The 144,179-nt window shown below is 36.2% G+C and overlaps 2 protein-coding genes across 3 annotated transcripts; both read right to left on the bottom strand.

Annotated features, from left to right (window-relative positions):
- Positions 1-437: 437 nt before the first annotated feature.
- Positions 438-71,244, bottom strand: LOC145660715 (rac GTPase-activating protein 1-like). Of its 2 annotated transcripts, none has more exons than XM_081726082.1 (13): positions 71,009-71,244; positions 62,551-62,638; positions 57,818-58,020; positions 53,365-53,524; positions 51,218-51,375; positions 46,296-46,527; positions 37,918-38,095; positions 31,904-32,030; positions 23,667-23,813; positions 20,422-20,666; positions 14,133-14,265; positions 6,285-6,427; positions 438-1,765 (listed from the first exon to the last, which is right to left on the bottom strand). In XM_081726082.1, exons 2-13 carry the CDS (start codon positions 62,627-62,629, stop codon positions 1,702-1,704), a joined length of 1,869 nt encoding a protein of 622 aa, XP_081582208.1. In that variant the 5' UTR covers positions 62,630-62,638; positions 71,009-71,244; the 3' UTR covers positions 438-1,701. The 2 variants fall into 2 exon arrangements, with proteins under 2 accessions (XP_081582208.1, XP_081582207.1); XM_081726081.1 differs by lacking the exon at positions 71,009-71,244 and adding an exon at positions 64,499-64,549.
- Positions 71,245-96,494: 25,250 nt separating this feature from the next.
- LOC145661224 (uncharacterized) lies at positions 96,495-110,508 on the bottom strand. The gene is made up of 5 exons (XM_081726682.1): positions 110,436-110,508; positions 103,214-103,440; positions 101,831-102,007; positions 100,522-100,618; positions 96,495-96,617 (listed from the first exon to the last, which is right to left on the bottom strand). Exons 1-3 carry the CDS (start codon positions 110,506-110,508, stop codon positions 101,978-101,980), a joined length of 330 nt encoding a protein of 109 aa, XP_081582808.1. The 3' UTR covers positions 96,495-96,617; positions 100,522-100,618; positions 101,831-101,977.
- Between the last annotated feature and the right edge of the window lie 33,671 nt (positions 110,509-144,179).

The raw sequence follows: 144,179 nt of genomic DNA on the forward strand, positions 1-144,179 counted from the left end.
TTTATCCCTTCTCTTCTTCAGTCAGAGTTACAACTCCGTACAACTAACACATTATTTTTTGACAGCGCCATCAGTGAAGTTGTGTTTTTGTTGTGTGTTACAGACACGGAGCATCGGAATTTAGAGCAACGTTGTGTAATAAAATTTTGTGTTAAACTTGGTGAATCCGCGAATGTGACTTTTGAAAAGTTGAAACATGCCTATGGGGAAGATTGCTTATCAAGAGCACAAGTTTTCCGCTGGCACAAATAATTTTTGAAATCAATTTAAAACAGAAGATTGCTTGATTAGCAAGGAATTATTCTGGTTTTGCGAGTAACGGAAGACAGTTCTATTTTCCACCAGTCTAGTATTTTTTCTCTCTAATACGCGACTTTATTACCATTCAACAACGAACATATCGAATGTACAGGCATCACAGACAATGAAAAACAGTGTTCACTTTTTCAAAATATATAATTTATCTTACACAAACGTACACAAAATCTCAAGTCATCTTTAAAATATAATTTTCACCAAAATTTAGTCTTATTTCAAAATTCTTTTAGTTACATCAACACGTATAAAAGGACAATACTATATAACACATGAAAAAATTATAAAATCAGTTTCATGTTAAGCTAGTATAAACAACATTATGCATTAATTTTAAAAATAAGGCATATCCTTCATATGAGTTTCATATCGATTACCATTTATACAGTGTGGTCATACGGACATGAACAGAATTTGAAACCTGAATGTTTTTCCTTTTCTAAGGTAGAATTATTTAACCAAGTTCCCAGTTTTTATTTTTATTCTTTCATTGTCGAAAGTTAAAATCACTATTAAAATCAAATGAGTTGGGTAAGTTCTGTAAATATTTAGAAAAACGAAGTATTAGGATTATACTTATCAGAACCGTTTCACTGTCTTACTAGAATAAGAAAAAAAGCCAGCTATTTCTACGTTTATTACCGATGACATATTGTAATCAATATTTAAAATTTGTTCTGTAAGTTACGTGACAATATATTTTTCTCTAAATACTGATATTTCCCTCCCCCCTCCATTTTAGAAGCTCAAAATTTCGAGGCAGCTTAATATTCTTAAAAAGAGAGGACTTTGTGAAATATATATGTTTAAATAATCAACTTCTATAAACACTTTCTTAATGCACGTTAGAAATTACGCATATCTTTCTTTCCCCTCCCCCTTTTTTTTCTTTAAAAAAAAAATACTGTTCCATAATATTTCCATAATACTGCACGCATCTCCAAAGCATTTAATAAATTTGATAGTAAGTTTCAATCTTTAAAACAAAGATGAAAAATAAATAAAATAAAGTATTTCTAAAAAAATTCTTTTCAACATTCATGATAGATTAAAATATTAAAAAAAAATACTAAAAATACACTTTTCTATATGATGTTTCGCAATATATGTGAAAAATTTTTCATTTTCTATTCTCACAGTTATAATTGAAATAAAGTACACAAGAATTACAGTGTCAATAAAGATACTAAATGTATTATGTCTGTTGTACTAAGAGAAAACAAAGTACTTCTTTTGTTATATAAAATCCGTAAAGGAATATAATTACAAGAAATTAAAAACACATTTTCTTCGTTTTACTTGACGGTTGTTAGCTGACAGAGAAAGTGAAGAGCCTGCAACACTCCGTCTGCAGATGATTTAACTGCCAATCGAGTTCAAGATTGATTATTGTGATCGCTTCATTGAAGGTGGAGTTGCGAAGAATTTCTGACCTTTTGCTCGAAAACTTCTGCAATAAATTGAAAACAGCATTAGGGAGTAAAATAGCAATATGTAAATACATACACAGAATTAAATGAGAACACCTGAAAAAGAGTGCAACGTACCAGTTTAAGAGAATAACTTACTAGAAATTGTAATACAATCATAAATAATGTTATTCTAAAACAGAAAATATGAAACTGAAGAATTTTCAATGTTGCCAGAATAAAATTTCCCCCAAAATCTAAGTTAAACCTGCGAGTAGAGAAATGAACTCCACTGCATTTGATTACCTATCATGTTGTTTTAGTATCCTGTGAACTATATTTTTAAGTATTGTTTTGGTATCCTGTGAACTATTTTTAAGTAACATTATTAATTTTAATAACTTTGTTAAAACTATTTTATTTATTACAAACTAAATACAACTATTTAAAAAGTATTTGCCCCTTAGGAAATGACTGCATGATTGCGAAGAGGTGGAATGAAGATGGTGTGTGGTCAAGAGAAAACGCGAACTATGACAGATTTCATACCCAGGATCTTGCATCTGCCTGACCAACATTCGAACAATGAACGGGTGCGTTGTTTTCCAGGAGGCGGACACCTTTTGTCAGCATGCCATGCTGTTTCTTTTATTCACAACTTTTGTTAGTGCTACAGTGCTAAATGTGTTATTTTGTTATGACTTTCCAAGGTTTACATTTTTACCTTTGTAGAAAGCTTATAACATTAGATTGTCATTGTAGAAACTGGTGTGGCAATGGTCGTAATTTCGTTCTGAGTTATTAAAGCGCTGTATTCGATTGCTCTTTATTTACTTATGCAAGGGAATGACTCTAGGGAAGGTTCGAACCTCCAACTCAAAGTCACACCGGTCTTTTAAGTGGTCTAGGATTTGGGAAGGAACTGGCCTTCTAGAAGGTGCCATCCCTGCCTTCGCCTAGTGGGAATGAAGAAAACCAGGGAAAACCTTGTCAAACGAAAGATAGCGTGCCGACGTACCACCATCAAAGGAAGTCCGTATTCAATTAGGAGCGAGCAAAGTGATGATCATTTTAGTTGGAATCTGCATGAGGTATTACTACTTGTTTTCAAGACAAAGGGTACCACAGTTATCAGGATATGCATCACTGTTGCGTGTGTTGCGGGATTCTGTGAAATCTCAGAGCGTGTCATGCTGACAAAAGGTATCCGCCTCCTGGAAAACAACGCACCCGTTCACTGCTCGAATGTTGGCCACAGATGCACAGCGCTGAGTATGAAATCAGTCATAGTTCGCGTTTTCTCTTGACCGCACACCATCTTCATTCCACCTCTTCGCAATCATGCAGTTATTTCCTAGTGGTAAGTACTTCTGCGATGTTGCCACGCTGCTTTCTGAGGTGCAGCAATGGATTTTGGACTACTACACTTTACTTCGCGTTTGGACGTATAACACAGCAACAGTGCAGTTACGAGCTGTACATTACTACACGACCTACATAGGCATGCAGGATTACAGATGTAACATTTCATGGTTCTACGACAAGTGGAAGTGGGTCAGGGTAAAACTTCCTCACGCACCTATCGTTAACCGGCAAATTTCAAAGAAATCACACATGTGCAAATTACTCAGAAATTATTGACTTGCGTCCCCCGGTTGATATAGATGAAAAATGTTCCAAAGTACTTGTAGAATATCTCCTTGCAATGAATGCATCAAATTACCAGTCAGCCCGTATATACACATTCGACAATGAAAACTGCGGTGCAGGACTATTATCAAGACACACCGGGCTCGAACAGATGACTAGTTTTCTTAAGGTAATTTCTATTTCAGAAGTGGTAGTCAGCATTCACGCCAATCTGCATTCTAATAATACATTATTTACAACCTTTTTAAATCCCTAAAAGATCAGGGCAAAATTTACAAAAAAACAAATACTGTATTCTAGATGCGCACATTTTCCAGCATTCGGTTTCCGCTTAATATAGGTTCACTGGGCTATACAACTTCCGCCTAGCACCTGTTTTTGATGAGGACAGGTTGTGCTACATATAGGGCAAATTTCCACATTGTTTGTGAATTTTGATTCTTAATTACTCTTATTTAGGTATTTTGACCTTTTATGTCTACGATCAATGGCGCTGATGAGGAGGGGAGGGGGAAGGACGAATAAAAGGTACATTTTACCTCACTAAACTTATCGCTTCAACTTGTTAAACTAAATCAGGTCATGTTACAGTTATTACTGGAACATTTGTTTTCCAGATCCGAACAAGATAATAATAAATTTTAGGAAAATTTTAAAAACTTACTCGCAAAAGTAAATTGTCATTTATATATTCATGATGAAACTGCCATATATATTAGGATTATTAAAAAAAATATTTGTTTATGAAACGTCAACAAAATCGTCTGAATCGTTTGAGAAAATAACAGAGAAAGAATCATTCACAGTATAAGGTGGTTAATAAAATATGAACAAAACACAGCAGTTTGAGAAAATAGCAGTTTTAAATTTTTTACTTTTAACCTCCTGTGAACTACGTTTAATTTAGGGGGTAGGAAGAAGACTCGAAAACCCCTAAATGACCTTATAAAAACCTTAACTTTAAAATTTTGTGCGAATACAATGACTGGTACGATTTAGAGTACATAATTCAGGACGAACGAACGGACAGACAGATGTTCAAAACTTCCTTTTGCGACATATAGGAGCCATGAAATGCGTAAATGTGCTCAAATCCCATTTTATTTAAGCATCGATGCACTTCTCTCCTATCGTCGCTCGCAAGCAGTTACATTAATTTAAATTGCACTTACAAATGCAAGTTTCTAGACCAAATTTGATCCACTTAAACTAATCTCTCAGACGTATCTAATAAATAAAGGTAAATGAATGTGTTTGACTGTTGTACAAATGTAGACCGTTGAACCGTTTCAGATAGATCTTTGAACATAGTGTGTATTTCGAACTAAGTTTATCGATTACTATTGGTCACTTTGATTAAAATGCATCTTTTAAGGGGCGTAAGAGTTTTACCAAAAGTATGAGTATCACAGGAGACCCTCAAATCAGGAAGATGAAACTCTGTACATACACTCATAAAAATAACTGGAAACTAGTCTGAGTTTCTGAAAATTTCATTTCTAAGAGGGAATGTAGGGTTAAAGGAACTTCTGTATTTCTATTTCCCATTTTGTATTCATAAAATGGTGTAAGAAAAAAGTTGAACCGTTGAAATTTCTTTTTGAAGTTCGTGAGGTTGAGTGAAGTTTGATTTTTATAATTTAATTTCATTTGATTTAAATACATATTCTAAGGGATTCAAATATTTTTCTGAAATATTTTCCAGGAAATATGAAGGGGAGGAAGGTAAAGAGGTAATATGGAAAGGTATTATTGAGTTTGGGGAGGAGACAGAAATTCTTAAAAAGATGTCAAGAAAGCACGTGTGAGAATGTACAGAAAAGGCAGCAGGAAACTGTTAGTTAATATGAAGTAGAGGAGGAGATAGAAAGAAAAAGGAGAAAAAAGGTGTTATTTATTGTATAAACTGTCTAGATTGTGATATGAAATATTGGAGAAACGGGTAAATTGTTGAGTGAAAGAATTAAACAACATAAGAGTGATGTAAAATATAGTAGAGAAAGTAATGCTATATTCAAACATGTTAAGGAAAAAGGGCATAAGGTGGACTGGGGGAAAGTTATTGTGTTAGAATATGAAGAAAGTATGTTGTTTAGGAAATGCAAGGAGGCATGGTGGATAAGAACTTAATGAATTGGGGTAAAGGCTTGAGTATTAATAAAGAATGGAAAAAACTTATTAACAAACACAGAGAATTGTATGTTAATGCTGCTTCATGATGTTTGTCTTGTTATTTTGAGGTATTCTATCATTGGTCGAGTCGTCATAGGCTGTGTTCAACGGGCGTCGTTGATTAGCTAGTTGTTCCGACCAATGAGGGAGCAGATAGGTTTTTGGTGCAAGTATATTAGTATGGTTGCGTTGTATACAGATTTAGTGTATGTCTGATGAGGATCTTGGTTAGAAGATCGACACGTAACATGTAAAGTATTTAATTTTATGAATAGTACAGTCTTGTTCAGGAGTTCAGCGTGTTACTTCTGTTCTTATTTGTAAGACGTGGAGCAATATTGTGTTGTCAGTTTGAAATATTGGAATATTTTTCATTAATATATTCTTCCGGAGCGAACAACGGGCATTTCAGTTAGATGACTTACGAAATACAATACTCGATATTTTATATCAAGAATACTGACACTAGAAGAATTCATTTAACAATATCACACTAGACGGCGAACGTCGAAGGCTACGGTACATAAATTTTAACGTGTACTACATTGAAAGTTTTCAATAAAAAATTATTATAATAAAGATGGATACTTAAATATGTTTGCACATTTTTAAGTATCCATCTTTATTATAATAATTTTTTATTGAAAACTTTTAATGTGGTACACGTTAAAATTTATGTACCGTAGCCTTCGACGTTCGCCGTCTAGTGTTTAGTTTCGCGATTTCTAGCGCACTCACCTTGTACCCCCAGAAAAGAAGCCTCTGGGCGTCTCTGTAGCAGAAGCCACGATTAATTCAGATGGAGATGGCATTATCTTCGCTTCAACATTGAGAAACGTTGCCCAGAATTCAGTTGGAACCATTAGTAAATGATCCATCACCTAGAATATATAAAAACACATTGAAATGAGGTAAGGATTGTGTCTGGTACATATTCTAGTAAATAGTGTACTCACTAGTGTTATCAAGAAGTTTCAAGTAGTATGTGTGTAAAGAAGTGCTTCTTAGTTAGGAAAAGCTAACAATACATGCAATCTATCAATTAACAGTGTACTTTCCTTCACATATAGTGCATTAATCATTTCTTCACGCAAAATAAAAATTACAATTTTAGGGCCATAAAAGATACTTTTATTAGATTTTCTCGAAATCTACGCATCAGGTTCTCTCTTCAAGCATGTTATTTTGTTCAGCTTGATCTGATTTATCGACTGGCAATAACTGGCACTTTAGAACAACTTAAAGAGTTATTTATACTTTTTAGGTTTATGTCATTAGCCGTACTATACAGCTAATGCCAGTGAAGAGATGATTTCTGACACCGAGATAAGCCAAAAAAAAAAAATCCTATGAACATATAACATATTGGCAGAACTAGCGCGGGAATAGGTATTTCTAAGCGGTAGATATCGACGTGCAGAGAGAGACATACTTTGTCAGTCACAGGAAATGTTCATGGACAGCAATGCCTACATGACAACGCCGAATCATGGATTGGAGAACCCGTTCGAAGATACCTGGGTCACGAACAGTTGCGCGGACGTTATGGACACGCTGTTCCAAGTCGACATTTAGCATACACCGTATTTTTCATATGTCTCCACATATAAAAATCCAGGTTCAGGTTCTGAGACCGTGCAGTCCAATGCACAGGACCGCCACGCCCGATCCAACGTCTTGAGAAATTGTTGTTCAACCACAGGCTTACACAAGTGCACGGGAGCCCCATCATGCAAGTACTACGTATTGCGGCGAATCAGTAGGGCAACATTTTCCAGTAATTCGGGCTATATATCCTACAGGAAGGACAAATACCTTCCTTCATTCAGTTTTCGGAGAATTATGTATGAGCGGATCAGTTGATCATGGACAATACTAAACCATACTTGGACTCCAAATGTGTGTTGATGGAGAATGACAACCGACCATAGTAATGTATGTATGTGTTATGCAAGTTGAGGATACTATCCTTTCCAAACGTGGCCTTGTCAGTAAAAAGTAGTGATGCATGAAAAAGCACGATGGTACTGGTCTGTTGAATGAACTACCGATACGACGTAAATAAACAGCATGTCGGCCTGCTCGTAGTTTGAATAACGTGCTATGTTTTAGTCGAGCACTGCCACTTGTCCTATTCAATATTCGCAACACAACCACCGCACTACTATACTGTAGTGTCTTAAACTCAAGCGCCGCTTGTGTATGTGAACCGAGCAACTACGTATTGAACACCACCGCCACCTCAACTTTCCAGAGCTCTATCTCTAAGGGTAAAGACATACCGAAGATACCTTGCGATCGAGTTCAGGTTTAAGTCGCGGTCGCTACCTCGATGTCTAAGTCTAAATAGATGAAGGGCGCACATAGCTAGGAGGTCGCAGCCTTGCTGTAAGTTCTTAGTTTGGGGAGAAACATTACTGTGACGCGTGGAAAATTATTGCATAAAAACCATTGCGAATTCACATTTTGAAATTGAAAGGACCAAACAGTTTATAAATAGGGATGAACGCGAAACGAGACATGAGAAATGCCAAAGTCTCGTCCCTTGTTTCGCAAAAATATTTTGAGTCATCTCTTGTCCATCCCTATCAAAGACACATTTTTTTTTCTTTTTTTTTTCAATTTTCTGTGAAGCCTCTTCCAGCATTCAGGCGAGAAATCATTTCCCAGTAGTAAAAATAAATAAATAAAAAGGAGTATGTCTTCAGGTTTCGAGGTGAAGGCAGTATTAACTTCAGAAAATGAAGTATCGTAACCACAATCCCATTATTCGAAGTTTCCTCCTATGGATACGTGCCTGTCTTTACAGGTATTTCTTTACCTTATATCAGTAACGACTTCAGAAGAAACTTTTTTTTTTTTTTTAATTAAACTCGGAATGGGAGAGGGGCGGGGGTCGTGGAGTTTTTAAGCATAGATACACGGGTGTAGCCAACAGGTTTGTGTAGGAGGGGCCCGTCGTTTTTGAGGGGGGGCAGCTACAATGTACGAAGCAAAAAAAAAAAAAAAAAGTGTGTTGCTGCTAGTGTTTTTGAGGCCTGAAAGATAGGAAAATTTTGGTTTCCTTCTGGAAAACTGAAAATATTTGGTCTATGAATTAATTCGTGCGGTTGGTACGCACACATTGAAGCTGTAGTACAAACACAAAATACATAAATACCTTAAGGAAAATATTGTCCATCGCTAGCCACCACTTTCGCCCATCTGTCAGGCAATGTACGGATTCCGTGGCGAAAGAAGTCCTCATCCTTGGAAGCGATCCAGTCAGAGACCCATGTTTCGATATCTTCTGAAGAAGTAAACCGCTCTCCAATCAAATCGTTGTTCATGCAATCGAACAAGTAGTAATCCGAAGGAGCAACGTCTGGTGAATAAGGCGGGTGGGGTAAAACTTCCCATCCGACATTTTCTAAATAGGTTTTAACCGGTTTTGCGACATGTGGGCGAGCGTTATCATGTTGAACAATAAGTTTATAATGTCTGTTCTCCCATTCTGGTCCTGTTCTGGCCAGAGCTTGCTTCAAACGCATTAATTGTCGTCGATAACGTTCTCCATTCATAGTTTCACCCGGTTGCAGCAGCTCATAGTACACCACACCTTTCATATCCCACCATATGCACAGCATAACCTTTGCACAGTGAATATCTCGTTTTGGTTGTGATGGACCTGGTTCACCTGGTTTCACCCAGGCCTTTTTTCGTTTAGGGTTCTCGTAATGGATCCACTTCTCATCACCCGTAATAATTCGATGCAGAAACCCCTTTCTGCTCTGTCGTTGAAGCAGCAATTCGCAAATGGTTTTTCGTCTTTCAACGTCTCTGTCTTTCAATTCATGTGGAACCCAATGTGACATCTTTTGAATCATTCCCATGACTTTCAAGCGTTTGGAGACTGTTGTTTGATGAACGCCTAATGCTGCTGCAAGTTGTTCCTGCGTTTGACACGAATCCTGCTCGAGCAATGCTGTCAATTCTTCGTCTTGAAATTTTTTTTGGCTGTCCAGCTCGCTCTTGGTCTACCAAGCCGAAATCACCACTTCTAAACCGTGCAAACCACTTCTGACATGTTTGCTCAGCTAGAGCATGGTCACCATACACTTCCACCAAAATACGATGACTTTCAGTCGCACTTTTCTGCATGTTAAAGTAATGCAGCAGGACACCCCGCAAAAACACTTGATCAGGCACAAATTGCGCCATGTTCACTTAACTACAAACTGGTGTTGTTGACGCTTTAATCCACTGCCCTATACTACGAACAATACGCGATGACAGGGGTTTGCAACACATGTGTGGATACACGGAACTGTGGGACGCTCCGTTCGTTGCGCCATCTCTTGTCCACCCGCACGAATTAATTCCTAGACCAAATACTATTTTAGCTTCTTCTTCTTCTTATTATTATTATCCACCATAAATTATCTTCAAGATAGTTTTTATTATGCTCAATCAAGAACTACTGCCTGGGACCAAACGCTATACTTTTGTGCATAACTATAAAGGTAACCAAGAAAGTTCTGTCCCTTTTCGTGGAGGTCTGTGTTCAATTGGACCTCACACCGTGAGTTGAATGCGAGTGGAGATAAGGCGAATGTCAGTTGTTGGTATGGGTATACCCAACATACTACCTGGTTGTGGCAATTCAGATAAACAGTGAACTTACATAAAGACAGAGGGAACATGGGACATCCACAGAGCGTCATAAGAGCATGTATGCTGAACGAGTTCAAATGGAGGTCAAACGCCGCTGTAGCGGGACAGAAGATATGCCAGGCCTTTGGTGAGGGTGTCGTGACTACGCGGACAGTGCAGCGATGGTTTAACAAGTTTAAGGACGCTGACGAAACACCCGAAAACACCACGTACCAGAAGACCAACACATGTACAAAGAGGAACTGGGACTACAATTCAGTGTGTGGAGAAAGCATTCGGCAGCACATCCATCAACTTAGGAAGCACTATAAGTTGGGTCGATGGGTCTCTCATATTTTGACTCCGGGCCAGAAGGCAACGCGGCAGTCGCCTGTGTTTATTTACTGTTTCGGAGCCATTTCTGGACAGGGCGTTGACATGTGATAAAAAGTGTGTTCTATACGAAGCTTCACGGCGCCGTCATCATTGGTTAGCATCTCATGAACAGATTTCAAAACAGCCGACACCAGCACTGTACCAGAAGAAGGTCCGTGTTTAGTGCATTGTGCATCGGGAACTGCTACCAGCTAGTCAGAGTATTAATGCAACTGTGTAGTGTTAGCAGTTGAGCTGTGCTCAAAAAAAAACTGAAAACTCTGGAGCCATCACTTCTGAATCGCAAATGGGTCCTCGTTTACGGGACAACGCTAAATCCCACGTGGCTAGGATGACTCAGGACACCATTCTCCGCCTTGGATGGGAAACAATATTGCAACCATTATATTCCCCGGGTATTGCACCGTCCCATTATCACCTGTTCCATTCTTTGGACAATCACCTTCGAGGACGCCAGTTCAAATCCCTAGTAAAAGTCCAAAATGCACTTGATACCTTCTTCGTTTCACCGTCCACCAGGTTCTACAGCGATGGATTCCATGACCTTCCAGAACGTTTTCAGAAGATCGTCGATGCTGATGGGGACTATTTTTGATCTTCCAGGTTAGGTGACATATCGATGTTCGAAGGTGGTGGGTGAAAAAGCGACAGAACTTTTCCTGCTTACCTTTATATTTAAATTTAAGAACTTGTATACAGAACCTATCTACACAAGATTGATTTTCTTTGAAATTTCACTTAATTTCTTTACGGTTTCCTGACAAAAATACTTATTTATTATTCGTGGAAAAAAAAAAAAAGAAAAGAAAAAAGGAAAAAAAAATACACTGAATAGAAATAAAAGAGCGAATGAAATCCAAATTGAATAAAAACATTGTTTCTCACCAAATTTTCCATCCTCTATGTCTTTTAAAACACTTGTTAAAGCATATGAAAATATACTGTACTTACAAATCAGTTTAGTACCTTTGTTTTATGGCTGCGTTTGTAGTACCTTGTTAAAACGTTTGCCTTCAAACTGTCAAATATAAATCGCAATAAATTGTGTAATCTGCTGTCACAAAAAAGTATCCTATTTTTCGATCGGTATAAGGAAGAGATACTATACTATTTTTCGATCGGTATGGAAAAACAATATTTCTCCATACTATTTTATCGTAAATTATTAATTGTCAATAAAATTTGTTACTTTTAAATGAATGAAGCGAGATAATTTTACTATGATGTTTTAAAAGCTGGTCATTTGGAAGGGCAGGCCCCCCTTGGCTACACCCCTGCATAGATATGATTAACAGTAGCTTCTTTTTTCTTTAAAAACTCTACAATTTACGGACTTTAGCTCGAAAGCTCCCCCCCCCCCCTGTACCGCCACTGCTTTATAAGCTACAGTATAATTCTCAAATAAATATGAATAACTTATCTGACATTCCCATTTCAGTTGCTATTTTCTTCCATTCTTTATATAAAACGAGCCTATTATGATCTTTGTGTTTCTTATCCCATATTGTTGGAACATTCCTCGCTAGTTCTATTAACATGTCTTTCACAAACAAATTTAATAATGTACCAAAACCTCTCGAGCATAGATATACACAATCCTCTGCAGACGAAATTCTAAACAAATGAAGACTTTATTCCGTGCAGCGCTTCAGGGAGAACCAATGAGAACACGAGCCACAGCGATGCTTCCGCAGAACATCGATGTAAAAACAAACTCGGTTGTTTATCATCGCAACCACTAATTCACCCTCGCGGTCGACCTGTAGGTCGCGATGTAGCGTACATCTTCGGCATGCGCTTATCCATTTGAATTCATGTCTTTGTGCCAGTATCGAGGTAGCGACCGCGACTTAAACCTAGAACTCGATCGCGAGGTATCTTCCGTATGTTCCTATCCTAAGCTTATTGGTTTCCGATATCTACCGCTTCAAACTTACTGTTCCCACGCTTTCGGCCCTCATTAACTCTGCCAATATGCCCGATATACTATATGATTATAGAACTTCTTTTGCTCTTCTCGATGTCAGGAATCACCTCCTGACGTTCGTTACATTAAAGTTACCTCTCTCTTTCCCTGGATTTTTTTTTCCACTTTGAATCGTTATACTTTTGAAATAATGAAATATCTGTGTTTTTGTTTTTGCACCTACCCCAGCGTTTCAGATTCATGAGTGGCCATAGACTTTGCAATAAAGATTGTGTTGATATTTGGCCCACTGCTATTTTGCACAGGCTTATCAGAGAGTCGAGACTTGATTTATCTTCTTTCATTTAACATCAACTTTCACACGATATGCAAGCTGACTCCCCTTTCAATGTAAAAATTTTGAGTTGCACCCCGTCTGGGACCCTGGGACAATTTATTTTACTTTGATATGTTGTACTTTTGAATGATGAAAGACAAGTTTCTCTGTTTTTATATCTGTCTCACCGTTTCAGATTTTTCGGGGTTGCAACGGACTTTATAGACACGCTTAAAGATTTTGATAAAAATGAGTAAAGTGCTGCTCCCAAGCGAAATACATGAGATCTCCTCAATTTTGGTAACCGGTTTTGATCTTACGCTAACCCAAGCTTTCAGGAAATATATACACATCACTCCCACTTTGTGGGTTCAGGTTCAAGTACATCCCGGTTGAGATGGTTTGGGCATGTAAGATCTTTGAAATACGTAGCTCACCGAGCAGATGTTATACAAGTGAGTGGAAAACGAAACCGAGGTCGGCCAAAGAAGTGGGAAGAGAGTGTGAACGATATGATGTAGTTTGGTGTTACAGCGGATATGACAAGATAGAAACAGGTGTAGGACAGCGATCTGAAAAGCCGACCCCAGCTAACTGGGATAAAAGGCTTAAAAGAAGAAGCTGCATTGCAGTCATTTGTTCACAAAAGTTTCTCTGCCTAGTATGTTTCCTGTGATACACATTCTTCAAGTTCTTTCCTCCCAAGGTAGAAAGCCCAGAGCACTTTAAAATAGACTTCTGCTCCTTAAATGTCCTAACGAGCACCGAGCGTTTTGCTTCACTATCATACATCACACGTTATTGTCATAAGAGTACTGCCAGTTGAGGAAATATACTACATATCTTCAAATACGAAGGGGAGTCCGAAAAATAAGTTTCCCCAGGTGACTGTGGATAGAGGTTGGGATGCAAGAGCAAAAATAGCATGTGCCAGTTAAGATCAGACGTACCTTCATTTTCCCACATACGTGTAAGTACCATGTACATTGAGATATTTGTCATACCGGTCTATAAGCTTCAAAAGCCCTTCCAGAAAAAATTCAGGGCTCTGCATACGGAAGAAGCGTCGAACAGCTTCTGTGACTTTAGCATTGCTTCCGAAGCGCATGCCGTCGAAGGTCTTCTTCAAAGCCGGCAACAGATAAAAGTCACTGGGTGCGATATCAGGACTGTATGTCGGATGGACAAGGCGCTCCCACCCAAGAGGAGAAATTTTCCGACTCCCCCTCGTGCAATACCCAGATACAATATATTAAATTGTGTGTACACTTTGATTTCACTATTCAAGATATGAATATTCAAGATAGATACTTACTTGTTGTTGTTTCTGTGTGTCTTGTAAGAGAACCTCTCTTGTTGGCTCGTTACAGGAATAGCCTACTATCGTAGGTCCAAAAACTTTCGCCAGATTTGATGCAGACATTTTACAATCACTACACAACGATACTCTGGAAGAGAAAAATTACATTTGAGATAAGATATGAGAAACGTGCATTACTTTACCAATCGTTCAATTTAATGCATAGTTCAGAATCTACCACGACAGAGAAAAATATACAATTTGATTTAAACACAAGTTATTCTTAAAAACATGGAATTAGTTTTACCTTATCTACATTAAAAATTAAAAAAAAAAAAAAAAAAGTCTTTAGGAAGTGTTTTGAATAAGTGGAAAAAAAATCTCGAAGCATTACGCCTCCGATCTTTGGTTTTATTAATTTCGTTTTCTCGCCTTACCGTTGAATTAAATTCTTTTTCTACTCAACGTTGACTAATTTGCTGGTTTATATGAGAAGACAGTTGCAAAAGTTTGCTATTCATGAATTTCGATAAAAATTTGCATGGATTGCTTCATAAATATCTGAATCAATGTTTCGATACAAATACTTATACAGAAAATATTACAGTAAGAACAATGGAATAGAATTTAGGACACATACAAAAGTATTATTACGTTAATGCATATATTTGGATCGTATACTATGATCTTTGTTACTTTAATCATTTTTGCTTTTAGGGTCTGACTAATGCCGACATTGTCAAGGACTAGACTTATTTCCCTTCGAGTTCCTAAATTCGCCAAGGTCATAGTCTGACATTTGGTGTATAACCTTCCAGTTTTGCTTTCTACTTGATATGTTTAGCCACTTTATATTTATTCAAACTGAATTCAAAACATTCTTCATGGACATCGTCAAAGTGGTTGTCAGCCTCCTAGGATGTCTGTACTTCCATCTTATTGTGGGTTATAGAAGAAAAATCTCGTCCAGTTCTTTACCAGGAGATAATGTGCCTAAGATCGATGAGACATTCCCGCGCTGGATGGCGATGCTGATACGTTGGAAAAGGAATGATGTACCTCAGGGATCACCAGTTTTGATCGCTATTCGATGACCAACTTCATTAATGAAATTAGATCCTTCGTGACACCAAGACCCACTGGTTTCTATTGCTACTGTTACAAACCAATATTTGTCCAATAGGTTTGTGTATTTTAGTCGTTTGTCTGATTCTTTGTGAACGGCGACGAGACCTGTCTGAATTGAAGAATGGGGTAAGTTGGAAGGAGCAAACGTATCGGAACATGTGAAATCCCAGACTAGTGCTTTCCCGTTTTTCCACGGTACCGAGGTCATGCCGTCAGACCTGATCAAGATTTGATAAAAGGTTTCGTACGTACGTCTGAATGTTCGATGGTCTTACTCTTCGGAATAGAATTCCAAGGTTCAGTTCTTAATAGTACCTATTTTCCCTCTATGATATTCGTTTCTAACAGTATTGTGAGTGGAAGAAAGTTGGCCCATATTTGAATCTAATGCTTTTAATTATTATTTTTTTATTACGCTATTATTGAACAAAAATATTGAAATAAATGAGTCAGTACAGTTTCGTGTTACTGAAACACAAACATTTGGAATATATACAGAAAATCGATGTATTTTTGGTAAAACATTAAAAACATATTCTACTCTTTTTTCCACCTAGTGCGATATTTGCCAAATTGTAATATGGGATGGATTTTACCCTCGTTAACCCTCCTATACTTGGATTGCAACAGTGACTTAACTAAGGGGAGCAAATAGGGCTTGTGCCAGATTGAGGGGCGCAAAATTGGGCAAATATTTATTTTCACTATAAGGCAAGGAAAGGAGTTCTGGCAAACTAAAGATCATTAAAAACAAAAAAATCAGAAACTTCAAAAAATTCAGAAGGCAACAGACCAACCTCAAGATCATATCCATAGAGCATAAGTTAGCTTCAAAGCTATCTTTTGAGGACATTGTAAAAACCTTTGCAGCCAAAAGAGGCCAGTTGAAATGAAGCTTTACCACTTGAAGAAAAAATTGAATAAGAGAATTACTGTGTGATGCCAATATCAGTTGTAGTCGGGCAGCGTTTTGGTTTGGATGATCAGGAGGGGGAGGGGGCTAATGCGAGTTCTTGCCCCGGGCGACAATTAGCATAGTTGCGTCACTGGATTGCAACACCCCAAAATACAGTTATTTCTGCATGTTCAAGGAAGGCACCTACCAAGTATCGTTAAAATTAGGTAAAGTTTTACTGGAGTTACCATGGAACAAACGCACACAGACAAATGTCAAAATCGAGTCGAATGGTACAAGCTTCGCTAATGTTCCTTTAAATCCGTAAGAATTTATTTTGTACGGTCCGTAGAGAATACATACTACTACATACTATACTATATAAGGAAAACTACTATACAAAACAGAAACTGAAACAATATGTAATAGTCAGACCCGTGAATCTGAGTTTTATATATTTGGTCTAGGAATTAATTCGTGCGGGTGGACAAGAGATGGCGCAACGAACGGAGCGTCCCACAGTTCCGTGTATCCACACATGTGTTGCAAACCCCTGCCATCGCGTATCGTTCGTAGTATAGGGCAGTGGATTAAAGCGTCAACAACACCAGTTTGTAGTTAAGTGAACATGGCGCAATTTGTGCCTGATAAAGTGTTTTTGCGGGGTGTCCTGCTGCATTACTTTAACATGCAGAAAAGTGCGACTGAAAGTCATCGTATTTTGGTGGAAGTGTATGGTGACCATGCTCTAGCTGAGCGAACGTGTCAAAAGTGGTTTGCACGGTTTAGAAGTGGTGATTTCGGCTTGGCAGACCAAGAGCGAGCTGGACAGCCAAAAAAAATTCAAGACGAAGAATTGACAGCATTGCTCGAGCAGGATTCGTGTCAAACGCAGGAACAACTTGCAGCAGCATTAGGCGTTGATCAAACAACAGTCTCTAAACGCTTGAAAGCCATGGGAATGATTCAAAAGATGTCACATTGGGTTCCACATGAATTGAAAGACAGAGACGTTGAAAGACGAAAAACCATTTGCGAATTGCTCCTTCAACGACAGAGCAGAAAGGGGTTTCTGCATCGAATTATTACGGGTGATGAGAAGTGGATCCATTACGAGAACCCTAAACGAAAAAAGGCCTGGGTGAAACCAGGTGAACCAGGTCCATCACAGCCAAAAGGAGATATTCACTGTGCAAAGGTTATGCTGTGCATATGGTGGGATATGAAAGGTGTGGTGTACTATGAGCTGCTGCAACCGGGTGAAACTATGAATGGAGAACGTTATTGACGACAATTAATGCGTTTGAAGCAAGCTCTGGCCAGAACACGACCAGAATGGGAGAACAGACATGATAAACTTATTGTTCAACATGATAACGCTCGCCCACATGTCGCAAAACCGGTTAAAACCTATTTAGAAAATGTCGGATGGGAAGTTTTACCCCACCCGCCGTATTCACCAGACGTTCCTCCTTCGGACTACTACTTGTTCGATTGGATGAACAACGATTTGATTGGACAGCGGTTTACTTCTTCAGAAGATATCGAAACATGGGTCTCTGACTGGATCGCTTCCAAGGATGAGGACTTCTTTCGCCACGGAATCCGTACATTGCCTGACAGATGGGCGAAAGTGGTGGCTAGCGATGGACAATATTTTTCTTAAGGTATTTATGTATTTTGTGTTTGTACTACAGCTTCAATGTGTGCGTACCAACCGCACGAATTAATTCCTAGACCAAATATATATAAAACTTCTTTTCAAAGTAACGATCCTTAGCTCTTACAACAGCCATGCAGATTCTGGGCTACTGATTTTTCAAGTGTTGCAGATGTAACGTTATTTATATACTTTTTGTTATCTTTATGTTACATATATTGCCCACAATTCGAATCACTAGATACGTCAACATGATTCAGCACTTTAATTTTTATATGTAATTGCAAATTCTAATAACTGCATACCTTGAAAATTAGGCACATCAAATGCATAGCACAACTAACTTTTTATTTTCAAAATTTCATGAACAATCTTTCTGTTGTCATAGCAACACGAAACAAATAACTATCTCTAGTTACAGCAACTACCATTACATGAACATCAATCAATCTCAACATATATTCTACATTATTTTTCTTCTTCATAACATTGTGCACTTTTAAGCACCGTTGTCCAAAATAGCTACAATTAGAAATAGAAGTAATTCACAGAAGTCAGATATACAATATCGTTGTACAGGTAAAATATATTTCTGTGCTTCGTGTAATACCTTCCACATCTCTGATCAGTTGTTTATTTGCTAAGGTATTTGCATACTGCTTTATCGAACTGGTCCCATAGAAGCTTAAATAAAAGTGGGGCGAATCTGGAGGACAAAACAATTTTTAAGGTACCATACTTTTTCTTTTCCCGCAAATAGTTCTTACACAGCAAAGAAGTGTCTTGGATCGTTATTGTGTTGACATTTGAATCCACGACGCAAAATTTGTGCTCCACATAATATTGCAAGCCTACCTAGGATACTATGGTACAACTTTTTATCCATTATTCCATCAATATTAATAAGATGCATACTCTGTTCTCCTCAAAACAGGTCCAATCACGTGACCGAACCTTTGTTTAACAATGGGAATGACAGTCGGGATGGCACCTTTCACCTGGCCGATGATACACTGACGGTGTTTCGAACCAAACATTTCAAACTGACTAATCTATTTATAGAACCTTCCACCACTGGTCCTGTTCTAATTTTTATGTTCTTTGGCACATTTGAATCCTTTCGCAATATTTGCCTGTCTTAAAGTAAGTTTTCTGAGGGCCAGCCGACCACAGAGACCGGCTTCAAACGTCGTGCCAGTTCATGAAGACACTGGTTTTTCTGCTACGATCTCAGAGGTTGTCAGCTTGCGATCGCGCTTTTAACGTGTCACAAGCAGCTCGTCTTCTGCTTCAACGTCCTATTTACGTGCGCCGTGTCTTGAATTTTTATTATTATTATTTTCAGTTTTTGATTTCCTCGGCTACACTTCATAATGACAACTAACTTAAAGTATATACACACACATGTGCTCTTGTTTCACTACTAAGTTCACGATTTTTGCAATGTTGAAGCAAAAACAATTAAAGTTATCACTTTTCTAAAAATGATGTACTCGATACTTCTTGGCTTCACAAAGTTGCTATTGGTAATCGACTCCAGAGTGGAGGGGCAAAAGTGCGCGCAGCAGCAGCACACTAAAAGGCTTTATTCGATCCACGTTCAAGAGTGCGGTTGCATTCGATTCTTGATATAGGGCATTTTTCAGGGATTGGTGCGTTATGAAGATATTAGAGAATGTACTTCTGTTTTAAATCTCCGTACTTTTTCCATATACTCGAAGCAGCTACTTGACAAACGCCGGGATTACTCTTTCTTCCACATTAGTAGACTTCTGACAGATTCTGTTTGAAAACATTTTGTCTCAAATCATATTCTCATGCTGTCGGATAAAAAAGGTTATTCTTAAGAAATACTAGGTAATGGCAAAAATATTACTGATGTGACCCTCGTTCGTCGGGCGTTATTAAATGGCGGTCAATGATTAATACATTACTTCATTGCGATTTATCATGTGCAATTTCCTGCGCCAAAGGCGAGTACTTAACTATATAGGCCCGAGGAAGTTCTCGCATATTTTATGTTTAGGGAATTTGGCGTTCCACCATATAATCCATCTTAGGTGTTATTCGTGACACTGAAAACTCTTAAAATTGGCATGTCTTGCCTAATTTGGGATATATGGCAACCTTACTTCCGGAACGCTGCTTTTGACATCTCCAAACTTCTATACAACCTTCCCCAGGACCATCTTCGTCAATATGTCATGAAGATATTTGCAAAGAATCTCTCCCGTGCACTGCTGAGAGGAGTTGAAATACATCAAAAGTGTCGCTGCTAAATAGTCTCATTTTAGTTGCCAAAACAGACTAACAGACACGAAAATGCACTAACAGTTGCAATATCTGCTGCTCACTGATCTTGACAGAATCAATTTTGTATCCTTCCTTCCAGTTCCAAAACTTTTTCGAAGCAAGCGATATCCTTTCTCAGAGAAAAAGTGAAAAATAACTTTCTCGAGTAAGTTCCTAATTCATACAAATCTTTTAAACCTATTTTAAGCTTAACTCCTACCGAAGAATTTGACTGTAAAAATATCTTATCTTTTCCGTACATAAAAAAACAATTTTATGTAGAGAAAGAGTTGCAAGAACTTTATATGAAATTTAAAATTGGTACTTACTTCTGTAGATGAATCATAATGAAGGCTAAAGTATCTCTATTTGGCTGAGGGAGTTCCGTAACCGCCTGATATAAAGCTGCATTCCCATCAGCACCCATCTGTGCAGCTCTTACGAATTCTGACAGAAGATTTCTAGGAACCAAAGGCTCAGCGAGAGAACGAAGGAAATCTTTAAGCACTCCACACACTACATGGATATCGTACGATTTCAAATTTGGCGTGCCTTTCCCTCGAAGAAATTTCTCCTGAAAAATTAAACAAAATACATTCTTAAAGAAGCTCCTAGTAGCAATTCTTATTGGTACAGCAGACAGGGTTATAACAGTTCGTTTTTGAAACGAGCTTATCAAACTTAGTCAATAAAAACTGAGCTAATCTCACGCTCAAAATTAATCTATATAAAAAAAGGTTCTGGCCGACTGATCAACGCCTAAGTCAAACACTTGAAATTTGGACAGTATATAGGATCTGTGACGTAAGATACCCTAAAGATTTTTGGAAATTCGATGTGAAAGGGAGTGAAATGAAGCTTGCAATTATAATACAATGTCCATATCTCAGAATCTCTTAAGATTATCTTTGGTATTTAGACTTTTCATTTAAAACAACTAAAAATTTTTCAACGGTTTTTGATATATCCTAGGAACAAAGTTGGCTGGTTTAAACCAGGTAGCGTTAAAAAATAAAATTCCATAAATCTTATGAACGTCATTGTGACATTTTCTTATGTCTCAAACTATTTAGATCTTTTCTCATACATTATAAACCCTGGAAACATGAATTTGATTTATTGAAATCTAAACTATTTTCTGCATGTGTGTATGCATGAATAGTACACAAAGCCAAAGTGAACTTAATTTGTATTTTTACTCGCTTCTTCCATTGATATGCAAATTGAATTAAATCGCTGTATCTCCGATTCAGTAAACTAGCTTGGACTAAATTAGATCCTCTGTGCTCTATAGTTATATGAAAGTTTTCATTTATTTTAATGTGTTTAACTGGCAAGTGGTTTCAGTTGTGCCATTATATATATTTTTGTCCTTCTGAAATGCCTCTTAAAATCGTCACAAATATGCAGAATCAGTATAACGTATTTATCAGGTGTCCTCCGCGGATGTCTGTAAATTTGTCGCTTTTGTAATCAAGGAATCCTATTTCGAGTTTCGGGTCCCACTGGAAACTTACGATAGCTAGATTTTTCAGAGAAGAAAATATCTTACGATTTTTAGGAGCGGGGACGGTAGATATGTAGTATTCAGAAAACATATGGCTTCAGATACCAACAATTTTGATTGGAAACTGGGTCAATTTCATTAAAACTAATTGCAACACACAAAATACAATATTTTATAATCTTACAATTCCCGGTAGCAAATCATGTAGTTCGAATTCAACGTTATGCCGTAGGTCTTCGTCTCATGACATCAGCCCTGAAAGATGTTACATTTAAATTCAACCAAGCAACCTAAGGACTGTATTGTACAAGATTCTTTGTGATTGCATCAGAAACGCCGAACTACAAGGCTTCGGGAACATCTAGTTGTCTTGCTTTCGCGACATATCATATGGAGTTTTTCTTTACTGAACAAAATCAATTTTCATAAAGCCTAACCGCTTTAGCCTTGAACGTTCGCAGATTCAGTAGACTCTCCCAGTGAGGAACACTAAAGAGAGGTCTGAATCTGATTTTAAGTCAACTCCTCAAAACATATCCAATATGTGCTGTAAATGCATTTTTTCAACTCTGCTAAATAAATAGGGATAGTCTTGGATTTAGAAATACACGGTACATGGTTTTCTGGTTCAACAGATTTCCTTTACTTAGATTAGATATGGATTCTTTATTTAGATTAATAATTTTATTTGACCTTAAAGTTTTAATGCAACAAAAGGATGGGACCTACAGCTTAAACTGGGATCCAAACCACTAATTGGTTTTCATCCAAGAGAAACTGTCCTTCACCTGGATTCGGAGTCGTGGCTCTTTGATTACAAAGGCGACGAGTCTACCGATTCATCCGCGTAGGACACCTTATAGAAATACGTTGTACTGATCTTGAATAGTTTTAAATATTTTAAGAATCACTTCTGAGGGACAAAATTATACCCAATACCCCAAGTAAAATCACTGTATATACACATCTTATTAAAAGAAATTGACAATTTCAAAAGACTACTGATCTAATATAGTCCAAATTACTTCTGATTTATTTTAATTTGCATATCAATAAAATAAGTGAAAAAATACAGAATCATTTAAATTCAGTTTGGCTCTGAACCATTCATACATATACAAGCAGAAAATATTTTTAATCTGAATACATCACTTATATTCAAAATTGTTGGATTTGTAATGCATGAAAGATCTAGATAATTGGATATGTGAAAGTGGTCAGCATGAGGATAACTTTTCTTTTTAATTTTTAATTGAAGAAAGAACAGTGTTTAATCCTTTTTAAGGTAAATTATAGACTCAGTCAAGCAGCTACAGCATCATTCCTATTTATCGTAGGATCATGGTTCGTACCTCACTCTCTTCAGAACAGAACAGCCTTTCAAAAGGTACCACTCGCATGTCTCCATGTATCTGAGGTGGGAAAATTGCTTAAAAAGGGACTTTTGTTATATATATATATATATCTGAAAAATATTAAGAGATGCATTGAATGTGCGTGCAAAATTTCAATCTTTTAAGTGCAAAAGTAAGCCCGCCAAACATAATAAAAATAGACCTAACAAAAAATTATTTTTTTAAAGTTATGACGTAATCATCCCTATGTCCCTACGCAGAAAGGCGTGAAACCATACTATCATGTTCTGCAATGCCTCCAGGCTTAAAAAAAAAAAAAAAAAAAAAAAAAAAAAAAAAAAAAAAAAAAAAAAAAAAAAAAAACGAAGTAAAAAGCTTTATTAGTACTTTTTTTTAACAGAATAATGAAAATACGCACACTATAGTCTAAAAATATGCGATAAAATTTAAAAGGGTTCAACCAGTCAACTTTGCTGGTATCAAAGGAAAGGTCTAGGAACAGTTACTGGTTTATTTCGTAGCATTTTACAGATATTATCTAGCTTTATTTCTAAATTTATGTTCTTCATTATCTAAATGATTAATTGAATATCAAAAAAATGAGGTTGAGAGTAAGGAAGACCTGTAAGCTTGATGATTTCATACAAACATTTTTGATAATCATGCTGATACAAAAATTACCTAATGTCTTGCATATTCACAAAGCACTTACCTTTAACTCTTTGACTTCTTTCTCAGCTCCCGGCACACGATATATACCAACTTCTGAAAGTCCTCTTGTCTCGACTTCTTGAATACAATGTAGAACAAGTGCTGGAACCATTGGTGGTACAGACGGAACATAATCAGATATGGAACCCTGAAAAACAAACTTTACATCAGCGACGAACTTTCATATCAAAATCAGAACATTTAGCAAGAAATCGTCCTGTTTATCTTTACCTGGCAGCTCAGTTCTGTTATGGCAATGATGTTGGTCGTTCAAGATGCCAGAAGTAATTCAGATCAGACTTTCGGATACCGCACTGTTATTTTTCTTTCAAGAATGTCAAGCCTGATAGAATTTTGAGACTATCAACAGCATGGTTTCGAGAACAAACTCTTCAGCAACAAGACAGTGACTACTGATCGAGGAGTGGAGAACAAATCCACCAAGTAGTTAACTGATTTAGTTTAACATCTCTTTTTAGTACTGCACTGAATCATATTTAAAGTGAGATTAGAACCACCATCGATTCCTATCGAAGACTTAGTACCCACCCATTATGAGAGACTCGGGATCCCGTGCCGTCACGACCACTTTGTCTCGAAGAGGCATTCCTCAAATATTGAAAGTGTGTGTGTGTGGGGGGGGGGGGAGTAATTACTTGCACTTTCGTACGTTCATGTGGAGTCTTTAGCTAGGTTTCTAGACAACTGATCTTCAAAAGCAAGGAAGTTTAAAATGTTGAACATTTGCTAGCGAATTCAACATTCTCCTATCCCCCAACCTCCACTCAGAATCCTTGGCAGTGGATGCCTGCTGGTATCTATGGAATAGTAGACAAACACAAGGCTAATCCCGAGTGATGGCAAGAGATCAAATATCTCACTTGCCCTATGCTGGCCCACAATAGTTATCTTATTCTCGTTTGTACTATACTCTATATCAGGGGTGTGCAACTTGGAACAGTGGGTGGGATAATCACAGAGCACTAATTGGTGTCGCGGGCCACACAGTTGGTATGTCATTATTACGACAATAGTATTGCATTCAATGATGGAACATGTTTATCGTAATTTATATCACAATAACATAAAACAACTGTTATAATGGTAACCAAAATATTTACTCATTATACAGAAGCAGAATATTGTGTTTACAGGGCTCATTGTGGTCTGGTCTCTTGTAAATAGTTGAAACGTGACCAAAAGCACAAGAAAAAGAAACCAAAAAGTGACTAAAGGCACACGAAAAATGACTAAAATCTCATCATGTCCCTTTTTTCCTTTGTCAATTTCTCCATCACCTCTTTCTTTGTTGTTTTGTTTCATCTTTTCTTCTTTACTTCTTTTTGAGGTTCCTCCTTTCTTAGGTTTTCTAAGTATGCTTTCTAGTTACGGTAAGCAGACTTAGCAGATGTTAGAAGCTTCTGAGTAAGTGGAACCAGTTCTGGCCTATTTCCGAATTTCTTCATTCCAGACATTATATTTAACTTAGCATTGAGAGTTCTCAAAGGCGTGAAATATTCAAATTCATCACTTACTCTTAAGAACATATAAGAAGCATAACACAAGACGAACATGATGAACCACACAAACACACACACAACGTTGAGCGGAGCGTTAACTATTACAACAGAAAACTAAAAGACTATTATGATAGAAGAAAGAATAGGGACAAAAGTTTGTCAACCCCCCCCCCCCCCCAACCATCCACTGTGCTTTAGAAAGAATAAAAGCTAAAGTGGGAATAAAGCTGACTGTTTCACATGTGGCAGCAAGTACTGAAGCTTTCAGAAGAGTAATGAGTAACAAGTTTCTGCCTTTTTTTTTTTTTTTTTTTTTTTTTTTTTTTTTTTTTTTTTTAGAAAACTGTCAATGCAAAACATAAATCACGCGAAAAATCACTTTACCTCCCCAAAAAAGTAACTTTTAGTGACAAATTTGAAAAAAGAAAGTAACTTTTAGAAGAAGAAAAAAAAACAAAAAAACGATATGAGCCAGCCAGTTTAGTGGGAAACTTGACCCTACATGTCCTGAACCAATCTCTCAGTGTTGAGGGATAACTAGATGTTCCAACATGAAGGCAATTTAAGATGGACATCTGTTATCGTTGATCTCTCCTTGAACTTGAGCCGCTTCATGCGCGAAAAGAGTTGCTCAAATAGGTATGCGATGCCAAAAAATGTCATGGTCGTCATTTTGAAAAGAGTACTTGTTGGATAGAAAGTATTTGTAACAAAAAGCTTGGTAGCAGCTGTCCTGAAATACCGCATTCACAGCAACATCCTTCTGAAATTCAATGATCTCCATCTGCAAATTGTCAGAAGTACTACTAACGTCAACTTTAATGTTGATGAGAAAATACTGAATTTAATTTCCTCCTTACTCAAGTCTCTAAATCGGATATTTAATTCTTCAAACAAATCTGCCAATGAGTTTGTGTAGAAAGGGAAGTTACAGAATGATTTATTCCGCTGCATCAGAGTTGGAAAGTGGGAAGCACTTTCATTCTACATTTTATTTTCAAACAGTTTCCGCTTCCTTTGAAAGGGTCCGTCCGTAAAGTTAATATCCAGAGGAATGCAAGGTCACACAACCACATTTCATTGTTTCCTTTTCATGTCCAAGAAAAGTGCCACCTCTTATCAGATTATAGAAACGCTCAGCATCTTTCGATTGTTCAACCAAAACAAAAAGTTATAATTATTATCGTTTTCAATAATTAAAAAGCGGGTCGCAAGACAGGGTTAGGCGGGCCGGCTGTTGCACATGGCTGCTCTATATGAAACAAACCAATAGGGTGGTTAATGTATTATGGTCTCAAACCATTACATATTACTCCACCTCACATACCACATTTTCGCAACTTCTACCTGGGCAATTTACGATGGCGATAATTTTGTATCAATTCTTTTCTCTACATGAATATGTTCGATGTATATCACAAAAGTATCGAGCTAATACTAATATAACAAACTGAACGGCCGCGATGTAACCTGACAATCAATGACTAGTCTGTCATGCGCATAAGTGAATGAAGACCATTGCCTGCATCAGTTGGAGTTAGTTGCATTGACTGAGCACATTTAGTGTACGATCGTCACATTTACAGCAACTTGGCCAGTAGAGCAAAGAATCTGCACATTTTTACGATAACCAGGAACCTTTGTTTGCAGAAATTTCCGGATAATTCAGAAGGCTTTCGTGAACGATGCTGTAAGTAGGCATGGCACGAGGATAAGTCGAAAAATAAGTTACTCTTAGCGGTCATGGACAGAGATTTATACAAGACAAATAATATATTGCGAAATTAAAGAACAGAGTTACTTCTGTTTATCTACACAAAAGTAAGGATGTTGGTGAATTTGCCATCTCACTTGGAAAAAATGCGTGTCCTGCAAACGAAAACAATCACGACTATATTTTATCAATGGCTCTTAAGTTGTTTCGCCGAGAGCCTTCTTTAATGACGGAAGAGATGAAGTCGCTGCGCGCGAGGTCGAGACTATATGGTGCAGGGGTAAGGCGCTCCCAACCAAGAGTGCCAAAATTTTGCGCTGCCACTGTTAAGTATGGTCTGGCACTGTCGCTCAAAAAGAAGGCCAAGCCATTTGGAGGATCTTGGTCGCGCGTCACCAAGAAACCAACGCCCCTCCCCCCCCTCATTTATTTGATTTCTCGGAGAAACTACTTTTCAACTTCCCTCGCACAAACAATTCTTAGATGCTTCAAGAAGCTGCTGAAAGTGATCGATGTTCACGAAGATCAATAAAGAGCAGAAAATCGGAAAGTATTCAAAGTGTACGAGCTCGATCAACAAGAATCGGCAACAGAGTCGCAAGATCTAGAAAATAAGCTGAGGATTCCAAAACTAAAGTCTATTATTGATGCCAAAATCTTTGAATGAAAAGAGTGGTAACTTACCAGAATAGAAAGAACACCGTCCTAACGATCTCCTTCAGACTAACCAATGAACCAAACTTCCTATATTAAGGTGATTATCCGAGACTAAACTTGAGTCCACAACTACGATCCAGAAACGAAGGTTCAGTAATCCCAGTGGAAGTTTTCTGGTTTGATACGTCCGAAGAAGATGCAAACTAAAGATTAAGACCTTGTTAAATGTTTTGGATGAAAAAGCGTTGTCCATTCTAAGTATGCTCTACAGGCCTGTACTACGAAATACTAGCTCGATCTTCTTCACCGGCCATAGCTTTTAATAACTAATGATTAGCAGATTCTATTGCAACAATTTTCTCCATCCACTTATTACATATAATGCAGAATTGTTTGGCGGAATCACGAAAGAAACTCGATCATCCCAGATTTGTCATCCTACGATTTATGTTTGTTACCGAAACTTAAATCACTGTTGAAGTATTAGAAATTTCAAACCATTGATGAATTTAGATCACGGCAATGTAGTTATTCGCGACTCTAACAGGACTTTGCAGAATGTTTCGAGCGGTGGAAGTGAGATTCTAAGGTTCTTACTAAAGAAACTGAGGCGTCTTTTTCCTACGTGTAATTTTTCTTGCACTTTATTTACTAAATACATAAATATATTTCTTGTACTCTTGTATAATTTGATATTTTGGGGAAAGATCTGGTATTAACATTATATATAACCTATTGAAGGTAAATAATCTGACAATAATACAACAGTCTTTAACAATGCACAACAAAACAGAATTAACTTTCAAATAGATATAATATATAGTACTAGATGCCCCACTTCAAGAAGAACTGAATGTTTTATTTATTTTAGCAGCAATTAAGATATCTTAACAAAATTTTACTAGGGATATTTTCGGTCTATGGAAAATTTAAAACTGTTGTGAAAGATGAACAAAAATCTCTCATTTTGTTAGAAATATAATATTGTGGTGTGATGTGCCCGACAGCAATCAAAGTCAGTTGAAATTTCATTGCAATATCTTCCTTTATACTATTATATAATTATCCATGCCATAATACTATAGGAAACTTGAAATTTGGATACAATACTCCTTTTGTCTCAGAACCAAGGGATAAGGAAGAATGTCTGGAAATACCTTATATATATATATATATATATATATATATATATATATATATGTAACGAAGTACTTCACAAATCCTTGAAATTAGGGAGATGAAACTTCGCATATAAACCTACCATTAAAAATAGCTGAACATGTATTTCAGTGTTTCCGAGAATTCTGCTCGTGCGATGAATGTCAGGGTACACTAAACTTGGAAGTGTAAAATTAACTATATCAACTCTCCTATTTTAGAGTTTTCGACAATTTCGCTCCTAAAGGGGTAATTTCTATAATAGCCAAATTTTTCTTTATTCAGAAAGTAATGAATGTCTGGATTCCCTTACATTGGAGGTGTGAAAATTGGTATATAAACTCTTGAATAATATAAGGCAACACATTTCAGCATTTTTGCAAATTTCTTTCCTGAGAAGGAAAAGAAATTTCTATAAATTCCAAATTTCCTTTTATTCATAAAGTACCCAATGGAAGAATTCGCTTAAGTTGAAAATCGATATATGTTACTCGAATAAAATGAAAACACATTTATGAGTTTTTCGACAATTCCTCTCAACTGGAAAAGGGCACAATTTCTGTAATATTCAAAGTTCTTTTATACAGAAAGTGACGAATGTGGGAATTCGCTTAAATCAGAGGTGTGAAATTTAGTATATAAACAATTATAAATAAGAGAAATTCAATAGTTTTCAAGGAAGGATATTTCAGTTTTTCAAAACTTCGTTTCTGAAAGGAAAGAGATAAATCTGCTATTATATGGAAAAGTGAAAGTGATTCACTCAGACGCCCAGGCCATACTAATAGATCTAGAAATGAGAGATGTGGACAGAAAATTTCTTTTGTTGCACGAGAGAAAATAATAGGATTTAAAAAAAAAAAATATATCCCACGCTAAGAAAGATTAGCACGCTTCAAATTTTTTGCCCATAACAGAATACCACATGATGGAACTAAGGATTAAACTCAATAGGCACGTATCGAGGCGTTAAGAGAGGAGAGGGGGAGATTTTTTCCTATTAATTCTTCACTACACTGAAAGTGCCATTGTCTGCTGTTTTGCACCACGGGAAAACGGCTAAAAACTTTGAACTGAATTTTGGAAAATAATTAGGATCTACCTCAAACCAGATTTCTAGGACGTATCTCAAGGGGGTAGAGGGTTCAAAATTTATTTGAATAGAATGGAATATAGTACATTAAATCATATACAGGGTGACCCTAAAGTTTGACCCAGCCAATTTTCTTAGAAACGGTTGGGAGTTTGAGATCTCCGCTATCACGCAGCGCCTTACTTTAGGGATCTACTATTAGAAAGACTTGTCATGAGTGGGTGACTCCTGAGGCCCAGGAACTCAAATTTCAATCTATCTATGAGTTTTACGTCCCACGGTTATGCCGGTTAGGCTAAAGGAGACTGTGATGATGAGTGATGAATGAAATGGTGGAATGAAGAAAGTGGGAGGAAACGGGAGAACCCCGAGAAAACCCACGCACACGGTGTTTGTCCACCACAAAGTTCACTTGGCGGAGGCTGGGATCGAACCCGGGACCCCAAGCACCAGAGGTGAACGCTCTACCACTGAGCCACCGCGGCCCCCAACTCAAATTTCAAATGGAAAAGTATGTTAAACTGGGTGGCATTTAAAAGCTCGTGAGAAGAAAAAAAGACTGGTAACATTCTTCCTATATCGATAAACAAAAGGGATCACGCATGGTGACTGGTTAAACTATAAGTTCAATCTCCATCGTTACGACGATGTGGGCCAGGTTCTCGAACTGTTCGGAGTTGGAGATTTCCGCTAACACGCAGTGTGTTTACTGCAGGGACCTCCTGTTTATTCATTTATATATGTATATATAACATCACTTGCTAAACGCTAAAATAGCATATTTAGTTTTATACAATAGTTATCATTATCAGTACAGCGTTTGGACTTTGGACGTTCTATAGTTTCGGAAATACAATACGTTGAGGACAATTTCGGTTTCATAAAAGCGGAATGCAAAGGATTAAAATCCAAACGGGAAATCTTGGCCTAAGGTTGAGTTGTAACTGTCTGTATATTCGGATACTGGTAGATGTGAAATCTGAGTTCTTTTCTTTCAATAAGACTACTAATAATGGTGGTACGGAAGATCCATATTGGAATTAAGATGGCGTCCAACTCGAAGCTTTATAGTTACACATGAACAAAAAACACATTGTAATCATCTCTTGAATCCTAAAAGTAATGATGATTCCTTGCTCAAAGGTTTTCAAGCATAACATTATCGGTTTTGAAAGCTATTTAAATAAGTTCCGCATTGTTTTACCAGGCAACTTTTCCTCCTTTCTAATTTCTGCAAACAGCTTACAAGTAAAGGATTTACTTTACTCCCGAAAAATATAACCTACTTTCTATTGATGGTCTCCTGAAACGATATAATAAAGAAAGTGGAGAAGATGAACAACTGTTCTAAGTTATTGCATTCACATACAATGTTTCTTTCAACAAAGAACCCTCCCCGCCGGGCTAGTAGTGTGTGTCTTTGGTGCAAGTGAATCCAAGTTTGATTCTCGGTAAGAGCATTGAATGCATTGCGGTGTTCGGATTCCACTAAACTGTTGGTCTACATCCGTCAGTATTGAAAACAGGTGCTAAACTTTATCTAGCAGCAAAGAGAACAACCTTCATATGAAAAATCATTTTACGTAGACACTACCAATAAAAATCCTTGCTCCAAAATACTTGGAGGGTAGTATGCGAAGAACACTAAAGAACTTTATAAAATTGGATTTCAAAATTTATTTCTTTCGTTTACTTTCAAATAATATATTCACTTAAAATCCAGAAGAAATCTAAGATGTATGTAGAAGTTCAATCAATTTCGAAACTTAACATTTCATAAAACAACTTTGGACGGGTAAGTACCCAAATCAATATGTATTATTTATTTATTCGCCCCTTAGCACTTTCGAACCAACAAAAAATCTTAATAGTCTAATACCAATATCATATTATATTCAAGTCTTAACCATTTATGAACGAAAACATTATTGAAAATGTACTTAAAAGCAAAACTGCAAGACCAAATCAAATAAAAAGAATCAATGAAATTTCCAATACTTCTAAGCTTTCATAAATCAGAAATATTTGTAGCAAGAACTTTTTCTATATATTGTGTTATATACCGATATTTTAAATCTAGAAATCCATGTACATACCATCGCTCCTTTCCTGGTAGGTGTATTCCCATATCCGGCACATGGCAAAGGAATTTGTTCTTTGCAGTGAACATGGCACGTTGCTCTGCAATCTCGACACTTCAGGGCTACTTTGCCAAATGAAATCCTAAAACAAAGGCGAACATTAGAAAACAGACGCAAAATATTATATTCACAGTGAGACAAAGATCTATCAAAATCTAGCTTATTTAAAAATCTTATCAAGTCAAATGTCCTCTGTTGTCCTTAAAGGGTCAGTCCATGTCAATTCATCCAGGTCATGAAACCCATAGTCTCAGAATGGCATGAAGATTTTTCTGTTCACTCTACTTGCCATCCTTATTGATCACACCAAATTTTAATGATATCTTATATACTTTTTTAGTTTGGTAAAATATACGTTTTTGTTGTTGCCGAGGGTTAAAGAGATTACGACATTGATATACTAAAAAGATCATAACTTTGTTAATTCTCATCATATCACAATGATTTTTTCACTAAAATGATCATAATAAGATACAGAATAAGGTAAAAATACATTCAGCTACTTCTACTTGAATTGTTGTAGTACATATTAGCTCAAACCTGCATATTACGATTTTTTTTAAAGAAAAAACATAAAATTTTAAAATACAGTACAAACTTAAAGGCACTACATAAACCAAAGTATTTTATATGTATTTATAAGCCTAAAGGCATGAGCTAATGTGTTCTGAAAAAAAAAACTGAGTTTTTAACTGCAAATATTTTTAAACCATTTATCTTTAGAGTACGGCTAGGTATTTCAAGAAAATCTTAGACCTTCACACGTTGGCAGCCCTGGCGTTGTCCCTAATTGTCACAGGGACATGAACCATATCTCGTTACAAAGCTTATGGAACACAGATTCCAACAAGGTAACTTCTGTGCCCCCTTGTTTCCAACCCACAGAAGAAGAAGAAGAAAAATTGCTTTTCTCAAAAAAAAAAAAATTGTCGGACTCTGGCAACACTGTTCATTGTCATACACAGGAAAAAAAATCTCGCACACACACCAGACATTGGGTGGAATCATATAAAAAATAAAGGGCCTGGGTGCAATAGCTTGCAAGATAAAAATTCGAAACCTCGTATATACTATGGTCAACCTGTATATATTTTACAAAGGAACTGTGGTCTACCCTCAGGTTGGCAACCCTGGCGACTTCCCTAATTGTCACAGAGACGCGAATGATACCTCGTTGCAAAGCTTACGGAACACTGGTTCCAATGAGGTAACTTTTGTGCCCCCCTGGTTCCCAACCCACAAAAGAAGAAAATAGATATTCACTATGAGTTTAATGAATTATACATATTCATCACATACAACAGATTGAATATAATCAGTGAACGAAAAAAGAATTTACCAAATCATCTTAAAGTCCTGAAGTGGTTCATTTACTATTTATACCATAGAGGTCCTGAAGTGGAATTACAGAAAATGTTTAAATAAAACACTAACAACATTTTATTTCTTGGCTTGCATTTGTTTCAACATCTTGTTGCACTGAAGATTGATTGAACCTATTTCCTTTTCGGAAAAATAATACATTCTTCCGGATGCTTTTGTGACTGGGAGGGGGTTACACATGAAATTATGTTACTCATAGGAATCCAGCAAACATCTTCTTTTGGGGGCCAGTGAAAAGATGGAGCAGGCCCATGGGGATGCATAAATTAAATTTTAACGTCTCCTTCATCTTCATGTTTTGACAAAACTAATCCAAAATACCACCGGTCATCATAAAGGCATGCAATGTAATTGTGCACACCCACAACAGGCATTTTCACCGGATGATTTTTTCCAGAAAAGTTGAATATTCTGCAAAAGTTGTCATCTAAACTTACTCGTTTTGTTCCAGTGGAGTCTTCAGATTTGGGCTCAAAGTGGACTACGTGTTCAGGTACTGTCCTGGCTTGAGTGAAACGCCCTTCTAAGTTTTTTCGTGCCTCTATCAAGGTTTCTTTTCTAATCATTGTGAACTTTATATTTTCTTTATTTTCCTTGCAAAAAAAAAAAAAAAAAAAAAAAAAAAAATCGGAATTATCAATAGCATTACCAGGACTACGTTGGAGACGTGCTTTTGTCACGATGCGCTTGACAGTGCCACCTATACCGTTACAAGGAGACTTCCCATGGCTGGTGGCAAAAAACACCATGTAGCTTTTAATCCAAAGTCTTTTTCATGAACTCATGTGGTTCGGATTCCACGTTAATCAGTAGGTCCACGTCTCATATAGCCTCGCTGCTGAAAGGGACGCTAAACTGAAATCAACTCAACTGTTTTTCATGAACCTGAGGGCTGTAGGATTCGCACTCCTCAAGATACCGAACGAAATTGCTACCTAAACTGATATAAGATTCCAACGAACTGTTTTGATTTGTGAAATACTTTGTGAAACAATCTTACTTTCTAAATACATTAAATATATTTTTAATTTATTAAATACTAAGACAGTTATCGAAAGCGCTTATGAGTAAAAATAATAAAATTATATTTTGGTTATTTGATTTTAAAGTTTACTGTAAAAGCTTATGCGCAGTTGTATTAGTTCTAGAACATTGACAAATTTACTGCAGCTTAAATAATTTAACATCTTCAGCTTGATTAAAATGTCATAATTTCATTACGCCTTACATGTAAATCATTCAATGAGTTTTTCAGAAAGTAAAATGTGCACTAGTTTAACCCTTAGAAGATGCCTGGCTCATCCCTTTCTCTTAGCGCCAGTACTTCAAACCTCTGTTGCTCGGCTCCTAATGAACCTAGACTGTGCGTCCCCATGCCGAATCCGTAGGAGAAAGTGATTTTTCTTTTATGACAACAGTCCCACAACAGTCAAAGATGATTTTCATCTTTTGTGGGTTGGGAACCAGGGGGGGGGGAACAAAAATTACCTCATTGGAACCAGTGTTCCGTAAGCTTTGCAACGAGGTATCATTCGCGTCTCTGTGACAATTAGGGAAGTCGCCAGGGTTGCCAACCTGAGGGTAGACCACAGTTCCTTCGTAATATATATACAGGTTGACCATAGTATATACGAGGTTTCGAATTTTTATCTCGCAAGCTATTGCACCTAGGCCTTTTATTTTCTTATATGATTCCACCCAATGTCTGGTGTGTATGCGAGAATTTTTTTCCTGCGTATGACAATGAACAATGTTGCCCAAGTCCGACAAAATGTTTTTTTTTGAAAAAAGCAACTTTTCTTCTTCTTCTTCTGTGGGTTGGAAACAAGGGGCACAGAAGTTACCTTGTTGGAATCTGTGTTCCATAAGCTTTGTAACGAGATATGGTTCATGTCCCTGTGACAATTAGGGACAACGCCAGGGCTGCCAACGTGTGAAGGTCTAAGATTTTCTTGAAATACCTAGCCGTACTCTAAAGATAAATGGTTTAAAAATATTTGCAGTTAAAAACCCACAGTTTTTCTTTCAGAACACATTAGCTCATGCCTTTAGGCTTATAAATACATATAAAATACTTTGGTTTATGTAGTGCCTTTAAGTTTGTACTGTATTTTAAAATTTTATGTTTTTTCTTTAAAAAAATCGTAATATCCAGGTTTGAGCTAATATGTACTACAACAATTCAAGTACAAGTAGCTGAATGTATTTTTACCTTATTCTGTATCTTATTGTGATCATTTTAGTGAAAAAATCAATGTGATATGATGAGAATTAACAAAGTTATGATCTTTTTAGTATATCAATGTAATCTCTTTAACCCTCGGCAACAACAAAAACGTATATTTTACCAAACTAAAAAAAAAAAAAAATTAACTAAAAAAGTATATAAGATATCAAATTAAAATTTGGTGTGATCAATAAGGATGGCAAGTAGAGTAAACAGAAAACACTGCATTGTTCAAAGAAAAAAAACTTTCAGTTTAACGTCCCACGATTATGTTCTTTAGGCTAAGGGAGGCTATGATTAAAACAAATGAATTATGGAAAAATTGGTGGAATGAGGAAGTAGGAGGAAATAGGAGTACCCCGAGTAAGCCCACGGGCACGATGTTGTCCACCATAAATTTACTTGGCCGGGGATCGTAGCAGAGATAAGTGCTTTACTACTGAGCCACCGTGCCTCCAGCCTGTACATAGAGCTCTCTCTCAAAGGTGAATTCTTAACTGCACCCAGGAAATTATATTTATACAAGGATAGCAAAACGTAAGGGCATTTGTACAGGGAAACAAATTAAATTCTTATGAATTAAACTTAAAATACTTTTATTTCACTGATGAAAACTAAATATACATACACCTAAATAAAGAATTTTTAATTAAGCCATTATTAACTTTGTCCAGCAATTAGATCTCAATGTTATCAACTACCAGACAAGTAGAAAAAAATGGCCAAAAGTGACATAGCATGTTTTGCTATCCTGATATTCATTTGATTTAGAAGGTCGAAATTTGATTTCCCGTACAAATGTTTTGTCATCCCCCGTATAGATATTGTCCACTATTTCTCACTCCAAGACCAAAATTTCTTGTCCGTGCTTGTTTCTACAGACTTGTTTTTACCGAAATTTCGTGCCCAAAAATGTGAGGTTGTCTTGCTTTTGCAACATATGATGTGCAGTTTTTCTTTACTGAACAGAATCACGAGCTTCTATTAAGCTTTAACCTCTTCCTCATTTCCTGCTTTAGCCTTAAATGCTTGCGGATTCAGTGAACCCATGCAATGAGAAATACTATAGAAGTCTGATTTGATTATTAGTGTAGTTTTATAATAAGTTATGAAAGTATATCAAGTATGTGGTAGATCTATTTTGTTTGTAACTCTTTGTTTTGTTTCTGAAAAATAAGAATCATCTTGGATTCAGAAATCTAATTTTTATATGTATCAAATAACAATCAATTTCAACAATCAATTTCACAAAGATCGAAGTTTTTCCAGAGGTGGGTGACCAAGTACTTGAATAAGTATCTTTCCGTTTAAAAATTATTAAAATATATAGGGAAAACATTAGAGTGCTAATTTACATACAGGCTGTTCGGAAACACAAATAACTGGGAAATAAATCCTCGCATGTAAACAAGAATTAGATTATAGACCGATATGGGTGCACAAACGCGTCATTTCGGACCTACAGCCCGTTGAATCAAGGTCGGGTTAAACAATATAGTATTTATTTCGAGGCTAAACTGAAGGGTAAGGGGAAAAAAAACAAGGAATGTCTATGTGTGTGCTTTGTCCTATCTGTTGGTGACTCTTGGTACTATTTGACTGTATATACACCATACATGCGTGCATGTAGAAATGTCCATGTAAAAAGTAGCAAAAGATTTGACTAAAACTATTCATTTTGTACGCAGTTTCAATATTAAACAGCAGTTTTCTCGAAAATGCAGTTTTGTGACATTCCTTCTTTTTTTTTTCCCTTACCCTTCAATTAAATTAAATGTAGTAGTTGATGTGGAACATGGCATACAACAAGGTTAGCTTCAAAACACAGAAGATTCATGGGGTCTTCTACAAAAATGATAGATCAGCAACTGAGAACTGGCATACATTACAAACCCAGTGATGTTTCAATGGAATCTGGATACAAAATATGTTGTCTCACCTGATCCTTATCCGACATTTCGATCGTTTTAAAAATATATCGTTCCGATCAATTTTCGGAGGACTAACTCCGAAATTACGCATTTTTGCATGCATGTTAGTCTTATGCACAAATGCGTCATTTCGGAGTAATAGTTTTCACGTGCAGATTCATTTCCCAGAGATTTTTGGTACTTCTGAACTGAACACACTGTATTTTACGAAACATAATTGGCCAGAATGTTACCTACCTCGCGTAGGTAAGCTTTTTTTTTTTGGGGGGGGGTGTCCCAAATGAAAATGATTCTAAGTTGTTTATCCAATCTTCAAGAGACAATACAACAAAGAAAATACTGAAAACTATGACTAACAATTAAATCAGCTATATGAGGAAGAGGTGGTACAATTGTGCATTATAAAAATACGAAATATATATACTAACCTCTTTCCACAAGCACCACATGTTTCTGGTCGAATGACAGTTTTATTAACAAACGGATGCGGCCGGTTATTCATGAAATTGTTTATTCCTTCTGAGAACACGATACTAGGACTCGGGTTAGTTTTTCCATTGTTTCTTCCTTGATCGTTATTCCAGAAGGATTCATCTGTATCAGATTCTGAAAAGAAAAAAAAATATTGGTTTATATTTCAAGTATTCCATAACTTCTATTCACCATCTGGATAGTCATAGAGGTCTCTGGGAACTACTGCTACTACGGTGACAAAGATAGTTAGCACTCGAGTTAAGTGGGAGAGCCTGAATAAGTACATGTTTTCGAAAATGCAAGTATAATGTACGAACACCTTATACGGAGAATGCATTTACCAAGTGGATTCCCATAGATCTGGTTGGAAAGACTATGGAAAATGAATGATAATGAAATAAATGGTAAAAGGAATCCATTGAACTAAGCGGGATTCCAAGTCTTACTATGTTAATGCCTTACATCGCACCATTATTGACTTATTCTTCAGAGTAAGTCTTACAATTACTTAAAGAACATGAACACTAAATTTTTTCTCAGTCCTCCGTTTTTTGAAGACATATCTATATATCTAATAGAATAAAATAAAAAGTGTGTGTGTCTATGCGGCCTGCGGACCAGACGAGTGGACCGAGTTACCAAATTTTGGTCACGGGTATCTTGATCCAGGCCCCAGACCAAGATGAAGCGTTTTCTTTGAAATTCTAACCAGGGGGTCTCAGTGGGCGTTTACCGGGATATGTAAAAGCAGGGTTGGCAAAAGCATGGTTTTTATTTAAAAAAAAAAGTTTTTTGTTTAAACCTTTTTTTTTTGTTGTTGTTGTTGTTGTTGTTTAAATAATTTGCTCTATGTATTTATATTACATATGGACAGAAATAAGTTTGTTTCGCCTTGCTGTTATTATGCAACGACAGGGTTATATTGGAAGGAGTTTTATAAGTTTAAAGCGGGATCCAAACAGCTTTTCGGCTTACATCCAAGAGAAATTGTCTTCCATTTGGACTCGAAATCGGGACTAATTAGCCACAAATGCAATGAGTCTGCCGACTCACTCACGAAGGATTCCTGATAAAAATACGTTGTACTGATCTTTACATACTTGTTAATATAATTGTCAAGAGTCATTTCAGGACAAAAAGATAAATAGTTGCGCAAGTGAAACCATTATACAGAATTACATACAAATCGGGAAACTCCCGCGTTAGCCATTGGGAAAATCCTGTTATTACTTTAAATGCAAAGCAAATCCTCTTATTGTTTTGCATGTAAAATCTAAGGTCAACGTATCATAATTAGTACGCTAAAACTGAGGTATTAAATTCCAAATTTAGTATGTAGATATCATTCAATAAAATTAAAACGAAGTCCAATCCAAGCTAATGTTGGAAGCTACACGTAGGCAGTTGATAAATTTTGCCAAAGTCTTTCAATACATTAAGGCAACCTTTGCTTCTTTATAAAGCAACAAGCATTCAGGCAAGCAAAAACATACAGTTTGGCTTCGTTACGTATGTTTAGGTTTAACATCTTTATGTACTACCGAGGTTATCACGAAGACTTTCGCTTTAAAGTGACATCCAAACCACTACTTGCTTTACACACGAAAGAAGAGTTATGGTTCGACCGAGAATTGAACATGGGACACTTTGATTAAAAGGTGAAAAGGAGATAAAACTAATGCAAATGGTTTGATATGTGGAAACGTCAACATGAAGTTCACACGATTTAAAGCATTTTTAGTTTTTTTCTTTTTCTTTTTGGTTTAAACCTTTTTTTTTTTTTTTTTTTAAGAAAAAACAGCTGGTTTAAACCAAGGTTTAAACCACCTTGGTTTAAACCAGCCAACCTTGTGTAAAAGTAGTAAAAATGACAGATTTTTTTTCCTTTCGTTGTTCAGTTTGTTTACATAGATATTTTACGTGACAAATGCGAAGAATGGGTATTTCAGGTAATTATATATATATATATATATATATATATATATATATATATATAAATAAATGAAAGTGACTACGTTTGTGATTTCATAACACTTGAGCCACCCGACCAATCTCGATCAAATTTTCAATATAGACGAGGTTCGGGCCTGGAATGTTTTTTATCATTTCACTTTGACGATATAACTTAGGGGAGAGGAGGGAGAGATTTAAAAAGGATCGAAGGTGACCGATATTAGTGTCGAATCCATAGTTTTCGGGGTTGCTGAGACGAACAGTGACACTTCCGATGCCGTTTAAATTCAAATTCAGCCCTTTATCCCCAAAATAAAACTTTCTCCCCCCTGCAAAGAACGGGTATTCTGCTAGTAGTAAATAAACAACATTATTTCAAACACCATTGTCTTTTTCTTCTTCTGACAATAAAGATTGCGACTTTTCTTACACGTTTCCATTTTTGGATCAAAAGATCCAATATATTTCAATAAAATATTTCCTTGTAGGCCTTATATCTAGAGAACTACATATAACGTAGCCAAACCCAAACTATCACTTAACTCGGTATGATATGCTTATTCCGTAGAAAATATGAAAATTCGATTTAGGGGCCTTCAAAAATTTTGTGGCCGCTGATCTAAAAACTAATTATTGGCCAAGACCGCAATTTTTTTATGCATTTCTTCTGGATCATTCCTAAAATTCTTGTTATATATTTTATTATTGAGATCTCTTAGATATATGTATCTTCTGATGAACTTAATAATGTATAACTTGGAAGACAATTGACGTAACAGTCTATATACTTCCACTTTCAATGGTTGAGTTGATCAGTTCCAACAAAAGAAACATTCACCAAAGCTTCAAACCCACTGTATTTTAACCTATTTATTTATTTAACAATCACCAGATACAGCACAGAGGCCATTTTACACTAGATATTCAACAACAACAACAATGGAAAGGATTTGGGAAGGTATCGCCAGGGCCTGTTTAGTAGGTATCATCCCGGCATTTACCTGGTAGGACTGAGGGAAACCCTGGAAAACCTGTCAGGATGGTCGGCAGCGGGATTCGAACCCACGACCTCCCGAATGCGAAGCCAACGCTCTACCACTTAAGCTACTTCGCTACTCGAACTATAATACGTAACTGTTTCGGATATCTAACATATCCTTCCTCAGACACTATAGAACATATATAAATGAAAATAGATATATATATATATATATATATATATATATATATATATATATATATATATATATATATATATATATATATATATATATATATATATATATATATATATATAGTCATTGTTATGAACTTTTTAGAATTTAAACTTTTTCGTAACAATGACTATATATATATATGTCTGTATTTTCATTTATGTTCTATAGTGTCTGAGGAAGAATATGTTTGATATCCGAAACAGTTACATATTATAGTTTAAAATACAGTGGGTTTAAAGCTGTGGTCAGTGTTTCTTTTGTTAAAATAATCAATCCAAAGCCATGGATAGTCTTGCTATGATCAGTTCCAAACATTTTTTCTTGTTCTTAGGTGTGCTTAAAAACTCGCCGCTTTTTACACACAAAAACAGACTAAGTGATGAATAAATTTTAAAAAGTCAATGAGGAACGATATTACAAAATTGTTACTTGTAAAACCCTTTGATTAAAGCATGTTTTTAAAATTGTAAAAAGGTTTCTAAGGTGTACTAAGAAAAATTGTATCTAAAAGCGCGGAAGTCAATGTCATTACAAACTAAGCATATTTTGCAGACTCACGTCAATTATTTTTCAATTCATAAAATTTTACGTAAGTTTCACAGAAGATAACCACATCTAAGTAATCTCAATAATAGAAAATGTAAGAAAAAGAAAAATAACAAATAACTCTCAATCTTTACTGCTAGAAGTAGCAGAGTACTTGTTTGAAATATTCATGTCAAGGAACATCGAGGAAAAAGCCTACGTCTTGCTTACAAACAAAAATTGAAAATCACTGCGACAAAAACTAATTTCTTGAAGAAAGAAAACAAAATCATTAAAGGTCACATTCCAGCAATCGTACGTAGAAAAACTAAATAATTCAGCTTCAAATAAAGAATTAAATCCTGCAAAGAGGTCAAATTACTGTATTTACGAGATTTTAAGACGAACTTTTTTTGTCGATCGTTTTTGCCTCCAAAATCAAGGTGAGTCTTAGATTTGAGTTATGTAAATTTAGGCCAGATTAGATGGACTTTTGTCAAATATTGCTAATCCCGTTAGTCACGATTCTGTAAAGAATGTGTATTGTGTGTGTACGAACAGAATGCAGAACTAAAATCGTGCATTTTACGCGAAATAAAAATCTTTTAAAATTAGCCCGCAAACCAGTGGCAAATGAAAAAGATGATCTCGTGTGGAATGCGGACAGTGAAAAGGAAGATAGTGATGCCGATGAGGAAACAGATGATTAGCAATAACGTGTCAGTGTTGTTTTTGCGAGTGTGAGTGCAAAACAGAAGAAAAGGAACAAGTTTAGATAATGCTGAATATATATATATATATATATATATATATATATATATATATGACTGAGTGAGTGAGTGTGTGTGAGAGAGAGAGAGAGAGTGAGAGAGAGTGAGAGAGAGCGTGAGAGAGAGAGAGAGAGAGAATATACATATACACACACAGATTCTGGTATAATATGATAATGTTATACCGATAATGGATTGCTATAAAACTGACAAGCGAGTGTTGTACCGTAATTACCTTAGGAAAAAAAAAGTAACCAGGAGATGCACATGAATATACCATAAATTCCAGCACAATTAAGTTCAATGTTTATTTTTCCTATATTATTTGTTTTTTCATTCTTTAAAATCAATGCAGTGTAGCTTTTTTCTTTCCATTTTCGCCAAGGACGCGTCTTACATTCGAAGATTTAAAAAGTTTTCCTTCAAAAATTAGGGGTGGGTCTTCGATTCGCGTAAATACAGTAGTCTCATTTACTTTCATATAGAAAGAACACAAGCTTTAAAGAAGTCCTAACAATGTAAACACTATTAATGAAATATATATATATGTATGGCAATTAGGAAACGACATTAGGTCTGTAAAAATTAATACGTGAAATCAATTTACCTCCGTTTATTCAAAGTAGGAGTCTAGTTTGTCCATACAGAGCTTTGAACGATCCAGTAAAACATGGAATAACTTCTGGAAGTATTAAACTGTAATAAGTACAAGATCCTTGTCATTGTTTTTTGGATTGTGAAAAGAAATAAAGCATTTTTTTTTTTTTTTTTTTTAATTTGCGGAAAAGAAATAATGACAGAAGGACGTCTGGCGAGTATGCTGCGTGTGGTAACATACGAAGAGAAGTCAAAAAGTAAAGAGAGTTGAGAAAAAGTTATATTTATCCTAATGATAAACTGAAACATACGTTATTTTTCTACATAAACCTCCCTGCACTTCAACGCACTTTTCCCAACGTTTCACAAGTTTTTTCGATTCCGACGGAAAAAAAGTTTTGTCAGTTGCACCCGTAACCAATTTTGCACCGCATCAATGACTAGCTGATTGTTGACGTTTAAATTTCTTACCTTCTGGTGATGGATGTTTCCAAACCATGCTCGCAACCTTACTTTCCGGTTCGTCATAATGTACCCGAGTTTCAACTACAGTAATTATTTGCTGTAAAAATTTCCGTCGTGACGATAACGGGCCAAATGTTTACGAGAGATGTCCAAACTTTGTGCCTTATGCTTAGCGATGAACAGCTGTCACCACACTGCACTTGCATTCGACGAATAATTTCCGCAGGTTTAACATCTTCCGCAAACGAAAAGCGAATCACTACCCTCATTTCCTCTTTGGTGCAGATCGACAATGGAGCTGCCATGTTTAATGGTCTGCTACACTCCAACGACTAACGCGGGAATAAGAGTGACACGTTGCATAGAACTGTTGCCTACGACACTAATTCAGCGCTGGATACTAGCAGTGTTACCGAACCCTAGTGCGAGAAATTGCAAAAGTCCCCTAGTCATGGGATAAAAGACTTTTGGACTTCTCTCTTACAAACACATTTGTGGCCCAAGAACCCATGAACAATCATTGCGTTGAGTGGTGCACTATTTCTAGTTTCTGCTCTTACGTTAAGAAATGGAGCACGAAGTTTCTTTAAATAAGTGATTTCCAACTTTTTTTACCTAGCTCTGTAAATCCTGCATATTTCACGCCCCCCCCCCCCCTTCAACCCATTCGCTCGTACCATCTATCTGACCCCTTTCTGCTATATCATATGCAGCATTGAATTCTCGAATCTACATACACACAAGTGAATGTATGTTATTTCATCACGCAAAAGTACTAAATCACTTAAAATGATATTTTCAACCCTAGACCTCCCTAGAATCTTATGGTATTACATTCATTATTTTCGGCACGGAGTGGAGGAAGAAGGGGTGAGGGTTGTATTATGGATTTTTATTATTACGCTTTCATTGAAGTGCATATCCTACCCCGGGAGGAGTACAAATCTTTCCACAAAACCTATTCTGAAGGGCGGGGAAGGGACTTTTCAGTTAATCTTCAATAATAAAAATAATAACCATATTCTCACCGATTTACATTTATTTGCAGCAAAAATTCTGCACACTGTTGTAGAGTAATATTTTTCTGCCAGTTTTGTTCTTCTCGCAGAATGAAACCACAATTCTTAATAGTTATTCCATGTTTGTATAATATTTAACATCTCTGTTACTACATGCGTAATATTCGTAGTTCTAGGGTGCGACTCCCTTGGTCGCTCTTCACGCCCCTCAGATTGGGAACCACTGCTCTTACTCCTTCGTTATTACTTGCTGAACAGCATCCTTATTCATCCTCACGTGGTCTGACATTATCCTTATACTTGTCTTCCGGTGATTCAAAAATATCCAAAATTGTTAATCATTTCAGTTCTTCTTAGACTTTTGTCATCTCCCACAAACTTCCTGTCAACACCAAACCTCTTATTCCATTCAAAAATTAAAATGAAATGAAATCTTTCAGTTTAACGTCCCAAGATTATGCTCTTTAGGAAAAGGGAGACGGACGATTAAGGCAAATGAATGATGGAAGAATTTGTGGAATGAGAAAGTGGGAGGAAACGGGAGTACCCGAGAAAACCCACTTACACTATGTTCTCTACTAGAAACTAACTTATCTGAGGATCGAACCAGGGACCTCATGCACCAGAGGTATGCTCTCCACCACTGAGCCACCGTGGCTGCCCCCCACTCCCCAATTAAAAAACGTGGCAACGAGAAACGTCTCCATAAATCTTTCTCAACACCTCAAATGCTTCCATTGGAGTTTACCTTTAGCGCACACAGAACTTGCTATTCATTCTTTATTCCACTGTTGAAGCGAGACGAGGTATCACAACACTATTCTATACTTAGCCGCGTAATACGCCACACTAGTTAATCGGCTGTGTGTAGGAGGGGAGAAAATAGAACAAGTGAATAGTTTTCGATATCTGGGTAGTATTCTTAGTAATGACATGAAATGCGAACGTGAAATAAAAGCAAGGATAGGAATGGCGAAAGAAGCATTTAGGAGGAAGAAAAGTCTGTTTTGTAGGACCTTGAATAAAGAGTTGAGAAAAAGACTCATAAAATGCTTCGCGTGGAGTATTGTACTGTATGGGGCGGAAACGTGGACATTACGTAAAGGTGACGAAAATCGACTGGAAGCCTTCGAAATGTGGGTGTGGAGAAGAATGGAAAGAATTAGTTGGGTAGAGCGGGAAACGAATGAGAGAGTGTTAGAAATGGTGGGTGAGAAAAGAACACTTTTAGATATTATTAGGAAGAGGAAGAGAAACTGGTTGGGACATTGCCTAAGAAGAGATTGTATCATGAGGGACGTCCTAGAGGGTATGGTGGCGGGAAAGAGAGGCAGAGGGTGAAGGAGACTACAATTAATGGATGATATTAAAACAGAAAGATCACATGCGAAGACGAAGAAGTTAGCGGAGAACCGGAGAGCATGGAAGCTTCTCAGCTGCGGCAAGTGACCTGCCAATAAAGGCAGAATACCTATGATGATGATTATGAGTTAATCGGCCGAGCTAGTAATTCCCAACGTCACACACAAGATTACCACTACGGAAAACTTGCGTACCGAAACTACCTTCGCAGAATATATATATATATATATATATATATATATATATATATATATATATTATATCGTTTCCTGATTACAGCATTGTATATTTTGTAATTTCACAGCAATTAGTTACCGTAATTTGCGTGTTCAATGAAAAGCGCATCTCTAACGAATGTAAAAGGAAAATGTGGTCTTTTAGATTTCTAATAAAATGCAGCAACTGCTTATTAAGTTATACTTACCGGATCTAACAGGAGCTGAAGGTATATTATTTACACAACTTGGAGTCAAAGGTGCTTTCGATGGACGAAGCGGTGTTTTCGATGGGCTGCATGGTACTTTCACTGCTGTCTCCCGGTTCTCATCCCTTGCACTTTCTATCTTAGAGGTAGCAGTGATGGGTCCATTGCGCTGAACAGTAACAACAGACTGTACAACAACACTCTCCCCTCGACCAACTTCAACAGATTTCTCCTGAAAAAATACAAAATCTGTTAACATGAAGGATGCACAGTAATTTTACTAATCGTAACATAGTTATTTTGATTTTTCTACATTATTTACATTACTTTTTCGTTCTCCCCAATATTTCTCTCATAGTTAAGTCCCGGACCTAATGGTAAAATGCTCTAATTAACATTTTCATATTTTCAGGGAGAGTACAATTTCAAATCTTAGAAGCAATTTTGTTGCCATTTCCCGTTTTCTCTTTAGCTACGATGAATGACAATATATCACTGGACGTCAGCTCGTTCTGGACGCCGCACAGTGTTCGAAACAGCAAAAGAGCCGAACAAAACCCCAAAAATGAACTATCACTGGAACGAAAGTCTAAAGCCTTTTAGTAGGGGAATGTTCACTCTATATAGAACAGATCTTTTTTTTTTTTTTTTTTTTTTTTTTTTTTTTTTTTTTTTTTTTAAATCCTGGCATTACTCGTTGATGAAAAACCACCTATCGCAAGTGGATAATTGGTCGTCCTTGTAAAAAAGCTTTTCGTGTGTGGTTGTATAATGGAACTGTTACTATTTAAGTACGTTGATAGTTATGAGATGTTAAATATTGGTATTGTTGACTAGAAAAATAGCAATCCTTTAAGGCCAATGGCAGGCTTTTGAGGAACTTCGTATGCGCACTGGGAGCATTTTTACAACACTATATTCAAAATCAGTGCTTTGTTACATATTTGTAGACTCAAAATTTTCCTAGCATGTTTAAGGTTTCATTTTCATTTTAATATTTTCTGTGGTCTCTCAATTATGGATTTTTGTTACAATTAGCTGCTATGTGCCACCTGGCAAACTAAGCGGGCTTCAATGAGTGGGCGCGCGCGCTCCATGCTCACAGCGACTGACTGCTAGTCCCGTTGTGTCGTGTCTTGCTATCTAGACAGGCCTTCGCGCACATGGTAAATCGCTGGAGGATTTACTACACCCGTAGATCCTCTCCCAATAGAGATGCTAAGTGAGGAAGCTCAGTAGTCTAGAAATACTTCCGCAGGTATCGCGAGAAATGGTGCCGGAAAAACTAACACTTGCTACACATTTTTTGTCATTGACCCGATAATTTCAGGTTCAGACCCAGTATGCCCAAAATCATAATATGCCGAACGAAATGCTGCAACTTTTAAATGATTAATTTCACAATCTGAGTTTTTATTGTATTTGATTGGACAACTTCCACTGTTTTGTTTTCAAATAAGTGTTCTGACAATTTCGTTTCTCTAACTATTTCTTACATGGACTGACTTTTGGTTAACTTCATTGTTCTTGTTTATATGTACTTTTTCGGTACAGTCCAAACACAGTTTATCTTGTTTCTGAGATCTTCTCTGCATTTTTAATAAGAATAACGTTACAACAAGTTCTATATTTTTTTTCATAACGACCCAATATACAGGCCTCCCAGCAGGACATTGAAAAAATATAGGACAGTTTGGTTTATAAAATAGGACAGTTTGCTTTATACAATGGAATATTATGCTGAAGAACAGAAAAAAATATAAACGTATTGTACGAAAAGGCCACCCTTCACCCCAACGGACAACTATTTGTTATTCAAAATAGTCAAATAATAATAATAATAATAATAATAATAATAATAAATAAAAATAAAAATAATAAATTCAGAACATATTCGCACTACCTTAGAAGAAAAAGTAATAGTTAACTCTTATTTATAGGATTACCAGGCATTTAACACTTAACATGTCGTTATTCATATATAATTTTGAATACGTAAATTTAATGCATGCAAAAATATTAACTATTTGTCTACCTTCCTACTATCCTAGTTCTTTTATTTACAGATGAACTTTATTTTGGCATTATTTTTCATTACTTCATATCTTTCCAATGGAAAAAGGAGATATATAACTTATTTCTCTGTAATAAAATACTTGAATCTAAACACTGAATTATTTGATCAAAGTATTTCCCTCTGAAATAATTAACGTAACAGCATTTCATTCATCATAACTCTGCAAATTATATATACACACGTCTAACAACTGTTATATAACAAATTTCAGGACATTTCCAGTTTATAAATAATTTCCAGGACATTCCCAGGATTTTCACCACTTGTCTGCTTTCCATAACTTTTCCATAGCATTTCCACGACACACTTTTATTTCCAGGTTTTTCAGGACGCGTATTATGTACAGCAATATTAGAAGGCGTTGGGATATGTTGGTGAATACCAACACACCTCAATGCCTAGCCAATACAGCTGCACACACTGCTGAAAGAAAATGCGAACACACCTTGCATTATAAGAAACTGGAGCATGGCAAGGTTCCTTATCTAAGCTTCACTGGGGAAGAATAAGCACATAGAAAACAAAGATGGGAACGTGGGCATGGGAGGATAGGAAAAACCATTTTAAAAAACGGTGAGGATTAGTGACTGTCCCTCAGAAAAATAACGCTAACACACATTTAAGCATATTGCTAATATGTAGCAATTTAAATCACTAGAACTGCTCTTGGCATGCACTTTTAATAATTCAATCACTGAAAAATATAGGAAATATAAGACAAGATTAAAATAGAGGACATATATAGGACAAACACAAATTTCCAAAATATAGAAAAAATAGGAAAATAGGACAGCTGGGAGCCCTGAATATGGTATTTGTAAACCTGATTTTGAAAATTTCGACTTTTTTTCGTAACCTACATAGGCAACCCGCATCACTGAACATAAACGTAAATTATTGTCCATATTACAGCAGAACAATCAAAAATAGCCTAATGTGCCTTCGAAAAATACCATATCCACAAAAAGACGCTTTCAATAAGCCCGCAAATAGTTTCGCCACGTTTTCTCGTCATTCCGACCACTGTACGTCGCAATCACCACGCCAAAACCAATGAAGCTATTGACACACTACTTCGATTCATTGTGATATCTCCATAGACTGGCAACAGGTTACTATGAATCGAAGTTTGAGATATTCCAAATTTGTAGAGGTGAAGCAACATGAAATAAAAATTAGGTGATAAAGGACTAACAAAATATCACTTCTCTAGGGATTACCATTATCGAGCTACTGGATTGTAACCACCTTTGTATATTCCAAACATTTTGGTAGCTACAGGCTCACCACAAGTCTCGTAACAAAGGCAGTGTTGCGGATTCGGGAGATATTTTTCTTCAAATGACACTACGTCAAGTTATTAAGTATTCAGCATGGTTGGATAATAAATTATGTATGTCTATGAAACAGCTTTGTAGTGGCGGTAATGTAGATTCATATTAACAGTCCAAATGCGCAATAATTCATTAGGCTGGCGTCAGGGCTTTTTATAAGAATGTAACAGTTTCTTATTGTATGTTACGATAAAACCAGAGATACAGTCTGGCTTGACGCTTTGTCCATGTGGATCCACAGAAACAAGGGGTAGATTGGGAAAATGGATTCCTGGAAGTAGTCAGTATTCACTTCTAGTTCTTGTCCATGTTATGTAAACTCATATTCAAAATTATTGTCGCATGTCTATACATATGTTGTTGTAGGAATATAATTTGATAACGAATTCGACCGAGATTTCTTATAATGTTAGTACAGTATGTGTATAATCGGCAAAGACATGTGTGTTGTAGACTTCATGTCAAAACAGCAATAAATAAGAATAAAACGAAAATAAAACTTTGTTGTCCATTTAGCAACATTTTGTTTTACTCACTCTACTTTTCGTATTTATAATTCTTTTCCTACGAAATTTAACACAAATATACGTTTCCCAATTATACACATAGTATCAGTATTAAAAGTACCCTGCAAAATTATCAAATTATATTCTTACTAGAATACGTTTATAGATCTGCGACAATCATTTTGGACATGAGTGTACCTCTAATTTTCCCCGTGGTGAAACTATATGTCGCTTAGAAGAGGTACTATGATTACACGTGAGAAATGTAGGCTTCATCCAATGTGCCAATCAGCATTCACTTTGACTCTTTTGCACACACTTTTACATTCAACAATATGAAGCGGGAGATTGTTAAGCCGGTTCTTACGTAAACCTTCCCGCTGGTCTAGTGGCTAGCACTAGATCATTTGGTACTCATCCAGTGGAAAAGCATTGAACCTCTACGATGGTTCGGATTCTACCATTGTCTCTCAACGCCTCGTTGCTGAAGCGAGATTGTAAACTTCAAGAAACACCTGGTATTTACGTAAGCACCGTCTGCCAACATTGCTATCAATGACATGGCTGATAGTGGACTGCTACAATTTCTAGGCTTCACGTTGGGGTAATGACTTCTTTTGGTTTACGAGTTGAATTTCACGAAGTACGTGAGGCGACACTTTCGCTGGTAGCCTAGAACGGGCCTCTTTTTGTGCATGCCAAATATGATTTTGCCTGGCCTGGTATCTTTAGTTGCAGTCACTCCAATGGTTAAACATTTTTCCGACACCTATTCGCTTATACGAAAACTCTGCATGAAAAAGAGCCACAATGTACCTTTCTAATAACAGTTCACTTTCGACAGTCCTGCACCTGCAAACTGAACACTACACTGATAACTAAGCTAGTTTCATGTCTGGTACAACCACATAGATGACAGCAGCGGGTATAAACAGATCAGCCTTCTGTGGTCATTACAGTCTGCAACAATATGAAATTACAATGAAATCATACTTAGTTACGTACCTCTCCATTAGATGTAATTACTTTTCTTTGTTTTGATGTTTCAAATTCTGTGTCGTAGAGGGAAGGTCTCTTCGGACGTTTAGACCTGCTTGCATTGGGAGGTAAAGGATCCAAATCATCTTCAGACCGGGAGTAGCTCAGTTCTGATAACAAAGAACCTACACAAACAAAATAAATAAAATACACATGTAAACATCTATAATAATACTGCGTTTACTCCAACATGTCATAAAATCTACTACAAATACACAATATGTCAGAAAAATAACGGAACGTTTTAAATCAAAACAAATTAGGTATTTTACCAATTGTAGTTCTTTTTATTCAAAATACATCCCTTCCGCATCAATACACCGCTGGGTATGTTCAAAAAATGCTAGCATAGAGTTTTGAATGTCCTTTTTTAGAATCGCCTCAATGATCCTCGTCATAGCAGACTGAACGTGTGTAACGTAGTTGTAAAATGTTCCTTCCATGACCAATTTTAATTTTGGGAATAGAAAATAATCACACTGCAATAAGTCAGGTGAATACGTAGGATGTGGAAGCACAAATTTGTTTGTTTAGCCAAAAAGTCACGAACTGCGACGGTGCATTGTGGAGCAATGAAGACCATGCTGAAAATTTTAAAATGATTGTTGTTTTCTTTCTCTTTTATAGCAATACAGCAATAGCTTTTAGTAGCTGTAATTACAAGTTTTAGCAATTCTATGATTTAAGCAGGGTTGCAAACTTTAGCAATGTTCATCTTACATTTCCGGAACGGTTTGAGACATCGAAGTGCTGTAAACGGTAAAATTATTTGTTTGCCACTTTCAAACCATACAAATAACTAGATATTGTACTTGTCTGAGCAATTTTTCGAAATAAACCCTATCAAAAAAATCCATATTTTAAAGTCCTTATAACTTTGTTCCCATTCATTCGAAACAAGTCAAACCATGACCAAGGTATCCAATGCCAAGGTACTTTCAATGTGCATTATCCTGTCAATCCCCGTTCTGCTGTATGATAGAAATTTCCAAATTTTGGATGTGTGTGATAACATCTTTAGTTTGCAACACTCAACAATAAATCTGGTATTTTTTTATTTTTTACATGTTCATTTGAAATATGTAACAGTCAATATCATTTGCAAAAACAACTATTGGGTTGGCAACACTGTTCATCCGGAGATGTTACAAAAATGCCTAGGATGTTGTTCCCCTCCCTATAGTTTCTTGGTGCAAAATTTTGCTCCTCTGCCTTTTACGATTTCTGAGATATTTATTACTATCATTATAAACGGACCACCCTGTACGTAGTTGGTGAATACTTCAAATTATATGCCCATAGCCAAACTCCCTCTACAAAAAATGTTCCGTGAGTACCTTAGATTCTAAAACATGTATTTTTGGATAAAAACAAACAAACAAAAACACACACACACACACATATATATATATATATATATATATATATATATATATATATATATATATTAGTTCCTAAGTGAACTCAACCACGGTAGGTCCCATAGTATTGCAGCTTATGGACCTTTAAAGTTCAGTTTTTTCATGATTTCGGCAGCCTATAAATCCGAAAGTAAGCATTTGTGCAGCCAGATTGGTCTATACTTTGTGTCTTATCTTGGTGTCAGGAATCGCCTCCCAAACTTTGCAGTAGTTACAATGTACAATTTAATAAGATACAAATTCTAATAGGATATAGAAACTAACTACCTATATGACCTATGGAACCCGGAGGTTCAATGCCACGTTACAAAAGCTCTCCATTGATTCCTATCCTTAGCCAACGGATCCAGTTTCTACTTTGTATTCCTTTCTGCGAGTTCTGCCTTAATATTGTCCTCCCATCTGCGCCTAGGTCTTCCTAATGGTCATTAATAGCATATAGATATATTATAAAGTATTTTTAAAAAGAAAAAGTTATTTTCTTCTATTAATACCAAAGTTTAATTAATACTATTATGAGCATATAAAATATAGCAGTAGATTTCATTCGAAGGCAACCATTCTGACTAATAGAAGTAGCCCGTATTTGAAAAAGGTTAAGAAACTCTGTTTTATTTAATCTTATTTATTTATTTATTTAATTGGTGTCCTGTAAGAGATTAGATTGTGTAAAAAATATATATTTCTACTTACCAGTTGAATCCAATTCAGTGATCGTGCCCAATCGTCCATCTTTTCTGCTGTCATTGTATTGCCTGCAGGATGTGTAGCTCAAAAACGCAAGCTTTTCCCGTGTTTCATCATTAACATTTTGTTCATTAAGAACATTTCTTACGACTGCAATTTGCTTCTCCTGTAACGTACAAGAAATTACGTAACTGAAATACGCAGAACTACTTTGAACAAATACTACTACAACTTCTACATGTTCACGAATCCACTTCATTCAAATAATACCAGAGAGACAGATTGCGTTTTCCTGAAAATAGCATACGAATACGCTGTAACTTAATGTCACCGACAAATATTATAACTGTCGGAGTTGATGGTTCCTGCAATGGATACAGGCAGAGAGAGAGAGAGAGAGAGAGAGAGAGAGAGAGAGAGAGAGAGAGAGAGAGAGACAGACAGACAGACACACACACCAAAAAAAAAAAAAGCGCCCATCCCCATTTGTTATGTTCAGTCATGTTTATAACAATATAAAAATTAAATAAATCTGTTAAAATCACATATCAATGGTCTGAACTGTCACAGAAGACCGAAAATAGTAAATATGCCTAAACTATATGACCGTATTTGATAACACTAAACCATATGCAACAGGACGGGGCACATAGAACGAAATCCATGAAATACAGTGATACAGTTCGCGGAACAAGATGGCTTTCAGTGGGTGGTATTCGGAACTGTCCGGACAGTTGTATCTTCTTACTAGTGACATTGTAACTTAACGTGTGTCCAAAGACGTTCTCATATTTTTGATCCCCTTTTAACTGTGATTAATTTCTTACACATGTGGGTTTGGGAGGCCACTTCGCCTTTTTCTCTCTTTTTTTCTCGACTCGCCAACAAAAGATAGATGTTCCGAAAATGGACAGACTAACTGCCTGCATATGGTTTATTCCTTCAACGGAAGAAGAAAGAATTTCTGTTGAAAGTGTCAAATAACAAAAAAAAAAAAAAAAAAAAAAAAAAATCGAGTTTCCAAGTTACTTTTTTCCTCGCCAAAACACTTAAGACATTGCATTCCTTTCTTAAGTAAGAAGAAAGATCAGCTTTTACTCACCCCTTTCTGGCCGAGAACTATCAAACAGTTCGAATTTCTTGGCAACACATTATTAAAGAAATCACTACACTGTAGTTGGAAAAGGCGGCTAATAGGTCAATTTTCTATACCACAGCCTAGGGCTCTTAAGCTTTTGGGAGTAGTTTAGCTAATAAGCAATAGCCTCAGTTTCTTTCAGCGTTAACAGCATCGTAACGAGAAAAACTGTCATATGGTGAATGGTGGGTAACAAAGGTTACAAGAAAGAATTCCCTCACTTTTTTCCAGTTCTCCGCCGAAAATGAGCGCTGGTATGTACATAAAACTGCCTGTTCTATATTAATATATCCTTAAAAAATCAATAGTATTACATAACTCATTTCAGTACTTGTAGCCCTTTATTTCCCTATCAATATCGCGTACACCTAGCCCTTTATTTTAGTGTTATTAGCTTAAACATCGTTCAAAATGATCTTTATTTTCCTGTCTTCTGATCCTTTTTTTTTTCTTCTTTCTCTCATCTTTGGTTTGCTGCTTCTACAAAACATGCTAGCATTTAGTGCATAAAGAACCATGGATTTTTTTATGGATAGTTTCTCACGGCCACCAGAAGAAACTAATGAATCATACTGAAGACTGCGTGCTACAAAAGTTTCTTCTTTTAAATTATCTGCTATACATGTATTGATTGAAAAATATTTCCGAATTAGAATTTTCTTGAGAGAAAATAAAGACCATTTTAACATCTTATAAATTATTGCTCTCTGAAATACTCAAATCCTTCAGGTAAAAGTTACCCAAACGCAAACTAGTTGTAGAATATTGGTTCATAATGGTTTTACAATTAGAATCCAAAAAAACTCGAACTGCCTCAACTCTTATTTACCTGTTGCCACCTAACCAATTATTTGCTAAAAGAGGTTACATGCGATTCATTCCATCAGAAACATCCTACAGAAATATTACGATCCAAACAGAAAACAAAACGAAATGAAATGAAAGGAAATCTGACTTTAACGTCCCATGATTAAACCTGTTGGGCTAAGGGAGACGGATGATGGAAGAATTGCTGGAATGAAAATGTGGGAGGAAACTGGAGTATCTTGAGAAAACCTACGGACACAATGATGTCCTCCACTAACTTACTTGGCCGGAGATCGAACCAGGATCTCAAGTACCAGAGGTAAGTGCTCTACCACTGATCCACCGTGTCCTCAAGACCCAAATAGGAAAGATCTCTAGTCAATCAACAACTTAAAGAGGATTTCCCCAGAACTTTAAAAACAAATTTGTTGGCGATTTCTGTAATTTCGGCGAAAATCCAAAGTATTCACATCCGTTATTGCTTGACATTTTCTAAAAGTAGTATGTGCAGCAAAATCCATTTAAATTTTTTCAGCAGGAAGATTTTTTCATTTGACGCATCAATTAGTCTACACGAACTCAGAGGTGCAAATTAGTTTTGAGATTAAAATTACTGACTAACTATCAAAATATTGACTGAATACTAACTTTGACACGGACAAAAAGCAAGAATTTTGAGAGAAAAAACTCTTGATATTTATGTAACAGCAATTTAGTAGTTTATACAGCTTATGCATATCTTAAGATGGTAATTATTTTTCGACTTTTTGTCTCATCCTATAAAATGGTCCCATATCAGACCAAAGTAGGTCAATAGAACGAATTGTTCAATTGAATATTAGGTAGTACCGCAAGCGACCTCAAGTTTTGGATGCATTTACAGTATACAATCCGAAGCAAATGTGCGTCTTATATTTCAAAGGACAATTATAAGTAAATAAACATATAAAGGTAATACGAGGCGCATCCAGAAAGTAAGTTTCCCACGCGTCCCATAGCTAGGAAACCGTATGTTGCGCGAAGCGACTGCGTGTACGTGAGAGTAAGGTCTTAACATGGCACATGCACTAGCAGAGCTTCCCTAGTGCTCTCAGTAGGGTCGTGGTAGTGGTTGAAGATGAACGTTCCTATTCCAGCTCCCGCCGCGTGTGAAGTGCGAGCAATGAACGTTTTTGAATGCACAAGACATAGGAAGACAATAATAATGCCAAGAGACGAGACAATGATTTTGCAGAGTAGGTAATGTGAAAATTGTTTATACATTCCCCTCAATTATTGCTTTTAAGAAATATAATTTACTGGAAAGCATTCTTTATGCACCAATGAGCATACAGAAAATAATTACGAAACCTTTGCAAACAAAAATGAATAGTAATACAGGTGAAGAATGGCATTTTTCTTACTTTGATATCGTGATGATTTTTAAACATATGTAGTTTATTTTTTTTTCACATACAAAAAAAATAGTAAAAAAAACGTTCTGTGGACGGGGATCGAACCGCCTTCACTCACATTTGTTAATTGATTTCACGTTCACGCGCTAACCAACTGTGCTACCGACTTACACATTATAGGTCAGTTCTACTTTAAGACATGATTTTCATTATGATCGTGTTCCACTTCATTCCTTTTGATAGTTAATTGCCACTATTTTCTTTATATAGAGTTTGCATATTTGAATTTCTTATGTCTGCATGGATACAAGAAATGTTACAAATATTTAATTAAATGATATGAATCCACATTGTTATGGCGGTCAGTGACGTAGAGATCTCAGTTCTCCGTTGAATTACAGAATTCCCTCCCGGTTTAGAAAAATATCCTTTTCAACAGAGTTGGTAATTTTCGTGTTCTCGACCAAATTAAGGCTTTTTGCTTCTAATTTCTTCATTTTAAAATAATATTGAATACAAACATTGAAAACGTGTTTGTCATTAACCTTTTCTACTCTGGAAACCTTCAAAAATTTCGCACACAAAGAAAACAGATATTTTCAAAAAACGTCAGATTAAAGAGACACGTCATTTATTTAGCTCACACTTGTACATTAAAGGTAATTGCATTCAACTAGTGGACTTCCTGAGTTTGGGCAACATCATAAACTACGTGGTATGAATCGTATGTTCCAGTTAACCTTTCCTCTTTTGGACTGAGAAATGTCATTCACTTTAGAATAACATATCTACTATACGAACATACACATATACACAATATGAATCAAAATACATGTTAAATATTACCACTTTTCTTTTTCAAACACAGTTATAGTTTGCAGTCTCAAAATAGTGGTGGAGATTCCCATTAGTACTCATAGCACAATATAGGTACGTACTTTCACTAGCAACAGAGGTAATTAGGATGTATCTTGAGCTAATGTTGCCAATCTGGGGACTACTCCAACTACTCTACATTACAGAAAGCTATATTCCAACTTCAATTTTAGAGGAGTAACAACCCATGTCAACACTCCTAAAACCAAACATTACATAAATAAAGAAAAGTGTTTCTACTCACCAATAATATCTTCTCACGCTCAGCTTTAATCCTGAGGGTTTTCTCTCTATCCAACAGACTTTGAGCGTGCTTCACTTTTTCCTCGAGGGCTGCAATCTCCTTTTTGCTCTTCAGTAACAAAGAGTGAAGTCTATTCACCTCTTCAACAGACTGCTTCCACTTCAGCCGACACTCTTCTTGGTTTAAAGCAAACTGGCAGAATTCTAAAAAGACACAAGTGCATGAAATAGAAGAACGTACATGAAGGGTCAGTGAGGGTAATTATGAGACACTGCCTATGAAGGGTAATTATTTCGACTTAGAATTCTCTCTTTCTCTTCAATACCTTCTGTGCTTTGTCAGAGGTCATGGTTAACAGAACGCTTACAACCGCTGCCAGATTTGAAATCAAATGATTTCTAGTTTTACTCTTATAGCCTATAGGCTAAAGAGGAGAAGGATTAATGGAAGTGGGCGATTATGAAAGAATCCACTTACACGATAGTGTCTTAACCTAAATTCATCTGGCCTAGGATCGAACAAGGGACACCTCGTACTAGAGCTGAACGCTCTATCATTAGGTCACTGTGTCCTTGAACTTGTGCCAGAGATGCGACGATTAGACTAACCGTATTTACATTATTTATCATCCAATACAGTAGAGCGTCGATTATCCGAACGTCGGTCAAACGAACGACCGCTTAGAGTTGAGGCGTGCCGTTCCGCGCATGGCAAATAAACATGTACAGTTCGATTATCCGAACAAACCAGTTTTCCGAACACCCATGTCCCCCAATTACTTCGGATAATCGACGCTCTACTGTATTTCACTTTCGTTGCTTCTGAAATCTTTCACCAGGGATGAACTTTCCTATAAAAATAATCTTAAATGTCTATAGTTATATTGTACAGTTTTTTTATTCATGTCGGGAATTAAGAATTCAACTCGTGAACTTATAAATATTAAGACAATCCATGTGATTGTTGGTAATGGTTTCAGAGTTACGTTATAAGATTTTGTAATCAATTATTTTAATAGTTACAAGTTTAGCATTACGAGCAGAATTCTCCCCAGCATGAAGAAGAATTAAACTCCAATGTAACACAAGAGGACAATTTAGGTCTTTTGTCTTACAAAATTCATTCCTGGCAATAATAATAATAAATTTATTTAACAACCACCAGATGCAGCTCAGAGGCCATTTTACACTTTTTAAATACAGGGTCTGTTCTGAAAGTATTCGAACTGTCTGCAGCGCCGCAAAAGAATCGGTCGAGGGTGCAGGTAAGTGGCACCAGATGGCAATGGGGACATTAACTTTCAAAATAAGAAATAGATCAGCTTCATGTGATTAGTGGTTGAGGTGCTATCACTCGTGTGTGTACACCGAAACAACGTCGCGTCGAGAATTTGTATTTCGTAGATTCCTTAAAAATGGAGCTCACTTTGGAACAGCGCTACGCTGTAAAATTTTGTGTTAAATTGAAAAAGACCTTGACGGAAACTTTAACCTTGCTACAGGAGGCTTAAGGCGAGGAAGTGAGGTCCAACATGTAAGTTTACATTTGGCATGTAGCGTTCAAGGACGGGAGGTGGTTGAGGACGAAAAACGCTCAGGAAGACTGTCCACATCAAAAACTGAGAAAAATGTGGTCCGCGTAAAAGCTCTTTTAAACAAAGACAGGCGTTTGTCTCCAGGTGATTGCAGAGGAGATGGGACTGGCGAAAACAAGTTTTTTAAATTGTTACAAAAACTTGAACATGCGAAAAATCTGCAAAAATAGTTCCGAAGATTCTGACGAAAGATCAGATGCAGTGTCGTGTGTGAATTTCTCTCGAAATTGTGGAAAATGTGACAGTGACGTAACTTTTCTCAGCCGAGTGATAACCGGGGATGAAATTGACTATTCTAGTATGACCCCGAAAGCAAGAGACAAAGTTCAGAGTGGCACACCCTGTTTTTCCTCGTCAAAAGACGGCGCGGATATAGAAATCACACGTAAAAACAATGCTCATTATCTTTTCTCGAGGAGAACGGGGTCGTACACAAAGAGTTCGTACCTCCTGAGACCACTATGAATGCAGCTTACTACAAAACAGTGCTTGAGCTTCTCCGTCCAGCGCGTCCGTTCTGACATTGTCGACAGGTGGGTGTGGGTGCTTCACCATAAGAAAGCTCCAGCTCACATAGTACTGTTAGGGCGAAAGTGAGTTTCTGTCCAAGGTACGCGTGGCAACGCTACTTCATCCCCCCTTACAGCCAGCCCGGACTTGGCACTGGTCGACTTCTCGTTTCCCACAGTAAAAGGGATGCTCAAGGAGAAATATTTTGCTTGAATTTAAGAGGTTCAAGTCCTTCTTACGACTGTAGCATTAAAGAGGGTGTCACTCAAGGAATTCCAGTACTGCTACGAACAGTGGAAACGTCGCTATACTCGCTGTGTTGAAACACAAGGTGCCTATATAGAAAAATATTGACAGCAGTTGTAATTGTCATCAATAAATTGTTTGCAAATAAATAAGTTCGGATACTTTCAGAACGTTTCTTTAACACACTTCGCGAAATCTATTTTCTCCTTCAATTGTTAACGTCTCATCGCCTTCAATCCATTGTTTCAAAAGATAACTTCTAGAAGATTTTTCTTTCGGTATTCTTATACTGCAATAGGACTACATAATTTCAAATCTTATATATATATATATATATATATATATATATATATATATATATATATATATATATATATACACGACAAAACTTCCGAGATGGGTGACGTAGAAATTTTGTTGTAAGTGACTTGACACTTATTTATATCTTCTTCCAAATAAGCGATAGTCATGCATCATTGCCGGGAGGATGACTTACTCACCCTTTTCTTATTCTTCATTCATATGACCTTAGAAGATATTCTAAACCGACAACAATGGACCATTTCTAGGTTTTGAGTCTATTTGTCTTAGGAACTTGAAAGTCCATTTACGAGGAAAACTGTGGACGTTAAAAAATGATCAATTTGATCATTCGTCTAAATATGCATTTATATGCAGTAACGACATAAACATGCACTAACCTCCAAAATATTTACAAATATGCACTATAAAACTCTGCTATTTTGCCCCAAAACAGTCGAAACGAATTGCTATTTAACGAGCATATCAATATACATCAGGGAAAAAAAAAATGCAAATATGCTAAAATCCGAAGTCTAATTATGATTCCTAAAAAATCCTTGCGTTTCCAAGGTTTCGACTGTCCCGGAGTAGTCTTCATAGAGGACAAAAGTAGAAGAAATTAAATATAGGTTTTACGTCCCACGATTATGCCGGCTAGGCTAAAGGAGACCGTAATGATGAGAAATGAATGAAATAGTGGAAGAAGAAAGTGCGAGGAAACGGGAGAACCCATGTCCACCACAAAGTTTACTTGGCGCGAGCTGGAATCGAACCAAGGACCTCATAGAAGTAAAAGAAATAAATGCGTTTCATTTCACATGTGCCAAACTGTCGAGGTCAATACTCTATCACTTCTGGTTACAATAAATTTTGTGGTAAATTCGAAGGCAGAACCAGTTCCTAAAATATTTAAACAGATTACCGAGATCAGGAATCAATAGAGACCACAAGTTATACTGGTTCCCATTATTTCTGGCTTTGGAAAATATTCTTGGTGTCCTGAATCTATATTTAAATATTTAAAGACAGTTTGTCGTTTCCTATTACCATTTCTACTCAATGAGAATACTGAAACTGCACATACTAGATCCTTACCACTTCGGGTCCTATACTTGGAGTGCTGAATACATTGAAGAAAGAAAGAAAACAAAAAAGCAAAATTACCATATTTGTTCTGATGATCAACGTTGAAACTGGAGGTGGTTCATTGCTACCTTTTTTTTTCCCCTTCATAGATTGGCTTAAGAATTATATTGCTGGGAGTGACTACCATTATGGCCTATCTGAGCCCGTTACGTATGAGGAAAAGAAGCGACGTGGGACCACTGTTAGGTGCCATCACGGCATTTGGCTGGTGTGAATGAAGAAAACGTACGAGAAACTTCACTCAGGATGACTGGCCTGAAAAAGTTGTTACACCTTTTCGACCCAGTGTCACCACCAGGAACCGAACCTAGGATTGCTCGCACCAAAAGGGAGAGCGTCATCTACTACGCAAAGAGGGGCCAAAACTTTCTTTTTGAACAAAGGGTTAAGGAAGGAGATTAAAAACCTGTTCTTATGAAACTGAAGCCATATTTTTAAAAACTCACCTCTTGCTGTCTCTTAACTTTGCTCTGATACCTGTTAACGGATGGACATATCCGTTCTGTAAGACTTCGCATAGATATACATAGCATAATATACAATAGTAAAACATTAAAGAAATATAAAGGAATGGACACATCGAGAAAGACTATGGGCCACATCACCACTTGAATGACAAGCACAATCAAAAAGGTCTTCACTACTCTTACTCTGTCAGTCCATTTCTTTGAAGTTTTTATTTCTTTTACTACAACCTTTATCCTACATGAACAAGGCTCCAAGCGAGAGTCAAAAGCCGGAAAGCGCGAGAATTTTTCAGCAATCATAGTCTAAATAATTGAGAGGATTTAAAATTTTAAACTACATGCTGACACGCTTTAATTTATTTTAGTTAAAAGAAGTAACACAGCATTAAATGCTTTCTAATATGATTAGATAAATCAGTTAACCATAGAATATTGAACAAAATGTTCATTTCATTTTGAGATATTACCTTCAAAAACATCCTGTTGCTTCATAATATCGAGACCAGACCGACAGAAATCGTCGAATGCTGCTACAAGGGAGGTCATCTTGTATATCTATAGAAAGGAAAAAATAATACAAAGTTAAGTAAGTTGATGAGACATTGTAAATAAAATACATCATCAATATTATACATTTTGCTCCTGGAGTCTGTTCAATTTAATCCAAATACGATCCATTTCATATCAAAACAACACAATTTTCAAACAAATTTTACCTTACATTGCCAGCATAACTAACGAAAAGCATCCAGAATGACAGTTTCATGACGGACAAGATGATCAATAGTTGTGAAAGGTTGGAGAGTAAGGAATTCCGTTCGAAGAATTGGACCAACCGAGCATTAACCAGCTTTTCAAAAACTCGGTTGACAGTACGAGCAGTAGACCTATAGCTTTAACTACAAGTTGCAACTACCAAGTTTTAAAAAAGGAAGGATATGACTCTCGCCAGACAATCAGAAAATGGCCATCAAGACAGATATAATTAAATAAGATGAATAGAGAGGCTAGATGACCTAACATAGCATAATGGATACAATCAGGACCAGGAGCACTCCTTGTAGTTGAAAGGACATAGTCGAGTTTTCTAGAAATAAAGGGCGATTACAGGGTTCCATAGCACTAGAGTTGAAGGATAAACGTGTGGATTCAGCTTGTTTATACCGAAGAAAGTCCGCGAAATAATGTTTAGAGAGCAAGAGAGAGGGAAAATAACTACCCAATTCATTTACTATTTGCTTCCGATCAGTGACCAAAACGTCATCAACGAGGAGGGCTGGGACACATGGCGGTCCGCCCCAATGATATATTTTGGACCAAATATCAGTCCTCGAACTAGAAGTAGTTAACATGGAGAAAGATTCATGCCAACGCAGACATTTAGCCTGCTTAATCAGATATCGGGAACGATCACAAAGCCGATGACACTGCCAATTATCATAAGTTGGAAAATGCAACGTTGCCATTAGAGGGGCTGGGTGAGGTGCATCAATTTTGTAAAAGTATGGTGAATAGGGGTCATGTTTTAAATGGGGGCTGGCCATCGACATGTTAGCGTAAAAGACAGTAACTTCATTCACTTATGTTGTGGGTCCAGGTAAATGGCAATGTTGCGTATTCATTTAACATCGGGTACATAAGGAGTGTACAGCCCAAACGGCTAGTTCGATTTTAAAAATTCCTTCACTTTAGATTGAAAACGTCATATTTGGAGACGATTTTCCCAGTTACATTTTGTTGTAACTCTGATAATAACCTAGTTACCCTATGTCAGGGGACTTTTGAGACACCCTGTACACAAGGACAAATGTTCGTTTCATGAGCACTCGAATAAAATACCTTCTCCATCTGAAGTTCTAAACTCACTGTTATTTTTAGAGTTATTGTGTACCTTTCAGTATCTGAGACGAAGTGAGATTGACCGAATTTGAAACTGTGGGAGAGTGGTAAATTTCATTTCTTCACCTCAGAACTTTTATCTGTGAATGTACAAGATGCATAATAAACTATCAAATCTAATGAAGAACTAGTTACGGATTGAAAATTGTTTAGTTAACGCGAACATGCAAGTTGTGTCTTGAACTACCAATACCAAGCTGACGTGAAAGATCTTATCTAAGCAATGCGAGTAGGAACATGTCTAATCTTGCCTGATTCTGCATTGTGGCCGTACAGTAACTTGTTCATTTCAGTTTCAGGCTTTGCGAAAAGTGTTGATTTTGCTAATGAGATTAATAAAAACATTGATTCTGCAAAGGCTATTCTTGGACAAAAGATATGGGGCAATTGCAGAAACAAACTTGGGATTTCCTTTGAATGCAAGGACATGGGCGGATTTAGTGAACACGATGTATCTGTTTTAGAAGAATCTGTCGCAAAAAATGAAACTGTAGAGCATCTTAATGTTTCACTTACAGCATTAGGAGAGTCACCTCTAAAATTCCATGCCATTCCGTCACACAGCAAGCCTGCATATGCTGAAAGAAAGCTTGACTCAGCTGCTCTGAAAAGTAAAATAAGCGAAGTTGTGCGAAAAGAGTGTCTCTAAACAATATTCTTGTAAAATTTCAAAAGATGTGAAACAAAAGGCTCATGATATGGATAAACTTCTTGATTTAATAAAGGCCAAACTCCAAGGTAAAACCACTAGAAGAGGAAAAAGTACAACTGTTGACTTTAGTGCCCTCATCTTGGAGCAGGAAACAAATTGTCGATGAATTTAATGTGAGTGAATATGCCGTCCGGCAAGCAAGGGAAGTTCTGAAGAATAAAGGAATTTTAGCTATTCTTGAATTGAGAAAGGGAAAACAGCTGAGTGAAGATACAATTCAAAAAGTAAAGAATTTCTACGTTGATTATGAATATTCCAGAATTCTAACTGGAAAAACAGTGAGTATTTCAAAAAATGTACACATGGAAAAATTAAATGAAATCTTTGTTTTATGTCCCACGGTTATGCCGGTTACGCTAAAGGAGACTGTGATGAGTAATGAATGAAATGGTGGAATGAAGAAAGTGGGAGGAAACAGGAGAACCCCGAGAAAACCCACGCACACGGTGTTTGTCCACCACAAAGTTCACTTGGCGGGGGCTGGGATCGAACCCAGGACCAAGCACCAGAGGTGAACGCTCTACCACTGAGCCACCGCGGCCCCATGTACACATGGAGAAGCGATTATTACTTGGGGATTTAAAAGAATTATACTCCTCATTTAAACACCAACATTCTAACATTAAAATTGGATTTTCTAAATTTTGCACGCTACGTCCTAAGTGGTGTTTATTAGCAGGTTTTGCTGGGACAAGTGGTGTTTATTAGCAGGTTTTGCTGGGACACATTCCGTGTGCGTGTGTACAATACATCAAAACTTTATTCTCCTACTGCATGCATGTCATATAGAAGAAACATATCAAGACTCGATCCGTCATCTGGTTTGTTCTGTGTACAGTCGGGATTGCATTTTGCATTGTTTCGAGTGTCCCTCCAGTGAAAATTTGAGGCAGCTTCTGATTGCAAAATTAGGATTTTGATCCTGGGGAGGAAGTAACATATTACCAGTGGGTATCAACGGACAGAACAGAATTGGTGAAAAGTACTGTCACACTGGACGAGTATGTGACAATTTTGATACGAAAGCTTGAAAAGCTTGTGCCACATTCATTTATTTCCAAAGCACAGTCACATTTCTTAAAGGACAGAAAGAAAAATCTTGAGCCAGAGACAGCCGTCGTTCTGATGGACTTTAGTGAAAATTATTCCTACATAATTCAAGACGAAGTTCAAGGGTATCACTGGTCTACTGATTCCTGTACCCTACACTCAGCAGTACTATATACACGTCTTCCTGGAACTGCAGACTTCACTGTTTCTAGTTTGTGTGTGGTATCAGATGACTTGGAACACGATGTCGCATTTGTTTATGAGACTTAGAACTGAAAGAGCAATTTCCATATGTCAAAAATTTAAATTACCTTAGTGAGGGATGCGCTGCGCGTTACAAGAATTGTAAAATCTTCATGAATTTGTTACCATTATGAGGATTTCTCCTTTAGTGCATCATGGTCATTTTTTGCTATAAGCCATGGTAAATCCCCATGTGATGGTATTGGTGGGACAATTAAACGTCTGCTTACTAAAGAAAGCCTTCAAAGATGTTCTGATTTTTCAAATACGCCAGAAAAATTTTCTACCCTCTGTAGATCTCGCGTTGAACATATAAATATCAGCTTTCTGAAAAAAGAAACTTTCATAGATTCATGCAAAAAAATTACAAAAGTTTTTCTGGTGCAAAAACAATTCCTGGAACACGATCATATCATCAATTCCCTCCTCTAAGCCAAATCTCGATTGGGACAAAGCGAATCAGTGTTGATCCAGATTTCAGTTCCATTTTTCATTATACTGAAGAGAAGACATCTTCTCGAATATACATCGCGCACATCATCACTAATTCGTATCTTGCATGTGTTTACGATAACCAATATTATTTGTTCTGTGTGAGCCCCCTTTACTAATGGTACTTTGGTTTAAACCAACCAACCCTGCCTTAAGGTAAGATATTTTTAACATGCATACGAATTGTCCAATTCAAAATTGATTATCCTGAATCTAATTGTCTGATTTTATGCCCTGATGCAAACTCTTACTTTGTCAAACTAAAGGCCGTGGCAGGAGGACCTCTCATAATTTGTACGCGAGAGATACTGGCGACCTCATTTTTGGATTGGCGAGCGCATCTGACTGAAATTTTGCGCCCTGGTTTAGATCGTGCGTATTAACCATAGCATCGAATTTGTATGCACAGAAGCTAGTGAAGAAAAATGAAATTTTAGATGGAGAACAGCTGTCCGTCCACACAAACGGAAAGCAGGTGGTGACAGATCGAGTATCGTATTCCAGCGCTGGGAAAAAAATGTTCAAGGAAATGAAACCCCCGAAACTATTATATAAGATCTTCTACTCGAAGTTGGAAAGTTTTACACGCCTGTTTTGAAGGTAAGTGACTTCTAACGCAACCTAACAATCTCAATCAGGCATTACTGCTGTATCGCCGGACCACACGAAAATCAAAGAAAAAGGATTATTATTATTCAGTTTCTCCACCAAAATGCTCGTGACCCTGGCTCACTGGGCAGTGAGTATAGTTCAGAATACAGTTCGAACGTATTGCATAAAAACTAGTGAATAAAACAGGAAACAACTTGTGCTAAGTGGCCACTAAAAACACGAATGCTATGTAACGGAGCCTGAATAGAAGTGCAGCAGGCGGGCCCGAACGAAACGAGGGGGTGCGTTCGTACAGCTGGCGCGTGAGCGGCGGTGGGTATACACATAAATGAGGATAATGGAGAAACACTATGTCACAAAATGCATGCCTTATGAGTTCCACATCTTTGGGGGAGATACTAAATGTCATCCAAATGAATAGCAAAATGTACTAAATTAGGTTTACTTAGATATTCATCTTCTATTCTGTAGTTTTGTTTCTTTTGTGTAATTAGTTTCCACACTTACGACATGCTGTTCGCCTGTTTAGTAGACCTTTCACACAATTTCAACAACTGACACTCATTTTTATATAATTCGATGAAACTCAAACAAGATGTGTCCCAATATTGTCATTTACGCATCTTTTCCACACTGCCATCCCCATAAATCATAATCAGTGTACCTCTCCGCAAATAGTTCCTTCCGCCTGCACATATGGTGCCGCTTTCAACATCAAAAACAACTAACAATTATTTTCTTAACTCAACTATTCCCTTTACCTGCCTTTCACTTACTCTTCCCCACAAACCAGGGTTCGCAAAAACCATGGTTTCTATTGAAAAAAACAAACAGGTTTTTTAGTTCAAACCCGGTTTTTGTGGTGTAAATAATTTGCTCTATGTATTTATATCACATACGGACAGAAATAAGTTTGTTTTGCCTTGGTGTTATTATGCAACAACCGGGTTATCTTGGAAGGGGTCACATAACGCTTCAAGCGGAATCCAACCGCTTCTCGGCTTACATCCGAGGGAAATTTTCCTTCATTTGAAATCGAAACCGGTCTAATTGGTCTGCTGACTCACTCACGAAGGACTCCTGATAAAAAATACGTTGTACTGATCTTCACATACTTGTTAATATAATTGTCAAGAGTCATTTCAGAAGGACAAAAAGATAAACAGTTGCACAAGTGAAACCATTATACAGAATTACATATGGGCAATTTCAAAGTACTGCAGAGTACAGAAGAACTAATTTAGTTCAAGAGACACAACGACTTAATTGGAGGATCAGTACGGAAAGTTAATAAAGATATGAGTTATTTGAGTCCATTTTGACCCTTTATACATAAATAGATGACAAAGAAACTTCTGATTTTTGTATGACCCCCCCCTTCCCCCCAAGTACGGCATTTCGATTTATTTTATCAATAGCAAACATTATTAGAACGAAACAATATTTGGCTGATATTTAGTATCTCCCCCAATTTTGCACATATAAGATTTACAACGTGTGTTATTTACTTTACAAAATATAGCTGAGCTAGGGACAGCTAGCGAAGGGAGTTAGAAACCTCCAGGGCCCTTGCACATCTACCTTTATCACAATTTAGACAAAAACAAGGTACTCAGTTCTGGAACCATGAAACGAGTTGGGGGAGAGACTAAATGTCATTCCAATATTTACAATTTTTCCTTGATTGCAACTGCATAATAATAATAATAATAATAATAATAATAATAATAATAAACTATAAAAAAATCACATACGAAACATTCATAAACTTATACAAAAAACAAAAATTGCTTTTGTAGTATAATCCTTTAGAGTAATGAATGGGGAATTTAGGTCTGAATATAATACGAGAGTGAACGTGATAATCCACAAATGTGTGTCCATCAAGATTTTAGGAACACACTTTTAAGAACATTTTTCCCTTTTTGGTTTAAACCAGCTAACCCTGCCACAAACCAAAATAAATTCTCCAATTCATCTGGTATTTTTTTTTTTAATTGATCCGGCGATACAGAAGTTAACCCCTAATTTAATTTAACCTGATGTAGTATATCTTGGCACTTTTCAATTTTTGTGCTCCGGCGATACAACATAAATGCTCGAATAGGACCAGTGTGGTTGACTGCATAAAAGACGTTTATATTTCGGTGAAATGACGTTAGCCACTTTTAGCTGAAGGTAGAAAAATATCATTTGATTTACACTGACATACCTATTCACTTATGGACTTCGTCATTTAAGGTTAAGTCCAGTGTTCGTTTTTAGAGTTTAATGCTTATCACTGGATTACAATTTGCAAGCTGAACACCCCATGGAGAAGGTTCTAGAACACAGGTCCCTCCATAAAGGGTAGTAGCTAGGTTGGTTCCTTTCCGTACCAAAGTTTAATATTTAATTTACACAGTATTGCCGAACGAGCGTTAGCGAAAATAAAATGAAATCTTTGAGTTTTACGTCCCACGGTTATGCCAATTAGGCTAAAGGAGACGGTGATGATGAGAAATGAATGAAATAATAGAATGAACAAAGTGGGAGGAAACGGGAGAATCCCGAGAAAACCAAAGGTCACGGTGTTTGTCCACCACAAAGTCCACACGGCGCGACCTGGGATCGAATCAGGGACCCCAAGCACCGAAGGTCAACGCTCCACCACTGAGCCACCGCGCCCCCACGAGCGTTAGCGAGTGAATTCCGATTAGAGCCCCGCATGGACGTCATTTTGTCTTTATTACAGCTTAATGGGAAAGTGGACCTGTGTTTTGGAACCCCGCCCCAAAATATTGTGAAAAATAGTAATACACCTTTACAAACTGGAGATATGAGGGTTTTACTGAGAAAACGCCTAAGTGCCTCAGAATAGTTCCGGTGTGTTAAGGCTTAGATTAACTTCGGTTCGGTTAGATGCCTTATACCTTGACCTACTCTGCGGTGCTTAAAAAAAGCAACGCTTACTACAATTGTTTTCGTCACGGAAGCTAAACTACAATTCGTACGGTACCACAAATTTTCTGATTAATAATATATTCATGGGTAAACTATAAAATACACACAGCTGCCCATCGATAAGTAAAGTAGAAAATGAAATGAAAACGTTGAGTCTTACGTCCCACGATTATGCCGGCTAGGCTAGAGAGTGATAAATGAATGAAATGAAGAAAGTGGGAAGAAACGTGAGAACTCCGAGGAAACCCACTCACACGGTGTTTGTCCACCACAAGGTTCACTTGGCGGGGACTGGGATCGAACCCGGGACCCCAAACACTAGAGGTGAACAATCTACCACCGCGGCCCCTAAGAGTACAGTAGAGTATGATAGGGATAAGCAGGGTAGGAGTAGGAACGAGTCATTTTAGGGTTAGGGAAGTTTTGAATCATTTTCATAAAATTAATAGAGTAATTTCTCGCCTCTGAGTCAGTATACCAGCTGGAGCGGCCATTGTAAAGTCAACCCATATACAGTGTAAATTTCTCACAAATTACAGCAATAAAAACTACACTTAGGTTACAAACTACCGACTTTCAAACTATTGACGCGAAGCATACAGAAGATAACCATCCTCATTATATACATACAGAACATGCATCACAAAAATAAAATGTGACTAAAAAGTTTCTTTTAACTTATCTAAACTAGTTAATTTTGGGTATTAAGACACTGTGGCTTTCACAGTTGTCAAAGAAATGGTACTTCCATCCTGTTGCAAGCAATGCATATATGAAAACTGTTGGGTCTTCTATTGTACCGGCGTTTATAGATCTAATAAGCCCATTTACAACAGAGAAATAATAATACTGTTCCCGAAATGAGCATAGTATTAAAATTATATAATGAATATGAGGTTTATCGGAGATAACTAGATATACAATCACTACACTACATTAATTATTTAAATACAAATTGATGAAACAATACTTACTTCAATCTAAAGACTTCGTTGTATGATCAATTCAAAACATTAATATAGATGTTGCCTTTTAAAAAATTATGCAAAAGTTACACTAAACTCTAACAACTACTTTACATTATTATGCTCATCTTAAAACTTCGCGCTGTTACTAAAGTCTCACTTCTGCGCTGAATACTGAAATCATTTACACATAAAGAAACTTCTTTTTTCCTTGCTTATTCCTAGCGCCACTCCTAGGGCTTTAAAACTAGCCAATCGCGACTCACGAGTCAAAGAGGGATTCTGTAAACAAATGAGTAACAACACCAACCATGTGCAAGATTAGAAATACGCGTAAAAGCATACTTAAATTATCAAATTAGCAAGAAAGATTAAATTATATATTCTACATCAATTGCATTAAAAAAAGATAAGCATATCTAAATAAATATACAAAGTTGCTTCATGTATTGGAAATGTAACCATATCCTAAAACATTTAGATGTAAAATATACCTTGAAAATATACCTTGAAAGTGAGAATTGAACTTCAAATAAAGTAAATAATACGCTATTGGGATAAAATTCCAGACTCAGGCGTAGTTTAGTACATTAACATTTTATTCTCATAATCGAGATCGATTCGAATTAAGTAGCTAACCATTCTGAAGGTTTATATTTTATAATTTTTAGTAAATTTTTCCCTCGATTCTGCCAAGTGAATGATGGGATCGTATTTTTTAACATAGGCCCTCGTCTACCAGTGGCGGATCCATGGAAAGGGCAGTAGGTTCAGCAACTCTTAGGTAACCTTCTAAGCTCAATTGGGAAATACATGTTTACCTTCTAAGTAATACTAAAGTAATAATAAAGTCAGTGGTGGCCGGTGGATTGTGGTTTCGGGTGTTGCAGTACGAACGATAAGGGACAGAAGATATAAAATTGACTCATTGACTAATCAGCATAACTTTAGATGCAAATGCTATGTGACATGTTAAATTAAATAAAATTCTCTTTTCAAAAAATAAAAAAAAATGCAGAACATTTTAACCGATTAATCACCTTAATTAATTAGTAAGTTCATTCTCCTTTTTTTATTGGAGCAAATCTGTCTAATACATGCTGGCTCATCGCCGGCTACGATCCCTTAGAGATCGTAGCCAGCGATGGCTGGTTGAACTCTGGTATTCTTATTGTCAGGTCTTTTTCGATGGAAAGCATAACCAATGGTGATAACCTTTCTTGGCAAATTAAATTCCTTGAAAGTGTCAATTCTTTCTCATGTGGAAAAAACTTTTCGTCTTTTGCTGACACTATAGGTACTGTTAATATTAATTTCAGAAGCTTTACAGATTCACTAAATATTTTTTTTTTCTAGATTATTGCGAACGGTTCATTCTAGCAAACTCAGTCCCTGACAGCGATCCGAATTTCTCTTCAGCGTTGACTGAAGTGAGTTCGTAGCAGAGATTAGTGTTTTTTTTTTTTTAAGTGTACATTGAACACACTTTATTCAGTTTATCCAGGAAAATTTAAAATAAGTTGAGGAAATGTATCTGGTGCAAACAACACTACTGCCATAAGATCCTGTAAATTTAAACTGGATTTTTTTTTTTTCGAACACTCTCCTGAATTGCCCTTTGCTTGTTTTGCCTAAGCCTTAATTGCAAATTTTTTCCTCAGTTGAAAGCTGGTCAATGTTTTCTAAGTTATTTACAGAAGTCATGGTATACAATTCATTCAGAATTTGTAGGTTATTTACAGAATTCATTCATTCATTTCGTCTTTTCAGTCATACATATTGCACGATTACGTGCGTATGAATAAGACTCGTCAAGGGTACAAATATATAAAACACGTAGTAATGACAAATACATATCTATTAAATTAAACTACTATGCTACATCTACGATATAAAAGCATTACATAACAATATATATTTCCAAAACTATCAATAGACAATTGAATTAAACTACTATGCTACCCAAAACTATCAATAAACAAATTCACTTACATATTTAAAAATTCGTTTACAGAATAAAAACAGTGCTGCAACAGATAAGTTTTCATTAACCTCTTGAACTCTCCTTTTTGTTCTGTCCTACGAATATTCTGAGGTAGTTTATTGTACAGCGGGGGACACTTCTAAATGGTACAGCCACATGGAGATTTACGGCTAAGGTGTACCATTTAGAAGTGTCTCCCGCTGTACAATATAGTACCCATAAACATTGGATTCCTTTCATATAACTTAGTGAAGTGCTGTTTGCTGTGGATTTTATCCTTGCGCCTGGTATCATATTTATGTGTTGATGGTGTGTTAAATAAGTCAATGTTGTTTTTGACGAAGAGCAGCAGTCGAAATATGTAAAGAGAGGGTAACGGCAAAATTTTAAATTCCTTAAATATAGGCCTACATGGGTCGTTTATTTTGGCCCCTGCTATAGTTCTTAAAAGCCTTTTTTGAATTACAAACAACATATTACTTTTTCGAGAATTTTCCCAGAAGATTATGCCATACGTAAGTAAAGACTGAAAGAGCCCGAAATATAAGTTACGAATCGTGTCAAGTTGTAAAACATGTTTAATTGATTTTAATGCATAGAGCATTTTATTGAATTTTTGGGCCAGTGAAAATATGTGAGTTTCCCAGGAGAGGTTGTGATTTAGCCAGAGTCCCAAAAATTTGGTTGAGTTTGAGTACATGATTTTATGATTATTTAGCATTATATCAATTTCTACGCACTGATTAAAACACACACAATAAAATTAAACCTAATAATTAAAAACCAAACCAGCTGATACAAAAGAGGTAGGCCTACTGGTATATGAATTCCGAATGTTACATATTCATACATCAACACACACACACACATGTGCGTAAAAGAAAAACTACATTCCAAATCATCCGTCTTGGTTGTTACGCAATGCACGATGAACACAATATACTTCCACATGAGGCGAAACAACGCTTACCAATGTGATATGTTCTGGAAAGGAAACCTCGAAACCCGCCAAATGAAGGATCAGCATGTAACAGAAGCCAAAAATCAAAGAACATCAAAACAAACAGCCTGTCAGTTCTACACCCAGAAATGTTAACTGGGAGGGATCCAAAGAATTTGAGGGAGATCCAATACGTCTACATAATATGGAATCTGTCTTATACTGCACCCGAAAATACGATAAGTAATTCTTACTTACTATCACCTATAATTTTAGAAAAAATGATAGGAAAATTATTTTTATAAGAAAAGAAGAGTTCATGATGAGGCGTAAAATAAAATATTTAGCCTTCATCAATCGTTTCTCTGTTAAACAAGTATAGTTCTACAAATGTTAGTCAAGTTTCGAAAGTTTTGGGAGGTCCGGACCCGGTGGACCCCCCCTCGTAGATACGCGCCTAAGCATTGCTAACTAGTCTCAAATTCAATGTGGCGTTCCCCATCATACAGTTTTATGTGGAAATTATCAAGAGTATAAAATATACTTATTTTATAAAAGAAATATGTTTATACTAAAATACTATCCGCAGAGTGGGAGGGGGAGCGATTCTACATACTGACTTATTAATATTTGATTCACAAATTACTGTAGAAGAAGCCTTCATTATCAATATAAGCTAAGAATTAACTAGTAAATGCGGGTCTACTTTCATTTGTTTTCTCCTCTACTAGATATTTTCTTTCTTATTTTGTAATTCTGCAATCACTTTTTTTTAAATTGTCATTATATTGATTTGCTTCAGTATGATCCCGTAATTTAAAAATATGAATGCATAAAAACAAATTACATTTGTTAATTGCTAGTGAAAGAAAATTCAGAAATCTTATTTAGCGTGAAAAACCTTCTCGTTCACTGGAAACCGTGCTGTGTTGCAGAAGCGCTGCAACGACCAGTCCCTTTAACTTCTGAGATAGGAGAAAGGAGACTTAACATTTGCTCCAATTGCCGCGCTGAAGGAATCTGGTCGTTGTATGCTCGCTGCAACACAATATAAATTAGAGACTCTGAGACGGATTATTTTTCGCTTTTTAAAACGGATTAACGGAACGGACAGTTACAGAATTAAAAAATATGTTATTTGAAGTGTATATATGAGAGTATTAAAAAGTATTTTTTCTGTTCTTTGCTACTATTGATAATAATATTTTTTTCTTGAAATACTTTGGTCGTTGCGCAACGCTGCAACACTAACATTAGCCGCCACTGAATAAAGTTCCATACAAATAGTACGGTACAGACGCCGTTTGTATGATGTTTACATGCTCTCAGAGTGAAAGAGTAGTGTCCCTCGACATTTTAAAAATATATTTTTTTTTGTTTGTTTTCCACTGAACAGAATTATACTGTGATATAAACAGATGAAAGAGAACATTTTCATATCTTTCTTCGTCCTGTTCAAACACTGCATATTATACAGGGTGGTCCAAAAGTAGGTATAAACTTCTGCATTGATCAAGTATAACGTTCTAGTTTATGAGATATTTGCTTCGGGTCTTCCGACCTTAAGATGTAAGTAAAAAACCATATTAAGAACAAATAATAAAGAAACTAAGTTTACCTGATGGATAACAATAAGAAATGATATAAAATGCAATGAGCTAATCAGTAGAGTACTTTATACCTACTTTTGGGCCACCCTGTATTATTTACCAAGGTTCGAATCAATAGGGGAATAAGGGGATTTCTCCTTTTGTCAAGTAAACTCCCTGGCTCGTGAAAGAAAAATTGCGTTTCCGTAGAAATATTTCCCCATTTCATGTTCATATACTTGGGAAAGTTGAAATATTTATTCTAATTAACGGCAATAGATAGCAACAGAAAGCAGCAATAGTTAGCTTGATTCGATTCCAAGCCATACAAATTTGAAGTGGATAATATCGTGTCCTGGAATTTTCTGGAAGTTCTTCCCTTTCCTCCCACATTTTCTTTCATTAATCATCCGTCCTCTTCTCTTTCATTAATCACAGGTGTAGCCTTGGGATTTAATATTGAATTATTTTTACGATTTTTAATAAATGAAATACTTATTTTATTGTCTCTCGTTTATACTCTTTAGCCTAAACGAGACAGATAATTAACGAGAGTGTGAGAAGAAACGGAAGAACTCCGATAAGTTGTCTATACCTGAAATTGAACGAGGGATGAATCACCCACACGAGAGTTCAGCCCTTTATCACTTTTTCTTTCTTTTAAGTTAAGTAATTTACTCAACGTGCTTCAGGAACTTATTTTTACTTTTTCCTTGATTGCTTGAAAGTTTGAGTCCCTTCTAGCGCTGACGTTATATATATAAGACAAAACCTATAGGTTAATGTTTCACCACACGAGCTTCCTCCAGGAATGGAATTCCAGTCTCTCGCGTCAAAGGCACGTGCAACAAGAAAGCTCTTTAGTTTTTCTTCCTTGGTTTAATTAGGATCTACTGTATTTTTACACTGGTGAAATTCGACGGGAACACAATCAGAGGAACTTCGAGGACATTTAAAAATAACCTATCTTTTTCAGGAGGACTGGAACCAGTGATGGGTTTCGCCTCATGAGTACCAGCCGCTCGATTACACGCTCAAACTTGAAACTTCAGTTGGTTGGGTGATCGGTTCCTGTTGCTGTTATTTCTGGCTGTCTAGGATGAAGTTTGCTATATCTCTTAAGTCAGGCAGCGCCCCTATTGCATTAGTGTTGGGCTCTCAATAAAATTCTGCATCTTCAGCAAAAGTCAAGCCAAGGACTCACATGCGCTAAGCACTTGAATCTACTTTATCACCTACGGAAAAACTAATGCAATTATCTGCAGTTTGATGACTTTCTCTTTAGTTTGCGTCCTTTTGAAACACGGAAGTAATGAAAGACGAAACCTATTATTTAGGCGGGCTCCAGGTTTGAATCCGTGCAGTTGGCGGGTTCAGAGACAATCATGCAATAACTTCAAGGCCCTTCCCTACCACACTATCTCGCTTCCAAAGCAGCTGAATTACAGGACAATACTACGAGTTCTGAGTTGCAATTTGGTTGGTTGGTAGGTTGGTTGGTTGGTAGCGTAGGATTCCGTTGCGTACCAAGGATACATTAGACGTGGATCTATAGTTTAATGTGGGATCTGACATCTGAAGCACATGAGCTTCCACCAGGAATCGAAAGCAGATGCTTTTGCTAACCAAGGTTTTCAATTTGTAGAGTAAATAAGAATGCTTATATATTCCGTAAATGCCCTTATGCATTAGATTTACTCGAGCCACGTACTTGAATGGAGCTCGCGCTTACTTGGGCCAGGGATCGCTGCCCACAGCGGAACTCCAATCACTAACCTCGTATTTGCTGGCGTTCAGTAATTTTAATGGAGCTCGCATTCACTATAATTTAATTTGGACTAGCGTTCACTTGGACTTGTGCTCAGTTATTTCATTGAGCTACCGTTCTCCCGAGCTCTCTCGTGGCTAAGTAGTTAGTATACGCAACTTTGCCGTTGGAGACCCGGACTCGATTCCCAGTAGGAGCTCATGTCTTTTATATTATACGTTAAGCTGCAGGCCCACGTGTCATATAGCCTCGCTGCCAAATGGGGAGCTAAATTCAAAATCAAATGAAATCAAATCATAGGGCCTTATGCAGAGTCGTTCTGATGTGTGATTAGTGCCATATTAAAGAGTTCGACTAACATATGTTTTTTGCAGTAGTCAGGCCTTTAGTATGACGTTAATCATTCGTCAAAACGACTCTGTATAAGGCACATTTTCTTCTCTCGCAATAATTCGGTCCGGGCGTGATTGAGTGCGAGTCCCGAAGTATCGAATGTGGACGACTCTGATATATATATATGTATGTTGTACGAAGAGAACAGCAACCAAAGGACTTGATGGAGCTTTAGTCCAGAAGGTATGAATCACATATATTTGTCTCACACAAGAAAACTCTTTCGCAATTAAATGTTCAGATGCACCACATATTTTTGTTATGGAGCTCTTAGTTTATCAGTTTGAAAATAATTTAAACATTGACATGACCCTTAATCCCAAATTTGGCCCCTGGTTAGGTATTTAGATCAAAGCAAGAGGGAAGGGAGAAACACTTGCTTTCTGCTTCAATGATTCACTGTTCTTTATACGACGTGTGTCACCAATTCGCATATTTTGTTTACAAATGGTAATCACTGCCCTTCGTGCTCTGATAACATGGGTCAACAAGCATTATATACTTTCATTAAAATTTATTTATCGCAAACTGAATAGCAGAAATTATTACTCCTTATCTAAACTTAAGGTAATGCTCAGTAATTGTAATACTAGCTTTCTAATCCCAAATAACATTATAGTTCCATGCACATTTTTTTTTTTTTTTTAACCAATAAATTGTATAACTGGTATAAATAAAGAATTTCAAAATGTACACTTTTAGGAAGTTCGCTATTCAGATCAAGCTCATGAGGTATTGCATAATATAAAATATGGTGAATTCTGACTGGAACACTAAATTTCTAATTTTTGTTTATAACGATGACCTTAAGTCTCTCACTGAACGTTGATTGTTTCTGAAACACCTTAGCATAGGCGGACCTACGGGGGGGAATGGCCCGCAACTCTGGCAAAAAATAAAAATGCCACCTATAAGATCCTTCAATTGTCATTTGAATTTACCGCCCCCCCCCCCCGCCAGCAGACAAAAGGTCTGCCTGTCAGGAGACAATTCCTAACTCCGCCCATGCACCTTAGCATGATTCAAATACATTAAATTATCTACTTCCGAAACTACGCTTTTCATTAAGTGACCACAATAACGGGAAACACCATGAGAGATCTTGTTCATATAATTATTACTTAAAATTCCAGAAATTAAAAGTTTTTGTGTGGTGAACAAACACCGTGTGTATGGGTTTTTTTGGGGTTCTTCCGATTCCTGCCACTTTCTTCATTCCACCCTTCCATTCATTTTTCATCATCACCGTCTCCTTTAGCCTAGCCGGCATAAAGGTGGGACGTAAAACTTAAAGATTTCATCTCTTTCTTTTTCTTTTTTAAAGTTTTCTGTCAGTTGTTCGCTAGAGGGAAGTTTTATTGGTGCTTGAGATCTGGTTTTCAGTATTTTCCTCCGATGTAGTACAGAATGCCAGCTAGTGTAATGCAAGATTTCTTTCTTTTCTTTTTTCTACAAAATTTCAGCCATTGAGCTGCAAAGTATTTGTTATTAAAGGTTGTCTGATGTTGGGAGATATGCGTTGATATAAATTTTACCATAATCCCAAAATCTTGTTGTAATTAAACCAAATTATCAAGCCAAGCGAAAACGTAAATATAGAAGTCAAATTAAATCTTTCAACTTTACGTCCCATAATTATGTGGTGTACGCTAAAGCAGACAGAGATGATTAGAATGAATGAAATTGTGGAAGGAAACGGGAGGACGCCGAGAAACCTTCTCATGCGGTGTTTCTCCAGCTCAAAACCCATTTCGAAGCGAGCTGGGATAGAACCACGGACCCCACGCGTCATAGGTGAGTGCTCTTGCAGTAAGTCACTGCGGCCTCTGTTCCGCTTTTTGCGAGTTCGTGGTAGCTCAGTGGTAGAGCGTTGGTTGGATCTCTGACAGTGCTTAAATTGACATTAGATGAGGTGACGATATAGAATAAATATGACCACTTACAGCACTAATTTTGACAGAACCCTAAAGAGCATCTCTACTCCTGATATTTTTGCACTAATCTATAGAAAGAAAGAAAGAAAGAGAGAGAGTTTGACTGAAGACTAATATGTAAGTGTTTTACTCCCCAATATCATCAGCCTAATAGAAATAAATATTTATAAAATGATTTTGCTTTCCTAAGATTTTATTTGAGGATATTAGCGCCCTAAATGTGAAAGAACACGGATGGTATGTTCATCGCATTTACAATAACATAGTGATTCAACGAGGCCTTTAAATGGATTAAAACAAGAAAATACATACAGTATATGCCTAATTGCCTCCATGCTTTTCCTCCTCGTTTCCAAGGTTTTGTAGGCACTCTTGTCTCGCCTCTAGTATTTAATGATTTTTTTTTCAAAATCATTTCAATTTTCAAAGCTTCTTCTTGTCTCGTCTCGTCTCATGGTCAACAGTAATTTCCTTATAATTGCAACACTGAAGTCCAGACAATGTGAAAAGAATAATTTTGAATTTTAAAAAGAGTCCTGTCAATGCCAGGGAGGTATCCAGGTTAAACGTTTTAGGCGGGCTGTACGGTAGTTAGAATTTCTTGAGGAGGGTGGAATTGATAGCACAAATGTTGAAAAATTTCAAGAGCAGAAATTCTGCCATTAAATAGGATGATAGGAAACTGTTATTTACTTTCGAAGCAGCAGCAACGGAATCATTGATAGTACAAACATATTTTTTTTTCTACACGCAAACTACAATTTAAATCAGTTACTTTATTTAATTAGTCTCGATCTTTTCACGGTATGCCCTACCGGTCGATTTTCTAACTTTCGGATGCATAACCAGCTCATACCGGCTGACTTTAAGCACTGATTCCTGGTTCTATCTCACCTCGCGCCAAGGGCTTTTTGGTGGACAAACACCGTCTGTGTGATTTTCTCGGGGATTCTCTCATTTACTTCCATTTTCATCATTCCACTATTTCATACATTTCTCATCATCACTGTCTCTCTTAGCCGCGGTATATAGTAGTACGATGTTAAAAAATAAATAAATAAAAAAAAAACAGTGAAATATTACCTACACAACAGATCAAATGTTCAGTTGAAAAATATTATTGCTTCAGGTAATTTTCTAAAGTTTCATTTTCGCAAATCTCGATCTTTTCGAATCTCTATGAATCAGCGCCTAAGTTTCGATCATTGAAGACTAATTACACTTTTATAGAACTCCGGGGCGGATCCAGGGGGGGGGGGCGATCGGGGCGATCGCCCCCTCCAGAAGAGGAAACTTTTTTATTTTATATATATAAATTAAATCCATCCCAGAGTTTGGAGCTCTTAAAAGTAGCATTATGACAACCCACCGCCCCCCCAGAAGTCGGTCCTGGATCCGCCCCTGATAGAACTACAGTGGTAACATCCCAGTAATAAATGCAACGACGGAAAGTTTTATACGAGGCAGTGTTGTCTGCTACTAACTTTGTTTAGTTTCTTTGTTGGTAGTCGAAGTGGACGAAAGAACAGCCAAGAGACATTCGTGGACGATACAAGTTTGCAACTCACCTTCGTAGCTCGGACCTATAAGCCAGGGGCGGATCCAGAAGAGGAATCTTTCTTATTTTATATATATATAAATAAAACCCATCCCAAAGTTTGGAGCCCTTAAAAGTAGCAGTATGACAACAAACCGCCCCCCCCTTCCCGAAGTCGGCCCTGGATCCGCCCCTGCTATAAGCTATTTGCAAATAATTTCTTCCTTCCATTAGAGACTGGGAAAGAATATTGGAAGGCTCAAACTCATGGTAACCAACACACATCTTCAGATACAATTCATATGAATACAAAAAATAAAGAATTGTAGCAAACATCTCAGAGCCTACTATTTTTAACTTACATACTGCAATGGTAGATATTAGTATCAAGCAGTGTTGGGCAAATTTCAATTGAATTAACAATTAACAATTAATCTGTAAATTTAATTGTTGATTGCAATTAACAATTGAAGTAAGTAATGGTTAATTGTTAATTTTAGTTGGCCATTAATAATGGAAAATCAATTGCAATTAATCAATTGATTGAAAGTAATTGCAGTGGAAAGTAATTGCAATTGAATCCAGTCATTCAATTGCAATTGAAATTAATTGGCAATTAATTCAATTGCAATTGATTTCCACAGCAATTACTTTCAATTGATTTTTCGATTCCCGGCGGGAGCTCATGTGGTTCGGATTCCACGTTAATCAGTAGGTCCACGTCTTATATAGCCTCGCTGCTGAACGGGACGTTAAACTCAAAATCAACTCAACTTTCAATTGATTTATCAATTGCAATTGATTTTCACTGATTAATTTTCAACACTGTAGCTCAGAGAGGGCGTGGGGCAATGAAAACTTTAACCACGACCAATTGACTCACCACCCATCGTGACCCACAACCCACCGTGACCCACTCTGACCCACCACCCACCATGAGCCACTCTCACCCACTGTGACCCACAGACCCATTGTCATCAACTCTGACCCATGATTCACGCCCTCTTCTCTACTGACTAAAGAGTTTAAACTTATAATAAAACAAGCCTATGAAATTATCACTCATCGGAGTTTGAATTTCTATGATCAATCGCTCAAGCATCGCTCTATTACAATAAGGGCGGATCTGAACTTTCTAATATAAATAAAATAAAGAGTTTGTTCGTGTCTGTCTATCTATCTCTTTGTGCGCCCTGTGGACCAGACGAGTGGACCGAAACTTTTCAAAATTTGGTCACGGGTAGCTTGGTCTAGACCCCAGATCAAGACGAAGAGTTTTTTTTTTCAAATTTCGAACGGGTCTCAGGGGGACGTTACCGGAACCGGCCTGGGGACCAGACAAGTTGACCGAGAGTTACCAAATTTTGGTCAAAGATACTTTGGTCCAGGTCCCACACCAAGGCGAAGCGTTTTTGACAAAATTCGAACCAGAGGGTCTCAGGGGGCGTTTACCGGGACATGTAAAAGTAGTAAAAAAAATATGACCGATATCAGTGTCGATTTCATAGTTTTCGCGATCGCTGAGATCAATGGTAAAACTCCGATCCCTAAAACTCCGATCGCATTAACTTCCAAATTCACCCTATTCGACTGCGGGCTGTGGGTCAACGGGGGGCGGGGGGTGGATACCGAAACGTAAAAGTAATCCAAAATGACCGATATTAGTGTCAAATCCATAGTTTTCGCGGTTGCTGAAATCAATGGTGACACTACCATTTAGTGTTGTAAAAAAACGGTTTTTTTTCTGTGAAGTTTTTTTTCAATAAAAAACATTGTTCTTTTTCATGTTTTTTTTCAAATGTCTGTTTTTTTTCTGGCAGCTATTATTTATTGATCTATGTTGAAGATTATTGAAATAATCAATAGAACTTGAGTCGAAGCCTTCGTAACTTACAAATCGTTTGTTTCCTTGTACATATACGAGCAAAATCGTGTGATTATTCCTTTCGGACCCAGATCATTTTTGGCGTTTTCATACTTTGTCAGTTAGTGACGTATTCCTCAAAAACCATTTACCCTATTGATATGGTTAAGACCTTGTTTTTTAGAAAAGGAATGTGGCTATTTTTTGGTGTACGTTACATTGCAGTGTTGCGAGCGGGTGGGAAATTACTGAGGGAAATGTAGGGGTTAAAATTTACAAAAAATCCCTAACCGAAATTCAAGATTTTTTGTATCTAGCACCACTGTTGCCATATGGGTCTAACTCACCTAAAAAGATTCTTTGGTGCGTTGACAAGGTACAGTGAAAACCTGAAGTCGCTTGCTTCCATTCAAAGAGAGAAAGAAAAAAATCTGTTTCCATACACATGAAATTTTGACACTTTTTACGCCTCAAAAGCAAAAATCAACACATATGCCGACGCTACAGCTTCTCTAATTATCCTATTTGAAACTTTTTATGGTGTGTTCTGTAGGCTAAAGAGAAGGCTTTCAGGTAGTGGTACATTTGTTCCAACGTAGTGGGCAAGAGGGAAATAATAGAGGAAAAAGGGAAATTTGCCGAATTTTTCACTTAAAATCGGGAATTAATTGTTTTGGCTGGAAACACTGCCATAAAACATACGTAAACTATCTGATTGTAAACCTTGGTACCCTAAGAATGTATCCTACAAGTATCATTGCGGTATCTAACAAAGTAAACATGAAATTTAAAAAAAAAATCTCATTCTAACTCAGAAATGCACAATTTTCTTACCATTTACAGAACATGGTTTATTATAAGCCACAAGTGTACTTTCCCTAATTATTCTACCGAAACTTTTTATGGTGCGCTGTGTCGGCTAAGGACGAGGCTTTCAGACAGTGGTACGTTTGTTCGAATGTAGCCAACAAAAGGGAAATAATAGAGACAAAAAGGGAATTTTTCCAAAATTTCCTCCTAAAATCGGAAATTAAAATTTTCTGTAGCTGGCAACAGTGCTAGCAGACACACACAAACTATCTTAAAAGAAGCTTTGGTATCCCTATTATATACCCTACAAGTATTGTGACGATATCCAATAAAGTAAGCAGATCATTAAAAAATATTTCAGTCTACGTAAAAAAAATCAATTATCTTTCCACTTAGAGAACAAGGTCTACTGTAAACCTCAACTGTACTTCTCCTAACTATCGTATTGAAACTTTCTATAGTGTGTTGTGAAGGGCAAAGACAAGACTTTCAGATACTGGTACTTTGTTCCTATGTAGTCAACAAGAGGGATATAGTAGACAAAACAGTAATTTTCCCCTAACATCTTGAATTAAAATTTTCCGTAGCTGGCAACACTGCTACCAGACAGACGAAAACTATCTTAAAATAATCACTGGTACATTACTAATTTATCCTACAAGTATCATAGCGATATTTAAGAAACAATGCTTTTAATTACCAAAAATATATTTCGATAAACAGAAAAGTAGGGAAAATCAAAAGTTAGAACCTAAATCCGAATTTTTCGTGCGTCCCCTAATTACTCCACTGTAAAAATACGTACCCGAGTTTGTTCATTAAGAACAAATGTTCTACTGGCGTAAGTTGACTTGCATTGGGACGTATAGGTAGGTTTATAACAAAAATTTCGAATTTTTTGCCCAAATTTAAGGAGATTTTAATTTCCGTAGTTGGCAACACTGCGCGCAAGCCCATCCAATTGATGTCAACAATTAGGTATCCATCCGACGTATCTACCAGACAAGTCTTAAGGAGGTCTCTCTACAACGAATGAAGCTACAGGGGAAAAGTAATAAAGAAAATTCGAAAATTCTTGAATTTTTGACGGGTGAAATTTAAGAAGGAAATTCGACACACAGAAGAAGAAGAAACTAAAATGATAAACTATGGACCAACCATATTTGGCAAAACAATATATACCGATATCTTAATTAGTGACCATACAGGAGCGGATTAAAAAAGTGACACACGCGTATGTGCCACTTTGGCCATGTGGGTCCGAAAGGGTTACGAGTGTACATTTAATTACATTTTTTTGACTACTAACTTGTGTTGTTGTAGTAATTATAGTCTTGACTAATAATAATATCGTTGTTGTAAACAATCATAATCTCTCCTTTTTACATCTTAGTTCCAATACTGATGCTGAGAAATTCAGGGTGTTTCAAAATGAATATCGGGGAATTAAGTCTTCGTAGTACTTATTACGTTTTACGCACAATTATAAATACATCAAATAAAAGAACACCTCAAACAGTTTTTGCTTCAAGTGTTCGATGTGAGCTTCATTCGTCACATGGCACATATTGAGTCAATAGGTGAGAAAGGCCCATAAACTTTCCGCCATATAGCACAAAACATTCAATTCATACAGACGGTTGCACTGCAACTACAGATTCAGTCTTTGCAAGGTTAAAACACACAAAGCTGTCTGGTCTCTAGTCTCCATCTTTACTACTTGCTCTTTCTAACGGCAGACAGAGGAAACAATGCATGGCATGCGTGTGTACAAAACTGTTTGAGTTGCTCTTTTATTTGATAACTAGCAGCGTTCACCCCGCTTCGCTGCGGTCACCCCGGAACGCAATAAACTTTGTTACTTAGATAATTTTTACTTTTTCGCTTTCAAGTGATATGATAAAAACCATAGAAGATTGCAGTAAATCTTAACATTATATCGCCTATCATTTATGTTAACCCGCCCCGCTTCGCTGCGGTCATCCCGGTGCTGGCATATTGTAAAAGTGTCTGTAAAAATAAGCAAATCAATTAAAAAATTTTAAACAGAAGATTCAAGCTATTTTCCGCTGTATATCGCCTGTCATTTATGTTAACCCGCCGAGTGACACGGTCATGCGGGTTGCATATAAATACGTTTATTTTTACCTATGATGAACTAATAACAAAGGATTTGTACGTTATGGACACTTGAATGGTCAATTATCTCAAGACACTGGTAATTAAAAATTAAAGTGATATGATAAAAACCATCTAGGGTCCAAATCCTAATAACCCCCCAAAAATGAAAGAAATTGGTTCAGCCGTATTAGCGTGATGAGCGGACAAAATTTTGTACGTTCTCTTTTATATATATAGATATGATAAAAACCATAGAAGATTGCAGTAAATCTTAACATTATATCGCCTATCATTTATGTTAACCCGCCCCGCTTCGCTGCGGTCATCCCGGTGCTGGCATATTGTAAAAGTGTCTGTAAAAATAAGCAAATCAATTAAAAAATTTTAAACAGAAGATTCAAGCTATTTTCCGCTGTATATCGCCTGTCATTTATGTTAACCCGCCGAGTGACACGGTCATGCGGGTTGCATATAAATACGTTTATTTTTACCTATGATGAACTAATAACAAAGGATTTGTACGTTATGGACACTTGAATGGTCAATTATCTCAAGACACTGGTAATTAAAAATTAAAGTGATATGATAAAAACCATCTAGGGTCCAAATCCTAATAACCCCCCAAAAATGAAAGAAATTGGTTCAGCCGTATTAGCGTGATGAGCGGACAAAATTTTGTACGTTCTCTTTTATATATATAGATACTTATAATTGTAAGTTAATTGTAATAGATACTATAAAGTTTCAAAACCCTAATATTCATTTTGAAACACCCTGCATTACTTCAAATTATGTTATCCTATATTCATGTCTTGTATGTACACTCATGTCCAAAATTATTGTTCCATGTCTATAAATATGTTGTTCTAGGAATATAATTTGATAACGAATCCGCCTGGTATTTCTTATAATGTTAGTATGTGTATAATCGGAAAAGACATGTATGTGGAAAATTTCATGTCAAAACAGCAGTAAATAAGAACAATAAAACGAAAATGAAACTTTCTTGTCCATTTAGCAACATTTTCTTTTACTCTTTCTCATTTTCGTATTTATAATTCATTTCCTTTGAAATTTATCATAAATATACATTTTCAGATTATACACACAGCATCAATATTAAAAGTACCCTGCAAAATCATTATCAAATTATATTCTTACAAGAAGACAGTTATAGATATGCGACAATCATTTTGAACATGAGTGTACATATCATCGGGCCTGCTCTAGGCAATTTGTCGCCCGCGCAATGATGTAATTTGCCGCCACCCTCTTTCTCCAGAAAGAACAAATCTTAAAAGTCACGATTTTAAGTATGCTACTCCAGCATGAACAACGAAAGGGAGGGAAACTACACCCGCACTCAGAAAGGCTTATATACTTATTTTACTACAAATACAATATTGTTGTGTCTGTTTTTTTTTTTCTTTAAATATTAATCTATTATGTTAGTGAAAGATAAAGCAAATACATCTGAAAGATGGTAATCCATTTTATAGAATTCAATATCGAGTTTCAATCTCAACATATCAGTTTGCAATTATAGTGCAACTAGCTCTTTTACCTTTATTTCTTGATTTTCCTTCTACATCTGTTATTTTTTTTAATGTGTTTCCACCTTCAATGATAACGATCCTATTTGCGACAAAGACAAGAGAAGCTCTGCTAACTAACCAAAGGGGGCAGGCATTCGAGAATTGAGTTCCTGTATTTGACAACAATCAAGCAGTTTATTCTGGGATTTATTTTACCATTTGCTTTAGCACTGATCATGAGACTTAAACTAATGAGACCTAAACATAATTTATGAATGTAGTATTCAAATAGAAGGTCAGCTTAGTAAATTTAGCTACCATGATCATGAAGTCTGTCTCCAACAAGAAATATTTATTTTAAATAAAATACTTATGACAGATATTGCAGACCCGTGGAAATGCACGTGTTGCACATATGATAGAGCCAGCAATGCATATCATATATCAAGTCGACAAATTATTTATATATGATATTCAGAAAAATATTAGTAGGCAAATTAGTTTTAGTTTTTACCTTTAGACAAGTTATTTGTGTTTTATACTGTTCGTTATATTATTTTCGTACTTATTAAAGGCCTACTTTCACGAAAAAAAAAATGTTCATTTCTACTTTTATTTCTTCGTTGATATTGGTGAAACAGTACAGAAACCCGGATTCTTAGTAGGTACACTACTCATATAAATTGTAAAATATTTGTACCGTATCAGTTTCTAGTGTTTAATTTATGTTGCATTTTATGGTAATTACACCTACATAAAAATACTTCAGACTTAAATGACGTAAGATATATTACAAATGACTATTTGAAAAAAAACGAAATTTAGAAAAAAAACGAGAGGCAATGTTTTTTTTCTAAAAAAAAACGTACATTTCTGAAAAAAAACGAACGGTTTTTTTTCTATTTACAACACTACTACCATTAGCGATTACTTTCAAATTCATCCACCGTTGTATGCGGGCCTTGGTTCACCAGAGGTAGGAGTTCCCAGACATGTAAAAATAATGGAAAATGACCGAGTGTCAAATCCATAGTTTTCGCTATCGCTGAGATGAATGGTGATACTTCCACAGGCGTTGACTTCCAAATACAGCCTCCATCGGCTGCAGGCCAGAGGCATTGTGTTTTCAAAATTGGAACCAGAGGATCATAGGGGCTTTTACCGGGATATATAAAAGGTAGTAGAAAATGGCAGATGTTAGTGTCACATTCATAGTTTTCGCGGTATCGGCTGGGGGCTAGAGGAGATTTTTTCACAATTCGAACCAAGGGGGTGTGAGGGGGCGTTCACCGGGACATGTAAAAGTAGTAGAAAATAAACAATATTTGTGTCGAATCCATATTTATCGGGGTTGCTCAGTTGTATAGTGACATCCTCGATAGTGTTTACTTTCAAATTCAGCCCCCATCGGCCTTATCAATGAAAACACACGTACGTTGTTGGATATATATTCACACAAAATATATCAAATTTTAGAAATGTTTCTTAATTGTTCTCCCGTTGTTCAGTTTGTTTACATTGATATTTTATCTGATCCGTGCGAAGAACGGGCATAACAGCTAGTACGAAATGGTAATGTGTTTGTCATGGACCAAATTACAATGAATTCAATTATGTAGATAATTATTATAATGATTATTGATAATTATTTTCTTGTTGAATTATAGATACTTTTCAATGTAAAAAAGAATAAACTTTGAGTCCCAAATCAACGTAAAATAGACCAACGTAAAGGAAAAAAAATGTATAAAATTTTCCATATAATTAAACTTACAAACTTGAAATTTGCATGTAATTAAGCTAAATTTCCATTTTTGTGTCGTTTTGTGCGCCTATTTCTTCGTTTTCTGCGTCACCAGAAATGGGTCAATGTTATCCTACAAACATGGCGGAACAAGTTAATGCTGTTCCGTCAGGAACGATTTCGAGGTCGTTTCCTTCACATCGTCTTGTGCGTGTTTTCTACCGTTTTGTAAGCCTATTTCCATGTTTTGTGAATTAATGGTAGTGGGTCAAAATGGGCATTCAATGTGGGAAGAAAAATGACCCATTCTCCCACCAGTATGGAATTTCGAGGTCGCTTTTTTCGCTCGACCTCGAAATTCCATACTAAACAATTCCGAATTGTTTAGTGCATGTTTTGTCTCGTTTCTGCGCATATTTTCACGTTTTGTGCGCCAACGAAAGTGGGTCAAAGAAAACCTACAAATATGGCAGAAAAGACATATTCATTCCACTTTCAAGGCCCATTTTGACCCACTTCCACTGATGCACAAAGCGATACAAATCATGCATAAAAAATGAGAAGGAAACGACCTTGACATTCGATGGTGTCGGAACAGCATTAAGTTATTCCGCTATACTTGTAGGCCATTTTGACCCATTTTCGTTGTCGCACTAAAGTGGAAATAGGAGCACAAAACGGTACAAAACAGGCACTATACGATGCGAAAGAAACAACTTCCAAATTCGATAGTGGCGGAGCAAAGGCTCTTTTTCCTCACACCTTGATGAACCATTTTGACGCATTTCTGGTGATGGTCAAAACGTGGAAGTACGCGAACAGAACGGTACAAAATATACCAGTGGCGGCGTAAGGCAAACCTGAAAGACCTTTCAAATGATGCGACAGATACGGGTAGTGTTATCAAAATCTGAAGAGCGGTTGCCAAACTTTTGTAAGCTTCAAGCCACATTGAATTACATATTTCAGTATACCTTGTGGATAAAAGTCAAGTTGTTCTTTAGGATTCTAAGCACACCTTAGTGAACGGATAATATATAAACAATTCTATGCCATCCAGGCAGTGGCGTAGCAGCTGCCCCCGCAACCCCCGCAGTGCGGGGGGGGCCCAAGGTACAAAGGGCCCCGAAGTCTTGCGATGAATAAAGATTTAAAGAAGTAGAACCTCAATCTTTCTTCCATCGGCTTTACAACTAGGGCCCCTTCTCTATACTTTGCAGGCGGGCCCGCAAAAGCGTGCTACGCCACTGCATCCAGGTCATTCGGTTAGAACAAAGCCAAATCAGAGCAACAAACATGCTTTTAACCTTTCCTCGCTCTCATCATTTAGCTGCTGCACAAAGTTGGCAAAGTAAGAAAATAGTTCTATTTTATTTCTATCTAAATATAGAGGGAATCAATATAACATAATTCACCTTTTGTTTTTTTTTTTCTTTTGAACATTTGAACACTTGTTTTCGTATTGAACATCTTATTCACTCTAAATTTGTGGCCTGAAGTGTAAATTTGTACGCCAAGAAACAAGAGCAAAAAAGGAGAAACCAGCTAAGCAAAAGAGTTTCGCTCGCTGAAAATTCGACTTGTAAAGGACGAAAGAAAAAAGACAGAAGGAAAACAAGCGAATCAGCAACTATAGCGTCTGCACCAAAAAGCTTTTAGTTAGGAACAGAATGCTAGTACCCTAATATAAAGGTAACCAAGAAAGTTCTGTCACTTTGTCACCAACCACACTGAACATCGATATGTCACCTAAGACGTAATTACCTGGAAAATCAAAAATAGTCCCCATCAGCATCGATGACCTTCTGCTAACGTTCGGGAAGGCTATGGATTCTATCGCGGAAGAACTTGGTAGGCCGTGAAGCGAAGAAGGTATCAAGTGCATTTTGCACATCTACTAGGAATTTGAACTGCGTCCTCTAAGGTGATTGTCCAAGGAATGGAACAAGTAATCGGGCGATCCAATGTCCGGGGAGTGTGGCGAATGCAATAGTGTTTTCCATCCAAGGCGTAGAATGGTGTCCTGGGTCATCCTAGCCACGTGGAGCTTAGCGATGTCCTGTAACAAGGAGAAAACCTTTGCAATTCAGAAGTTCCAAGTCCCTCCAGAGTTTTGAGTTTTTCTTAAACACTGCTCAACTGATGACAGTACACAGTTGCATTGATGCTTTGACCAGCTGGTAGCATTTCCCGATGCATGATGCCGCAAGCAGTCCACCAAACACAAAGGAGGACCACTGGTCCACTGGAGTGCTGGTTTCGGCTGTTTTGGAACCGGTTCATGGAATGCTAACCAATAACGACTGCGCCGTGGAGCTTCGTACAGAAGCCACTTCTCATCACACGTCAACATCCTGTCCACAAATAACTCCTTCCTCAGACAAGACAGCAAAGAAACGCATGTGTCTGCTCGCGTTGCCTTCTGGCCCAGAGTGAAACCATGTGGGATCTATCGACCCAACTTGTAGTGCTCCCAAGTTGATGGGTGTGCTGCCGAATGGTTTCTCCACTCACACTGAATTGTAGTCCCAGTTCCTCACATGTCTGGCCACTGTTCGCCTCAATTGCTGCCTGAAGATCTTCATTTTGTACATGTGTTGGTCTTCCGGCATGTGGTGCGTCTTCGAGTGTTTAGTCACCGTCCTTAAACTTGTTAAACCATTGTTGTTCTGTCCACGCAGTCACGACACCCTCACCAAAGGCCTGGCATGCCTTCCGCCTCGCTGCAGCGGCGTTTGACTCCTGTTTGAACTCGTAGAGCATATACGCCCTTACAACGCTCTGTGGAGGTCCCATGTTCACTCTGTCCTTACGCAAGTTCACGGTGTAACTGAACTGCCACAACCAGGTAGTGTGTTGGATATACCTCACACAAACAACTGATCTTCGCCTTATCTTCATTTGCATTCAAATCACGTTATGAGGGCCATTTGAACACAGACGTCCACAAAAAGCGACATAACATTCTTGGTTATCTTCATAAAGCTTTATGTACGTTAATCACTTCTTTGTGCCCTTCCCTTGAACTGATAAATAAATAAATTGTGATATTTCAGGAAGCAAGCTGGCAGAATGTAGACAACACAATATACTTCGACTTTTCTTTTACTATATTTTAATCTACTGTACACTTAGATTTTTCGTTTAAATTTCTCTGAAGTAATTTAACAGAGTGAAATTTTTATTTTATTCATATTTTAATTCACATACATTTTTCCTTTGACTTTCTTTCGGGCCCCAACAGAGTGAAACTGATTTTACTTATTTTTCACCTACATTCAGCTTTTTTCTTTAATTTTCTTGGGGGCCCCCAAGAGAGTGAAACGTTTGTATTATTATTTTTTCACCTACATTCGGCTTTTTCTTTAAATTTCCTTGGGAGCCCACAAGTTAATAAAACTGTTATTTTATTTATTTTTAATTTACATTCAGTTTTTTTAAAATTTCTTTGCAGGTCCCCAAGAGAGTGAGGCCCTAACCTATATGTTGTTTAGCTTATACGGAAATCCGGCACTGATTAGTTTTATTAGAGAGATGTTTTTGTTGCTTCATCTGTTATTTGGTGTAATATTGATTGACAATTAATCAATATTTACTTTTACTTTTACTTTTAGGGAAGGTGTGAATTATAAACCTTGACGGCCCTTGTATCTCAGGCTAACAAGTTTCTTTAGTAATTATAGTTTACCTACCGTCCGGGGGCCCCCACAAAGTGGGGCCCGGGGCAGGGGCACCGCCCGCCCCGCCTTTACGCCGCCACTGAAATACACACTAAACGATGTGAAGGAAACGTCCTCCAGATTCGTTGGTGGCGGAACAGCAGTAACTTGTTTCGTTATATTCGTAGGTCCATTTTGACCCACTTCCGGTGACGCACAAAACGTATAAAACAGGCAATAAACGATGCGAAAGAACCGACCCCGAAATTTAATAGTGGCGGAGAAGTGAGCCATTTAACTCCTACTTTAAAGGCCCGTTTAACTCACCTCGGGTGATGCACAAGACGAGGAAGTAGGCACAGAAAACTTTTTAAAAAATAGGCACTAAACGATGCGAAAAGAAAGCTAAAAATTCGATAGTGCCAGAACAGTGGGTCATTTTCGTCCCACTTTTGAGGCCCATTTTGACCGTCTTCCAGTGATGCACAAAACGTCGAAATAGGCGCACAAAACGGTACGCAATGTGAAAATAATGACCTCGAAATCCGATAGTGGCGGAACTCTTGGTCATTTTCGTCCCATCTTGGAAGCCCATCTTGGCCCACTTCCGGTTACGCACAAAACGTGAAAATACGCACTCAAAACGGCAAGAGACTGTCACTAAACGATGCGGAAAAAAAGACCTAAAAATTCGATAGTGCCGGAACAGTGGGTCATTTTCGTCACACTTTGGAGGCCCATTTTGACACACTTCTAGTGACAAGCAAAACGTGGAAATAGGGGCACGAAGCGGCACAAAATTCACTAGTCGATACGAAAGGAAGGACCTCGAAATTCGGTAGTGGCGAAGCAGTCGGTCGTTTCCGTCCCTCCTTTGAGGCCCATTTTGACCGTCTTCCAGTGACGCACAAAACGGTACACGATGTGAAATTAACGACCTCGAAATCCGATAGTGGCGGAGTTCTTGGTCATTTTCGTCCTATCTTGGAAGCCCATTTTGACCCACTTCCGGTGACGCACAAAACTGGAAATAGGGGCACGAAAATTCACTAATCGATACGAAAGGAAGGACCTCGAAATTCGGTAGTGGCGGAGCAGTGGGTCATTTTCGTCCCACCTTTGAGGCCCATTTTGACCTCTTCCAGTGACGCACAAAACGTCGAAATAGACGCAAAAACGGGTACGCGATGTGAAAGTAACGACCTCGAAATTCGGTAGTGGCGGAGTTCTTGATCATTTTCGTCCCATCTTGGAAGCCCATTTTGACCCACTTCCGGTGACGCACAAAACGTGAAAATACGCACTCAAAACGGCAAGAGACTGTCACTAAACGATGCGAAAGAAGCGACCTCGAAATTCGAAGGTGACGGAACAGTGGTTCATTTTCGTCCCACCTTGGGGACTCATTTTAACCCACTTCCTATGACGCACAAAACGTGGAAGTAGACGCACAAAACGGCACAACACGATGTGAAGGAAACGACCTTGAAATTCATTGGTGGCGGAACAGCAATAACTTGTTCCGCCATATTTGTAGGCCCATTTTTACCCACTTAGGGTAATGCACAAAATGTGGGAATAGGCGCATAAAGCGACACAAAACATGCAATAAAGATGCAAAACAATGTACCTCGAAATTCGTTGGTGGGGGAACAAGTTAATGACGCCGTGAGCACTAATATAGGCCCAGATAGCAGAAACAGCTTGCCACAAGCATGATATAAGCTTGTCGTGACAAGGATATAAGCTTGTCCCAAGCTTGTTACGACAAGTCTTTAAGCGTATATCAAGGCTGATTCAAGCGACGAAGTTGACAGGCGACAAGCATATTGTAGGCTTATACTGTAAGATTGTTTCAAGCTTGTCAGCTCAAGTTTATTACAAGCTTGGTACGTAATGCTTGCTACAGGCTTGTTACCTCAAGTTTATTTCAAACTTGGTACGTAATGCTTGCTACAGGCTTGTTACCTCAAGTTTATATCAAACTTGGTACATAATGCTTGCTACAGGCTTGTCATCTCAAGCTTATTTCAAGCTGTCCACTTCAAGTTTAGCACATGCTTAATATGTCTCGTTTATTGCAAGCTTCTCAGTAAAGCTTGATACAAATTTATTTCTGCACGTGAGAAAATGATTCATCTGCTTGGCGACATGTATAATGTTTGATGTGTAGGTTAGTATAATGTTCAATGTGTAAGTTACATAAATGATGGTGTGTATTCTTTTGTCATCTGAGGGTGTTTGGATATTGCCATCACTTTATTGGCATTCTTTTAAATATATATAGGGGAAACCATACCATACTTACTATTAATAGTAAACATAGTAGTAAGATATGGTTTCTGCAATATTTTTAAAAGAATGCCAATAAAGTGGTGGCAATATCCAAACACCCTCAGATGGCAAAAGAACACACACCATCATTTATGTAACTTACACACTGAACATTATACTAACCTTCACATCAAACATTATACATGACGCCAACCAGATGAATCATTTTCTCACGTGCAGAAATAAATCTGTATCAAGATTGACACTACTGGACCTCACATCAAACCTTATACAAAATGAAATCAAACTCATATAGACAACAATCCTGCAAAAATAAACGTAAAGGTGAGGACGAAAGAACTGTTAAACCTACATAAGCAATGTTCTGAAAAAGAATAGTTGTGTTCGGTCAAAATCAAAGCAAAATATGTATACTTTCACAATCTGTATTATGCTTCTTTCCTTCGTCTATTATGCGTCTTTGCAGCACGAGGTTCAGGTTTATTTTTGAGTAACATTATTGAGATATCATGTTAAATTATAAATCCATGTCTCACACAATATTGGTGTTGAATATATACCTCATACTCCAGTCTATTGAGATTAGTATCTTATCTCAACATAGAAAGCAACACTTTTCCTGAGTTCCTTGGTGAATATACTATGCGACCTGGCAGATCAGCACCCAATTAGTTTACCATTAACGACAGTTTGATTTTGAAGTTGAGTGTGCCGTTTCAGCACGAAGCGTTATATGAGACACTGACCTGTAGAATCCGAACAGTAATGCGTTCAGTGTTTGTAAGGTCTTCCACTGGGAATCGACCACGACCCTAGGCGCACCAAAGACGTACACCACTAGACAAGCGTCAAGGGCTAAGCAAACTTTTAAATTATCAGATTTCAGGAAAGAAAGAAATATAAATTAAATCCTAGAACCACTGCTACACAGAGTGCGAAATACTGAGGATGGCCATTCCCACACTTCAAAATTTGGAATAAAATTCATCCTCAATAATTTACTGGAGAGATAAGGTGACAATGACACTGTCAGAAGTATACAAACTATTTACAGTAAATCTGTGTAGTTAGTGGACAACCTAGTGGTTAAGCATTATCCTTAACCCTTACACAGTTCAATAATTTTGGATGTTCAATATATGAAAACTTCATTTCAAAACTTTCCAGTGCAATTTCTTTTTTACTTATTTATTTACTCCTATCTCTCCCCGATCATAACTGTTATTATTTCGCATTCTGCTGCTACTACATAATTGAAAAAAAAATATCCCTAAATTCTACGCAATAACTGATATAAGGTTCCATGAAAACAATCAGTTTGTATTACAATGTTATTTATTGAACTTATTTACATTTTTTGTATAATTTCTAACTTATTTCCTTAATTGGGTTCCTTAACTTCAATGGTATCACCTTCCACTACAGGTTTTGAATTTCTTCGTTCTCTGCAAAATAACGATCATAAATACGTACTGAAAAACATGTAATTGATTGCACAGTTAAAAGAAAACATTTATATTGTTTACCTTATAAATACGCTTTCATTAAAATACATTTTATTCTTTGAAGTAAGTGCCACACAAGACAACAGAGTCTGGCACTCGTTTCTCAGATCTGGTGATCCATGGCTTGGAAGCACTCCAAATATGATCTCTATAGCATTACGGTAGAATATTTATAGTGAATTAATATTCCTTAATCGAGCTCACCTATTCAGATGTTAGATTTGCAGTGTGACACTTCTTATTTAAAGTGTCTTGACTATGTCAAATACAATATAATTCATCTTCACATACTGAAAATTAATAAAGTAATTTTAAACACTACTATACACAAACATTACGCAAACACTATTTCGGTTCAGCGGCATCCCTTATATTATACATTTTACGTTTTACAACCTTATTCGATTAAATTTTGACGATCACTCATAAGAAACACTTGAAAGGAAAGAATCGCGTTTGTTACAATTACAACATACTCTCCCATAGTCTGATATTTAGTCGTCTCGGGATCGCACGGATCTGTCTGGGTCATACAGGGTCAGGGATCTGACTACTTCGGGATCACGAGTCACGAAGTATGTGACTCGTTTCATCACTGCTACCACTGCATGGTATTTATTCACTTTACTTATTTCAATGTTCTAGTGCCAGTAAATTTTCAGTAGAAGTTTTTTTTCCTAGCTGAAAACGGGCATTGTTCTGTGAGAACATCAGTTGAGATAAATCCAGAAAATGTCATATTGACTCACTCGGTACTGTTGTATAAGCACGGCGTTACGAAAAACAAACGAAGTGATCACTGATATAAGAAATCACTGAGAGATGGAAGAACAAATATTTACATATTTCTTTAATTTTCTCTCCATGCCTTGTATGAAATGCAATCTGATCTCACGATTCACCGGAAAGATAGGCCATAAGTGTGTGAACCTATATACCTTGTATTCTTCACGGGGCAACACAAATCATAGATAATGACCTACAAGAAGTTATCCTGCGTCATGTACAACAGAACGCATGGGAAAGTGTAGTTCGCAATTCACAGGAAAAGTGTAGAATTTACTAAAGTAGGTACCGTGTACACGGACAACTTCGTACCATTTTGCAACGAGTTTGGAACATACCTTAGAAGTTCAATGAAATATTTCTCTTAAAAAGAAAAAGTTACTGGCGACTAATACGTAAGGAGGTGTTGAGCAACAATTCACGGAATTATTTGTGACAGTAAAACAAATGGATTTTAATCCTGAGGCTTACAGCGGAGGAATACATCTTTGCAACGTTTCATTCTTTCAAAACACAAGAATCACTGATACGAAAACATGCATATTGCCTTAGTCATACATATCAAATGAAGAAGGGATGACTCACTACCGTAACTGTAACACTAAGTTTATTTGACCCATATTCATGGAACGTCGTGTCGGGGCCATTAGCGTCGTTTCACAATTCATTATAGAGAAGTAATAAATACTCCTGCAACCTATCGACCTAGTTCTTTATATTCCATCTTTGAAAGCAGAAACATTTGTCAGTGTACATGGCACAAGGCAGGAAAATCACTTCATTTACTTCAATCCAGTCAAATTCTAAATGCATTTTAAGACCTATGTATCCCTATTTATTTTCCTGGTAATTTGTTGTTGAGTGTTTACGCATATTCATACTTTGGCGTGCTCCATCCTATTGTCTTTGGGGAAAAGAACTACTCTTACTTTTTTTAAATTTATTTTTTTATTACTGCCACTGCTGATCATGTGGATAAAACATTAACCTTTATTTCTTGTTCAATTTTGGTGTTGATTACTTCTTTTTCATACTGAATGAAGTCTTATCTTCCGAAAAACTCGGGAATGTCTTTGTAAGAGAGAAATGTGCATTTACTATTATTTTGTTTTTTAACAAAATTTTCTAACTGCTGAAGTCTTTATCTTCTAGGGGAAAAAACTATTTCTTGATTAGTTTTAATGTTATTTTACTTCTTTTCTATCTCCTGAATGAAACCTTATCTTCTGAGAAAAAAAAACTACAATACCATTCTGTATCTTAATTAATTATAGTGCTTTATTGCTTGTTTCTATACTAAACGAAATAATCTTATCGTCTGGAAGATTCTGCAATTGCATATTTCTCTATTACAATGGCATTGCAGAGTTTTCCAGAATGTAAGATGATTTTATTTAGTATAGAAAAGAAGTAATTAACTCTAATCAATCAAGAAAGAGGGTGGTATTGTAGTTTTTCTCTCAAGAGATGAGTTCGTTCAATAGATAGAAAAGATGTAAAATAACACTAAAATTAGTCAAGAAAAAAAGAGGTTAGTTGCTTTCTGTTTTTCATGCAGCAGGTAGGAAATGTTTTTAGAAGGCAAATATAACAGTAAGTGTCTATCTCTCTATTACTGTGACATCGCAGTTTTCAAAAAATGAAATTTCCTTCAGTATAGAAAAGTAATCAACACCAAAATTAATCAAGGAATAAAAGTTATTCTTAAAAAAAAAAAAACGATTTCATTCAGCAGATAGGAGTAATGAAAAAATAAAATTAACAGAGGTACTTTCTTCCAGAAGACAAGAAAACAAAAATGTAAACAGTAATGAATCTCGATTTTAGTTAAAATGTCCACCCTCCGAGGAAAGTAACAGGAAGCTGCTAAATTATAAGGGATAATAAAATAATAAGTACATACAAGGTAAACATTTTATCTCATTTCACTGTGTATTAATACATGAGTGCGTAAAAATGAACCCATCTCGCTATATAAAATACAGACCTAAGTGATTGAGTGACCGACCGATCTTTGCACAGGCCAAATCGCTTAAGATAGACACGTTAAATATGGACAGTACATGGGATTTGTTACGTAGGATACCACTAAGGAAGGATTTTTGCAAATTCGACGGGAAGGGGAGGAAAATAGGTGTGGGACGTATTTTTAAAATATGACCATATGTCCGAATTCCTTAAGGTTACAGACTTAAAATTTGATATTTGGATGTCTCATTTCAAATAATTTGACATATTTAAGCGGTTTTTGATATTTTAGTACAAAGGAAAAAAAGAAAAAAGGTGAGAAAGAAAAGAAAAGGAGTGAGGATTACAATTATTATAAGATGTCGAAATCTCTGAATTTATGAAGGTTTGAAACATGAAATTTGGTATTTGAATATTTTTTAAAATAAGTAGATAAGAATTTCAGCGCTTTTGAAATATGCCTAAGAGGTAAGAAAAGAGGTGGAAAGAAAAATTGATGGGGATTATAATTATTATAGTAAAGTATTTAATCCCTTAAGGTGAGAGATTTGAAGTTCAATATTTCGATTTCTCATTTAAAATACTTTGCCATGTGTTTCAGCCTCCTTTTTTTTTGACATGTTAGTAAAAAGGGAAAGAAACGATGTGGAGAGGAGAAAAAAGGTGCGGATTACAATTATTCTAATAAAATGTCGGTATATCTAAATCTTTTAAGATTTGAAACATGGAATTCGATATTTGAACTTCTCATTTAAAATTATTACATAAGCGTTTTATGATACATATCCTAAAAGGAAGAAAAAAAGGGAGAATTACAACTATTATAATAAGATGTTCATATTTTGGGGTCCGGGAAAGTAAGAGGCATTGAAACGGTGGAAATCTCTTTTTCCTCCAAATGTACAGAATTCTATGCATATGATATTGATCTAGTGACCTATAGATGTGAGAAATGTAGTGAATACAAAACGTATATGTAGAGAAGAACGCGTCCATGGACTAAGTTGCAGATTACTAGCTTATTTAGTGATGGTAAGAACTTTAGGACCTTTCTCGTGATTGTAAGGAAAATAGGTAAAACTATACTTACATACGCAGTAGTCTAGGCTTCGCCTGCTGCAGCCAAAGACTCAATACTTCCTTCACCATTTCTTCTGTTGCGTCGGTGTACATCTTACGAACAGCAGCTGAAAAGAAAGATAGAATTTCAAGCAAATAATAGCGATTTTTATTCTTTAAAAAACTGTCATTTGAAATAAATCTCCCTCTTAAATAGCTTTACGGAATTATGGTATGGTTTGTAAACATGGATACCTAGAGCTGAAACTAATTCCTATATTATTTTTCAAGTCACCTAAGCTAGGCCCCTATTTTGTGAATTTTCTGTAAGGGTACTATAGAAAGTTATCTTCCACCACACTTTTGGTATATTATATAATGGAGAAGTTACATTTTTCGATACAATTGTAACATGACTTTCTTCCGGTGCCCTTAGTGGTGATATGGTTTTGAGTCAACGTTTAAAGTCACCTTAAATAACACTACAAAAAACACATTAGGTTTTGGTTAACTTCGTTGTCACGAAAAATTGAAAGATGAAGACGACAGAAAAACGAAAGTTTGACTATTCGCCGTCTTGAAAGCCTGCAATTTTTCTCTTTTTATACTGGAATTATGGTAACTTCGAAAGCTATGTTCTTCTAGTGTTTTATCTGCGTCCTAGTGTTAGACAAAGAGCTCTGAAATTTTACCCCTTTAAAATATCGGCAGGGGACACGGTTTGGCATACTATGTAATACTACCAGACTAACAGTGTTGCCAACCCAACGAAGTTATATTCGTTCGGTAGACAGTATCAAGTTTACAGGTATACACGAAAAGTCTGGTGCAAAATTATACTTCACAGTAGTGATTCCTACACTGTAATTCAATTTAAATTCGTTGACAATATTGATTTTATTTAGCCCTGGAATCATTTCTACCTTGGACTTTTATTTGGTTTTAGGTTTTCCGTACACCTTACAAATTATTTTTGAATGCCTTTTCAAGCAAAGATTTGTTTAAATGTGTACTTTGCCAGTAAAGCTTTGTTTACAATGTAGTGTTGGATCAGTTATTGAATTTCCTATATATTCTACACAGATGTTATATTCACCCAGTAAGGGTGAACACATTTACATATTTTACTACTTGACAGTAAAAGCACCCTAAAGTACTCAAAGCATACTTTATTCGTGAAGAATTACTTCTGATTGCTTGGGACATACTAATATGAGAACACACGTCCAGTACGAGAGAAGTAAGACTTAGTAATTAGCAAACTGGAATTTTGTATGGTTACTAGCATAAATAAATAAATGAAGTTAAATATTTCAGTACAACTTTTCAAATCAACTTACTGTGGATCCTTTTGCATATCTGGGTGGACCCAAAGGTGTGCTTTTATGTTTCATGATGCTTGATTTCCTGCCAGAGTAGGAGAATTCCATTGCGAGCTTGTCGCACAAAGTTCTTCTTATTGCATTGTGAACGAAACCTTTTAAATCCTAATCACCAATTGACAGTAATACTTTTACCTGAAAGAAAGGAAATTATTTAGATCTAATGCATACTGAAATCGAAAAGAAAAACAATATATATAAGGGTCCATATTGTTATGTTTTTCTACCAGTGGCAAAAAAAAAAAAAAAAAAAAACACGAAGCATGAATGATACTAGTCAAAAAAGAAGGGCGTGGGGTTCTGAGTTTCATAGAAGGCCGTATCAAATGGGCTACGTGACTAACAAAAACTGTTTGTCTGGGATTTATTTGGTAACTTTCAGCTTTGTATCGGAATAGCGGTTATTTAAAAGGACCATTGTCCGTTCGAATTAGAAAAAAATACTATATATATATATATATATATATGTATATATGTGTGTGTGTGTGTGTGTGTGTGCGTGCGTGTGTGTGTGTGTATATGGAAATTACATACACTTCCAAAAGTAACAAGAAACATTGGGTTAATCAGTGCTGCCAACAAGTAGTGTCAGAAAATAGCTAAATGACGCACAGAAACTAGCTAAAAATGGCTCAACTTACTTTAAATTATAGGTAACAGAATTTAGGAATAAAGAAAGTAAAGATTTGGTACTTTTTGTCTACTAGTTTACAAGGATGTTCTATTATTTATCTTTTGATATCCTCAAATCAGTTTCACAATACAATTTGTTCCTTCATTGACTATAAGTAATAAAATTTCTTGAATTATTTTCAACTTCAAATGTATGTCTTGATAACACTATTGATCTATCACAAAAATATATACATACACATGCACGCCTCTCAACAAGAAAAACCGAACCCAAACTAAAAATACTTTAGAAACTAATCAAACAAATTGACTATGGAGAAACCAGATCCAGGAATCCCCATTTACCGTGACGGATAGGTGAGACTGATAAAAGATATCTAATCTACTGTGACAATGTAAGTGCTGTTTTCAACAGAATTAGAAAAATACCAAGATAAACTACTTTTTTAGGTTTTTCATATTTTCTAAAAAAAAATGACTGCAAAGGTTTAATTGCCGCCTAAATGACTATATTAGCAAGTATGAGTGGCAAGTTGATCAAAATTATAGTCCATAGCTAATGCACATGATAATGGTTAAATTGGCAAAAATGAAGTTGATGCTAACATTTAGTCAAAAGAGAGATGTTCCAAAAAAACGTAAATTAAAAGATATAACAAAGATTTGAAACCTGCTTCACAACTTGTACAGTTTTGATAGGACACTTACATATTTCTTTCCGAAGTTAGAATCTTCAAGCTTTCTCTCAAATGTTTGAAAATCATCCAACGTTCGCAGAGGCAGAAGGCCAAGAAGTTCGGATTCATCGTTTATGAACTCTGCTTTCACACTCACACCATTACTTAGAAGTGTGTCGACCTTCTTCTCGACGGAAGATACTCTTTCACTAAGGTCAGCTAAAGCAGATTGCATTTGGCCAAATACCATTCTGATATCTGCAATAAATTTTAGGAAATATTGTTTTGAAGGTGTTATTATAACTAGAAAACATATTATTTCACAAATCATTGAAACAATAAAATGTACATTCATGTCCAAAATGATTGTCGCATATCTATAACTGTCTTCTTGTAAGAATATAATTTGATAATGATTTAGCAGGATTCTTTTAATACCGATACTATGTGTATAATCGAGAAATGTGTAATTGTGGAAAATTTTATAGGGAAAGAATTATAAGCACGTAAATTAGAATGAGTAAAACAAATGGACAAGAAAGTTTTATTTTCGTTTTATTGTTCCTACTTACTGCTCTTTTGACATGAAATTTGTCACATACATGTCTTTGCCGATTATACACATACCAACATTATAAGAAATACAGGGCGAATTCGTTGTCAAATTTTATTCCTACAACAGATTTATAGACATGCGACAATAATTTTGGACATGAGTGTACGTTTGTGGTGGAAAAACACCGTGTGCGTGGGTTTTCTCAGGGTTCTACTGTTCCCCTCCACTTTCTTCACTCCATCATTTAATTCATTCTCATCATCACCGTTTGCTTTAGGCTGCCCCGCATAACTGTGGGACAAAACTCAAAGATTTTATTTAAATATGATTTCGCTGTTCATTTAATCAGAAATCTTGGGGGAAAAAATGGGGAACAATTAGGAAGACGTGTGTAGAAGACCACTACGTTGGAGAATTATGACCAGGTCATTAGAGTATGACATCATTCATCAGCACTGCGGAAGGAAAGGGTTGATTGCTCAGAGGTAGAACGTTGTCTTTTGGTGCGACGGATCTCTGGTTCAATCTCCGGCCTCATGAGTTTATGATGGACAATATCATATTCGTGAGGGTTTTCCCGTTGTCATGCCACTAATTCCTTCATAATCATTCACTATCATTAGTCATCTGTGTATCTTAACATTAACCCTAGGAAGACTAAACTATAATTGGTCACGTGAAAGACTAAGGGGGGTCAATTTTGCTCGCGGTTGTAAATTCCAATTTTAAGCCTACTAATGTATTTTAAAGTTGTTTAATGACTGCTACTAATAAATATGAGTTGTAAAATTATTTTAAGACTTGTGAAATTTTATTTTAATAGGAAATATTACAAATATAGGTCCCAGTACAGACTACTACCGAATTTGGTTAGCAGACATGAAGTAGCTTTAAATACATTAGCCTGTGTAGACAAGTTACTATACTAAACCTGAGAGTATTACGTTTGCTCAATGTATAAAAGTAGATTATGTTAATTTAGTCATCCATTCAAAGAATAGATAAGTTTACAATGATCCTTTTAAAGTAAAACTTTACTTCTCTTAACATTTCTAAGTTGCTGAAAAAAAAAGTATTTAGTCACCTGCGCTAAAAAAAAAAAAAAAAAAAAAACTACCACAATAATGTGCTTTCTAATAAAACTAAATTTAAGTTTAGATTACAGAAGAAAATACAAAAAATTTCAAACGTTGTAAAATTCATTTGTTCGGGCAAAGAGAAAAAGAAAGTGCGGGCAAATTTGAACCACCTTCGTCTTTCTATGTTTAAGGACATAACAGCGGGGTTATGAAGAACGGGACCTACAGCTTAAAGTGAGATCCGAACCACTACTCAGTTTGCACTCGAGAGATATTGTTCTTCATTTGAACTCGAAACCAGAATCCCTTGATAACAAAGGCGATAAATCCACAGACCCATCATCCACGGAGGTCAACTGATAGAAATACGTTCCAGTGATCATGCATACTTGTGAATATTTTAGGAGCCACTTAAGAACCAAAAGGGAAAGAACTGCAAAGTGGAATCACTCTACAGTTATACACATTAAATCAATGGACAATTTTAAAAGACTACATAGTACAGAAGATCTAATTTAGTCAAAGTCAGAAATATAGGCTTAATTTAATTTGCTAATCAATACAAGAAGTGACTAATAGTTCTGGACCATTCATACTATCTTTCTAAATAAAACCTTTTTTATTATTATTATTATTAACAAACCAGTCAAACCTAATAGAAATCTCTGTTTCGTCGATCTATTTTCCAATGTTATAAATTTAGACACTTAATCAGCTTCTGTGGAAAAGTTTTGTTGACCATCCGCTAGTGTGACAGCGCACTACAGGCAGTTCGGCAGGAACTCCAAACTTGATAAAATAAAATCACAATTAAAGAGACAAGTTAAAAAAGTATTTTTCACAAATCCCACCCCCACTCAACTTGTGGACGATCATGCCTCCGACAAGGAAAATTCAAGCTTAACCAATGCTGAAGGAGTAGACTTCTGAATAATTTATGATGTACTGGTAAATCGTTTGCAGAACTAGTTGACCTATGACCTCTAGTGTGAGCGGGTTGCGGTCATTTCTCGAGGCTGCGACCTTGTTCAATCGAATCATCAGCCTCAAATTACCTTTACCCTTAAAAAAAGGGGGCAACGGTTACTCCACTTTAATCTAAAGTAAACCTATTTAAATAAAAGAAACCTGGTTTAAAGCAAACATTCCGGTTTAAGTAAAAAAAAAAGTTAAAAAAAAACAAGAATACGGTTTTTGCCAATCCTGAAAATTAGCGTTATTTCTTTATTACATCTGTTCAGATTGCAAATATTTTTCTGAGATTTTAGATCCAGACTTCATTCAGCTGGTAGCAAAAAAAAGTAAACAAAAGCACTAAAATCAATTAAGAGACAGAAGTTACTGTTTTTAGAGGATAAAAAGATTAAAATGTAAGCAACGAAAAACCTAGTTTTCTTCAAACTTACACCCTCGACTTCTTACCTTACAAACTTCAAACTAATATGCCAACTTATTTTCGCGTAATAATCCACTCTGAGATATTGTTAATATCCAATAAGTAATTTTTCGAAATTCATCGTTCTTTTACCCGAAACCCAAAAGTCCATACCGGATCGAACCTTTCCTTGTACTTATTGTAAAGCGATGAAATGAGTGATATCATTTAATCTAAGTTTGATGAAGTATACCTTAGAATGAGTAATTGTTACTAAATAAAGTCGGACATAAGTACTTATATTCTTCATTTGAACTATTTCAATTTTGCCCCCAACCTCCGAATAAATAAGGAAGAACATAAGGAATGAAAGATAGGCACGATGCATTCTAAAATGAGTGAGTGTCCAGGCTTGCTGTATTTAAATATCATCCGTACCGATTCTTGGGAAAGCCACATCAGTTAAAATTTGTAGAGTATCGGTGAAAGCTAAAACAAGAAAGCTTAGGCAATGTATTAATTCAAAGCAGTTTTCTCCTCGATTGTAGAGATAAAACGTAATTTTCATTACTTTAGCAGACAGCTCTCCAAATTTATATGGATTTTGTTGATTTTTTCACTAGATTTGGGGCACTACTTTACAAACGCCTTACGAACCACACCTGAGCGAGCGGAGTGGATTAGAAGCCCCCTAGGATTTTTTTTTTTGCTTATCTTTTAAGTTACACACGATTGGCATTGCAGCCATTCTAGACGCTCATTTTCCAAAACTTAACATACAAATACTGGCATTTCGTTCCTTGCTTGTATTCAACCGCCTTGCGCCCTGGCAAATAGCTCCAGCATAACATACTTACTTTCCATTTTCATTCATTCATTTCATTCATTTTATTTATCCTCCATTCTGTACAAACTTGGAAATAATTTTCCGATAGTACATGGGATTCGTCATGGTTAATTGATGCAGTACATATATATTAGACACATTTGTTAAACATAATTCATACTTTTATACATTACAGTAATTTGAAATATCATTATACAAATACTACAGCATACCTTATACATAAATGAACCTATCTTGTTACTTTGCTACTACTATTTACATTGTGACTATTTAATTGATTATATTCATCTATTGTATAGAAGCAATGTGACAATAGGTATTCTTTTAATTTTCTTTTGAATGTAACATTAGACTTGATTACCTTTAATTTGTTTGGTAACTTATTGTATAGCATAATACCAGCATATTTTACTCCCTTTTCATACATTGCTGTTCTATGGTTTGGTGGATGAAAATTAGTCTTATTTCTTGTGTTGTATCCATGCATGTCACCGTTTGTTATGTACTCATTTATGTTGGATCTTACAAATTCTATTAAGCAATATATATACAAACATGGTAAAGGTAGTATAGCTAGTTCTTTAAAATATTTCCTACAGGACTCTCGGGGTCCTACACCAGCTAGGATTCGTACAACTCTTTTTTGAAGAACAAAAATATCTCTACTTTTTAAAGTATTTCCCCAAAATATTAATCCATATCTTAATATAGATTCAAATGAGCAGTAATATAATATTTTTGCTGTATTTCGGTTTATAGTATTTTTGATGGTTTGTACGGCAAAACACATTTTTCTTAACCTATTCGCAATTTTTTCTATATGATAATCCCATTTTAAATCTGCTGATATATGTACACCTAAAAATTTTACAAAACTAACTTCTTTTATTTCGTTTTCTCCTATTTTTATACTTCCTTTATCTAGATTGTTGTTTGTTAATTTAAAACTTATTGACAAGGTTTTTTCTGAATTTACTATTAACTTATTATGATCAAACCAGTTTGTTAGCTGTTTTACGGTGTTTTCTATGTTAGTATTTAATCGTTGCTGGTTTTCGCCTGTTATTGCTACACTTGTGTCATCCGCGAATAATGTGGCTTTTGCAAAGTTTAAATTATTCGGGAGATCGTTTATATATATCAAAAACAGTAATGGCCCAAGAATTGATCCTTGTGGTACGCCGCATTTTATTTTATTCATTGTAGATGTGAAAGTAGTTAATTTTGAATTTCTCCCATCTACTCTAGTTATTTCTACCACCTGCATTCTATCTGTCAAATATGAACGAAACCAGTTTCTTATTACTCCTCTTATTCCACATTTCTCTATTTTATATAAAAGTTCTCTATGAGGCACTAAGTCAAATGCTTTTGTAAGGTCTAAAAACAATCCTATGCACTTATTTCTTTTATCTAGTAGTTCGCTTACGCATTGTATACTCATTTGCACATACAATTTATTGAGTTGAAAACACTTACATTATCATTTAACTACCTTCACTATTAATATGGGGTTAACTTTGGCAGATGGCTCTACCTAATTAAATAAATTATTTTAATGTGTTTAGACTTAATAAATCGTATCTGTTATATAGAATCCTACGAAATGGGAAATTAAGTATGTTTTGGTGGATCTAATTGACAAGGCGGTAGGCAGATGAATACAAGCAAGGAATGAGATGGCAGTAAGTATATATGAAGCTTTGGAAAATGACCGTCTGCAATGGTTGCAATGCCAAAAGTGTGTAAATTAAAAAGTAGGAAAAAAACGAGTCCTACGGGGCTTCTATTCCCCTTCACTCGCTCAGCTATGCTACGTAAAGCGTTATGTAACGGCATATTTTTGGAAATGAGGGGGGGGGCAATATTTTGCTTAAATTTTGTACTCTCTTGCTATATATTGTGTATTTTTTATGGTTTAGGTAGGTTAAGTTAGTTTAGGTTAGGCTAGGTTGAGATACTTGGGTATTACTCGAGCAGACGGTTCTACCAAATGTTCACACATTGCATTTTCCGGTTTCTTTTTGTAGAATACCCACTAAATGAGGAGCTAGTGCATAAACCACGAACCAACTTGTGTTAGGTGGCCACTAAAAAGCAAGAATGCCATCTAACCAAGTTAGAGCAGGAGCGCAGCAGGGGGTCCCGAGCTGAGCGAGGGGGTGCGTCCGTAGCGAGCAGGCGTGTGAGCGATCCACATAAATGAGAACACCTATATTTTCTGTGTTTTTGATTAGTTAGGTTAGGTTTGGTTAGTTATGTTAGTAATTACAATTACGTAACACCAACTCATTTCTCTTGTAAACACGGTGATTTTACCTGATTTTGGCCCCCAAGTTCCAAAATTATCTACATGTAACACTATTATCTCAAATCTAGTGAAAAATGACCACAAAATCGATATAAATATGGTAGAGCCGTCTGTTAAAGTAATGCCTTAACAGTTATCAAGTATTTCACCTATAAATTTTTAATGTGGTAAAGCCGTCTGCTGAAGTTAAACCTCTAATTTTTGTACTGATATTCAGGGGCGCCCGAAGAAAATTTTCTAGGTAGGGGCCCATCTACATGGTTGCTATATTATGCCTGGTATTTAATATACGTGGTTTGCTATATTACGTAAACATTTTCGTAAGCCAAAGGGGGGCCCGGGCCCTACCCTCCCCTTCGGGCGCCCATGTTGATGCTAATTGTCAAGAGCCATCACTGACTTTAAAGAATCCAATGGCTAAATATGGGGGTTAAGTTCCAAAGTTGGGCGTCCGTTTCCAGCAAAATTTTTAAAATTTACAGAAAAGATATGAATAATTTGATCGTTTGTGTGCTTGATAATATATAAGGGTCTCGAAAAGTCTATTTCTTTGTTATATATAAGCGGTTATAAACATGGGACTATACGGCGAGCGGAGGGAACTACTTAGCGCAAGGTACCAAACGGTTGCATTGTGGGAAAGTAACGAGCATTTATGTTATCAACATGGCGAATGTACAAGGGCAATGAACTAACAGTTTTAACATTTGTGAAGCAATACGTTGATAACGAGCAAAATCTTTTAAAAGTTTGTGAAGAGCACGGATTTATGAACCTAATAACAAATTGCAGAAAGTGTAGAAAGGAGATGACAGCGAAAAAACGTGGCGAAACCTGACGCCCAACTTCGGAATAAATGCCAAATAGGGTATACATTATACGGGTGAACACATACTTAAAAAAAATAAAATAAAAATAAAAGGTATAAACATCAAAATTCCATCCATATTTGGAAAGTAATGAAGTAACACTAGTCTGTAAAATTATCCTAAAAGCACTCAGCGTGCCAGTCTAACAAAAATCACCTTTTTATTTTGTAACTAAAGCTAAAGTAGGGCTTACTATATTTTATACACATAGCTTACCTTTGTTTACCTTTTGGAAGAAATCAAGCTCCAAATCTCTAAGACTACTCACCAATCCTACAGATGGCTCCATTTTCTAAACAATCGACGAACGTCAAGCGTTATGAATCAAGCTTGAAATAGGCTTAGTAGAAAGTTGATAAATTCAAGCTTCTTTTCAAGTTTAAAACAAGCGAAAATAAACGTTGATTGTCGCTTGTCGCATCAACTGTACATTGCTAAGCCAAAATCAAGGGAAAGCGACCCTTGATTTAAGCTTACGTGCTATCTGGGGGTATATACTGTAGTTCTTACCATCAAGGCTGAGAACTGCACGGTCCAATTTTTTAGCCAAAGTAGAAGCTCAACCGGGATAGAGAAGTCAACCTGCTCGGCTCGGTTCAACTGAGTGTACAGCTTGAGCTGGCTTGGTTGGGATGACCCATCGACTGGGCTCAATTGAGCCGATGGCTTGAGCCGGCTCGGTAGGGACGAGTCATCGACTCGGCTCGATTGGAGCCAATGGCTCGAACCAGCTCCGTTGAAACGAGTCCATAGGCTGGGTTCGAGTCAGTTTAACTGAGCCGATGGCTCGAACCGGCTCGGTTGGGGTAAGCAATGAGTTCGACGTGTGAGCCATCGGCTCGAGCTGGCTCGGTTGGATGAGCTGTTGGCTCGGCTCACTTCTCGGTTCGGCTCGATAAGTAAATGAGCTGTGAGCGAACCGCTTGAGTCGTTGACAACCCTAAACCCGGGTCGAGCAGTTTTGAACATGTTTGGCTGGAGTCCTATAACTTTTAACAATTTTTGGCTCGAGCCCGAATACTTGCTCCTCCTGAACTCAAACCTAAAACCTCGTGACCGAGACCGACGTCCTTGCCTCCTGAAGATTTATTGACGACCTAGATCGACAGTCAACTAATTTTTAGTATTCAGATACAAACCGCCTATATTCCATGTTTATACAGGTACACGATGTTATAATAATAATTAGTTATAGTAATAGTAGTAGTATCATTGATAATTATATTCTCTATGTAGTATATTTGAAAAGAGTAGTACTTGGAACTACACAAAGGATTTAGCTCGGATTGGCTCGTTTTGGCTCGACTCGATGGAAACTCGATCCGAATTCCAGTCGAGTTGGGGGAAAGTTTTCGAGCCGAGTTCTCAAGTCGAGCTCAAAGATGTCTGCTTCGAGTCGAGTCGAGTTTTAAAGAAAACTCGCTCGAACTCGCTCGTGTCCATTCCTATTGTATGCATGACGGGCATATAGAGTTCTTTCAAGGGGGATAGAACCATAAACATAATATATTTTAAAAATGCTTAGTTTCACGACTTTCTCCCCAGGGGGCGAAGGGATGGTAGTTATCCAGCATTTCTTATAAGTACCTTATTTGAAATATGTAAAACAGTAACAAGTGGACAACACAATATACTCACATCTTCTTATCTTCAGTTTTAATTGCTGATTTCAATTGCAATTAACAATTACAATTAACAAGTACAAGTTTCAATAGTCAATTACAATTAACAATTAAATGTTTCAATTGCACCCCTTTGCGATTGACAATTAACAACTAAAAGTTTCAATTGCCTGTTGACCAATTAACAATTAACAATTGACAAAAATTTAATTGCAAATTTTATGATTGAATTCAATTGCAATTGAAATTAATTGTCAATTACAAATTGAAATCAATTGCGATTAATTTTCAGAGCAATTACTTTCAATTGATTGATCAATTGCAATTGATTTCAATTGATTTTGCCCAACACTGGTATCAAGTAGGAATGGCCAAATCCGGATTTTTAATATCAGGATTATAAATAGTAAAATTGGAGAAATCCGGATAAGTTTTATATTTCAATTTTGCTTTACTATAAAGTGGAAAAATTTACTTAGTTTACATTATGTTGCAACAAAATTCATGACTATTTTTACTGTTGCCCACGGAACAAAAAGAGACTAGAAATAAAGCGTTCTCGTCTCGTTTCGTAAACTTTGCGGAACTCTCGTCTCGTCTCGGTTCTCGAAAAATTCTTTCTAGATTCTCAGAGAGCTTTTCATCTCTTGTCTCGTTTTGCAAATTTTGTGGAACTCTCGTCTCGTCTCGATTCTCAAAAATTCTCTCTAGATCCTCAGAGAGCTTTTCTCCTCTTGTCTCGTTATGTAAGTTTTACGCAGTGTTGGGTAAGTTACTTGTAAAAATGTAACGCGTTACAAGTTACTTTACTTTCTCTTAAAATGTAACGCGTTAGTAACGCGTTACTTGCCCCCAAAAAGTAACTGTTACTTTACTTCGAAAGTAACGCGTTACTAACGCGTTACTTTTATGTCCGAAATTTTAAAAATGTGAAAAAAGTATGGCTTCAATTTTCCGTACTACTATTACTATTTTATTATTATTATTATTATTATTATTATTATTATTATTATTATTATTATTATTATTATTATTATTATTATTATTATTATTATTATTACTGCACGTTCTGAATCGCACTATGTAAATGCAAGGACAAATTTTTACTTGATATATGAATATTTTCATATAATATAACATTGATAAAATGCCATACTGCGTTACTCGTAGGGATGGACACGAGCGAGTTTTCTTTGACACTGGATTCGACTAGAAACAGACATCGTTGAGCTCGACCCGAGGATTCGACTCGAAACATTTCCTCCAGCTCGACTTGAATTGGAGTCGAGTTTCGAGTCTACTCGAGCCAAATCCGGTGTGTAGTTTCGAGTACATTCTTCAAGTATATTACATAGACAGTATAATTATTATCAATTATACTACTACTACTACTACAACTTATTATTATTATTATTATTATTATTATTATTATTATTATTATTATTATTATTATTATTATTATTATTATTATTATTATTATTATAACAACATTGTATTTGAATACTAAAAAACTAGTTGATTGCCAACCTCGGAAGCCGTGAAGGCTAGGAGTCAAGGACATTGTTCACAAGCTTCTGAATTTGGGTTGAGAGTTTTGAGTATTCGGGCTCGAGCCAAACACTGTTAAAAGTTATAGGGTACTGGCCATATATCTTCAAAACTGCTCGGCCTGGGTTTAGAATTGTCAACGACTCGAGCAGCTCGGTTCACAGCTCATTCACTATCGACGCGAACGGAGAAGTGAGCCGAGCCAACAGCTCACAAAACCGACTCGGCTAGAGCCCTCGGCTCAGTTGAGCCGAACCGAGCAGATGGCTCATCCCAACCAAGCCAGTTCGAGTCGATGGTTCATCCCAAGCGAGCCGGCTCGAGCTATCTTCTCAGTTGAGCCGAGTGGAGCCGAGCTTGTTATAAAAAATCTCTTGTGGTCTCGCTATCGAGAAGAGAGGAGTTGCGATCAGTGTCCCCTCTCGTGAGCAACACTAAAAGTATTCCATATTACTGCTTAGCTTACATTTCTCATGGCTTTCGTTTTCCAGTGTAATCAGGCCCATGATTTCAAGACGACTTAAAACGAACGAGCCATTTATCAAACTCGACTGGACTCGAAACTCGACGCGAAAAACTGAATCGGCTCGGAACTCGACTCGAGGATATTACCCTTGACTTGACTCGAAACTCGACTTGAATTCTTGTCGAGTCGAGTTTTAGCTTGACTCGTGCTCATCCCTTAGCGTTAGAAAAAAATTGTTGCTTATTATTATTCTGCTCAACTAATTATATAATAATAACAATGTTGTTATGTAAAATTAAAAATACAGAATATAGAGAAACATTACACTACTCTATAATCAACGGGACTCTAGGATAAGCAAACTGCTCTGAAAAAACTCCAATATTACATACCATCTGCAAACTATTTTCTAGTAATAAAGTAGGCCTGCTCATCAGAGCACAGTTTATTCATATTAACCCCTTACTGTGAATCGTTAATTATGGTACCCTAGTTGTTGATAAATATTTTCCGCCGGGGCACTTCACACACTTTACTTTTAAATTCTGTCCACCATCATCCTCAGCTCTTAAGAAAAATGTATTCTTAAGAGCTGAGTAAAATGTTCGAACGGCAAAATATTTTCGTCCTCCATCTTTATAAAAACAACACCAACCAAAGTAAAATAGACTACCGGTATCATCGCACTCCTAGTTCAGTCACTGAATGTATTGATTTGGAGCTGTCAAAATCTACGACAAAATCTTCCGCGTGCTTGCAATCAGTACACGTGATTTCCCCAAGATTGTCCTCATCTTCAAAAAACAGCAAGTGACACTACGAACTTATCTGTTTCTCTGTGTGTCTGTGACTGTTGGTCACTGACATACGTAGTTCATGCTCGATTGTTTCATTCTGAGAAATTCACTTACAGGAAAGAAACATTTGTTTCCGAAAAAAATATACATATATTGTAATTACTCATCCGAAATGTAACGCGAAAAAAGTAACGCAAACTAGGTGCGTTACTTAAAAATTTGTAACGCGTTACCGTTACAGTTACTTTGGAAAAAATGTAACGCGTTACTAGGAAACGTTACTTGCGTTACCTTACTTTCCAACACTGATTTTACGGATCTCTCTTCTCGCCTGGATTCTCGAAAAATTCTTTCTAGATTCTCAAAGAGCGTGTCTCCTCTTGTATCGTTTTGTAAGTTTTGCGAAACTCTCGTCTTGATTCACGAAAAATTCTTTCTCGATTTTCAGAGATATTTTCTCCCCTTGTCTAGTTTTGTAAATTTTACGAAACTCTCGTCTGGCCTGGATTCTCGAAAGATTCTTTTTCCGATTCTCAAAGAGATTTTCTCCTTTTGTCTCGTTTTGTAAATTTTGCGAAACTCTCGTCTCGCATGGATTCTCCATAGATTCTTTTTTCGATTCTCAAAGAGCTTTCCCCCTCTTGTCTCCCTTTGTAAATTTTGCTGATCTCTCGTCTTGTCTGGATACTCTAAATATTCTTCCCCGATTATCAAAGAGCTTTTCTCCTCTTGTCTCGTTTTGTAAATTTTGTGGAACTCTCGTCTTGATTCTCAAAAAATTTTCTCGATTCTCAGAGAGCTTTTCTCCTCTTGTCTCGTTTTGTAAATTTTACGAAACTCTCGTCTCGTCTCGAATCTCGAAAAATTCTCTATATAGATCTTCAGAGAGCTTTACTCCTTTTGTCTTGTTTTGTAAATTTTGCGAAACTCTCGTCTAGCCTGGATTCTCGATAGATTCTCTTTTCGATTCTCAAAGAGCTTTCCTCCTCTTGTCTCGTTTTGTAAATTTTGCGGATCTCTCGTCTTGTCTGGATTCTCGAAAAATTCTCACTATAGATCCTCAGACAGCTTTTCTCCTCTTGTCCCGTTTTGTAAATTTTGCGGATCTCTCGTCCCGCCTGGATTATGGATAGATTCTTTTTTCGATTTTCAAAGAGCTTTCCTTCTTTTGTCTCGTGTTGTAAATTTTGTGGATCTCTCATCTTGTCTAGATTCTCGAAAAATTCTTTCTAGATTCTCAAAGAGCTTTACTTTTCTTGTCTAATTTTATAAATTCTGCGGATCTCTCGTCTTGTCTGGATTGTCGAAAAATTATTTCTCGATTTACAAAGAGCTTTTCTCCTCTTGTTTCGTTTTCTTATATATTGCGAAATTCTCGTCTCATTTCGCTTTTCGAAAAACTATATTATCAGAGAGCTTTTCTTCTTCGTTTCGTAGATTTTGTGAAAATGTCGCCTCGTCTCGATTCTCGAAAAGTTCTCTCTAGATCCTCACACAGCTTTTCTCCTCTTGTCCCGTTTTGTAAATATTGCGGAAATTTCGTCTCGCCTGGATTGTCGATAGATTCTTTTTTCGATTTTCAAAAACCTTTCCTCCTCTTGTCTCGTTTTGTAAATTTTGCGGAAGTTTCGTCTTGTCTGGACTCGCGAAAAATTCTTTCTAGATTCTCAAAGAGCTTTACTTTTCTTCTCTGATTTTGTAAATTCTGCGGATCTGTCATTTTGTCTGGATTGTCGAAAAATTCTCACTATAGATCCTCAGACAGCTTTACTAATCTTGTTCCGTTTTGTAAATTTTGCGGATCTCTCGTCCCGCCTCGATTCTCGATAGATTCTTTTTTCGATTCTCAAAGAGCTTTCCTCCTCTTGTCTCGTTTTGTAAATTTTGCGGAAATTTCGTCTTGTCTGGTTCTCGAAAAATTCTTTCTCGATCTTCAGAGAGCTTTTTCCTCTTGTCTCGTTGTTTTAAATTTTGCGAAACTCTCGTGTCGTCGCGATTCTCGAAAAATTCTCTCTAGATCCTCAGATAGCTTTTCTCCTCTTGTCCCGTATTGTAAATTTTGCTTATCTCTTGTCTTGTCTGAATTCTCGAAATATTCTTTTCCGATCAAAGAGGTTTTCTCCTCTTGTCTCGTTTTGTAAATTTTACGAAACTCTCGTCTCGTCTTGATCCTCGAAAAATTCTTTCTCGATTCTCAGAGAGCTTTTGTCCCCTTGTCCTGTTTTGTAAATTTTGCAGATCCCTCGTCTTGCCTGGATTCTCGAAATATTCTTTCTAGATTTACAGTTTTCCTCCTCTTGTTTCGTTTTCCAGGGGTGTAGCCAGCAGGTATGTGTAGGGGTGGCCCGTCGTTTTTGAGGGGGGGGGGCAGTTACAATGTACAAAGCCAAAAAAAATGTTGCTGCTAGTGTTTTTGAGGCCTGAAAGAAAGGAAAATTTTGTTTTTCTTCTGGAAAACTAAAAACACAATTTTAGCTTATTATTATTATTATTATTATTATTATTATTATTATTATTATTATTATTATTATTATTATTATCATTATTATTATTATTATTATCCATAAATCATATTCAAGTTTTTATTATGCTTAATCAAGAACTACTGGCCGGGACCAAACGCTATACTTTTGTGCATAACTATAAAGGTAACCAAGAAAGTTCTGTCCCTTTTCGTGTAAGTCTGTGTTAAATTGGACCTCACACCGTGAGTTGAATGCGAGTGGAGATAAGGCGAACGTCAGTTGTTGGTGTGGATATATCCAACATACTACCTGGTTGTGGCAATTCAGACACACCGTGAACTTGCGTAAAGACAGAGGGAACATGGGACATCCACAGAGCGTCGTAAGAGCATGTATGCTGAACGAGTTCAAATGGAGATCAAACGCCGCTGTAGCGGGACAGAAGATATGCCAGACCTTTGGTGAGGGTGTCGTGACGACGCGAACATTGCAGCGATGGTTTAACAAGTTTAAGGACGATGACGAAACACCCGAAAACATCACGTGCCGGAAGACCAACACATGTACAAAGAGGAACTGGGACTACAATTCAGTGTGTGGAGAAACCATTCGGCAGCACATCCATCAACTTGTGAAGCATTACAAGTTGGGTCAATGGGTCTCTCATATTTTGACTCCGGGCCAGAAGGCAACGCGGCAGTCGCCTGTGTTTATTTACTGTTTCGGAGCCATTTCTGGACAGGGCGTTGACATGTGATAAAAAGTGGGTCCTATACGAAGCTCCACGGTGCCGTAATCATTGGTTAGCATCCCATGAACCGATTTCAAAACAGCCGGAACCAGCACTGTACCAGAAGAAGGTCCTTCTGTGTGTTTGGTGCATCGTGCATCGGGAACTGCTACCAGCTGGTCAGAGTATCAATGCAACTGTGTAGTGTCAGCAGTTGAGCTGTGCTCAACAAAAACTCAAAACTCTGGAGCCATCGCTTCTGAATTGCAAATGGGTCCTCGTTTACGGGACAACGCTAATCCCACGTGGTTAAGATGACTCAGGACACCATTTTCCGCCTTGGATGGGAAACAATATTGCAACCACTATATTCCCCGGGTGTTGCACCGTCCGATTATCACCTGTTCCATTCTTTGAACAATCACCTTAGAGGACGCCAGTTCAAATCCCTAGTAAAAGTCCAAAATGCAGCTGATACTTTCTTCGTTTCACGGCCCACCAAGTTCTACCGCGATGGATTCCATGGCCTTCCAGAACGTTTTCAGAAGGTCGTCGATGCTGATGGGGACTATTTTTCATCTTCCAGGTTAGGTGATATATCAATGTTCGAAGGTGGTGGGTGAAAAAGCAACAAAACTTTTCTTGGTTACCTTTATATTTAAATTTAAGACCTTGTATACAGAACCTATCTACACAAGATTGATTTTCTTTGAAATTTCACTTAATTTCTTTACGGTTTCCTGACAAAAATATTTATTATTCGTGACTAAAAAAAATCCAAATTGAAAAAAAGCATTCTTTCTCACCAAATTTTCCATCCTCTGTCTTTTAAAACACTTGTTAAAGCATAAAGAAATATACTTGTTAAAGCATATAAATCGCAGTAAATTGTGTAATCTGCTGTCACAAAAAAAGTATCCTATTTTTCGATCGGTATAAGGAAGAGATACTTACTATTTTTCGATCGATATGGAAAAAAACAATATTTCTCCTTACTATTTTACCATAAATTATTAATTGTCAATAAAATTTGTTACTTTCAAATGAATGAAGCGAGATAATTTTACTATGATGTTTTAAAAGTTGGTCATTTGGGGGGCCAGGCCCCGATGGGCCCCCCTTGGCTACACCCCTGTCGTTTTCTTATATCTTGCGAATCTCTCGTCTTGTCTCACTTTTAGAAAAATTCTCTCTAGATCCCCAGATTGCTTTTTTTTTTATTCTTTTCGTAAATTTTGTGAAAATCTCGTCTCGTCTTGATTCTCGAAAAATTCTCTCTAGACCCCAGAGATCTCTTTTATTCTTTTCGTAAATTTTGTGAAAATCTCGTCTCGTCTTGATTCTCGAAAAATTCTCTCTAGATCCTCAGAGAGCTTTTTTATTCTTTTCGTAAATTTTGTGAAAATCTCGTATCGTATTGATTCTCGAAAAATTCTCTCTAGATCCCCAGAGAGGTTTTTTAAAATTTTTTTCGTAAATGTTGTGAAAATCTCGTCTCGTCTTGATTCTCGAAAAATTCTCTCTAGACCCCAGAGATCTCTTTTATTATTTTCGTAAATTTTGTGAAAATCTCGTCTCGTCTTGATTCTCGAAAAATTCTCTCTAGATCCTCAGAGAGCTCTTTTATTCTTTTCGTAAATTTTGTGAAAATCTCGTATCGTATTGATTCTCGAAAAATTCTCTCTAGATCCCCAGAGAGGTTTTTTTAAATTTTTTTCGTAAATGTTGTGAAAATCTCGTCTCGTCTTGATTCTCGAAAAATTCTCTCTAGATCCCCAGAGAGCTTTTTTATTCTTTTCGTAAATTTTGTGAAAATCTCGTCTCGTCTTGATTCTCGAAAAATTCTCTCTAGATCCCCAGAGAGCTCTTTTTATTCTTTTCGTAAATGTTGTGATAATCCCGTCTCGTCTTGATTCTCGAAAAATTCTCTCTAGATCCCCAGAGAGCTTTTTTTTACTCTTTTCGTAATTTTTGTGAAAATCTCGTCTCGTCTTGATTCTCGAAAAATTCTTTCTAGATCCCCAGAGAGCTTTTTTTTATTATTTTCGTAAATTTTGTGAAAATGTCGTCTCGTCTTGATTCTCGAAAAATTCTCTCTAGATCCCCAGAGAGCTTTTTTTTTATTATTTTCGTAAATTTTGTGAAAATGTCGTCTCGTCTTGATTCTCGAAAAATTCTCTCTAGATCCCCAGAGAGCTTTTTTTATTCTTTTCGTAAATTTTGTGAAAATCTCGTCTCGTCTTGATTCTCGAAAAATTCTCTCTAGATCCCCAGAGAGCTTTTTTTATTATTTTCGTAAATTTTGTGAAAATGTCGTCTCGTCTTGATTCTCGAAAAATTCTCTCTAGATCCCCAGAGAGCTTTTTTATTCTTTTCGTAAATTTTGTGAAAATCTCGTCTCGTCTTGATTCTCGAAAAATTCTTTCTAGATCCCAAGAAGGCTTTTTTTTATTTTTTCGTAAATTTTGTGAAAATCTCGTCTCGTCTTGATTCTCGAAAAATTCTCTCTAGATCCCAGAGAGTTTTTTATTCTTTTCGTAAATGTTGTGAAAATCTCGTCTCGTCTTGATTCTCGAAAAATTCTTTCTAGATCCCCAGAGGGCTTTTTTATTCTTTTCGTAAATTTTGTGAAAATCTCGTCTCGTCTTGATTCTCGAAAAATTCTTTCTAGATCCCCAGAGGGCTTTTTTATTCTTTTCGTAAATTTTGTGAAAATCTCGTTTCGTCTTGATTCTCGAAAAATTCTCTCTAGATCCCCAGAGAGCTTTTTTATTCTTTTCGTAAATTTTGTGAAAAACTCGTCTCGTCTTGATTCTCGAAAAATTCTTTCTAGATCCCCAGAGAGCTTTTTTATTCTTTTCGTAAATTTTGTGAAAATCTCGTCTCGTCTTGATTCTCGAAAAATTATTTCTAGATCCCCAGAGAGCTTTTTTATTCTTTTCGTAAATTTTGTGAAAATGTCGTCTCGTCTTGATTCTCGAAAAATTCTCTCTAGATCCCCAGAGAGCTTTTTTATTCTTTTCGTAAAATTTGGGAAAATCTCGTCTCGTCTTGATTCTCGAAAATTATCTCTAGATCCCCAGAGAGCTTTTTTTATTCTTTTCGTAAATTTTGTGAAAATTTCGTCTCGTGTTGATTCTCGAAAAATTCTCTCTAGATCCCCAGAGAGGTTTTTTTAAATTTTTTTCGTAAATGTTGTGAAAATCTCGTCTCGTCTTGATTCTCGAAAAATTCTCTCTAGACCCCAGAGATCTCTTTTATTCTTTTCGTAAATTTTGTGAAAATCTCGTCTCGTCTTGATTCTCGAAAAATTCTCTCTAGATCCTCAGAGAGCTTTTTTATTCTTTTCGTAAATTTTGTGAAAATCTCGTATCGTATTGATTCTCGAAAAATTCTCTCTAGATCCCCAGAGAGGTTTTTTTAAATTTTTTTCGTAAATGTTGTGAAAATCTCGTCTCGTCTTGATTCTCGAAAAATTCTCTCTAGACCCCAGAGATCTCTTTTATTATTTTCGTAAATTTTGTGAAAATCTCGTCTCGTCTTGATTCTCGAAAAATTCTCTCTAGATCCTCAGAGAGCTCTTTTATTCTTTTCGTAAATTTTGTGAAAATCTCGTATCGTATTGATTCTCGAAAAATTCTCTCTAGATCCCCAGAGAGGTTTTTTTAAATTTTTTTCGTAAATGTTGTGAAAATCTCGTCTCGTCTTGATTCTCGAAAAATTCTCTCTAGATCCCCAGAGAGCTTTTTTATTCTTTTCGTAAATTTTGTGAAAATCTCGTCTCGTCTTGATTCTCGAAAAATTCTCTCTAGATCCCCAGAGAGCTCTTTTTATTCTTTTCGTAAATGTTGTGATAATCCCGTCTCGTCTTGATTCTCGAAAAATTCTCTCTAGATCCCCAGAGAGCTTTTTTTTACTCTTTTCGTAATTTTTGTGAAAATCTCGTCTCGTCTTGATTCTCGAAAAATTCTTTCTAGATCCCCAGAGAGCTTTTTTTTATTATTTTCGTAAATTTTGTGAAAATGTCGTCTCGTCTTGATTCTCGAAAAATTCTCTCTAGATCCCCAGAGAGCTTTTTTTTTATTATTTTCGTAAATTTTGTGAAAATGTCGTCTCGTCTTGATTCTCGAAAAATTCTCTCTAGATCCCCAGAGAACTTTTTTTATTCTTTTCGTAAATTTTGTGAAAATCTCGTCTCGTCTTGATTCTCGAAAAATTCTCTCTAGATCCCCAGAGAGCTTTTTTTATTATTTTCGTAAATTTTGTGAAAATGTCGTCTCGTCTTGATTCTCGAAAAATTCTCTCTAGATCCCCAGAGAGCTTTTTTATTCTTTTCGTAAATTTTGTGAAAATCTCGTCTCGTCTTGATTCTCGAAAAATTCTTTCTAGATCCCAAGAAGGCTTTTTTTTATTTTTTCGTAAATTTTGTGAAAATCTCGTCTCGTCTTGATTCTCGAAAAATTCTCTCTAGATCCCAGAGAGTTTTTTATTCTTTTCGTAAATGTTGTGAAAATCTCGTCTCGTCTTGATTCTCGAAAAATTCTTTCTAGATCCCCAGAGGGCTTTTTTATTCTTTTCGTAAATTTTGTGAAAATCTCGTCTCGTCTTGATTCTCGAAAAATTCTTTCTAGATCCCCAGAGGGCTTTTTTATTCTTTTCGTAAATTTTGTGAAAATCTCGTTTCGTCTTGATTCTCGAAAAATTCTCTCTAGATCCCCAGAGAGCTTTTTTATTCTTTTCGTAAATTTTGTGAAAAACTCGTCTCGTCTTGATTCTCGAAAAATTCTTTCTAGATCCCCAGAGAGCTTTTTTATTCTTTTCGTAAATTTTGTGAAAATCTCGTCTCGTCTTGATTCTCGAAAAATTATTTCTAGATCCCCAGAGAGCTTTTTTATTCTTTTCGTAAATTTTGTGAAAATGTCGTCTCGTCTTGATTCTCGAAAAATTCTCTCTAGATCCCCAGAGAGCTTTTTTATTCTTTTCGTAAAATTTGGGAAAATCTCGTCTCGTCTTGATTCTCGAAAATTATCTCTAGATCCCCAGAGAGCTTTTTTTATTCTTTTCGTAAATTTTGTGAAAATTTCGTCTCGTGTTGATTCTCGAAAAATTCTCTCTAGATCCCCAGAGAGCTTTTTTATTCTTTTCGTAAATTTTGTGAAAATCTCGTCTCGTCTTGATTCTCGAAAAATTCTCTCTAGATCCCCAGAGAGCTTTTTTATTCTTTTCGTAAATTTTGTGAAAATCTCGTCTCGTCTTGATTCTCGAAAAATTCTCTCTAGATCCCCAGAGAGTTTTTGATTATTCTTTTCGTAAATTTTGTGAAAATCTCGTCTCGTCTTGATTCTCGAAAAATTCTTTCTAGATCCCCAGAGAGCTTTTTTAATTTTTTTCGTAAATTTTGTGAAAATCTCGTCTCGTCTTGATTCTCGAAAATTTCTTTCTAGATCCCCAGAGAGATTTTTTTATTCTTTTCGTAAATTTTGTGAAAATCTCGTCTCGTCTTGATTCTCGAAAAATTCTCTCTAGATCCCCAGAGAGGTTTTTTAAATTTTTTTCGTAAATGTTGTGAAAATCTCGTCTCGTCTTGATTCTCGAAAAATTCTCTCTAGATCCCCAGAGAGCTTTTTTATTCTTTTCGTAAATTTTGTGAAAATCTCGTCTCGTCTTGATTCTCGAAAAATTCTCTCTAGATCCCCAGAGAGCTTTTTTATTCTTTTCGTAAATTTTGTGAAAATCTCGTCTCGTCTTGATTCTCGAAAAATTCTCTCTAGATCCCGAGAGAGCTTTTTTAATTTTTTTCGTAAATTTTGTGAAAATCTCGTATCGTATTGATTCTCGAAAAATTCTCTCTAAATCCCCAGAGAGCTTTTTTAATTTTTTTCGTAAATTTTGTGAAAATCTCGTATCGTATTGATTCTCGAAAAATTCTCTCTAGATCCCCAGAGAGCTTTTTTAATTTTCTTCGTAAATTTTGTGAAAATCTCGTCTCGTCTTGATTCTCGAAAAATTCTCTCTAGATCCTCAGAGAGCTTTTTTATTCTTTTCGTAAATTTTGTGAAAATCTCGTCTCGTCTTGATTCTCGAAAAATTCTCTCTAGATCCCCAGAGAGCTTTTTTATTCTTTTCGTAAATTTTGTGAAAATCTCGTCTCGTCTTGATTCTCGAAAAATTCTCTCTAGATCCCCAGAGAGCTTTTTTATTTTTTTCGTAAATTTTGTGAAAATCTCGTCTCGTCTTGATTCTCGAAAAATTCTCTCTAGATCCCCAGAGAGCTTTTTTTATTCTTTTCGTAAATTTTGTGAAAATCTCGTCTCGTCTTGATTCTCGAAAAATTCTTTCTAGATCCCCAGAGAGCTTTTTTAATTTTTTTCGTAAATTTTGTGAAAATCTCGTCTCGTCTTGATTCTCGAAAATTTCTCTCTAGATCCCCAGAGAGCTTTTTTTATTCTTTTCGTAAATTTTGTGAAAATCTCGTCTCGTCTTGATTCTCGAAAAATTCTCTCTAGATCCCCAGAGAGCTTTTTTATTCTTTTCGTAAATTTTGTGAAAATCTCGTCTCGTCTTGATTCTCGAAATATTCTCTCTACATCCCCAGAGAGCTTTTTAAATTTTTTTCGTAAATTTTGTGAAAATCTCGTCTCGTCTTGATTCTCGAAAAATTCTCTCTAGATCCCCAGAGAGCTTTTTAAATTTTTTTCGTAAATTTTGTGAAAATCTCGTCTCGTCTTGATTCTCGAAAAATTCTCTCTAGATCCCGAGAGAGCTTTTTTAATTTTTTTCGTAAATTTTGTGAAAATCTCGTATCGTATTGATTCTCGAAAAATTCTCTCTAAATCCCCAGAGAGCTTTTTTAATTTTTTTCGTAAATTTTGTGAAAATCTCGTATCGTATTGATTCTCGAAAAATTCTCTCTAGATCCCCAGAGAGCTTTTTTAATTTTCTTCGTAAATTTTGTGAAAATCTCGTCTCGTCTTGATTCTCGAAAAATTCTCTCTAGATCCCCAGAGAGCTTTTTTATTCTTTTCGTAAATTTTGTGAAAATCTCGTCTCGTCTTGATTCTCGAAAAATTCTCTCTAGATCCCCAGAGAGCTTTTTTATTCTTTTCGTAAATTTTGTGAAAATCTCGTCTCGTCTTGATTCTCGAAAAATTCTCTCTAGATCCCCAGAAAGCTTTTTTAATTTTTTTCGTAAATTTTGTGAAAATCTCGTCTCGTCTTGATTCTCGAAAAATTCTCTCTAGATCCCCAGAGAGCTTTCTTAATTTTTTTCGTAAATTTTGTGAAAATCTCGTCTCGTCTTGATTCTCGAAAAATTCTCTCTAGATCCCCAGAGAGCTTTTTTATTCTTTTCGTAAATTTTGTGAAAATCTCGTCTCGTCTTGATTCTCGAAAAATTCTCTCCAGATCCCCAGAGAGCTTTTTTAATTTTTTTCGTAAATTTTGTGAAAATCTCGTCTCGTCTTGATTCTCGAAAAATTCTCTCTAGATCCCCAGAGAGCTTTTTTATTCTTTTCGTAAATTTTGTGAAAATCTCGTCTCGTCTTGATTCTCGAAAAATTCTCTCTAGATCCCCAGAGAGCTTTTTTATTCTTTTCGTAAATTTTGTGAAAATCTCGTCTCGTCTTGATTCTCGAAAAATTCTCTCTAGATCCCCAGAGAGCTTTTTTTTTATTCTTTTCGTAAATTTTGTGAAAATCTCGTCTCGTCTTGATTCTCGAAAAATTCTCTCTAGATCCCCAGAGAGGTTTTTTTAAATTTTTTTCGTAAATGTTGTGAAAATCTCGTCTCATCTTGATTCTCGAAAAATTCTCTCTAGATCCCCAGAGAGCTTTTTTATTCTTTTCGTAAATTTTGTGAAAATCTCGTCTCGTCTTGATTCTCGAAAAATTCTCTCTAGATCCCCAGAGAGCTTTTTTATTCTTTTCGTAAATTTTGTGAAAATCTCGTCTCATCTTGATTCTCGAAAAATTCTCTCTAGATCCCCAGAGAGCTTTTTTATTCTTTTCGTAAATTTTGTGAAAATCTCGTCTCGTCTTGATTCTCGAAAAATTCTCTCTAGATCCCCAGAGAGCTTTTTTATTCTTTTCGTAAATTTTGTGAAAATCTCGTTTCGTCTTGATTCTCGAAAAATTCTCTCTAGATCCCCAGAGAGCTTTTTTATTCTTTTCGTAAATTTTGTGAAAATCTCGTCTCGTCTTGATTCTCGAAAAATTCTCTCTAGATCCCCAGAGGGCTTTTTTTATTATTTTCGTAATTTTGTGAAAATCTTGTCTCGTCTTGATTCTCGAAAAATTCTTTCTAGGTCCCCAGAGAGCTTTTTTATTCTTTTCGTAAATGTTGTGAAAATCTCGTATCGTCTTGATTCTCGAAAAATTCTCTCTAGATCCCCAGAGAGCTTTTTTTAATTTGTTTCGTAAATTTTGTGAAAATCTCGTCTCGTCTTGATTCTCGAAAAATTCTCTCTAGATCCCCAGAGAGCTTTTTTTAAACCTTTTCGTAAATTTTGTGAAAATCTCGTCTCGTCTTGATTCTCGAAAAATTCTCTCTAGATCCCCAGAGAGCTTTTTTATTCTTTTCGTAAATTTTGTGAAAATCTCGTCTCGTCTTGATTCTCGAAAAATTCTCTCTAGATCCCCAGAGAGCTTTTTTATTCTTTTCGTAAATTTTGTGAAAATCTCGTCTCGTCTTGTTTCTCAAAAAATTCTCTCTAGATCCCCAGAGAGCTTTTTTATTCTTTTCGTAAATTTTGTGAAAATCTCGTATCGTATTGATTCTCGAAAAATTCTCTCTAGATCCCCAGAGAGCTTTTTTATTCTTTTCGTAAATTTTGTGAAAATCTCGTCTCGTCTTGATTCTCGAAAAATTCTCTCTAGATCCCCAGAGAGCTTTTTTATTCTTTTCGTAAATTTTGTGAAAATCTCGTCTCGTCTTGATTCTCGAAAAATTCTCTCTAGATCCCAAGAGAGCTTTTTTTAATTTTTTTCGTAAATTTTGTGAAAATCTCGTCTCGTCTTGATTCTCGAAAAATTCTCTTTAGATCCCCAGAGAGCTTTTTAAATTTTTTTCGTAAATTTTGTGAAAATCTCGTCTCGTCTTGATTCTCGAAAAATTCTCTCTAGATCCCCAGAGAGCTTTTTTATTCTTTTCGTAAATTTTGTGAAAATCTCGTCTCGTCTTGATTCTCGAAAAATTCTCTCTAGATCCCCAGAGAGCTTTTTTAATTTTTTTCGTAAATTTTGTGAAAATCTCGTCTCGTCTTGATTCTCGAAAAATTCTCTCTAGATCCCCAGAGAGCTTTTTTATTCTTTTCGTAAATTTTGTGAAAATCTCGTCTCGTCTTGATTCTCGAAAAATTCTCTCTAGATCCCCAGAGAGCTTTTTTATTCTTTTCGTAAATTTTGTGAAAATCTCGTCTCGTCTTGATTCTCGAAAAATTCTCTCTAGATCCCCAGAGAGCTTTTTTATTCTTTTCGTAAATTTTGTGAAAATCTCGTCTCGTCTTGATTCTCGAAAAATTCTCTCTAGATCCCCAGAGAGCTTTTTTTAATTTGTTTCGTAAATTTTGTGAAAATCTCGTCTCGTCTTGATTCTCGAAAAATTCTCTCTAGATCCCCAGAGAGCTTTTTTTAAACCTTTTCGTAAATTTTGTGAAAATCTCGTCACGTCTTGATTCTCGAAAAATTCTCTCTAGATCCCCAGAGAGCTTTTTTATTCTTTTCGTAAATTTTGTGAAAATCTCGTCTCGTCTTGATTCTCGAAAAATTCTCTCTAGATCCCCAGACAGCTTTTCTCCTTTTGTCCCGTTTTGTAAATTTTGCGGATCTCTCGTCTCGCCTGGATTCTCGAAAGATTTTTTTTCCGATTCTCAAAGATTTTTATCCTCTTGTCTTGTTTTGTAAATTTTACGAAACTCTCGTCTCGTCTCGAATCTCGACAAACTCTCTCTATAGATATTCAGAGAGCTTTTCTCCTCTTGTGTCGTTTTGTAAATTTTAGTGTAAAAATTTAAATGTATTATCACATAAATTTTAGGTCGTGAAAATATATTTAACGAAGTTTTACTGATCTACAAAAAATTTTAACGTACAACCTAAGCTAAAACGCGCTTTGCTTATTTCCTCGAAATTATGTGAAATGGAGTTAAGACCTTTTCGCTTAGGAGGGCAGAATACATATGGATGGATGGTGTGAGAAAACTAATTGATCGACTGATTGTTATCGATGGAGAAGAAAAAGCTGGAAATAATAACTTTTATAATGAAAACTAGGCATTATGGATATGATTAATTCTAAACCCTTACAATTTATTCCTAATGATTCAATGGGTATAGGTTATTTGATAAAGATATTGAATACGTTACCACCAAAATTTTGGAATAGTGAGAAGTATGGAAAAGGATTACTAAATGGTTTGATTAATAAACTTCCATTTAGTTACATAGTTACTGCGGTCAACTTTGGGCCGCTGTCATGTTTTAAAAGAGCATGACAATACACACCTTGTTGCGGGAACATCCTTAGCCTAATCTACCACCTCTATTTGGAAACTTTTAGGGAGAACTCGGGTAATGACGAACACAATGACAATAACGATTAGGATTGGATAATCCGCAGGCGAGCTCCTAAGTTAGCAAAAGTTGTTAGTATAATATGGTGCCGTCTCAGAGACTGAACGGGTGTGCTGGTAAAGAGTGTGACCAGTTCCAATGATCCATTAAGATACAATCCAGCCTTCAGGGAAACTTGAGGGGTTAACTACCAGGTACTGAGCTACCAGAAAGATTAGAAAGGTGGGATAAAGGTATTAGCCCATTAGACGAAGCTTGTAGAGAGCATATCTACTAGAGATACGGCTTCTAGACATATTGCAGACAAAGAATTAGAAAATAAAGCAGAAGGGGAAGAACTTTTGCTAAAGGTGCTAACTTGATAACAGGACGTTTACAAGCTTTAGGTACTGCATTAGTGATGAATACAAAAGTAAGGTTTGGTTTAGGTTTAATTTGTATGTATTGTGTTTAATTTTCATGGAAATATTTTTTTACTTTTATAATAAATATAAGTATGAAGTTGAGTAGTTTTACATTTACAATTCCTCACGAGAAACTTAAGGAGTTAAATATTGATCACATTTTAACCAAGAAACAAACAAAAGGAAGCGAAACTAAGTAAAGGACAGTGTATGTCTTTGTCTCTTTCTCTACCCCAAATTAAGAAAATAAACAAAGAAATGAAGACAAATAATAATAAAGTTCATTACGATGGTTTTATATTTACTATTCCAACCATTTTAGCTTTAATAGATGCTCTTGGTTCTGCTGCTATAGCCAAAACGGTAGATGATATAAAAAAGAATAAAAAGGAATTGGAAGAAAAAGAGACATACCTTAGCAAGGGAAGAGAAACAAGGTGGTAAGTTTCCAAAAACGTAAAGCCCAAAAAGTAAAGAAGAAATTAAACCTTTAAGTAATTTGAATCTAATACATCTTGTTAAACAACTTAGGATAAGAAACTTTAGAGGTGTATTTATGAGTGACGAATTATCTAAAGAGCCAAAGAAGAATGAGTGTGGTATGGTTAATTTTCATACGTCTAAAATGTAGGAACGCATTGGATTTGTTATAGGAAACAAGGAAATAGAAAGTGTGTTTGATTCATGCGGAGGTAATCCACCAAAAACAATCATAAAATATCTTGGTCTAAATAATAGAGTACAGTAGCAATCATATAGAACATTTTAAGGAGGTAATCTGTGAACATTTATGTATTAGTGTTAAAATGTTTACAGATGGATATAGTTTTGCAGATATTATTAGCGAACTAAATAGAAATAAAGATGTTCGGTTTTAATTCGTATTTTTTCTTTATAATAAATATGGATAAAATAGAGTCGTATGAATTACAATCCTTCGAGCCTAATCAAAAGACAATCGAGAATTTAAACAAACCAAATAGTTCTATTGAGTTTGATATACATGGAGATGGGTTTATGCTGATATGTATGTAACTTTTGAAATACGTGGGAGGGATGCAGACGGTGAGTACAACGGTAAGCCAAGTATTACTCATTAATAACTTCTTTCCATATCTGCTTTCTCAAATACAAGTTAGCGAACATGGGCAGATATTGGATTGTATAGATTATCCTAGTTTAACTTCAACAGCTGTAAATACATGTACGATTTCAAAACCAGAAGCAAATCATTATGATGAAAGTGGATGGGAAGGAATCAAATGGTGGAGAACAGATGAGGAAATAGTATTTCTATTAAGACTTTTACCAAGATTTTGTTCTGATTATAGAGATATTATGTGGAAAGATGGATTAAAATATACTTTAAAAGTAGTGGATCTGAGGATAATGCATTTTTCATTTGGAAAACGAAGAAACAAGATGGGACCTTTGAGAATGATCAACCACATCCAGGTAAAGTTAAGATTACAAATATGCAGTTGAGAATGCCTGTTAATTATGAATCTAACTATGCTATCTTGCTAAGATCCAACATGTTAAAAGAGGTTAAGATTCCTATTTCCTTCAACACATATCAAAGCTTACAGAAGAAAGTTACAGGCAAATATTTAGAATTCGATCTAACCACACAATTTAACTCGAGTTAATTTGATATGTCTAATTTCGTAATTGCCTTCTTTCAAACTGATAGAAATGATAATCAAGAAAAAGACTCAAGCAAATTCGATCAGAATAAAGTCCAGAACATCCATTTTTGTAATTCTAGAAATGAATCTTTCTCTTTAGAGTCTTTGAACTTAGATTTCGAAAAACATAAGTATCTTAACATAAAGCTTACGAGATGTATACCATATATAAGGGAGCTACCATTGGAAACACTGAGATGCATTACTATCCAAAAGTTTTTAGAAAATAGACCCATGTTTGAAATTAATACAAATAAATCAGTAACTGTAAGTGATAAAACTAATTTGAAATTGACTGTTAATTTTGAAAGCGATGTTCCAGATAAAACAATTTGTTATGTAGTTATGATTGGTAAAAAGAACTTCGAATACGATGTACAGAAAGAAAAAAAATGAGAGAAAATGTAATCAATTATGTTTCTTAGATTTGTTTAGTTTGTTTTTTATGAGAATATAAAAGTCATTTAATAAATGAATATACCGGATAACATTCCACGAGAGAATCTTATTGCGTTAATTGAGGATACTATATTAACTCTTGAAACAGATATTTCGATGAAGTCCGTAGTCCTACTAGTTCCTGCGTAATTCCTTGAACCCCTTGCGAGATATAGGCCTATTATAGTTTCGAATTTTCGGCGGGAGGCGTTTTTTAATCCACGTTTGTTAGATTTTTTCTTGCATTTCATATAAGGTGTCACTTCCCGAAGGTTTTCATTGGAGTTACCTTCTACTCTGCAAAACTACAAGGGATTATTTACTTTAGACGATTGAATTCGAAAGTATACTTCAATTTCAATCCATCATGAAAATATAATAATTTCTTTATTTCTTACTTTGTTTTCCTAATCTACCGGACTACATAAAGGCTGATTATTATCGACCTATATTCCCAGTCCCCAGGGTTGTTCCAAATGTCAACACTTTGGGCACATTAGTACGTCCTGTAATGCGGATGCTGCAATCTGTGCTAATTATGGCCAGGGTAGTCATGAGTCGGAACCCTGTTCAGAGACGACGCCATTTTGTGTTAATTGAAAGGGTGAGCATTTTGCTTAGTCTTGGGATTGTCCAACCTTTCAACATGAAAAACTTATCCGAGGGGTAATGGTTATTGAGAAGATCTCTGTTGGTGCGAAGCGTCGCTAAAAAGGAAGCATCCCTTTCGCTTTCTGTTCCCTTTGCTGCTGTTGCAGCTACTTCTTGTAAATCTGAGTCAACTCAGACGTCTGACGTTTCTACCCAAGCAGATCTTGTTCCCGACAAGTCCAAAAATTCCGACTCCAGTGGCATCGACTAGCGAACCCCACAAAACCCCATGCGTTTCTATTACTGTTAGTCTTTGCAGAATACCAGCTCACCGCCGCCCATCTTTTGTAGCCGGCCTAAAACTTAGCCAACACCTTATGCCGGCTCAACGATACGGTTCTTTAACCGAGAAGGAAAAAATCTACATGTTCCTAAGCCACTTGCAGTTTCTTTGAAATCTGACAGTGTGGAAGATGGACTAATAGACATTGAATGGAGAGTACTTGGCGCAAATGGAAAGGTTTGCCTCAAACGTTGATTTCTGACCTTTTATTGTTTTTTTCTATTGTTATTGTTAAGTACATTCCCTATTGTTCCTATTGTTACTATTTATTGTTATTGATACATATTTATTGTTATATATTTGTTATTCTCATACATTTATTACAGTATCTCTTAGATTTTATTTCGTCTTAAGTGTTAATTTCTGAATTTTTGTTTTGTACTATTTACTTTTATTGTTACATAATTTCCCTATTATCATTATTTATTCTTACTGATATATATTTGTTATTGTCATATATTTATTTTATTTTCATTTAGTTTTTCTCTTTTGCTGTAGTTTTTCTTATATTTTGAAAAGTTTTGTTATTATTGTACTTGTGATGTTGATCGTGACTGGGACAAATAGCTTGGATACCCCTACTATGCTACGCGTCCTGCTCTGTAGTATTGTGCAGCCGCCACTTGTCAGCTCAAAAGCTCAGATAACATTAAAATAAATCGATATTGGGGATGTCACAACCGACAAGTTGCGCCCAGGATTTTCTAAAACATATACGTGGTAGAGCGTAAAATACGGGATCTGACCTGGGTTGCATTTAAATAAAACTGAAAACTTACAAATGAAACCGATTGTGATGTTGAAAGATAGAAATTGGTTAAAAGGGAAACATATATTAGCAATGGCGTATTTACGATTTTGTTTCAGGGGGCTTTGCTAACTTTATTCCTGGAAACGTAAATTCTGCAAGACCTTTCATTTACTTTCAAATAGTAAATAAAATTTCGGGGGAGGGGGCTTAAACCCGTAAGCTCTCCTTAAATACGCCACTGGCTGTTAGGATAGGTTAATCTACTCGTACTTACTCGCAGGTTTCGGTGTTCCTTCCCTCATAGTTCCTCTAGTGGGTCGGCGTTTGTCCACTCGCAAGTCTCCTTGATCTCTCCTTTCCAGTAAGCGATGGAGCGGATTGCAATTAAGATGCAGCGCGACTCAAACAGAGAAGCCAATGTATTTGCGGTGATTATCTCAACCGATATTATTATTACTTTGCAAACGACTAGACATTGTCATCAGCAACTTGAGAGCATTAATGATGGTAAATGCTCTCAAAGGTTAGAGCGAGGAATAACTTTTAGAAAATTCAAAACCGTAGCTTGCGCTGTTGCATGTTGCTTGGCTCGAAATCAAGCTTCAACTAACTCTTCCAAAAGTCGTCCAATGGTTATTGCTTAACGTCCCTTCCGCGGTATTTCCTGGTTCAACAGTTACTTCTCTGAAGTTGAAAAGTGCATACTACATAGATTAACCATAGGTGAAGTGATGATAGGAATGTGAACAGGGAAACAATCTGTTGTTTTATTGATTAAGGCTAGTTTTAGACGGAAGCATTTCTCGTAACAGATGTGCTGCCAAAAATCTCGTATAATATTCTATGGCATCGAAAGTATATGGTGCTTTTACACGATAGCATTTTGATAAGCATCTTGTCGTGACGTAGCAAACAAATCATTGGAGAAGAGCCCAATTATGGCTCTGAAACTAAAGCGTGAAATAGCTAAAGCTATAGTGGTTGTAACAACAGTTCTCGCCGGTTATATTAAAAAACGAAAATCACAAAGAAGTATGTGAGCAAAGAATTGGTTGTTGCGGAGGGATGATAATATTTCAGTTCTTTCTATGGTAGAGAAAGAACTGAAGCCTGAGGATCCTATTGCATTCAATAACTTCCTGCGCATGGATAATAAAGCCCTCGAAAATTTCTTTGTATAAATAAGGATGCTCCTCATATTTTTCAATCAGTATAATAATAGCATCCCTACTCAAACTCATTTTTCTTTACTACAGTTCAATTTCCCACACAAAACAAAGAGCATGGATATTTAGCACAAAATCTTTCGCTCCCTTTTAACACACCACGGCGCTGCAATCGGACCAGAAATGCTGGGGAAAATGCTACGAAATAGATAAGGTTCTATCGACAAGAAATGCCATAGAATATGCCATGGCATGTGAAATGCTATAGCATTTGCTACTTTACACGGTAGGATATCGATGATACGATTTTTGTTATGAGAAATGCTATGATAAATTCTTCCGTCTGAAACTAGCCTAAGAAATTACATATGTAAGAATAAGACGACAGACAACATGAAAATTACCTTGTTTGTAAAGTAAATGAACTTTAGAAAAAGAATTGAAATGCTACTTCAACAGTAATTAAAGTATGATGCTTTCCATCGAGTTCAATTTAAAATAAAATGTCCCAATGTTCTAAGTAAAGTACCGTAACTCATAATGTATGCAAATACATAACAAATTCATATATCTTAACAGTATACTCTTGTGTTAGGTTATATCTTCAGCATACTTTTATAGGACATACGAACATACGGTGAATCGTTCTTCAGACGTCCTAAGTTTCTTTGAAGTATCACTCCATGTAGTTTTGTTAGTACAAACATTCAAACAACTTTAAAACACTCCTTAGGTCATACTGAATCGATTAACACCTTAATGGTCCCTTTCAGACAATTTTCGACAAAAATCTTAAATATCTTGGGAACTACTCATCAGCAAGTGATGAGATCAACTTTAAAACACTCCTTAGATTCTATTGAATCCATTGACACCTTAATTGTCTCTGAGACAATTTCTGACAAAACCCGTCTGCTACCTTTTTCTTTTCTTATAAATTTCCGATTGTCATTTGAATTTGACGTTTTTCTAATACGTAATAAAATAAAGAAAATGTCATTTTAGCCAGAAACTCTGGAAAGTTTACTTAATTAGGCTGGACGCCGAAGCTTAGCTGGCAGCGTAGCAGTGTTGCGAAAACTACACAGAAAATAACAGGAGATGAGACTACTCTAATTTTGAGTAAAAAGTCATTAAAAATATTCCTGAATTTCCTCGTCCTTTTGTAGTTTTAAAATGTCAGATGTAATTTATGTGATGGGGTCTCCAATTATCAACAAAGTCTATTAACCCTGCACCCTACCATAATATGAGGGTAGACGATATGATATCCATACTTGCTAGAAGAAAGTACATGTTGATCGAAGTCGAATGAATCATATGAAACTAAAAATAGCAAGTCGTTTAGATACATTTAACGAGTTCCTTTTTAGTACAACCATGTTTTTCATTTTATGGAAAATTTCAGTTCAATGACATAAAGGAGTTAGAAAAATGTAGAAATTTTAAAAGTCCAGACAAACAAAATCATTTAACCCACGATTCTACAGCTAATCGGCTTGCTATTGGTAATGATATATTACTGTCGCCTCTCAACGGAACTTCTGCAAAATAAAGGACAGTGAAGTTCGGAATTGCTCTCGGATAGAGGGCAACAGATAGCAGGATACAAAGCAAAATTGAATAGAGATGGTGACACGCTGTATACCTACATAACTCACTGGTCAGTCATTTGTACTAATTAAAACAAACACAAAGAACATACTGTATCAAAACTGTTTCGAATTAATAGTGATTAATTACAGAAAGACAAGTTGTTCACAGTGCAAAAGTCGCTAGATTTGCAAGTAAGTTGCCAAATCGTCATGAAAAGAATCATCAAAATGTCGTCAATCGAAAGAAAACATTTTGTCAATATATTGGAAGTAGAATTTCTCTAAATTTTGCAATTTTCCCCAAAATTGGCAACAGTGCAACGTAGACTGAATGCACAGCAGGCAGGTAATTAACCAGATTAATTCTGCTGAAACTTTTAAAATTTCTCAAGTAAACATTACTGTTGTCTGCAAAGTTAGTTGTGAGGAAGTAGTGAAATAACATTTGTTCTAATAAGAATAATATCGAAACGTAGGAAGCCTTTACACAATTCACTAGATGAATACTTAAAAGCAAGTTTCAAAGACATTTTTGCTATTTCTGCTTTTCATTGGGATCCCGTATTTTCTTCAGAGCGAAGAAAGAATTTTTCGTTTCAGTAAGGGCCAAGAATGACGACAGCAAATTTCTTAATAAGACTGTAGAGGATCTTCCAGCTAATTTTGTGGTAGACTCTGCATTTATCTATACCATTTCCTAAATAAAACGAATATCAACATCAAAATTTGGAAACTAGCGATTAGGCGTCCACCAAACACTGTTCATTACTAGATAGGTGATTTCTCGGTATCAATCATTAAACTGAACTAACTCTATAGCCTATGGAACCCAGAGGTTCAATGCCGCATTCACAAAAGCTCTCCACTGACTTGTATCCTTAGCCAACTGGATCCATTTTCTACTTCGTATTCATATTTCTGTGAGATCCATCTTAATATTGTTCTCCCATCTGTGCCTAGGTCTTCCTAATGGTCGTTTTCCGATTCAACTTCCAGTCAAGACTTTGAAAGCGCTCCTAGTTTCTTCCATTCCGGCTACGTAACTGCCCACCTGAGCCTCCTAGATTTGATGATCCTACACTATAAAAAATGAGGTGTTCAAACAACGCAAAATGACTACCACTTTAGCGTGTTATTTGTGTGTTAATTCAGTACGAAGCCCATCGCCTTGCAAGCATATAAGAAATAACTCGTTACTACCTGAGAGAATTTGCATTGGTGTTTATCGTTTCATATGAGCAAAGCTTTGCGAAATATATTTGGCACTTATGCCAAGTAAGGAATAATGTTCTATGTTTTCTGTAATATGTTACGATAATATTGTTGTAAACCTGTGAATCGTGTGGCAACAGTTACATAGGCAACAGTTCTGCCATCTTCTGTTCTTAAGTGCTAAGACACAAGGATGACAGATAAAGAAAATAGATGGAAGCACAGCTGTCAGATGATCTACAGGTTTACAACAATATTATTGTGACCGATTACAGAAAACATAAACTGTTATTAGTTACTTGCCACGAAAGCGAAAGATATTTCGCAAAGCTTTGCTCATACCAAACAATAAAAACAATGCAAATGCTCACAGACAGTAACGAGGTATTTCTGATATGCTCTGGAGGCGATGTGCTTGGTGTTGAATTGACACACAAGTAACACGCCAAAGTGGTAGTCATTTTGTGTTGTTTCAACACCCCATTTTTTTGCTGTGTAACAATGTTTCGTAAACCGTATAAATTATGTAGTTTCCGCCATTCCCCATCCCCGTTCCTCTTGGGTCCAAACATTCGTCTCAGGATTTTATTCTCACTTTCAGTCTACGTTCTTTCGTCAGAATAAGCGACCATATTCGCAACCATACAGCACAACATGCATGATTATCGTTTTATATATTTCAAACTTCAAATTCCTGGACAGAATTCGCGACGACAAATTATTTCGAACTGAATAACACGAATATCCTACTTTTAATCGACATTTAATTTCTTCGTGGATATGGTTTTCGCCTGTTAATATTGATCCTAGATATTTCAAACTATCCACCTTATCAAAATTATTATTCCATCACCAATCATTATGCCATCTATTTTAAATTAGTTAAGAAAAAAATGTTCTGCTTTTATTATTTTTACTGGCAACTATGTTCATCTACTCATGATCAAACTTTATCTTACACTTCTACTTAGCTTCAATTTTACTCCCAGGCAAAATGCAATATTTATGTTATTAAGGAACATCATTCGCACAATGTTTTCGAATAGTATCTTGTATTTAAGTGAATCGCGGTACTAATACGCATGCTGATATCTCCTTATTAATTGAGAGGTATATGAACTTTTCCACTTGTACACATACACACATAGGAAGGAGGAGAGGATCTTGGAAGTGAATATAAATTTAATAATGAAAACAATAAATAAATAAATGATTGTTTATTTTCACTACATAAGTACATGAAAAACAATATTGTTTCAGTTCTTTTAATGTTTACAATTATACAAGTTTGATTCATATAAGTAGGTCAAATGGAATGCATTCAAATTCGGAATTATTATTTTCTCTACAAAATTAAAGGACTTGAAGCAAGACAGTACATGGCATGACCTCGAAATATATAACAAAGAAGCAGAGATGTCTATCATGGACAGTAGACATGGCTCACATTGCATCCAGCATTACTTACAAGGAACACTTTCCAAGTGTAACACTCCAATTTTGATAAAATTTGGCAGGTAGATGCTATATATGAAATAAAGAAATACGTGTTTTTTATTTTCTTCCGGAGAACGGTTTTAGGGGCAAAAGGCACCACCCAAAATTTTGAAAGTTGAAGGCCCGAAAGGCAAGAAGAAGTGTACCGAGGTGAATGAAATTGTGAACAGATATTGTAGACATAAGATGAGGGAATACATGTTTCGTATTTTCTTAAAAAAAAGAAAAAAAAGTTGGGCGGGGCACAGACCCTTTTAAACCTTCGATTACGAAATTTCGAAAGTGATATTACGTGTACGTCAGAAGTGTCTAAAGGATATGGGGAATTGCAACGAAACTTTATGTAGGGACAATAAGCAAGCAATAAGTGAAACATGGGTTTTTAGTTTATACGAAAAAACAGGTTGAGGCCAAGTTCAAAGACTGAACATTCCGCCCTCTAGCGTGGTAGAAACAAACGAGCAAATGTAAATTGAGTCGTTCTAAGAAGCCTCACTGACGTTCGACTAATGACAAGGACATATATATGTTGATGTAACGTTACTATTCTCTGAAGTATTCATCTTTTGTTGAATGACGACAGTGCTCCTTCTCAATGATATTCGTGTTAAGTGGCAATTAGTAACGCCATTATATAAGAATATACTTGTAGATGTTTATCCTTCTAGTTCATCTTTCCGGCGCATAATGTATAAGTGTGCAAGCCTATTATATATATATATATATATATATATATATATATATATATATATATATATCATAAAAAAATTTTTAGATCGCAAACCAGTAAGGAAAAGGGACGTCTTCTGGCGAACTGCAAGATATTCTGTTTCGAGTAATCTGTGGCTGAACTTGTATTAGTGTGAGTAGATCTTCCGATGCAAAATCGCATCTAAATAAAGGTAAAATATGCACCAAGAAACAGTGAGTAAACTTGTGGAGGACTAGAATGATTTATAAAAAGTAATCCCCCTGAATATCACCAATCATCGGACTACAACCATCAAAATATAAAAATTAGTTACCTTTCCCTTCAATATTAATTCATCAAAGCTGAAGAAATACATCTAATTAGTGAATTAGTTATATCACATGTAAATAAGATATGATGTGGTAGTATAGCAGTGGCGGAGGAATACAGTAGAACAAATCCTGCTCATACATTCCTTCTGAACAACACACGCAAAAAACGGAGGAGCAAGTGCTGCAGATATGTAAAAGTAGTGAAAAAAAATATTATAACAAATCAATACTAAATTGTTTGTACTTAATAGTGATCACTAAAGTTTATTGAAAATGTAAACTAATAACAAACAGTGCGATTTTTGCGTCGATACCGTTATCGTCCGTGTGCGTGTCGCGTTAGTGTGGGTTAAAAACTTCGATTCATATAATACAGGTTTGAATTGAAAATTAATGTTATAAAGATCAATTCATAATCTTATGAGATATAAAACATGTAAGTATTTGTGAACAGTAAAGAGGGCAGTAAAACAAACGTCACTACGACACCCCGAAAATATACATGTTAAACTAAATTGATTTTGTTTAATGAAAGTGTTCCTATTTATTTATATGGTTAGTTTCAAGCTATCTGCATGCTAAATTTGTAATGTTTGTGCTCCAATGTGAATGATTGAATGAAAATCGTACCGGAATTTCACACAGTCATTCACATGGTGATTTCAGTATGTTCGCGCTATCACTAAGTAGTTCACAGTTTTGGTTCGAATCCCAATGTGGTAAGTAGCGTAACGAACAGAATCCGAACCACAACGATTATGAATAATGGCATCCCGAACAGGAATATAAAAGAATCGGACCCCGACCAGTTACAAAAATGGCTTCCCGAACAAGGACGTACAAGAATCGAACCCTAACCGGTTACAAATGTGAGTAGTTTGTGTAATGTGTTTGTGATTTTCCATTTAGTGGTATCAACTTATTGAAAGTATGTTGCAGGATAGTTGAAGTGCTATACTTGAAATTGTTTCAAAGGTCACGTTTATCTGGAACACTTTGTATTTATGCTATGATATCAAAGTGTAGTGCTATATTAAGGGTGATATAAGAGATACCTGACCTCTTGAAAGCGTAAAAAGGAAAATGAAATGAAATTTTTTAGCTTTACGTCCCAAAGTTATGCCGGTTAGGCTAAAGGAGATGGTCCTTTTGAAAGCGTGAGTGATATAAATGTATGTGAATCTTACACTATAGAACATTTACAAAAGTTTGCACTTTGGTAGTTGTCATGCATACGTTCTGGTACTGATGGTGTACGTGCCTACCAGCCACACAATTAAATTTTTATCTCTGTACTTCAGTATCCAAGTATTGTGTAACTTTCAAGAAAGTTAAGTTAATGACGCCGGGCGAGAAGTCGCAGATATTATATGAGACATTATAGAACGAGGTAAAGATGGGTCATTTGAACATACCCACGAAACAGTAGTTTTCTCAGAAGGCAATAGCCTCCTTAAACCACGTGAAAGTGAGGACTCTAGTGATGAATATAAGGCCTATGCTGTATGGTGTGGAAGTGTAGAAGACCACCTTATGACAGATTATTAAAAAAGGGTCTTGACTACTGTAAGAGTGGCAAAAAAGACCTATTTCCACGGTATCATTTACATCGCTGGCAGAAACAGGTAGAAGCAGGCGACACACGACGAGAAGATCTGAGTCAAATATCAACGTTTGTGTTAGAAAAAATGCAGGATGCATGGCAAGCAAATATGCCGGTTCATGATAAAGATATACAAAGGTGGGCTATCCACTTTAGCAGATCGCTTCCATTTTCTTTATTTAAAACGTGAACCAAAAGGTTATCGAAATTTAAGATGGTGCATCATATTGTATCGCGAACAGTGACGTAATCTGTAACGAAAATCAGTACTAGTGCTCAAAACAAAGTGACGCTTTTATTGAAATAGTGAAACAACATATAGTAGAAGTGGGGGTGGGCAATTATATTTAATTCTGATCAAAGCGGTTTCCACTTAGATTATTGATGGTCATACATTCTTAAAACTTCAAGTGGTTTTACAGAAAATTCACCGTAAAGTTTACAGGTCCTTTACTAGAATGGATTTTTCAGGTGAAATTTCGATATTTTAAAGAAGTGTATCCAGCATTTGACAAACGCTCTTTTGTGCTTTTTAAAGCTGTTAACATATTTTGAAAAATAGAATGGATATTAAGTTTTAATATCAAACAAAGACCTTCCACTTACCAAAATAATTAGCATGCTGTCCTTCTGCAGAATTCCTATACAAGAATTTCTTTATACTTCTGACTACACTTTTATGAAATAAAGGATTTAAAAAAATCTAAGTCGTTTGCTAGTAAATAAACAAGAAAGTAAATAATTAAATAAATAAAAGTAAAAGAAATAAAAGTTACAAACTATTGGGGAAAAAAATATTATTCGGCTAAAAGTATTTTTTTGTTATTTTTATTTCTTAAAAATATGTTTTCCCTTTGCTGTCTTTTTTGCTACAGATGTCTTTTGCCTGTCTTTTTTATTGTGCGAGCTGCTGCAACAATCGAACTAGAACCTTCATTACTGTTTGCACTAAGTACCTCACTTCCTTAACATGTAGGTTAAATTTGATAAGTTCTTGCAGTTTATTTTGGTAATTTATTCCATCGAAATCTATATATAAGAATGAAAGTCACTATGTTTGTGACTTCGTATCTCTTGAATCACCCAACTGATCTCAATCAAATTTTCAACATGGATGAGTTTCAGGCCTGAGAGTGTTTTTAACATTTCACTTTGACTGTACAACGTAGGGTAGGGGTAGGGGTATATATATATATATATATATATATATATATATATATATATATATATATATATATATATATATATATATATAAATAAATGTAACTTAATAATTCTTGAATTACGAGACCGATCTCGATCAAATTTGCGACATAGATGAGGTTCGGACCAGTGGTATTTTTTTTATCATTTCACTTTGACGGTCCAACTTACGGGGAGGAAGAAGGGGGAGATATTTGAAAATAATTGATAATGACCGATCTTAATGTCGAATCGAATCCATAGTTTTTGGGGTCGTTAAGATAAACAGTGACATTTCCGATACCATTTAAATCCAAATTCAGACCCGCTACGTGGTGGGGAGGGTCCAAATTCAGACCCGCTACGTGGTGGGGAGGGGAGAGGATGTATTTTTAAAAATGATCGAAAATTACCGATATTAGTGTCGAATTCATAGTTTTAGGATCGTTGAGATGAACAGGCACTCCGATGCCGTTTAAATCCAAATTCAGCCCTTTATATCTAAAATAAAACATATTCTCCTCGTGCGAAGAGTGGGTATTCTGCTAGTTATGATGTGTCTGGAAATAAAGTTCAGTGAAAATAAACGTGTAACGAATTCAACACAGACTTCATAGTTAATGTTCCGGATGGCAGTTATTCAAAATGTACAGGTATTAACAAAGAATTCTTCATAGGTATGACAGAAAGGGATATATGAGAGACCTGGGTTCAATTCCCGGCGGGAGCTGATGTGGATCAGATTCCACGTTAATCAGTAGGTCCCCGTCTCATAAAGCCTCGCTGCTGGAAAGGGACGTTAAACTCAAAATCAAGTCAACTCAGAAAGGAATATAGCCACTAAGGTCAAAGAGTATTCCAGAAACAATAAGGAGGATGATTAGACACTTTCAGGCTTGACACGAAAACACCGGTCAATGATATTAAAGTTCTACACAGAACGAATTCGTTCATTATGACGAATGTTTATGAATAATTTTCTATAAGCATGAACAATCTTAAAGTGAATCTTGACAAGGGAACTAGAACAAAAGATGAGACACAATAATCAACTGTCATTTGCAGCACAAACTTTAAAGTTTTAAGGTTGAATGCTACAATACAGGCTTATTTTCACTCAATTTTATTTCCACACACATTTATAATTCTGGAACACTTGCAAAAATTTACCAAAACTAAATCTGCAACAACTTACTGAAAATTAACCTACAGGCTAAAGAGAGTGTAGTTAGTTTATTTTTATTTATTTGTTTATTTTATTTTACCAGCAAATATCTTAGTTTAAAAATCTGTTATTTTAATAGAATCGCAGGTAGCACATGGATAAATTGTTCTACTGGAACTCTAGTTAGTGCTTTGGTAAAACAACTATTAAAAGTGTGTATATATATATATATATATATATATATATATATATATATATATATATATATATATATATATATATATGTATATATATATATATATATATATATATATATATATATATATATATATATATATATATATATATATATATATATATATATACAGGATTAGAATGAGAAAGATAGAAGAATGAAGTACTAGTTTTTGGAGACTTATGGCAAGGCAATCAGCAATAGAAAATACATTGAATTCATCACGTTATTCAGAAGAGGAAGACTGGAAAAGTTTAGTATGGTTCTTTGAATGTGTTTGTTTTATTGAAAGGAAAGAAGAAAGGGATTTAAAGAGTGCAGCTTTTATTACTGATAATATCAAGTTACTTCTACATATTTCTGTTACTAGAAGGAACGTTTTTAAATTGATATTTCTGTACTTCAACAATGAATACAATGTTACGTGGTGTTTGAATGAAGATGGGAGTTCCTATTGAAAATTTCGGCAACTATTATATGACTGACGTATACCAAGATTAATCCAAGTTGATAACATTTCTCTCTTGTTGCAAGAGCTACTTGGCCATAAGAACTAAGTTTCCACATCTTGTGCCGAACACTTACGGTAAATACAGGCTTGTAGATCCTGATACATTGTGAGCGTGACGATGGATGATTGCAATTCCAAGAACAATCCACTTAAACGCTCGGCGATTTACGGAGGCCAAAATATTAGGTCAGCCTGTCTCCTTTAGCAGTCGGCAACATCCCGTCAGTTCTACTACACTGCAACAACCGACGTAACTGAGTCTACTTTTAATAATAGGTTAAGTCTCCTGAACCAGTTACATATCTTTGGCATCCAACAAGTTTACCACATTGGACGTTGGTCAAATGCCCGGTTCTACTT

The sequence above is a fragment of the Thermobia domestica genome, chromosome 9 (genome assembly GCF_964235325.1).
Source record: "Thermobia domestica chromosome 9, izTheDome1.hap1.1, whole genome shotgun sequence".
Classification (NCBI taxonomy): domain Eukaryota; kingdom Metazoa; phylum Arthropoda; class Insecta; order Zygentoma; family Lepismatidae; genus Thermobia; species Thermobia domestica.

Excerpts from the sequence above, each read along its gene's own strand:
- LOC145660715 (XM_081726081.1), bottom strand. The coding sequence starts at position 64,534 with ATGGCATGGAATTTTAGAGGTGACTCTCCTAATGCT. Across the intron at positions 46,528-51,217 it reads TAATTACATCTAATGGAGAG|GAGAAATCTGTTGAAGTTGG; the intron begins GTACGTAACTAA and ends GTATTTTTTCAG. Across the intron at positions 14,266-20,421 it reads ATTATGATTCATCTACAGAA|AGTATCGTTGTGTAGTGATT; the intron begins GTAAGTACCAAT and ends TTTCTCTTCCAG.
- LOC145661224 (XM_081726682.1), bottom strand. The coding sequence starts at position 110,508 with ATGGAGCCATCTGTAGGATTGGTGAGTAGTCTTAGAGATTTGGAGCTT. Across the intron at positions 103,441-110,435 it reads CTTCCAAAAGGTAAACAAAG|ATATCAGAATGGTATTTGGC; the intron begins GTAAGCTATGTG and ends AATTTATTGCAG. Across the intron at positions 102,008-103,213 it reads CTAACTTCGGAAAGAAATAT|GTAAAAGTATTACTGTCAAT; the intron begins GTAAGTGTCCTA and ends CCTTTCTTTCAG.